This window comes from Macaca mulatta, chromosome 15, assembly GCF_049350105.2.
Source record: "Macaca mulatta isolate MMU2019108-1 chromosome 15, T2T-MMU8v2.0, whole genome shotgun sequence".
Lineage (NCBI taxonomy): Eukaryota > Metazoa > Chordata > Mammalia > Primates > Cercopithecidae > Macaca > Macaca mulatta.
The window spans coordinates 83,593,011-83,727,500 of NC_133420.1; the positions used below are offsets into that span (position 1 = coordinate 83,593,011).

Here is a 134,490-nt window from a genome sequence, read left to right on the forward strand (position 1 = left end):
TGTAATGTAAATAGTTTGTGGCATTTCGTCTCATATGAAGGGGAAATGTATAACTGCACTAAAAAAATTAAATTCTATGATTCTAAATAGTCCTCAAAAAAAATGTTTCTACATTCATTGGTAATGATGTTGACTATGGAGAAAATGCTCTAAAACCACCATCAGTGTACTGCTTATTTATGCTGTTAAATTACAGATTTTATGAGATAAGTAAGCTTCAGTGAACGCTTGCAATACTAAATAATTCTGAATCCCAGAAGTCCATGTCACTGAAACACAACAACAACAAAAAATAATTTCCAAATGGTCTGTAGAGATAAAATTACAGCCTAGTTTTCTTAGTGTTTCTTCTCTTTATGTGGTTTAAATTATTATTTATATATTCCTTTACAAACATATTTATATAGCTTTTTAAATACTGTTTATAAAATATTCCTTAAATCCTATGTAACAAAAAGAATTTTATTGCTTACATCAAATTTGTAATACAAATACTAGGATAATATTATGAAGATTTGAAAATTTTATACGAAGCTCCCTGACTGGAAAAGATAAATAAAGGGCCCATAAGGAGATATAATTCAATTCCCTTCTTGATCTCCAAGAGCTATTTATTTGTTGCTCTATGTTGATATTTTTTACTCTCTCTCTTGTTTTATTGATATTTTTGTACTTTGAGCTCCTGTGGAGGGTAGGAATAATATTGTTTGTTTGTTTGTTTGTTTGTGATGGAGTCTTGCTCTGTCACCCAGGCTGGAGTGCAGTGACATGATCTCGGCTCACTGCAACATCTGCCTCCCCAGTTCAAGTGATTCTCCCGCCTCAGCCTCCCATGTAGCTGGGATTACAGGCTCCTGCAACCACACCCAGCTACTTTTTGTATTTTTAGTAGAGACGGGGTTTCGTCATGTTGGCCAGGCTGGTCTTGAACTCCTGACCTCAGGTGATCCACCTGCCTTGGCCTCCCAAAGTGCTGGGATTATAGGCATGAACCACCGTGCCTGGCTAGGGATGATATTTTAGACGCTCATTAAATATCTGACAGTGAAGACATGTTGGTTAGCAAAAATAAAAATGGGAGAACTATATCACCCAAATATATATTACTAGCCAGAAGTAATGGTTCACAAACATGCTTATGCAGGAGAGACCAAGCTCGCTATACCAGAGAACATACAAGAATTGCATCCAGAATAGAGAAACAGGAGAGGGAGGCCAACAGAAATAAAAGAAACAGGAACATACACATTCAAAAATGATCAATAGAAGTTAAATGATCCAGCGCTGGCAGCATAGTGAAACCCTGTCGCTCCTAATATTTTAAAAAATAGGCAGGCATGGTGGCACACACCTGTAGTCCCACTACTTGAGAGGCTGAGGTGGGAGGATCACTTGAGCCTGAGAGGTGGAGGCTGCAGTGAGCTGTGGTTGTGCCACTACACTCCAGCCTGGGCAAGAGAGCAAGACCCTGTTTCCAAAAAAAAAAAGAAATTAAATAACAAGACTGCCTGGCAGCATCTTATAGCCTAAATTCAAAGAAGAGACTCATTTTTCCCTCTAGGAGACAGGTACCAGGGCAGAGGACAACCAGTTTGCACAGTGATATCAATGAAGAAAGCCTGTGATTCAAGACTCAAAATACTGGCCAGGACAAAAGGGAGAGAAAACAATGGACTAAGACAGTCCCAGCCCTCCAGGCAGTACAACTATTTTAACTCTGTATTAATTAGGGATTCAATTTCCATTTGCAGAGTTTACTTAGTGCAGTGGTTTGTTCTATGTCAACTTGAGTAACCTGGATTACATTTCCAAAATTCCCTTCTCTGGAGAGTTCCAAATTAGAATTGGCTAAAAGATGATTTGACTAAGATTTGGGAGGTAGCAGTGAAGCAGGAACCATAGTGTCCAAAAGTCATTGTGGTTAGACACAGAAAGAGGCAGACATAGATGACCAGCAGCTTCCAGTTTGTCCTTATTCTTTTCCAGTTCATATCTGGGTCTTCTTCCCAATTCCTGATCCTGTGGACCAGCAATGGTCCCAGACCCAACATATACTTGGCAGCTAACTCACTGAGGTGGTAGCTGAACAGCGGCACAGCTTTCCATGAGTCTTCCTAAAAGCCTTCTTATCGTCCTCGTGTGGCAGCCGGATTTGCTTGGCTTCTCAGGTTGAGTTGTTACTTACTACCGCTCTAATCTTCCATTGTACCTGTTGGACCTTCACTTCCACACTTCTTCCCATAATTGTATAAGGTCTACTTCCTACTACAAAAAAAAAAAAAAATAGATGGAAAAGGAAATTCTTGTCCCAAAACTTCTAGTGGTCCTGCTTCCCTAACCAAAAACGTTATTAATGTCAGAAGTAACTAAACTCACAGAATCATTCTAGAATAATTATTTTTGGTTTAAAGTTCCAGTTTAAGAACTCTAGTCAACCAGGCGCAGCGGCTCACGCCTGTAATTCCAGCACTTTGGGAGGCTGAGGCGGGTAGATCACAAGGTCAGGAGTTTGAGACCAGCCTGACCAACATAGCGAAACCCCATCTCTACCAAAAATACAAAAATTAGCTGGGCATGGTGGTACGTGCCTGTAATCTCAGCTACTCAGGAGGCTGAGGCAGGAGAACTGCTTGAACACGGAGGTGGTGGTTGCAGTAAGCCGAGATCACACTACTGCACTTCAGCCTGGGCAACAGAGCAATACCCCGTCTCAAAAATAAAAAAAGAAAAAGAAAAAGAACTCTAGTGTTGTTTGTAGATGTGATACTAGGAGAACACTTAAAATTGCCTGGTATAAAGTCTGAAATGACTAACTCTGATTAGATCTCTGATCTCACAGAACTTTGAAACTAATTAGGGAGATATAAGATTTATCCAAATGAATTACACAGATATTTATACTTATGTATGCCAGATATTGTTTTGCTAATTACATTACTGTTCACTACCCCTTTCTCACTTGTACTTTGCAGTTAGGAGTGACTATGTAACAGAATTCTGTCCAATGAAGCATAACACCTGCCTGCTGGGCGAGGCTTTTGGGAGAGCTTCTGTTTTCTAAATAAAAAGAGGTGGAATTGACAAGCCTATTCTTTCATCCTATGCCCTTTCTCCTACCTGAAATCCAGATGTGGTTCCAAGAAGAGCAGTCATCTTCTGTTCATCAGCCAGCCCAGTCAACATGAGAAAAATGCCAAGTAGATTCAAAGATACTGGCCCTTAAATCATCCAGCTACAATGCTAGCATCTGTCTATCTCTTGACATCTTTTGCAAAAGTCAGCTGAAAGCATTGTTAACTGAGAAAATGTTAATCTAAACTGAGTACTACAGAAAGAAATGAATATAGGATTTTAGGATAGGATGATGAGGCTTAGAAGAAGAGACATAAGAGGTATGATTAGGTTTGGATGTTCAAGAGAAGGAAAACATGGATACGAAGAAAGTGATTAAAGGGCATTTCAGATGGAGAGAATGGTGTGCAGAGGGGCACATGGAGAAAAGCATAAAACAAAACCAATATTTTAATTCCTGCATGAGGTAAGGAGTTTCTATAGTAGGGTAGTGCACTGAGAATATAAAGAAAAGAAAGTTACCAGGATAATGTAGTGACAGGAAATATTTACCAGAGGCCTTTTATGTGCTAAGCACTGTATCCTGGGGATACAGTTATAAACAAAACAGAGACTCTCCCATCATGGAGTTCAATTCTCTGGGAGATGAAGGGTAAAATATGCATGATGAAGGGAAAGAACAGAATGTAAACTATTTTTTCCCTCCAGAAGCTTGGTGACAAACAAAAGGCGAAAAATGGGTCCACTGGACATTATAAATAAAACAAACAGGCTGAGCACGGTGGGTCACGCCTGTAATCCCAGTACTTTGGGAGGCTGAAGCGGGCAGATCACGCGGTCAGGAGATCGAGACCATCCTGGCTAACATGGTGAAACCCCGTTGCTACTAAAAACAAAAAAAATACAAACAAAACAAAACAAAGGGCCGGGCGCGGTGGCTCAAGCCTGTAATCCCAGCACTTTGGGAGGCCGAGACGGGCGGATCACGAGGTCAGGAGATCGAGACCATCCTGGCTAACACCGTGAAACCCCGTCTCTATTAAATACAAAAAAACTAGCCGGGCGAGGTGGCGGGCACCTGTAGTCCCAGCTGCTGGGGAGGGTGAGGCAGAAGAATGGCATGAACCCGGGAGGCGGAGCTTGCGGTGAGCCAAGATCATGCCACTGCACTCCAGCCTGGGTGACAGAGTGAGACTCCATCTCAATAAATAAATAAATAAATCAAACAAATATAAAATGTCTCTGAAAGATGGAAAGAAGGCAGAGTAGCTAGGCATGTTGGGATCCAAGACATGACAAGGTGGTGAGTTCCCTGCTGGTTTCCTTTTGCTTTATATATTTCGGACTGGGTGCTGGATGAGCTAGCAACTGGAAGTACCCCAAGAAAAACCTGCTCCCTCTAGCCAATGGACCAGGAAAGAGGAAGTCTAACAAGACAAAAACATTTTAGACAATTGTTGCCCGACTCAACCAAATGCCTTGGAAAAAACCGTGGCCCTAACACCATGACGAAAGAAGGAAACTTGAGCATCAGGGAAAAAGAAAAAACAATGAAAACAGTGAAAATACGGGTAAATACAACATACCTTACTTCTCCTCTTGAGTTTTCTAAATTATGTGGGGGGTCTTTTTGTGTTTTTTTTCTTTTTTAAGAAACAATTTCATTCTGTCACCCAGACTGGAATGCGGTGGTGCAATCATAGCTCACTGCAGCCTTGAATTCCTGGACTCAAGCAGTTGTTCGCCCCAGCCTCCTGAGTAGCTAGGGCTACAGGCACATGCCACCACACCCAACTAATGTAAAATTTTTTTTTTTTTTTTTGGAGAGGTAGGGTCTTGCTATGTCGCCCAGGCTGGTCTTAAACTACTGGGCTCAAGGGATCCTCCTGCCTCCTGATCCCAACTAGGATTACAGGTGTGAGTCACTACATCCAGCCCCTCTAAATTATATTTGATGATTGAAGCCCTCACGTGGCTGTAAGAAGGCGCTCTACCCCCCTGTTCTGCCGCAGTGTATCAAAGATGTTCAACTGGGAGCCTGACTTTTATCCCTGTCTAACAGTAATGTCCCCAACCCATAGTTAGTGGGAGCCTGATGGAGAGTAGTAATGAGGCATTCTTTTCCCTCTCAGCCGGGGTGACGTCAGCAGAGGCCTAATGGAGAGCCTGGATCACCGTCTCCACTTAGCAGTAACAAGGCAACAAAGCACCTCCTAGCCCTCCATCCCAAAGAGATGGCCAAGTGGGGAACCTGGGCTTCCACCTCCACCCAGCAGTAATGAGGTAGCACTCTTCTCCTCTCACTGATGCAGTGTCAGACAAGGCCTGCTGACATAAATAAGATCCAGAGTCTCAAAACATAATTCCCCAAATGTTTCGAATATAGTTGAAAATTGCTAGTTGTATGAAAAACTGGGAACATCTCAACCTTACCGAGAAAAGAAAACCAACAGATGCCAACACGGAGATGACACAAACTTTGGAATTCCCTGACAATACTTTAAAGCAGCCATCATAGTCAAACTTCGAAAAACTAAAGATAAGGAAAAAATATTGAAAGCCATGAAAGAAAAATGAAGGAAAAAGACCCGCTCAAATGACAGCCAGTTCCTCATTGAAAACCATGGATGTTAGAAGGATTTAGCAAACAATTTTCAAGTACTAAAGGAAATACCTGGCAATGCAGAATCTTATGTATTAGGAAAATGCGTTTCATGAATAAAGGGAGGCTATCAAAATACTCTTTTTTTTTTTTTTTTCCTGAGACGGAGTCTTGCTTTGTCACCCAGGCTGGAGTGCAGTGGTGCAATCTCGGCTCACTGCAAGCTCCGCCTCCCGAGTTCATGCCATTCTCCTGCCTCAGCCTCCCAAGTAGCTGGGGCTACAGGCGCCTGCCACCATGCCCAGCTAATTTTTTGTATTCAGAATACTCTTAACTGAAAAAAAAACTAAGAGTATCTGTTGCCAGCAGACCTACTCTGAAATAATGACCAAAGGAAATTCTTGAAACAGAAAGGAAATAATAGAAGGAAACTTGGGACATCATGGAGGAAGAAATATTGGTAAATGCAATAGACTTTATTTCTCCCCTTGAGGTTTCTAAATTATATTTAATGGTTGAAGCAAAAATGTGAAGCCTGTCTGATGTGCTCCTCAATGTATATAAGGGAAATATTTAAGACAATTATAAATAGAGGAGGGTAAATGGACTAAAAGTTTTGTATACTTCACTCCAACTGGTAAATGTCAACAGAAGTAAGCTATGTTAAATTATGTGTGTATAATGTAATACCTACAGCAAACATTAAAAATTTATATGAAGAAATACACTCAAAAATACTAGATAAATGAAAATGGAATTCTAAGAAAAAGTTCAAATAACCTGCAGGAAGGCAGGAAAAAGAAAATAAACCAAAAACAAAGGGAACCAACAGAAAACAAAAAGCAAAATGCCAGAATTTAGCCCTAACATATCAATATCATATTAAATGTAAGTAATCTAACCATATCAATTAAAAGACAGAGATTTGCAGCATGGATTAAAAAATATGGCCCAACTCAAGAGGCTAAGATGAGAGAATTGCTTGAGCCCAGGAGTTCAAGTCCAGCCTGGGCAACATAGCAAGACCCTATCTTTAAAAAAAAAATGTGATCCAGTTATCTGCTGTTTACAAGAAACGTACTTTAAATATTAAAAGATTAGTTGAAAATAAACAGCTGGAAAAGTCATATGGTTCAAACATTTATCAAAAGAAAACAGGAGTGGCTGGCCGCAGTGGCTCACACCTGTAATGCCAGCACTTTGGGAGGCTGAGGTGGGCAGATCACCTGAGGTCAGGAGTTTGAGACCAGCCTGGCCAACATGGTGAAACCCCATCTCTACTAAAAATACAAAAATTAGCCAGGCATGGTGGCAGGCACTTGTAGTCATAGCTACTCGGGGGGCTGAGGCAGGATAATCACTTGAACCCAGGAGGCAGAGGTTGCAGTGAGCCGAGATTGCACCATTGCACTCCAGCCTGGGGGATAAGAGTGAGACTTTGTCTCAAAAAAAATAAAAAAGAATACAGGAGTGACTTTATTAATATTAGATAAAGTAGACCTCAGAGGAAAAAAATATATACCAGAGACCGAAACATTATTTAAGGACAAAAGGGTCCAGCCGAGTTTGGTGGCTCACACTTGTAATCCTGGCACTTTGGGAGGCCAAGGCAGGCAGATCACGAGGTCAGGAGTTCAAGACCAATCTGGCCAGCATGGTAAAACCCCCTTTCTACCAAAAATACAAAAAGTAGCCAGGTGTGGTGGCGTGCGCCTGTAGTCCCAGCTACTCGGGAGGCTGAGGCAGGAGAATTGCTTGAAGCTGGGAAGCAGAGGTTGCAGTGAGCCGAGATCTGTGCCACTGCCCTCCAGCCTGGGTGACAGAGTGAGACTCCATCTCAAAAAAAAAAAGAGAATTCTGGCCAGGTGCAGTAGCTCATGCTTGTAATCCCAGTGCTTTGGGAGGCCAAGGTGGGAGGATCACTTGAGCTCAGGAGTTTGAGACCAGCCTGGGCAATATAGTGAGACCTTATCTCTATACAAAAAAAAAAAAAAAGAAAAAAAGAACTCAACAACACCATCATTCGGAAGGATCTAATTGACATTTATCAAATATTCCATCCAACAAAAAGCAGAACATACAATCTTTTAAAGCACCAAAGTAACATATACAAGATAGACCATATCCTGGGCCAGAAAAGTCCTCAGAAAACTGAAAAGTGATGAAATCACAGAGTGTACTTGTTGTCCCTATTTCAGATAACATGACGGTTTATGTAAAAGATCCCAATAGATCTACAAAAAACAGAGAAAGGAAAAGAATATGAAAAAAAAAACCTTTAAACTTAATTGGTGAGGTCAGCAAGGTCTGAGATACAAGCTAAACACACAGAAATCAACTGTATTTCTATATCTAGCATTGAACACTGAAATTAAACAATCACTCCGAAAAATAAAATACTAGTTGTAAATCTAACAAAACATGTATGGGACTTGTAGGCTGAATGCTACAAAATGCCAGTCAAAGAAATGAAAGAACGAAATTAACAGATATACTGTGTTCAAGGATTAGAAAACTCAACCTAGTAAAGATCTTAATTTTCCTCAAATTTATATATAAATATATGACATATTTTTGACGTCATATCTAATTATATATAATTAAATATATAACTTATTTCTATAATATATGTTTATATATCTATGTAATATGTAATATAGAAATGTATACATATATTATAATATATTTATATAATATAATGATATACATATACATTTATATACAAATATATAAAAAATATTTTTTAAAAAGCTAGGTGTGATGTATACTTGTAGTCCCAGCTATTCAGGAGGCTGAGGCAGGAGGATTGCTTGAGCCCAGGACTTCCAGGCTATAGTGCACTATGCTGAGTGATCAGGTGTTCACATTAAGTTCAACATCAATATGGTGACCTCTGAGGAGTGGGTGACCACCAGGTTTCCAAAAGAGGGGTGAATTGGACAAAGTTGGAAATGGAGCAAGTCAAAACTCCCATGCTAATCAGTAGTGGGCCCTTGCTTGTGAGTACCCAAAGCACTCCAGCCTGGGCAACATAGCGAGACCTCATCTCTTACAAAAAAAAAAAATCCCAGTAAAAGTTTTACAGATACAGACAAACTTATTCCAAAGTTTTTGACAAAGGTGAAAAAGCAATTCAAGAAAACAAGAATAACCTTTCTAACAAAGGTGCTAGAGCATTCAGATATCCATAGACAAAAAAATGAACCTCCGCTTAAACCTTACAAAAATTAACTCAAAGTAGATCACAGGGTTAAATATCAGACATTAAATGCTAAAGTTTTAAAGAGAAAACAGAAGAAAAATCTTTGGGATCTAGGGCTTAATGAAGAGTTCTTAGACATGACAACAAAAGAGTAATCCATCAAAGAAAAAAACCTGGTAAGTTGGACTTCATCAAAATGTAAAACTTTTAGTCTGTGAAAGACCTATAGGGAAGATGAAAAGACAAGTTACACAGATGGAGAAAATATTTGCAAATCACGTGTGTGACAAAGAACTCTTATCTAGACTATATAAGGAATGCTTGAAACTGGGTCTCTTGCCATGGCAACATGATTGGGAGCACCAGGAAGCCAGGGTTGGAGCAGGATGCCATGGATTGCTTTAACCCTTTTCCTGTTTAGAAAAACAAGGGGCAGCTCACTGCCAGTGCTCATTTAATTTTACATAAACAGGCTCTTTGAGGCTGAAGCAAATCTGACTGATTTTCGATGTGAAAATAAAATATAAAAACCGTTCCTGAAGCTATTTCTAAACAGAACTAACATAAAAATAGTCTGAATCATCAGAATTGTCTATTTTGGAAAAACCGGATTCGTCAAATGAATCTTCGGGCAACAACTGTTTGAGAACAATGTTAACATCATGTGTAGGAATGTTATATTTTCTAGGATCTGGCAATTTCAGTGATTGAGAATCACTATATTTTGCAAATGGAAATACCACTACTAAAAACAAAATACTATAAACAGAGTGATGTCTTTTGTTTCCAAAGGCAATATTCTAGAACTATGTGAAAATAGTAACGAAAGTGAGATATTTTGTGGCAAAGTTATCTCTGGGTAAACACTGCAGCCACAAGTGCTGCTGGAGAGTGTTCTCAGAGCAAATGGGAAAGGGGTTAAGAAAATGGCACACAAACTGGACCTGGGGGAAATTGCCGGCTTGGATAAGGTCAAGCTGAAGGCCACAGAGATGCAGAAGAACACTCTGCCAACCAAAGAGACCACAGAGCAGGAGAAGAGGAGTGAAATTTCCTACGCCTGTCATCTTTGAGCCCCGACTTGAGATGTGGAGGAAGAGCCAACTACAAGTTGGATACGCCCTGCAAACCGCACTGTGAACCAAACCTGGGCTCTCCGCACCATGCCACCGACCTGTGAGTCTCTGAGGGGCGCTCCAATGGGACTGCCAAATTCTCCGGCTTGCCCCTGAATATTATAGAAAATTATCTGTGGCCGGTTGCGGTGGGTCACACCTATAATCCCAGCACTTTGGGAAGTCAAGGCAGGGAGATCACCTGAGGTCAGGAGTTCGAGACCAGCCTAACATGGTGAAACCCTGTCTTTACTGAAAATACCAAAATTAGCCAACTGTAATCCCAGCTACTTGGGAGGCTGAGGCAGGAGAATCACTTGAACCCGGGAGGCAGAGGTTGCAGTGAGCCGAGATGGCACCACTGAACTCTAGCCTGGGTGACAGAGGGAGATTCTGTCTTAAAATAAATAAATAAATAAATAAATAAATAAATAAATATGTATATATGAAAATTATTTGTATGAATAATGAAAATAAAACACAATTTGTGGCCAAAAAAAATAAAAAAAGAATGCTTGAAACTCAACAGTAAAACCACTCCAATTAGGAAACAAGCAAAAGACATGAAGAGACATTTCATCAGAGGATGTACAGATGGCAAATAAGCACACGAAAAGATGTTTTATATCAGTATCCATTTGGGAAATGCACACTAAGACCACCCTGTGAGTAGAGTGTAAAGAAAAAATAGTGACAATACCGAATTCTGGTGAAGATGTGGAAAAACTACATTTCTCATACATTGTTGGTAAGAATGTAAAATGGCTTAGCCATTCTAGAAAATAGTTTGGCAGTTTATTTTAAAAACTAAGTGTGCAACTATCATACACCTCAGTAATGATACTTCTGACCTTTATCTCAGAGAAATAAAAACTTGGCCGGGCGCGGTGGCTCAAGCCTGTAATCCCAGCACTTTGGGAGGCCGAGACGGGCGGATCACGAGGTCAGGAGATCGAGACCATCCTGGCTAATATGGTGAAACCCCGTCTCTACTAAAAATACAAAAAACTAGCCGGGCGAGGTGGTGGGCGCCTGTAGTCCCAGCTACTCGGGAGGCTGAGGCAGGAGAATGGCGTAAACCCGCGAGGCGGAGCTTGCAGTGAGCTGAGATCCGGCCACTGCACTCCAGCCTGGGCGACAAAGCGAGACTCCGTCTCAAAAAAAAAAAAAAAAAAAAAAAAAACTTATATCTACACAAAACTATATGTAAATGTTCATCAAACCTTTGTTTGTAATAGGGGAAATCTGGAAACAACCACAATGTCCTTCAATAGGTGGATGGTTCCACAGATTGTACCATTCATACCATGGAATCCTATTCAGAAATAAAAAGCAATGAATTATTGATACATAGATAAACTTGGATGGGTTTTAAGAGCCTTAAGATGAGTGATAAAAGCCAATCTCGGCCGGGCGCGGTGGCTCAAGCCTGTAATCCCAGCACTTTGGGAGGCCGAGACGGGCGGATCACGAGGTCAGGAGATCGAGACCATCCTGGCTAACCCGGTGAAACCCCGTCTCTAGTAAAAAAAAAAAAAAATACAAAAAAATAGCCGGGCGAGGTGGCGGGTGCCTGTAGTCCCAGCTACTCGGGAGGCTGAGGCAGGAGAATGGCGTAAACCCGGGAGGCGGAGCTTGCAGTGAGCCGAGATCCGGCCACTGCACTCCAGTCTCGGCGACAGAGCAAGACTCTGTCTCAAAAAAAAAAAAAAAAAAGAAAAAAAAAGCCAATCTCAAAAGGCCACATATTACATGATTTAATATATATAATATTCTCAAAATGATGAAATTATAGGAATGGAGAAATGATTAGTGATTGCCAAGGGTTAGGAATTGGGAGGAGGAGAAAATGACTCTAAAGGGGTAGCACAAGGGGTCTTCATGGTGGTGGAATAGTTCTGTATCTTGATTGCGGTGGCAGGAATCTACAACGTGTGATAAGTGACAGACAATTATACATACACATTGTTCCGAGATCAACTTCCTGATTTTGTCATTATACTATAATTAAGATATAACCATTGGAGGATATGAGTGAAGGGTTCAAAGGACCTTTCTGTATTATTTTTGCACCTTTCTGTGAATCTATAATTATTTCAAAATAAAAAGTGAAAACACACAGATCTATACACTGTAGGTTCAAGAGAAAGTTTTTGTTTAAGGTGAGGAAAATCTGCCTTGTTTATAGATATTATGAAGGTATCAAGAAAAGGACCAGCAGTGAGAGAAATACAGTATTTGCAGTGTTTACTCAGCCTTTTTTCTAACAGATGACCCCTACAAAGCTTCATTTTCTTCTCTTCTCCCTCAGCGAAGTTTTTTTTTCAGAATTCTATTTCCTTGAGTTTGTATTGTGAAATACAATACCTTGGACGGTATGAGGGAAATACCTTGGATGGTATGAGGGAAATTCTTTACTTTTCCATCGAGGTAGCCGGGACAAAGAAAGACAGGTACTACTTTGAGAAGAGCTTGATGGCAGATCTTCTCTGTGGGGAAAAGGTTATCTGCTAAGACTGAGGATGATTCAAGGTTAAGTGTGAACCTGAGAAGTATTGACATGACTTGAAAGAGTCATAATGGGTTATACAATGGAGAGGAAACAAAATTTAATGAAGGACCAGTTGAGTGATCTTAAGAGTTCAGTGGAAAAGTGGTAAGATACTTTGTTGAGCGGTAAGATACTTTATTAATCTTTCTATGAGTGGTAAGATTCTTTATTAATCTTTCTATGATTCTCTACATTTTTTTGCTATCTCCAGGGCTACCAAGACATTCAAGGGATCATCCAATCAGGATGGTCTGAAGATGAGGAGGCTTTCGTATGTACCCAGCACACATCAGCCTACTTCTTGTGAACTTGTAGAAGGAGGAAGGAAACCCTACAGTGAGACTGAATTTCCTGCTAGTCAATGTATTAAAGTCAGAGTTGTTTGTCATAATAGATAAAATGTTTCTTATATAGCTGCTTTTGTGAAATATGATTCAAACTTGCCACATTAATATGAATTTTAACTTAAGGGACCTACATGATTTTGCTGCATTCTTTAGCAACACTTGTGGCCTACGAGCGAGAAAGCAGACATGGCCCAATTCTGCCTCTTCTATCTTTTGAATTGTATAAAAAGAGTGAGAAAGACTCCCACATGAGCAAAACAAACATAGCATTGATAAGAAATATGGAACATTAAAGTGTTTCCCACTCTCCCTTCAAATAAACAATTTTGTTTGTTTTGAGACAGGGTCTTGCTCAGTCACCCAGGCTGTGGTACAATGGTGATCATAGCTCACTGTAACCTAGAACTCAAGTGATGGTGGGTTCAAGTGATTGTCCCACTTCAGGCTCCTGAGTAGCTGAGACTACCACACGTGCCGCCGTGCCCTGCCAATTCTTTTTAGATGTTCTAACTACTCATCTCTAAGACTTGTCATTAGAGTTGGTAAATAAATCATCTCTGCACAGATGAAGTGGTATAAACTGGTGAAACTTGATTCTTAAAATGTAACTGGAAAGTTTCCCATGACTACTAAATATTTCCAGATACACTGGTTAAAATCCAGGGTAAAAATTTAAGTGATTCTCTTAAATTGAATGTGTTATTCAATAATATACAGTTGGCCTGCCCTATCTGTGGGAGATTTTTCCAGAACCCCCGTGGATACCATAATCCATGGATACTCGAGTTCCTTAGTTAGCACTCACAGGGGGAGGTGGGACGGAGGGGGTGGGGTGAGGAGGTGCCAGATTCTGCATCCGCGGATTCTACCAATGCAGAATGCAGGTACTGTTTTTTCCATCAGGGTTGGGGTTGGTCGAATCCACGAATGTAGAACCTGCTGTTAGAGAGCCAACTATATTTCAAGAACCTATCATCATATAATATTTTTTTCTAGTTTATCTTTAGCTTATAAAATGTTTAAGCTAGGCAGTGATGCGTGCCTGTAATCCTGGCTGACATAAGAGGATAATTTGAGCCCAGGAGTTTGAATCCAGCCTGGGAAACATAGCAAGACCATATCTCAAAAAAAAAAAAAAAAAAAAAAAGTTAAAAAATTTAACTCCTAGTAAGAAAAAATTAAAATATATACTAACTGCCAGACTGAATAGTATTTACCATCTACGCCTTTCCTTTTCTAAATATTATACTTAGAAAAAATCTGATCATGACTCATCTGCTTGAGAAGCATTTCCAATACAATTTTCGTGAATGTATTAAAATGTGTAATATATGTTGATTTGGTCAATTATATAAGACTAACTTTAATGAAAAACAATCTGAGGAAAAAATCTATGTCTTATAATCACAAGAAAAAATGTGCACTTTATAATTTCAATTTATATACATATTACAGTTACAGAGAACTATGATGGGTTCATCAATACTTTCTTTTTTTTTTTTTGGACACAGAGTTTCACTCTGTCGCCCAGGCTGGAGTGCAATGGCATGATCTTGACTCACTGCAACCTCTGTCTCTCGGGTTCAAGTGATTTTCCTGCCTCAGCCTCCCGAGTAGCTGGGATTACAGACACATGCCACCATGCCTGGCTAATTTTTGTATTTTTAGTAGAGATGGGGTTTCACCATGTTGGCTAGGCTGGTCTCTAACTCCTGACCTCAGGTGATCTGCCCACCTCGGCCTCCCAAAGTACTAGGATTATAGGTATGAGCCACCACGCCTGGACCTAAAGTACTTTCAGATATAAAATGTATTGGATTACAACAAAATTCTACAGGGCAAGTAGAATGGGAATTAGAGTTCAAGGAGAATAAGCAAATATGGAAAAATTTTAAATGCTAATAATTTTTATTAAAGAGCAAGAATTCTGTATTCCTTAAAATAAAGATGTATTTATTCACATTTTTCTGAAAATGAATAATAGTGGCTATGAAATCGCTGTGGGTATTTAGACTACACTTCATGTAACATTTTTATTTTAAAATATCTCTAATGTGCTAGAAATTGCATCTTTTGGAATGATTAAAATGTTGAAAAAATGCTATATTTCAACTTAAAATGTTTGGCAGGGGGAATTATAGCAGCAAAAAAATGTGAAGACTGTTGTCATAGGCATAATTTAAGGCTGGAAAGTGGGATATGCTGAGTGAAGTGGGATGCAAAAATGACTAAAGTCAAGTTAACTGAGAAAAAGAGGTTCAATGGATAGAACAGTGCCGGAGAGTTGCCTGGATTATGATCACAGCAGAAAGCTCCAAGTTTAAAATCTTGGAGATAAAAGAGTTCTCAGTCAAATAAAATATGCAGGCCTATGCTCGAGAGGTATTGATTTTTTGAAATTATAAATATATGTTCCTTGGGGCAAGGAATGTCTTTAAAACACTACAGATAAAAATGCAAAATTTAAAAACCCATCATATGATTATAAATTATTAATATAATACTCTCTAATTAAAAAATTGCATACCACCTAAATGTGCAACATTTGAAGACTATTTAGCTACACTATAGTATAGCCAGTAATGCAGTCACTAAAAACAATATTTATAAATAAGGGGGAAGAAACAAATCTTTTTTGTAGAAGAATTCCAAATTATATATACAGAGAAATACTCCCCTCTCTAGGAGATGAAGCTTCATTCCTGGGTGCCTCTGACCCCCCTGGGAGTGGGCTAGACTTAGTGACTGTTTCCAAAGAATAAGTAGGGAAAAGAAAAAACAGTAACTTTATAGTGAGGAAACCTAACAGACATCACCAAAATCGTGATGAAGGTTAACATTACTCATGGTGTCATGTTCATATCATATAGCTGATAAGATGTGACCAGAAGGACATTTTACTTTGGGGTATTCTTTCCAAAATCCCATATCACCAGTGTAATCATGAGGAAAACATAGACCAACTCAGATTAGGGGACATTCTAAAGTGTATCTAGCCAGAACTTCTCAAGACTGTCACGGTCAGGAGAATGGCTTGAATCTGGGAGGTAGAGGTTACAGTGAGCCAAGATTGTGCCACTGCACTCCAGCTTGGGCGACAGAATGAGACTCTGTCTCAAAAAAAAAAAAAAAAAAAAAAAAAGACTGCCAAGGTCATGAAAAACAAGGGAAGACTTAGAAACTGCCATAGACTGGAAAAGACCGGGGAGGACATGACAACTCAAAATAATATGGTATCCTGGACAGGATCCTGTAACAGAAGGAGGACATTAATGGGAAAGTTGGTGAAACACAAATACACTCAGTAGTTTAGGTAACAGTGTTGTAGAAATGTTAATTTCTTAATTTTGACACCCTTACAATGGTAATATATTAACAACAGTGAAAACTTAGCAAAAGGTATACAATAACCCTCTGTACTATCTTGGTAACTTGTCTGTAAAATAAAATTATTCAAAAAGAAAAAGTTTATTTAAAAACAATGCTTACAAACTATGTTTAAAAATCCAGGTGTGGTGGCTCATGCCTGTAATCCCAACACTTTGGGAGGCTAAGGAGGAGGATTGCTTGAGCCCAGGCATTCAAAACCAGCCTGGGCAACACAGAGACCTCCTCTCTACAAAAAAAAAAAAAAAAAAAGTTAGCCAGGCGTGGTGGTGCACACATGTAGACCCAGCTACTCGGGCTGGGAGGATCACTTGAACCCAGGAGGGTGAGGCTTCATTGAGGTGTGATTGCACCACTGTATTGCAACCTGGATGACAAAGCAAGACCCTGTCTGGAAAAAAAAACAAAACAAAACAACTATATAAATGAAGACTGGAAGATAATTCACAAACATTTTAACAGGGTAATCTGTGGGTATGGAAATTTTAAAAATTCATTGCTACTACTTTGTATTTTCTAAATATTTTGTTATCTGTACATAAACTCTGTTTTCTCCAAGCCACCTTAGGTTTCCACAGTATTCTAGGTTAATGTCTTAACAAATATTTTCTTGACTAAAGGACACACATAAAACATACTTAAGCAGAAATCTTCTACTAACCACTGTGGAGGAGCTAATAAGTTATGAGCTATAATATATATAAAAAAATAGAATAACAATGGGATACCTAATACACATCTAACAGAATGGCCAAAATCCAAAACACAACACCAAATGCTGATGTGCATGTGGAGCAACAGGAACTCTCATTCATTGCTGGTGGGAATATAAAACGGTACAAGCACTTTGGAAAACAGTTTGGCAATTTCTTAAAAGCAAAACATATTGTTAAACATAAACATATGAATCAGCAATTACAGAACTTGGTCTTTACACAAATAAGTTGAAAACTTATGTTCACATAAAACATGCACATAGTTGTTTATAGCAGTTTTATTCATAATTGCCAAAACTTGGAAGCAACCAACATGTCCTTCAGTAGGTGAATATTCAAATAAACAATGAAATATGATTTGGAACTAAAAAGAAATTACCTACTAAGCCATGCAAAAACGTGGAGAAAACTTAAATGCAGATTACCAAGTGAAAGAAGCCAATCTGAAAAGGTTACATACTGTATGATTTGGAAAAGGTGAAAGTATGAAGACAGTAAAAAGATAAGTGGTTGCCATGACTTGGGGAATGGATGGATGAATAGGCAGGGCAGAAAGGATTTTGAGGGCAGTGAAACTGCCTCATTCTGTATGATGTTACAGTGGCAGATACATGTCATCATAAATTTGTCCAAACCCACAGAATGCAGAAAGCAATAGTGAACCCTAATGTAAACTATGGACTTTGGGTGATATGTCAATGTAGTTTCATCGATCATAAAAAATGTAACACTTTAGTGGGGGATGTTGATAATGACATAGGCTATGCAGGTGTGGGGGTAGAGGGCATATGGGATACATCTGTATCTTCTCAATTTTGCTGTGAATCTAAAACTGCTCTCAAAAAGATAAAATCTTAAAAAAACAAAAACCCAGGCCAGGCACTGTGGCTTATGCCCATAATCCTACAATTTTGGGAGGCCGAGGCAGGAGGATTCCTTGAGACCAGGAGTTTCAGATCAGCCTGGGCAACATAGGGAGACCTTATCTCTACAAAAAATTAAAAAATAAAAAAATAACTGGGGATAGTGGTATGTGACTGTATTCCCAACTACTCCAGATGTTGAGAGGGAAGGATCACTTGAGCCTGGGAGTTTGAGGATGCAGTGAGCCGAGATCAGGCCACTGTACTCTGGCCTGGGCAACACAGCAAGACCCTGTCTCAAAAAATCATAATAAAAAAAGACCAATTCCAACAAGAAAAGAAAAAAAAAATCCCCAAACAGCAAAGTCAAACCAGTAATTTGTCATTCAGCAGTCCTTAGAAGTGAAGTTTTCATACAGAACTTTTCCCTCTATATCTAGTTGGATTTTAGACCCAGTCACAGCATAACCCTATGCACACATGGAAGATAATTATTCATTTTTTCCTCTAGGATGTAAATATGGCTAAGATACTAATATGCACATTATATATGTATGATCTAATTTAATCCTCACAATAGCCCTCCAAGGCAAGTGTCCTTATTCACATTTCACTGATAAGAAAATAAGTACATGAAGTTAAAGGAGTTGCCTAATAGCACTTGTGGAAAGTGACAGAGCCATGATCAGAACTCATGCTTGACTCCAAAGCCTGTGCTCTCTTTTCTTATGTCATATCAAAGTTGTAACTATTAGTTTTTTCTTTGCAATTGAACATTGAGCATGTGAGTTACTTTTCCTAAATATTAAGATACATTAAATTTGCATTTAAAGTAAAGCCTCTGGTGTCTGTCTGGCTATCAGAGCTCAACCTCACATTCCCTGCTTATCAATGAGCTCATAAGAAAGCACATCGCCAAAATGTTGCATGGTACAATATTTACCATCACTAGTCCTAGGTGAGGGTTCGTTTTCCCTAATTTACGCCTTTTAACTTCTCAAGCTATACTATTGTTCTCAAAAAACACTCTGAGAAAGCTGATCTACAAGAATCAATAGTAAAAAGACAATAAAAGACATCAGTAGGTTGGTAGGTCTATTGACCAGAGCAAGAGATCATTTTACTTTCAAAGCTACACACCTCACACACCAAAATCACAGAGTAAGAACACGGAGGAAAATGAGAAAGAATGTAGACAAAGGAATAAGATGAAGAATGGACAAAGGCAAAATCAGGCAGCAGAGTCAAAGAGGAGTATGGCATACACACATGTGGGATAAGAGAAGCCTTAACTGAGACTGGAGATGGAGATGTAAGAAAGCAGCAAACCAAGTACCTGAGATGAGAAGTAATCAGGTCATCTAGTGATTTAAAAAAAAAATCCCACTGGAGGTCGGGCACTGTGACTCACACCTGTAATCCCAGCACTCTGGGAGGCCGCGGAGGGCAGATCACCTGAGGTCAGGGGTTCGAGACCAGTCTGGCCAATGCGGCAAAACCCCATCTCTCCTAAAACTACAAAAAAAAAATTAGCCGGGCATGGTGGCACAAGCCTGTAATCCCAGCTACTTGGGAAGCTGACGCAAGAGAATCGCTTGAACCTAGGCGGAGGTTGCAGTGAGCCAAGACTGCACCACTGCACTCCAGCCTGGGCAACAGGGTGAGATTCTGTCTCAAAAAAAAAAAAAAAAAAAAAAAAAAAAAGCCGGGTGCGGCAGCTCACTCCTGTAATCCTAGCACTTTGGGAGGCCGAGGTGGACGGACAACTGGAGGTAAGTAGTTCAAAACCAGCCTGGCCAACATGGTGAAACCCTGTCTCTACTAAAAATACAAAAAAAAAAAAAATACCTGGATGTGGTGGTGGGCGCCTGTAATCCCAGCTACTTGGGAGGCTGAGGCAGGATAATTGCTTGAATTCAGGAGGTGGAGGTTACAGCAGGCTGAGGTTGTGCCAGTGCACTCTAGCCTGTGTGACAGAGCGAGGCTCCATCTAAAAAAAAAAAAAAAAAAAATCCCACTAGAACAGCCCACAGTCTAGGCAGTCTTCACAAAAGGCACCAATAGTACACACAGGTCAACTGTCAAACTCTGTCTTTGCCTTGCTTCTTTCTAGTCTTTCTAAAGAGCATTCAGATTCCTTAAGACTTATCTCATGTGCCGAAAACAACTCTCTTCTAAACATTGGTAAAGCAGCTCAGCAGTAAACCTAGTTATCAGCTCATAAGCTAGTACATCTTCGCTTTTGCCTACCTAAGAGCCAAAGCTTCGAATGCTTATTGATTTTCATGGGAAGCAAGACCTAGATTGGATTTACGACATCCCCAACTAAACTAGCTCTTTGATTAATGCTCTTTATTTCCCCCATGTTCTTGCTAACTTCCCACTATTTACCCACCATGAGGATTTACATATAAAACATGAGAAAACAGTTCAATACTTGTTCATACCAATAAGTTGAAGGTGCATCACTAACACTGTGTATCAAGGCAGGAAATTATGTAAAAGATACGAAGGAAGAGACTGTTGCTATTTTAGAATAGAGATCTCATTTAGAAAGATTTTCATTAAAATGGTTAAAATGAATGTATTTGCAGTGAGTGAAAAATGTCACTGCTGTTAAAGGGTTAACCTTGAAGCACTGTACAAGAAAAATTCATAAAGTCAAAACAAAAACTTTCCTGTGTCATACTTACCTGCTTTCTCACCCTAAAGGATTAATGAGTCTGCTGGGGTTTTTCACTTGCCACTCCCTCTCATTCATTCAATAAACATTTTTGAAAACAAATTGTTTTTTTTGAGACAGAGTCTTGCTCTGTTGCCCTGGCTGGAGTGCGTTGGGGTTATCTTGGTTCACTGCAACCTCTGCCTCCCAGGTTCAAGGGATTCTCCTGCCTCAGCCTTCTGAGTAGCTGGGATTAACAGGCGCGCACCACCATGCCCGGCTAATTTTTGTATTTTTAGTAGAGACGGGGTTTCACCATATTGGCCAGGCTGGTCTTACCTTGTGATCTGCCTGCCTTGGCCTCCCAAAGTGCTGGGATTATAGGCATGAGCCACCATGCCCAGCACTTTTTTATTGAGTACCTGCACCGATGAATAAGATAGTGCCGACTTCTAAGCAGTTTACAGATTAGTAGGAAAGAGTGTAAATAAGAAATCGTTACTGTAAGATTAGGTCACAGCCTTTCCAGAGGTGATTTTTGGGTTGAGTTTCTTAGGACCACAAGGAGTTAAGTGCGGGGGACAAGCTGGGGAATGGCATGGCGTGGAGGGAGGTTGTTAGGAGATTTTAAGCTGGGAATACTTTCAAGCCCAAAGGCGGAAGGTGGAAGAGTAAGTACTGGGCTGCTTTTCCTTCCAGCATCTTTTTCTAATTATAAGCCACTCCTCCTTCAGCCTTGCTGACTCCCTGCCCCACCTAGAGGCGATGTGGAATCGCGAAAAGGCATGGGCAACTAGCCAGAGGGGCCAGAATGTTACTTCGGCCCCTGGACTAAAGTGTGATCTTGGGCAAGTTGCTTATCTCCTGTGAGCCTATTTTCTCATCTGTGAAATGGGGATAGTGGCACTTTGGTTAAACGAGAGAATGTAGGCCAAGTTCCTGCCTCAACTCATTTAGATTTTCCTGCCCCCCACCTTTTATTCAGTTGTTTTGGAAATTATATTCTTTCTCCTTACAACTTTTCCCATTGCTCCTCTGATCTCCATTTTGGTATACTTTTTCAAGCATCCCCACTAAGAAGGCTGACTATGGGGGACGGCTGCACCAAGCATGGCTGGAAAAGATCACAGCTGGAGAAGAGCACAGAAAATTCTCCAAGTGGCTAGGATGTGCCCAGCTTTCCTTCCCTGTTCCCTGCCCTCCCCTCCCCCTTTCCTCTCAGATTCAGAACTGTTGCTCCCAGGGATCCTGGGCTTTTGTTCTCTGGAAGCTTAAACCACCACCTGTTTTGCCTTTATTGTTTAAAGGGTATCTCCTGTTGTCTACAAACTACCACAGGTTGAAACGGACAAAACTTAAAGGCAGCAAGAGCTAAGTATGGTACTTCCTTTTTAAAAAAAAAAAAAAAAAAAAAAACCCACTAATACTAAAACATCAACGCTTTTCCATTTTCTCTTTGTTTTTTCTTTTCTGAGGTCCCCCCCAACACTAACTACTCCCTCTTTACTTGTTGGTCCTACCATTAGTACTAATGAAAAGTTATCTTTAACATTAAATATAATTTATTTTATGTCTGTTTTCCTTAGTTTGAAGTTCTTACAGTCTGAGGTATCCTCTAAAGCAATTTCTCAAACTGAATATGCGTAAGAATCACCTAGGGATCCTGTTAGAACGCAGATTATGATTTAGAAGGCCTCCGGAAGGGCTGAGCTTTACCTGAGCTCCCAGGTAGCCCTTGCTGCTGGGCCCTGGACCACACTTGAAGTAGCAAGGCCTTACAGGGTTTAGAACAAATAAAGTGCACACAAACACACACACAAAAATGGTTGCTGGATGATGCTTTGGTCTCTCTGTATCTTGGGCTTTTCTTCAATACATCTTTTTCCACATTTTCTTATGCATAATTTATAGCCAACACCTGACAACTATTCCGTTGTGTAATTACTTAGTTGTGCTCTTCCTTCCCCTTTCTTAGTCACCAGTCTCACTGAGAAATGGGTCATTTCGTGAGTACTCCACTTACCCCCAGCCTCTTTCTACTATTATTTACCTTGAAACATCAAGAACTGGTTAAATAATCATTTTTACCCCTTTCTTGCCAGCAACCTATAGTAGCTTCCTACTACACACATTAAATTCAAATTTAGAATGAGAAGCTTCAAGACATATCACCAACCCTTCCTTCTCCTTTGGCAGCCAATTTCTCTTTTTGCTCCACTTGGAACTCTCCGTGTATTGCCCAGGTATAGTTTCTCGAAACTCCTTGCAGGACATTTTACTTTGGGACTGTCTTCTTTCATTCCTATTTAAAGACATGCTGTATTGCTTTCAAAAAATTCTCAATTTTTTGGCCGGGCGCGGTGGCTCACGCCTGTAATCCCAGCACTTTGGGAGGCCGAGGCGGGCGGATCACAAGGTCAGGAGATCGAGACCATCCTGGCTAACACTGTGAAACCCCATCTCTACTAAAAATGCAAAAAATTAGCCGGGCGAGGCGGCGGGCGCCTGTAGTCCCAGCTACTCGGGAGGCTGAGGCAGGAGAATGGCGTGAAGCCGGGAGGCGGAGCTTGCAGTGAGCCGAGATCGCGCCACTGCACTCCAGCCTGGGCGACTAAGCGAGACTCTGTCTCAAAAAAAAAAAAAAAAAACAAACTCAATTTTTACCAGCTCAAAACAACTTTTCCTAATTCATTTCCAGTTGAGTCCCGTATTTAAAGCAGTATTATCTAGGTGCTAATACGTCTTATTATTCTTATTTTTATATCTTAACATTCTGTTTAAAAATATTTTCAGCCTCTCTAAAGGATCAAAAAATAAAATAATCTTTAAAATCCCTTGAAAAGCATTTTAAGAGAGAAAATATTTGAGGTTTAGTAACACTTATACATTGTACCACCTACCAGCTCCTATTCTACTAGGGAGAAAAAATTTAGATGCAGCTAAAATTTAGTTAGGGCCCGAACCCACATCCTATCTAAAAGATTTCTGTTTTCCTGTCAATTGTTTTCCACCCTTCGCATTTTGCATTCGGTAGGGTTGCATTTTTCTTAATAGTTCTTGGTGATTCAAATGTAAAAGAAATCAAATAGGGCTCTCTCATATTACAATTTCAAGGAAAAGGAGACTACAAGGCCCATTCAGCGAGGTGCAAGAGGCCTACATGCAGCACACCCTGCAACCGCCGCATGCTCCAATTTCATCTTTGGGTTTTCGTACAGCTCCTCTTTTTTGGATGATGCAAACCGCGCAAAAGCAGCCTTCAGGCCTCCCCACCCTGGAAAACGATACAAGAACATGAAGCTTTACTGCCAGTTTCTCCCTAACACGCAGCCAAGGGATACAGGCCCGGATACCCGCCCCCAAACCGCGTCCACAACAATCATTTCCTCCCTCCCCGCCTTTTACATACAGTACACATACAAATACACACACGCAGAGAGGCCAGCAGGGGCGGGCCGGGCCCGACCACTCTGCAAACCGCAGGGGGAACTTGCGGCAGGCCGAGCTATTTTCGCCCAGTCCTTTCTTCTTCGCTTGCGTCTCCCTCTCCATCTGCATGCACTTGTTACATGAAAGCGAACTTGGGGACCTAGGGTTTTCAGAAAATCGGCTTCGCAGCCACACGCCTTCGCCGGGTGCTGCATCATCCCCCCTCTCTCGGTAAGCAGGTGGTCGCGCCCCAGTGCTAGCGGGCGCCGAGCGGGAGCCGCGCGGGAGCAGCGCAGCTACGGCGGCGGCAGCGGCGGCGCGGTTGCGATTCCGAGCCGTTGAGACGCCTCTGCGGCAGCTGGTGGCGCAGGTGGCTTGCGTGGACGCGGGTAAAGGCGACCGGCCAGCAACCGCAGCGTCGGCGCCCGCGGCCCCGGCAGGTGAGCGGGCGACGGGGACTCGCCCCGCCCCCCCTCGGTGGCCTCGCTCCTGGCTGTAGCGGAGAAGTGGACGCGGCCCGCCCGGGAGCCGACGGGGCCGAGGCTGCAGTCGCTGGGCAGCAGGTTGCGGGGGAGGCCTTGCGTGGGCGGAAGGGGGCCGCTCGCCTCTCGGAATCCCTGCCTTTTTCTCTCCCATGCAACCCCTCCCTTCTAGGGCTTAAGCCCGGTGGAAAAAGCCCGGAGAAAGATGGGGCGAGCGGACGGGAGATTTCGGGCCGGGCAGCATCCCCGCCTCAGGTGGTGGCGTCTCTTGGGTGGCGGGGCGGAGGACCTGCCCCGGCGCGGAGGCAGCGCACTGGCGGGGGAGGAGCGGGAGGCGGCCCTCCCTTCGCTCTGCCACCCCCACCCGCCGGCTCCCCTCCCCCTCCCCTTGCGGCCCCTCCCTTCGGGGTTCTTCGCTTTAACCGCCCTCGGTGCTCTCCCTGGCAGGCGCGTCGGGACGCCCCGAGGCATCATCCCCCGCCCGTGGGCGGCCAGTGTCCGCCGCCCGCATCCCCGCGCCGCCGCATCTCCTAGCCGCCTCCCGGGCTTCGGACCCCCGGTCTCGCCCCCGAAACATGACTCGCGATTTCAAACCTGGAGACCTCATCTTCGCCAAGATGAAAGGTTATCCCCATTGGCCAGCTCGAGTAAGTGATTTGTAGCCCTTGCGCTTAGCAGTGCTACCCTCTTCCCCGGAGGCCTGCTGCCCACCGTGTCTCTTCATTTTTTCCTCTGTCCTTTCTCTCCCTCGCTTTAGTCTCATTTGTAACCTGATTTTTCATTTTAGTTTTTTACCCAATAATCTCCCATGTAATTATAAAAATGCAGACGTTTCTACATACCTGTGTATTTCTCTATGGTTTATTGGCCGACTTGGACAGATTTTTTTCCTAGGAAATACTTAAATACGTTACTAGTTAATATTCCATTGTAGGTGAAATAATGAAGAATGAATTTGGTTTAAAAATTATTGAAACATTGACATTTCCGTAATTTTGGATCAAGTACAAAATATCTGGAATTTGTGCAGATTACACACAAACTCTTGGATGTCAGAGAAGTGCGTATGTGGTTAAATTGCATTTACAGGGTTTTTAAAAAAATACCTTGTACTTGATGAGGCCTTCTGGATTTGCTTGTTTAATACAGAGATTCAGGACTGGATATTCTTGAAAGTATTACAGTAGTTTAGCACCGAGGAAGGGCCAGAAAATTCATTTCCCCCTTTTTATTTGAGGTGTTTATGACCTTGAAGAAGTTGTTTTACCTTTTTGTTTCCAATAGGCAAAAAGGAGGTGTGGACCAGATTCCTGAGTTCACATCTAGTGGTACAGAGAAGTGATTAAGGACCCAGGATGTTTTGTGACATTTAGGAATTGAGACTGTTTAAAGACATACGCTCCATTTTTAGAAAAAGGGGTATTTTTGTTTATGGTGGTACCCAGGCTCTAAAACAGTGATAAATAGGACCTAAAATATGTTGCAATCCATTAGATTGGGTAAACTCGAGATCGCTTAAAAATATACTTATATGGTGTTCTGAAGTTGTATTTTTCCAAGCCATTTATTTTCGACTAATTTACTCTCCTTTGAAAATGTTTCTTAAAAATAATTAAATTCTATAGTTTTAGTTATGTCAGCAGGGAAGAGGAATGGGGGAACACACCCATTAGATAACAGAGTCCTGTCTAGGAGTTGAGAGTGCCATCCAAGTGTAAAATGATCACTGTTGCTTGACTTTCTTCCATCTAGCTGCTCTACGTAGACTCCTGTTCACAAGTTTCCTTCCAAAGCTTTTTTCCTTGCCTATAAAGTCTGCCTTTTCGGTGCAGTCTTACTTGAACAATCCTTAGTCATAATCCTTGTCTATATATTTTACTTTCTAATCTATTCCTTTCGTGATAATCTTTTGTTTTAATTCTTACTCTGTGTATGTTTTGACTTCCAAGTATATTGTGAGCCTGAGGGCAACAACCTTAAATGGAATTTCTTTATACCCTCCACAGCCTGTAGTACATATAATGCACACAATTCACGTTCAAATGGAGCCTAGGGAAACTGATCAGGTTTAAGGCCCCTCTAATATACTTTTTCATGATTATCGAGGTATCCTTGTTTATTTTGAGGTGTTTGAAAATCTGAGGTTGTCTAATACATCTGTATTCTGATTTGCATGCCACAGTGCAGTTGAAAGCCAATGAAATGTTTTAAAAATCTCCCAAATCACCCTCCCCACGCTCACGTTAAGTGACTAAGAGTGCTACTGAAAATAAAATAGGGGAGCCTTTGGAAGACCACAGTGTTTTCCTTATTTAACAATTCATTTGGATTGGAAGGGAAGTGTTTGTCTTTTCCCTTTTCCCCGTCATTTTGTTCTGAGAAACAGCTGCATTTAGTTTTGGTGTATTCTGTGTCCAACAATGATTTCCTTTTTCTGTCTTCATTAGAAATTTGAAATCTTTGCTGTAGAGAGTTTAGAGTACATATTTAAAGTCTGAGCTGTAAAGGTGACACCTCTTGTTGCAATTTTTGCTTTAACATTTCTGTCTACATGTCCCAGACTTTAATTTTTAAGTCTTAAACATTCATGTACATAATCCTTTACCAGTAATAATCATTTAAAAAAAAGTCGAATTTTGCCTGGCATTTGTTAAAGGCTATAGGTGCTAGGTATTTGCATAAACTCTTAAAGTTGTTTGCTAGCAGAAAGAAGCATATGAACTGGGTTAACAGAAATTATATCTTAAGGGATTAAGCATTTTTGCAATTATCGGGACCTTCCCACAAAGTTCAGATAACAGGTGTGATCTTCATCATATTGGTGGGGAAATAGGTCCCTAGAGATACTGGGTGGTAATGATTCTGTTGATGTGTGAGAGCCTTTAGACTTCCCTCACAAATAACCAGTTCAGTCATCCTCATGGTCTTTTCTGCAACACCATAATGATTACAGAGGGGATAGTAGGTCCTCTAATGGTCAGCCCCCTTCTTAACAAAGTCAGCTGATTTTCAAAAGACAGAGTCTCACTCTGTCACCCAGGCTTGAGTGCAGTGGCGTCATCTTGGCTCACTGCAACCTCTGCTGCCCAGGTTCAAGCGTTTCTCCTGCCTCAGCCTCCCGAGTAGCTGAGATTACAGGCACCTGCCATCGCGCTGGGCTAATTTTTGTATTTTTAGTGGAGATGGGGTTTCACCATATTGCTCAGGCCGGTCTTGAATTCCTGACCTCATGATCCACCAGCCTCAGCCTCCCAAAGTGCTGGGATTACAGGCGTGAACCACCATGACTGGCCGACATGTTGTTAAATTTTAGCTAGGTAGTACTGTTTTAGTCCTGAGGTCTGCTTTTCCTTTATTGATAAGGGAAAGTAACAAGTATTATGGATATATTAGATGTGATAGCACCTGATGATTTCTGCCTTACATAATTTAAAAGGTTGAAAGAGCAGTGAAAAAGGAACAGCTAGCCTCATGTGATTCAGGCATATTAGTGAAGGATCTTTTCATAAGCTTTTCAGACTTCGGGAGGTACTAATTTAAACTTTTGTCATTGTCTGCTTTTACATTATTCTGTTATTTGTATAGATTTCCTGCAGAACTAACATTTAGGGTTGTCAAATAGATTCAGACTCCTTACCTGAAATGATGATATGATTAATAATTCCAAATTTTGGGATTTTAGGAAGGCAGGGAGAGTACATATACCATATATTTTGCTTCTGGTGTGGTCTGGAATAGCACATGATAATCTTAATTATCTGCAAAGAACAGTGGAAACAGTAGGTGGACAAAAGAAATGACTGATACCCACAGTGTCAGTCCAGGTTTTGCCACCAAATGAGTTTTAACAGAAATTTTGGTTTTCAGAGTTTCTTGGGTTTCAGATTTGGGGATAGGAGATTATGGGCCTGCAGAACTGGTCCATTTTATAACAGATCCTTTTTGGATGTTTTGCTCTCGTTTATTCAGATAAATGTTGAGGGGTGTGTGTTTTAAAATATTTTAATTTTTCTCACTTTTCTTTTAGGTAGATGAAGTTCCTGATGGAGCTGTAAAGCCACCCACAAACAAACTACCCATTTTCTTTTTTGGAACTCATGAGACGTAAGTCCTGTTAGCTTTAAAGGCAAATCAGAGCTAATTTAACAGGGTTATTGGGCAGTAGACATTAATTCAAGGGGGAAATAGTAACGTAATAGGAAACTTTAAAATCTTTGAACTTTGGAAAGAGCCTTTAAGTCTTTATTTTTAAGGTAGTGTTTACAGATGCTGTGGGTTTATTTTTTATTGGAATTGATATTTCCTTAACCAAAAAGGAAAGTAGAAATTCTCTCAGCAATAAGAATGATTGATGGATGAAAATATATAGGGAAAGTTTTAATAAGTTATCTAATATTCCTATGCAGTAAGTGCTTTTTATAAGGACTACTTGGTACCTAATTTTTGGTTTTATGATATCAGATATACAAACTGTGTATATTGTGGGGAAGGTGAGAAGAGGAAGTCTAGATAATTCCCTCCTTGTGTTTATATCGTCCCTGAAGCTCTGCTGCCTCTGATGGATATGTGGGCAGAGAACTAATGTGGTGAAGCAAATTTTTCAAAAATTGCAGCTGAATGTTGAAGCATGTTACTGCCAAGTGCATGGGATCACTCTGGAGGCTACCATTAATTTCCCAAAGAATATTCCTATGTACCTATAATTTAATGGCCTTGCAAATACTATATGATCTGGTTGATTTTGGACTTGAAGTTTGGAGTCTGTCATAATTTTGGTAGTGTTGTTTACCTGGGATGAGGAGAAACAAAACTATTGCTATTCTGATTAGAATTACCTATTCCTAAGAGTGGCTACGATGGCAATACTTGGTTTAATGTTGCTTAGCTACTGTATAAACTTTCACACAATGTCTTTAATAGCTTTATTGAGATGGAATTTACAAAGAAGTTCACCTGCTTAAAGTGTGTAAGTCAATAGATTTTAGTATATTTACTATCATAACCTATTGTTGATCACTTTCCCCTCTCCAACCCTAAACGACCACTAGTCTACTGTCTGTAGACTGACCAGTTCTGGATATTTTATTTTAAGGTTATAGTACAATATTTCATAATTAGTTTTTTAAAAAATACAACTTTGGATCCAGAATTGATTTGGCCTTCATCATAATTAGAGTTAGGTTCAAGTGTATTCTATGTATAATAATAGAATTTTTAAGAAGTGATAAATTTCTGATTCCATGGGATACTCTAAAGAAACTCTTCAGTAAGTTTAGTAGAGGACAAAGGTATCTTTTAATGGAAAATTGTGCAGTGTATATTAGAGTAGGGCTTTTCAAAGTGTGTTGTCAGGTCTAGCACCATTAGCATCTCATGGGAACTTTAGTTAAAATGTAAGTTCTTGGCTTCGTGTGGTGGCTCATACCTGTAATCCCAACACTTTGGGAGGCCAAGGCGGGAGGATCGCTTGAGTTAGGAGTTCGGAGACCAGCCTGCAGCATGGTGAAATTGTGTCTCTACAAAAAATACAAAAATTAGCCATTCGTGGTGGCACACACATGTGGTCCCAGCTGCTCCGGAGGCTGAGGTGGAACCGTCACCTGAGCTGGGAAGGCAAAGCTTGCAGTGAGCCAAGATCTCACCATTGCAGACCTTGTCTCAAAAAAAAAAAAAGGTTCTTAGGCCTTACTGTAGACCTATTGAATCAAGCTGTGAGTGTGGAGCCAAAAATCTGTTTTAACAAGCCTTCCAGATGATTCTGATCTGGAAGTTTGGATTCTGATCTGGAAATTGAAGTTTGGAAATACTGTGGTAATGTGAGTGGACATTCCTTAGCATTTTTCAGTTTTATAAGCTTAGAATTCTTTAATTCTGATTTTTGTCTGAAATGGAACAGATTTTTTTTTTTTTTTTGAGGTGGTGTCTTGCTCTGTTGCCCAGGCTGGAGTGCAGTGGCGCGATCTCCGCTCACTGCAAGCTCTGCCTCCCGCGTTTATGCCATTCTCCTGCGTCAGCCTCCCCAGTAGCTGGGACTACAGGCACCCGTCACCATGCCCAGCTAATTTTTTGTATTTTTAGTAGAGATGGGGTTTCACCGTGTTAGCCAGGATGCTCTCGATTTCCTGACCTCATGATCAGTCCGCCTCGGCCTCCGAAAGTGCTGGGATTACAGGCGTGAGCCACCATGCCCAGCCTGAAATGGAACAGATTTTATACTTCTGTATATCCTTATAGTCTTATAGAACACACAGTCCCTTCTTACATTACTATTTTAAATTCAGAAGAGGAATGATTATCCCTTCCCTAGCATTTGAAAGGATTTTCACATTATAAATATATGTACTTTTTTTTTTTTTTTTTTTTTGAGGCAGAGTCTCACTCCATTGCCCAGGCTGGAATGTAGCGCCATCTCGGCTCACTGCAAGCTCCACCTCCCGGGTTCATGCCATTCTTCTGCCTCAGCCTCTTGAGTAACTGGGACTACAGGTGCCCGCCACCACGCCCGGCTAATTTTTTGTATTTTTAGTAGAGATGGGGTTTCACGGTGGTCTCGATCTCCTGACCTCGTGATCTGCCCACCTGCCTCCCAAAGTGCTGGGATTACAAGCGTGGCCTGGCCAAATATATGTACGTTTTAAACCAAAGCAAACTAAACCAAGTAACTAAACTTAACTGTTGTTTAGTTAATAGGTAATTAGGTAGTTAATGAAGACAATGAATTACTAATAATTCAAGAATTTAGGATATATTCAAGGAATTCAAATGTATTTAACTTTAAAGTTAAGTTAATGATACTGAATTTTCATTTCAAAATGCACTTGGTTTTTGCCTTAGTGTTCTTACATCATTTATCTTTGGAAAAGCAGTGCTGCCCCATATGTATGTTGGTCGGGCGGTGACTTGAGATTAATTTTGGGCTGGGTGTGGTGGCTTAGGCCTGTAATACCAGCGTTTTGGGAGGCTGAGGCGGAAGGATCACGAGGTCAGGAGTTCAAGACCAGCCTGGTCAATATTGTGAAACCCCATCTCTACTGAAAATATAAAAATTAGCTGGGCGTGGTGGTGTGTACCTATAGTCCCAGCTTCTCGGGAGACTGAAGCAGGAGAATTGCTTGAACCCAGGAGGCAGAGGGTGTGGTGAGCTGAGATCATGTCATTGCACTCCAGCCTGGGTGACAGAGTGAGACTCTGTCTCTAAAAAACGAAAAAGATTAATTTTTGGAAACTTAAGTTGCTGATGATCTTTTTTCCTCTCAAAATTTGGGAGGGTAGTTATTTGAAGGTTTTTTTTTTTTGAGATAAGTCTCATTCTGTGGCCCAGGATGGAGCACAGTGGTGATCATAGTTGACTGTAGCCTTTTAACTCCTGGGCCCAAGTGATGCTTCCATCTCAACTTCCCAAGTAGCTGATACTACAGTAGTTGACTAATTTTTGTATTTATTATTATTATTATTATTGTTGTTGTTATTTAGAGACGGAGTCTTGCTACATGGCCCAGACTGGTCTCCTGGGCCTGGTTTCAAGTGATCCTCCTGCCTTAGCCTCCCAAAGTGCTGAGATTACAGGCTACTTGATTTTTTTTTTTTTTTTTTTTTTTTGAGATGGTGTCTCCTCTGTTGCCCAGGCTAGAGTGCAGTGGCACAATCTCCGCTCATTGTAACCTCTACCTCCCAGATACAAGCGTTTCCCCTGCCTCAGCCTCCCAAGTAGCCGGGATGACAGGCACCCGCCACCACACCCAGCTAATTTTTGTATTTTTAGTAGAGATAGGGTTATCACCATGTTGGCCAGGCTGGTCTCAAACTCCTGACCTCAAGTGATCCACCTGCCTTGGCCTCCCAAAGTGCTGGGATTACAGATATGAGCCACTGTGCCTGGCCTGTTTGAACTTTTTAGTTTGGATTTTGCATAAGTAGTTTAGTCTGCTAGCCAGGAGTTAGGGAGATGGGATAGTAAGAACATACAAGAAGAAAGGGGTATTTGGAAAATTGTACTAATTCATAACTGATTTATAGATTAAGATTTTTTAATTGTTAATTTAGAGCAGAATTCTTTTGTAACTGCATTCTTTTCCTGGCCTACAAACATCTGATTTTACTTAGGACATTCATAGTAAATGTTCAGCAATCAAGTTTTGAATATTAGACAATGAGCCCTGTGACCGTGTACTAGATATTTTAAACGTAACATATTCAAGCAGATTTTTAGTAAGTGGGAATGACGTAGACTCAATTCTTGCTGAAGCCAAGTCTTGGTATTATCCTTGATTACATATTACAGTCTTTCCCCTTTCTACATCTAGTCAGTCAGCAAATCTTCTTTTCCTTTCAAATGCATTCGGATCTGTCCACTCTTGATCATCTTTGTATAATTCAAGTCCATGCGTAATGACTTCTGTAAATAATGTCCTAAGCTGGGCACACTGGGACATGCCTGTAGTCCTAGCTACTCAGGAGGCTGAGGCAGGAGGATCCCTTGAGCCCAGGAGTTCAAATCAGGCTTGCAACATAGTAGGACCCTGTCTTGGGGGGTAAAAAAATTAAATTTTTTTTTTTACTTACTTACTCTATGTTGGTTTCAGTTTCCACTCTTCATATACAGTTGGCCTGCTGTATCTGTGGGTTCTGTATCCATGGAGTCAACCTGTCACAGATAGAAAATATTTGGGGGAAAAAGATGGTTATGGCTGTACTGAATATGTATAGCTTTTTTTCCTTGTCGTTACCTTAATGCAGTGTTAACAACTCTATAGCATTTACATTGTATTAGGTATTGTAAGTGATCTGGAGATGATTTAAAGCAGTGGTGGAAGACTTTTTCCGCAGGGGTTTGGGGAGATGGTTTTGGGATGAAAACTGTTCCACCTCAGATCAGCAGGCATTACTTAGATTCTTATAAGGAGCACTCAGCCTAGATCCCTCGTATGTGCAGTTCACAATAGGGTTTGTGCTTCTGTGAGGATCTAATGCTGCCACTGATCTGACAGGACACAGAGCTCAGGTGGTAATGCCTGCCTTCTGCTGTGTAGCCTGGTTCCTAACAGGCCACGGATGGGTACTGGTCCTTGGCCCGGGGACTGGGGATCCCTGATTTAAAGTATATGGGAGGGTGTGCATTATATATATGTGCTGTTTTATGTAAGGGACTTAAACATCCATGAATTTTGGTATCTGTAGGCGTTGGGGAAGGATAATCCACAATCTTACGGATACAGAGGTACAACTGTCTAGTCAAAGAGATCTTTATATCCCAATTAGATCATGTCATTTCACTGAAAACTTTCAGTGACTCCCTATTTTAACATTAGCAATGAATCAAAACCAAAAACTACCTACAAATGCTATTTGTAAAACCCTATACGAACTAGCCCATGCTTACCTTTCCAGCCTTATTACATTTTTCACCGCTTATTTCTGTTGTACAAATAAGCCTCATCTTGTCTCAGGTCTTTTGTTTTCCCTTTGCAGGAAAGATTATGCCATCGAATATTTGAAGTCATTTAGATCTTAGCTCACATCCTCCTCCTTGTGTTTATTTTCTCCATTGCAACAATGACTGAATTTTTTTTTCCTTTTTTCTTTTTCTCACCCACACTCGAAGAGCTGGATCAGCAGGGACCTTGTCTGTCTTGTCATCATTAACTTAAGTGCCTGGCACTTAGTAGCTGTTAAATAAATATTTGGTGATTGAAAGCTTCATGCACTAGATAAAGTCAGTTGTTGATTATGCATCTGCTGTCCATTAGCCAACGTTTATGTAGAGTTTAAGACAACTAGATCAGAAGTTTGTTTTTGAATCCTGACTGCCACTTACCTGCTATATAATCTTGGGCAGGTTACTTATATTTGTGTTTTTTTCCTTTCTCGTTTGTAAAGTGGGGATAATAATATCTTGCCTCGGAATTATGGGATGCTAGTAAGACATGACATGAAAAATGCTTAGAACAATGCTTGGCATGTATTGAAGACTAAATAGCAGCTATTATTTATTTAAAATGTTCAGCTTTGGCAAACTTATGTTTCATTTTGGGAACAAGACTTGTGGGGATTTACCCATTTTTCTAAGACTTCTACTAGTAGTATTTATTAAGTTGAAATGCAGCTCAGTTTGAGGTTTGCTGACTTACCTTTGCTAATTGAGGGAATATTCCTATCTAGCTCTATATCTTTGAAGTCTAGAAAATTTAAATAAAGATATTTTGCTGTTTTTTCCTCCTTACTGTTCTTAATTGTCTTAATGCAAAGAAGTTGGGTGCTTAGTTTTAGGAACTTTAAATACACATCACAGGCTGTTTTAAAACCCATCTGATTTATAGTTTTAGGAGTGAAGGTCAATGCAGAGGTACTGATAGTGGTCACAAGAAGAAAATAATGAATCATAGGATAGGGTTTTTTTCTTCTACGGTAGTTCTATACAAGTTTCATAGCTGCATGTATTGGTGTGGGACTTGTATGATTTCTCTTAAATTTTACACCAAATAATGAGATGAACTGTTTATTCATCTCTTTTTTATTTTTTATTTTTATTTTTTGAGGCAGAGTCTCACTGTCGCCCAGGCTGGAGTGCGGTGGCAGTGGTGCGATCTCCGCTCGAAGCAAGCTCCGACTCCCAGGTTAATGCCATTCTCCTGCCTCAGCCTCCCTAGTACCTGGGACTACAGGTGCCCGACACCATGCCCAGCTAATTTTTTTGTATTTTTAGTGGAGACAGGGTTTCCCTGTGTCAGCCAGGATGGTCTCGATCCCCTGACGTCATGATCCGCCCACCTCGGCCTCTAAAGTGCTGGGATTACAGGCGTGAGCCACCACGCCTGGCCCTATTGATCTCTTTTTACCAGCAGGTTCATGACTAATAGTGCATGCATATTCAATTGTCTGTTGAATCATTTTTCTATTATAGAATAATACATGCTATTATAAAATATAAAATATTTATAATAAACTTTGATATTTTGTGATTTAGTAATGTAGAAATGAAGCAGCAAGTTAGAATTAATATGTTGTTAAAAATGGGATTTTTCTGTTTAGCAATATTACTTGGCAACAGTTATTGTTTTGAGCTTCATATATTTGGCTCTGATAGGATTTCTGTTTTGTATATGTGACTCTTTTTTTGGAGACAGTCTCTCGCTCTGTCACCCAGGCTGGAATGCTGTGGCGTGATCTTCGCTCACTGCAACCTCCGCCTCCCGGGTTCAAGTGATTCTCCTGCCTCATCCTCCTTGAGTAGCTAGGTTTATAGGCACGCGCTACCAAGCCCAGCTAATTTTTGTGTTTTCAGTAGAGACGGGTTTCACCATGTTGGCCAGGCCGGTCTCGAACTCCTGGGTTTGAGTGATCCTCCCACCTCAGCTTCCCAAAGTGTTGGGATTACAGGCATGAGCCATCATGCCTGGCCTGTGACTTGTTTCTTTTAAGAGTTCTAGCCGGGCGCGGTGGCTCAAGCCTGTAATCCCAGCATTTTGGGAGGCCGAGATGGGTGGATCACGAGGTCAGGAGATCGAGACCATCCTGGCTAACACGGTGAAACCCCGTCTCTACTCAAAAATACAAAAAACTAGCCGGGCGAGGTGGTGGGCATCTGTAGTCCCAGCTACTCGGGAGGCTGAGGCAGGAGAATGGCGTAAACCCGGGAGGTGGAGCTTGCAGTGAGCTGAGATCCGGCCACTGCACTCCAGCCTGGGTGACAGCGATACTCTGTCTCAAAAAAAAAAAAAAAAAAAAAAGGGTTCTAGTTGGGTAACAGCTGAATTTTTGTGTGTGTTCTTGTGGGTATACATATTACTCACAAAAAATGAATTAACAGAAATAACTGCTTTTCTCTGTTTATAAATCATAGGAAAATAGGGATGCACATGTGTACACTTAGGGCTTCAAAGTGTGTGCCGTGTAAGAAACACATTGTAGGATTTGAGTTGCCTCAGTATTACAAAACTAGTATTGAATTCAGTTAATGATTTGCAGTTTTCTTAGGATGTTTTACATTAGTCTTGACTCTTACAAGCTTTGACATTGGTGTTTGAGGTCTGAGTTCGTACATACAGAGAAATAGCATGAATATTTTATTCGGAGATGTTTCAAAGACTGTATTACAGTGGTCAAAGGAAAGCCCAAAACCTCTTTAAGGAACACTGCAAGTTAAGACTCTGCTGTTTTAATAGGTAGATGACCTTGCCTGAGTCTGTCTTTTTGAATTTTAGTTTTCTAATATTTAAAATGAGGTTTTGGTGATCCCTCAGTTTCCTTTCAGCTCTGAAATTTGGTAGATAAGTTACCTTGAATGTGTATCTTGTTAAAATTTTTAAAAATATAAAAGGAAACAAATCATTTTTATGCCTATTTTTAGAAATAACCCCTAAACCTGGTAGTATTTTGGTGTATTTTTTTCAAACTTGTCTATGCATTTTTTAAAGGAGTTTCTGTCGTATATAGTTATGCCCTGCTTTTGTGTGCATTAAGCATTTGGTATGTTATTTTAAAATGAAATGCCTTGAAGAATGAATCAGTCAGACCTACTGTTAACATTTTGATATATTTTATTTCAGACTGACTTTTACAATTTTTTGGTATTTGCTATTATGTATAATTATATCCTGCTTTTACTTAGCATATTAAGGATTTTTTTATATGTAATTTTAAAGTGGAATGCTTTGAAGAATGCATCAAAACCACAGCTGCATAAGGTTGTACCCTTGGGAAGTAGTATAGTGATGTCTCGAAAAACTAATCTGGTTCATTGTTTACCAAACCCGCAGGACTGTGTGCCCAAGGAAGATTTTTTTTTTTCATCTTCTGTCATTTTTAAGTCTCATTATGAGCTCATGAGTCTTGAGCATATCTTTGACCTATTTCCTCTTAGTGTTTTTGTTTTGTTTTGTTTTTTGAAATGGAGCATCACTCTGTCACCCAGGCTGGAATGCAGTGGCACAATCTTGACTCACTGCAACCTCTGCCTCCTGAGTTCAGGGGATTCTCCTACCTCAGCCTTCCTAGTGGCTGGGATTACAGGTGCCTGCCATCATGCCTGGCTAACTTTTATATATTTAGTAGAGATGGAGTTTTGCCGTGTTGGCCAGGCTGGTCTCGAACTCCTGACCTCAGGTGATATGCCCGCCTTGGCCTCCCAAAGTGCTGGGGCTGGGATTACAGATGTGAGCCACCATTCCTGGCTTGACCTACTTACTCTTTTTTTTTTTTTTTTTTTTTTTTTTGAGACGGAGTCTCGCTCTGTCGCCCAGGCTGGAGTGCAGTGACCGGATCTCAGCTCACTGCAAGCTCTGCCTCCCGGGTTTACGCCATTCTCCTGCCTCAGCCTCCCGAGTAGCTGGAACTATAGGCGCCCGCCACCTCACCCGGCTAGTTTTTTTGTTTTGTATTTTTTAGTAGAGATGGGGTTTCACCTTGTTAGCCAGGATGGTCTCGATCTCCTGACCTCGTGATCCGCCCGTCTCGGCCTCCCAAAGTGCTGGGATTACAGGCTTGAGCCACCGTGCCCGGCCGACCCACTTATTCTTAGAATTTATTGTGAAGATAGATGTAGAGATTGAGCAATATGTTTATTACAGCAGTGTGATTTTATAATATAAAATTTGGTATGGAAAATGGCCCAACAGTAGGATTAGCTATTCAGTGAAGTACTGTGTAGGTGTTGAGTAATTGTTGACATAAAAAGATACTCATCTTAGGCCGGGCGCAGTGGCTCACGCCTGTAATCCCAGCACTCTGGGAGGCCGAGACGGGCGGATCACGAGGTCAGGAGATCGAGACCATCCTGGCTAACACGGTGAAACCCCGTCTCTACTAAAAAATAACAAAAAACTAGCCGGGTGAGGTGGCGGGCGCCTGTAGTCCCAGCTACTCGGGAGGCTGAGGCAGGAGAATGGCGTAAACCAGGAGGCGGACCTTGCAGTGAGCTCACATCCGGCCACTGCATTCCAGCCTGGGCGACAGAGTGAGACTCCATCTCAAAAAAAAAAAAAGATACTCATTTTAATTTGAAGAGGTCTGCTTTTGAGTACGTTTGTATCATATACATTAAAATTGCATAGTTGTATATGTATATATACAAATAAGTGGGCTGAAAACAGATTGAGTTAGTGAAATTATGGATTAGTTTTCTTTGATAGGATATGTTATTGTCAAAAACTATTAACAGCTTTATTCAAATATAATTCATTTCTCCAAAAAGAGACCATGTATCCATTTACTTTCCATTTCTACCCAATCTTCTTTCCCACCTTGGTCTAGGTGGCAGCTAACCTCCTTTCTTCCTATTCTGGGCACTTCATTATAAACGGAATCCGCTGGGTGCGGTGGCTCATGCCTGTAATCCCAGCTGTGGCAGGCGGATCTCGAGGTCAGGAGTTCGAGACCAGCCTGGACAACATGGCGAAACCCCATCTCTACTAAAAATACAAAAAGTAGCCAGGCGTGGTTGCGCATGCCTGTAATCCCAGATACTTAGGAGGCTGAGGCAGGAGAATTGCTTAAACTTGGGAAGCAGAGGTTGCAGTGAGCTGAGATCGCGCCACTGCACTCTAGCGTGGGTGACAGAGCGAGACTCTGTCTAAAAAAAAAAGATGGAATCCTAGAACAAGTGGTCTTCAGTGGCTGGCTTTTCTCACTTAGGATGATGATTTTCAAGGTTCATCCATGCTCTCGCCTGGATGTGATAGTGCATTATTACTTTTTATTGTCAAATATTCCATTATATTGAGTTACCGTATTGTATTTATTCATCACTTGATAGACATTTGAGTTATTTTTACTTTTGGCTTTCATGAATAATGCTGTGAACAATTGTGTCGAAGTTTTTTTGTGAACGTAAGTTTTCATTTCTCTAGGAGAAAATTCCTGGGTCAGATGTAACTTCATATTTAATATTTTGAGAAACTCTCAGACTTTCCAAATCAGCTGCACCGTTTAACATCCAACCAGCAATTGTATGAGGGTTCCAGTTTCTCCACATCCTTGCCAACACTTGTTATTATTTGTTATTTTTTGGCCGCCTGAGTGGCAGTGAGGGTGGTATCTTGTGATTTTTGATTTACATTTCCTGAATAACTTAATGATGTTGAATTATGTGAACTAAAAAAAAATGTGCAAATTTAAAAGTTTTCTGTACTTATCATGAATTTACATTTGTAAAAGTCTTTCAGTTGGAAGGACATAGTTAATTTTTGGTATATTAAGATTCGTGAATTTATGTATGACATCAGTTGAACCGTAATGGTTAATGAAAGGTACAGGGCCGGCCGCAGTGGCTTATGCCTGTAATCCCGGAACTTTGGGAGGCTGAGACGGGCAGATAATGAGGTCAGGAGATCGAGACCATCCTGGCTAACACGGTGAAACCCCATCTCTACTGAAAATAGAAAAATTAGCCAGGCGTGGTGGCGGGCGCCTGCAGTCCCAGCTTCTCGCTCAGGAGGCTGAGGCAGGAGAATGGCGTGAACCCGGGAGGCGGAGCTTGCAGTGAGCCTAGATTGCGCCACTGCACTCCAGCCTGGGCGACCAAGTGAGACTCCCTCTCCAAAAAAAAAAATTTGTGAAAGGTACAACTTGTAAATCTGAATCTGGGAGTAGGAGTAAGGGGTGAATTTTTTAAAAAACTTACTTAGCAAAATTAAAAACCAATTGTAATGAAAAGGTACGTGTAAAATGAGGTGGTGTGAATAAAGCTAAATGTAAACATTACATTTTATGAATAAATATAGTTTCATTAATACTTTGTGTTAATAAACCATTTTGCTATGTCTTTTTTTTTTTTTTTTGAGATGGAGTCTCGCTCTATCGCCCAGGCTGGAGTGCAGTGGCCGGATCTCGGCTCACTGCAAGCTCCGCCTCCCGGGTTTACGCCATTCTCCTGCCTCAGCCTCCCGAGTAGCTGGGACTACAGACGCCCACCACCTCGCCCGGCTAGTTTTTTTGTATTTTTGAGTAGAGACGGGGTTTCACCGTGTTAGCCAGGATGGTCTCGATCTCCTGACCTCGTGATCCGCCCGTCTCGGCCTCCCAGAGTGCTGGGATTACAGGCTTGAGTTTGCTATGTCTTAATTTTGTGAGACAAAGCTCAAACAAAACAAGACCAAGTAATGATATAATGTCACAAAGAAAGCAGGAATGGCAATACTGCTGTTTGTTAAAAGTGGAATTTAGGCCGGGCGCAGTGGCTCAAACCTGTAATAGGCAGTCCTTAGCTTTACATAGTTCCTGTAGGCACAAATTTCAATTGCCATGACTTAGCTAAATAACAGTCCCCTAACAACATGGTTAAAATTTCACCTACCCTGCCGTATTAACTGTAATTGCATCAACTACAAAATTTGCTGCTAGTCTTTCAACCCACAAATTGAGATGTAAATTACAGGTGCATATAATGTCACTTTCAAAGTTTCTTGGTGATTGGTCACCGTGCATCAGTTTCTCAAAATCATGCACAGTGGGATGTATAGTTGGCCTCTCTCTCCTAATGATGTCCCCATGTGACAGTTTACCAAAATAAATGAGGAAATTGATCATCAAAGATGATAGTGCAGCAAAAATCATAATGCTAGATGGGAAATTTGAATTTGATATAAATGGAATAATAGAATAAATAGCTTACCTTGTAAATATAGATGGTTTGCAGTTGGACAGACACTGATTGTCCAGCCAGAGAAACTTAGTGGAGGCAAGCTTATCAGTATAAATGAAAAAGGTAGTTGTAATGGAAAAGATGAAGATATCCTATTAGTAGAGGTGATACCAACAAAAAACATTGAGGATATTTCACAACACTGAAAGCATGAAGGGTAAAATATTGGAATCTGATCCAAACTTAGAAAGGAGTATAACAATTTGCCAAGGCATAGAAGATAGACTCATGCCATATCATAATTAGTATCACTAGAAGGCGGCAAGCACTGTTCAAACTATTCTTTTTTTTTTTGGAGATGGAGTCTCGCTTTGTCACCCAGACTGGAATGTAGTGGTGCGATCTCAGCTCACTGCAACCTCTGCCTCCTGGGTTCAGGCAATTCTCCTGCCTCAGCCTCCCGAGTAGCTGGGATTACAGGCATGTGCTACCACGCCCAGCTAATTTTTTTGTATATTCAGTAGAGATGGGGTTTCACCATATTGGCCAGGCTGGTCTCGAACTCCTGACCTTGTGATCCACCCGCCTCGACCTCCCAAAGTGCTGGGATTAAAGGCGTGAGCCACTGCACCCGGCCCTGTTGAAAACTATTCTTTTTTTTTTTTTTTTTTTTGAGACGGAGTCTCACTGTGTCTCCCAGGCTGGAGTGCAGTGGCGTGATCTCGGCTCACTGCAAGCTCCGCCTCCCGGGTTCATGCCATTCTCCCGCCTCAGCCTCCCAAGTAGCTGAGACTACAGGCGCCCGCCACCACGCCCGGCTAGTTTTTTGTATTTTTAGTAGAGACGGGGTTTCACCATGTTAGCCAGGATAGTCTCGATGTCCTGACCTCGTGATCCACCCGCCTCGGCCTCCCAAAGTGCTGGGATTACAGGCTTGAGCCACCGCGCCCGGCCTCCTAATGTTTTGAGTTACAGCATACTAAGTAAGTATTGGTTTTACTGTTTCGTTTCCGTATGCATTTACGTAACTGTCAGTAACAGACTGCTTAATGTTCTGACAGTTTTTAAAGGTCACAGAACAGTTGTAACTTTTCCAATTGATTATTAAGATTGCCTTGCTTGGTCATTTTTAAGAACTGCTTTGAGGTTAAGAAAAATGATTCATGTAAAAAAATTTATGTCTATATACAGTAACTTTATGGTAGATCAGTCTTCAGTGGCTTTTAGACTTAGAGCCAGCCATACCGTTAAAAAAAAAATCCACATTTGAGGTTTTAAAACATTTTCTTGTAATTATTTTTGAGGTCTTTTTCTACTCCTGAAGTTCCTGGTGACCGCAATTTTGAGCCCTTTGGGGATGTTAATTTAGTAAATGGGGGTGCTTAAGATTCAACTTCTTCAGTCTTGTTTTTAGCTTCCAAATTTTATTTTTGTCTTAAGAGTTTATACTTTTAAAATAATCTCTTTACTGTTGTTTTTCAGGAGGGAGAATTTGTGTTGAATTGGTTTGTTCTGACCAGAAATACGTTTTCATGGAGATTTAACTCAAGTCATTTACTTGGAATTTGAAACCTGTTACATAAGAGGAATGTTGTACGGCTATAGCTAAATGTGTTAATTTTTCTAATTTGAGATTATGGACAGGAATTAATGATGTCTAGTAAAATCTTCAGTTTTTGATGGAATGAGATGATTTCAGTTTAACTCCAAAGTAAATTTGGTAAATAATTGGTTTGCCTTAATCCTAGCATAATATTACTTTGAAAATGGGATGTGCAGTTAAAATACATGCATACAATGAACATTACAGAATTTAAATATTAAAGCTGACTTTTATATACCCTCATTTTATATATATATTTATTTATTTTATTTTTTTGAGGTGCATTTTTGCTCTTGTTGCCCAGGCTGGGGTGCAGTGGTGCAATCTTGGCTTCCCACAACCTCCACCTCCCGGGTTCAAGCGATTCTCCTGCCTCAGCCTCCCAAGTAGCTGGGATTACAGGCGTGCGCCGCCACCATGCCCGGCTAATTTTGTATTTTTAGTAAAGATAGCGTTTTGCCACGTGGGCCAGGCTGGCTTTTGACCCTGACCTCAGGTGATCCCCCCGGCTGGGCCTCCCAAGTGCTGGGATTATAGGCATGATCCACCACTCCCGGCCATATTTAAATAGAACTCTTAAGCTTTCTTTTAATTGAAATTTTATTTTAGAGCCTTTTAAAAATTCTAACTAGAATGTTAACTGTACTCATTAGTTCCCTAATTCTTAAAGAATTTTAGCAGATAAGGAATTTGTGATATACATCTAACGATAGTAATAATTTTAAAAGTTAGTACATTTTGGAGGAAAGAAGTATCAATTCCATTTTCCTGTTGCTTTGGGGAGTATATGTATATCAGCTGTCATAGTAAAATTATCAACATACTTACGTCTAGCTTTATAGAACTGACAGACTTCTATATGACTCACTGATGTGGGGAGGAGATGCACAGGGTCCGTCCTGGATAGTGCATCTAAATATATATGTACAGATGGTCCCTGACCTATTGATACGATTTGGCTCTGTGTCCCTACCCAGATCGCACCTTGAATTGTAATAATCCCCACAGGTCAAGGACAGGACCAAGTAGAGGTAATTGAATGATGGGGGTGATTTCCCAAATGCTGTTCTCATGATGGTGAGTCTCATGAGATCTGATGGTCTAAGTGTCTGGCATTTCCCCTGCTTGCACTCATTCTCTCTCCTGCGCCCCTGTGAAGAGGTACCTTCTGCCATGATTGTAAGTTTCTTGAGGCCTCTCCAGCCATGCAGAACTTTGAGTCAATTAAACCTCTTTTCTTTATAAACTATCCAGTCTTGGCTATTTCCTCATAGCAGCATGAGAACCGACTAATACGGTAAATTGGTACCAGAAAGTGGAGTGATGCTGTAAAGATACCTGAAAATGTGGAAGTGACTTTGGAACTGGGTAACAACAGGCAGAGGTTGGAACAGTTTGGAGGGCTCACAAGAAGACAGGAAAATATGGGAAAGTTGAGAACTTCTGGAGACTTGTTGAATGGCTTTGACCCAAATGCTGATAATGATATGGACAACGAACTCCAGGTTGAGGTGGTCTCAGATGGAGATGAGGAACTTGTTGGGAACTGGAGTAAAGATCAGTCTTGCTGTGCTTTAGCAGAGAGACTGGTGGCTTTTTTCCTTTGCCCTAGAGATCTGTGGAACTCTGAACTTGAGAGAGATGATTTAGAGTATCTGGCAGAAGAAATTTCTAAGCAGCAAGGCATTTAGGAAGTGATGGAGCATAAAAGGAAAATTTGCAGCCCGATGATGCAGTAGAAAAGAAAAACCCATTTTCTGGGGAGAAATTCAAGCTGGCCACCAAATGCTAATCACCAAGACAAGGGGGAAAACGCCTCCAAGGCATATCAGAGACCTTCATGGCAGCCTCTCTCATCATAGGATCGGAGGTCTGGGAGGGAAAAATGGTTTCCTGGGCTGGGTCCAGGGCCTCCCTTGCTGCGTGCAGCCTTGGGACTTGGTGCCCTGTGTCCCAGCTGCTCCAGTCTTGGCTAAAAGGGACCAAGGTATAGGTGAGGCTGTTGTTTCATTGGGTGCAAGCCCCAAGCCTTGGCAGCTTCCACGTGGTGTTGGGTCTGCGGGTGTGCAGAAGACAAGAATTGAGGTTTGGGAAACTGCCTAGATTTCCGAAGACATGTGGAAATGCCTGGATGTCCAGGTGGAAGTTTGCTGTAGGGACAAAGACTTCATGGTTCAATAACCTCTGCTAGGACTGTGTGGAAGGGAAATGTGGGGTTGGATCCCCCACACCGAGTCCCCACTGGGGCACTATCTAGTAGAGCTATGAGAAGAAGGTCACCATCCTCCAGACCCCATGATGGTAGATCCACCGACAGCTTGCACCATGCACTTGGAAAAGCTGCAGATATTCAACGCCAGCCCAAGGTGGGGTGTGTAGCATACAAAACCATAGGGGCAGAGCATTTTAAGGCTGTGCGAGCACACCTCTTACATTTGCATGATCTGGATGTGAGACATGGAGTCAAAGGAGATCATTTTGGAACTTGACTGCCCCTATTAGATTTCGGACTTGCATGGGGCCTGTAGCCCCTTTGTTTTAGCCAATTTCTCCCATTTGGGATGGGTGTATATAGCCAATACCTGTCCCCCCATTGTATCTAGGAAGTAACTAACTTGCTTTTGATTTTACAGGCTCCTAGGTGGAAGAGACTTGGCTTGTCTCAGATGAGACTTTGGACTTGGACTTTTGGGTTAATGCTGGAATGAGTTAAGACTTTGGGGGACTGTTAAAAGGGCATGATTGTGAAAGGGGCCGGGGCAGAATGATATGGTTTGGCTCTGTGTCCCCTCCCAAATCTCACCTTGAATTCTAATAATCCCCATGTGTTAAGGGTGGACCCAGGTGGAGGTTATTGAATGATGGAGGTGGTTTCCCCCATGCTGTTCTTGTGATAGTGAGTTTCATGAGATCTGATGGTTTCATAAGTATCTGACATTTTCCCTGCTTGCATGCATTCTCTTCTGAGGCCCTGTGAAGAGGTGCCTTCTGCCATGATTGTAAGTTTCCTGGGGCCTCCCCAGCCATGTGGAACCTGTGAGTCAATTAAACCTCTTTTCTGTAGAAATTACCCAGTCTCGGGTATTTCTTCATAGCAGTGTGAGAATGGGCTAACACGCCTACAGTGGTTCAACTTAGATTTCTGACTTGAGTGGGTTTTTCATGGTATTTAAATGGATTTCTGACTTAAGATATTTTAGATTTACAGTGGGCTTATTGGGACATAACCTCTTAGTAAATTAAGAACTGTCTGTGTATATATGTACACACACATGCAAACAGTTGAGGCTCATTATTTGTGGATTCCATATTTGCGAATGTACCTACTCACTGAAATTTATTTGTAAGCCCAGATCAGTAGTACTTGTTGTACAGGTCAGTCACAAACATGCACTGAGTAGCAGAAACATTTGAGTGTCCTGATACAACACATTCTTAGCTGAGATTGAACAAGGGAATGCTTGCCTTCTTTTTTTCAACACTCATACTGTAAGCAGGTATCTTTTTTGCAATCTTTTTTGCAAACCATGGGTTTTTGCATTTTTGTGCTTTTGTTGGTCATTTTGCCAATTAAACCAGCCCCCAAGCCTAATGCTAAAGTGTTCTTCAGTGTTGGTAAGTACGAGAAGGTTATAATGTGCTTTACAGAGAAAGCACATGTTACATACGCTGTTGGCTATGAGTTCAGTGTTAATGAGTTAGCAATCTGTATTAAATAAGGTGTCTTTAAAATGGAAACACACGTAAAATGAGTTTATGTATTTATTGGTTTATGAAAACCTTGTGATTACAGGAACTTAACCCTGTATTTCCCCTAGGAGCAATGGTTGAGTTATTTGCTAATTCAGTTTTCACAGTGACTTTATAGAACATTACTACCGCAGATAGCAAGAATTGATTGTACATAGATGAATGAGTGGGTTATAACATGTCTGATTCTTTCATTGAGTAAAATAAAATTCTTAACATACTCATTGATCATTTTAAAAACGTGGTAAGTTTTGTGAGTTGTATAATATACGAAGTTATTTTGAAGTGAAACTATATTTGGGGTGCAGTTAAATGTATTGATTAATGCTAATGTGTCAAAATTTGTAGTTTATCATTGTAGGTTAAAAAAAAATCAAATTTATTAACTTTGTTTTTTTTGAGATGGAGTCTGACTGTCACCCAGGCTGGAGTGCAGTGGCGTGTCAGCTCACTGCAACCTCCGCCTCCTGGATTCAAGTGATTCTCCTGCCTCAGCCTCCCAAGTAGCTGGAACTATAGGCGTGCGCCACCATGCCCGCCTAATTTTTGTATTTTTAGTAGAGACAGGGTTTCATCATGTTGGCCAGGCTGGTCTCAAACTCCTGAGCTCAGGTAATCCACCCGCCTCAGCTTCCCAAAATGGTGGGATTATAGGTGTAAGCCACCGCGCCTGGTGATTTAACCATTTTTAAGTGTATCATTCAGCAGTGTTAAGTACATTCACATTGTGCAACCTCTGTGGTTTTACTTAATAGAATTACAGATTTAAGTAGTAGCTTGTTACTGAATTTAATGAAAGTATTTGGAATTATTAATTGTCCTTTAACTTATATAAGATTTGTAATGCAGTTTAGATTATGCATTTTTGATAATTGCATAATAGGGTGTATTATTTAATAAATTATATATTTGAGCTTGCTTTGTACTCATGTCCTCCCTCCTCCTTTTTTAGTGCTTTTTTAGGACCAAAGGATATATTTCCTTACTCAGAAAATAAGGAAAAATATGGCAAACCAAATAAAAGAAAAGGTTTTAATGAAGGTTTATGGGAGATAGATAACAATCCAAAAGTGAAATTTTCAAGTCAACAGGTAAGTCATTACATAAAATCTGGTATTACTTATTTAATCCTGGGGAATAATCACTATCCTGGCTGTAGGAAAATAAATACTAAAAGCCTTGTGAATTTCATATTAGCTTGTTGTGTTCTTATTTGTGAGGTTGAACCTTGGACATTTTATATCAAAACGAATTGACGAAATCATTATTTTGTGTAAACAGATCTCAAGAAACTGGGAACTATTCAGTTATTTAACTCTTCCTGATTGAGGGTTTAATACATCATTGAATTTAAAGCTGTATGTACTATTCTCCTAAATTTAGGTTTTGCAACTTACATGATGTGTGCTTTAATTTTCTTATTCTCTTTAATTAATTAATTTTTTTTTTTTTTTTTTTTTTTTTTTTTGAGATGGAGTTTCGCTCTTGTCACCGAGGCTGGAGTGCAATGGTGCAGTCTTGGCTCACTGCAACTTATGCCTTCCGGGTTCAAGTGATTCTGCTGCCTCAGCCTCCCCAGTAGCTGGGTTACAGGTGCCCGCCACCACACCTGGCTAACTTTTTGTATTTTATTAGAGCCAGGATTTTGTCATGTTGGCCAGACTGGCCTCAAACTCCTGACTTCAGGTGATCCACCCGCCTCAGCCTCCCAAAGTGCTGGAATTACAGACGTGAACCACTGCACCCAGCCTTTAATTTCTAACTCCATAGAATTGTATTCAAATATGAACCTCATGAGTTAAATTAATATGTGACAAATATAACACTGTGCAAATTATATTTATTGGTGTCAGCAGCCACCTTATACTTTCTTTTCTGTGTTTTTTTCCATGGGTCCAGAGCTTTTTATTAATTTACATGTGATACTAAATTTTCATGGAGTGGTTTGCCTTTATCCAATTTGTTTCATTTTTATCATACTACAGAAAACACTTGTTCTCTTAACTTTTCCTTTGTGCTGGTATTGATGTGATTTAGAGGAAAAAAAAATTTTTTTTTTTGAGACGGAGTCTTGCTCTGTCACCAAGGCTGGAGTGTAGTGGCGCCATCTCAGCTCACTGCAAGCTCCGCCTCCCGGGTTCACACCATTCTCCTGCCTCAGCCTCCCGAGTAGCTGGGACCACAGGCGCCGCCACCACGTCCGGCTAATTTTTTGTATTTTTAGTAGAAACGGGGTTTCATCGTGTTAGCCAGGATGGTCTCGATCTCCTGACCTTGTGATCCGCCTGCCTCAGCCTCCCAAAGTGCTGGGATTACAGACCTGAGCCACCACGCCCAGCCTAACTTTTTGTATTTTTAATAGAGACGGGGTTTCACTGTGTTAGCCAGGATGGTCTCGATCTCCTGACCTTGTGATCTGCCTGCCTCGGCTTCCTAAAATGCTGGGATTATAGGCTTAGAAAAATTTTTTGTATTGTCGATTGCACTCTTCAATTGTTGTACATATTCCCAAATGAATGTCTCAGAGCTCTTACGATTTAAAGTAAACAGATGGCTTTATAATAGGATCAGAGCGCTATGAGAGCAGGTCTTTATGAAGATAATTGGGACAGTTTCTCATTCATCTATAAATGTCCTCTTTTTAAGACCTGAGGTCCAAAAATTGGGAAGAGCATGAGTAAACCTAAAGAAGGGAGGTAGCAACAAAGTGGACATTCTGCAGCTTTTTAGCCTTTTTTATTTTATTTTTATTTATTTATTTTTTTTTTTGAGACAGAGTCTCACTCTGTCACCCGGGCTGGAGTGCAGTGGCGCAGTCTCGGCTCACTGAAGCCTCTGCACCCCCCGCCCCCCCGGGTTCAAGCTATTCTCTTGCCTCAGCCTCCCGAGTAACTGGGATTACATGCGCCTGCCACCATGCCTGGCTAATTTTTGTATTTTTAGTAGAGACGGGGTTTCACCGTCTTGGCCAGGCAAGTCTTGAACTCCTGACCTTGTGATCCACCCGCCTTGACCTCCCAAAGTGCTGGGATTACAGGCATGAGCCACCATGCCTGGCCTAGCTTTTTACTTTTTTTTTTTTGAGATGGAGTCTCGCTCTGTCGCCCAGGCTGGAGTGCAGTGGCCAGATCTCAGCTCACTGCAAGCTCCGCCTCCCGGTTTACGCCATTCTCCTGCCTCAGCCTCCCAAGTAGCTGGGACTACAGGTGCTCACCACCTCGCCTGGCTAGTTTTTTGTTATTTTTTAGTAGAGACGGGGTTTCACTGTGTTAGCCAGGATGGTCTCAATCTCCTGACCTCGTGATCCGCCCGTCTCGGCCTCCCAAAGTGCTGGGATTACAGGCTTGAGCCACTGCGCCTGGCCCGCTTTTTACTGTTAAACCTGTACATTTTATTTCTTCACATGTGCCATGCTTTTTCTTAGAGAACTTTTTAGATACTGTTCTATCTGGAACATACAAATCTTTCATTGATGCTCCAAGGCCACATTAAATGATCATAAGTGACTTCATTACCTCCGAGTACTTACTTGTTAATGGATTCATCAAACCATATCATAACTGTTTCTGTACTTGTCTGTACCTGCTACAGTTATGTTGCCTCTGTGAACAAAGGTTAATGTCCTGTGTGCCCAGCATGTGCACGTGTGAGAAGAATAGCTAATCACTAAGTATTTGTTGAATGGCTACATGATTTCTCATCATTATTGCCTTGACTGTGTAGTGGGAAGACATCTTTCTAACAGACGGAAGTGATTGTTTTCTGAAAAATAATGTCTTGTAATTTTCTTTTCTTTTTTATTTTTTTTCCGGAGACAGAGTCTTGCTCTGTCACCCAGGTTGGAGTGCAGTGGTGCAATCTTGATCTTGGCTCGCTGCAACTTCTGCCTCCTGGGTTTAAGCTATACTCGTGCCTCAACTTCCTGAGTAGCTGGGATTACAGGCGCATCACACCGTGCCTGGCTAATTTTTGTATTTTTGGTAGAGATGGGGTTTCACCATATTGGCCAGGCTAGTCTTGAACCCCTGACCTCAAGCAATCCACCTGCCTCAGCCTCCCAAAGTTCTTGGGTTACAGATGTGAGCCACAGTGCCTGACTACGTTTTGTAATTTCTCTTGGATCATTTGTCCTGTGATTGCACCTTTATGGTCTTTTTCATCCTCCAAATTGCCAAGCCTTGTCAGCATATAGTCTTGGAATTTTTTTATTTTTTGAGACTGCGTTGCAGAGGCTGGGGTACAGTGGTGCAATCATGATTCACAACAGTCTTGACCTCCTGGGCTTAGGCTGAGGAGGGAGGATGCCTTGAGCCCAGAAATTGAGGCTTCAGTGAACCACGATTGCATCACTGCCTCCAGCCTGGGTGATAGAGTGAGACCCTGTCTAAAAAAAAATAAAAATAAAAATAAAGAATTGCATATATTATTGGGGTAAAAACTTATTTTGCAAAATTAATAGAGTTGATTGCTCACAGGCAGCAACTAAACAATCAAATGCATCATCTGATGTTGAAGTTGAAGAAAAGGAAACTAGTGTTTCAAAGGAAGATACTGACCATGAAGAAAAAACCAGCAATGAGGTATGTTCTATTTCTCCTAACATTTTAAACCTGTTTTGTTTCAAGGAACAAATAATGAAATAAGTTGGCCATGATTATTAGTAAGTAATTTTTAAAGTACTTAAAAAGTGAATTAGAAAATATTTAAGGCTTATTTCCTTGTGTAAGTATTAAATACAGTATTGCTAAACAAGTTGTGCATCTTTAAGATGCATACATGTTATTATTTGAAGTTATTTTTATGCGTAAAACATATGAAGTACAACTATAGGGTGTGGTAGTGTTAAGAATATTTTTTAAAGGGAAGTATTGTGGGATGGATGTACTGGAAAGAGCATTAGACTAAATTTTTAAAAACCTAGATTGATGTCCAACTGCATATGATCTGTGTATAAAGACTACTCATTTAGCCCTTCTAGGCCTCATGAAGTGGTTGTTAGACGATCTTCAAAGTCCCAGCCACCCTTTAAAATTCACAATCCTAAAATTCAGAATTCTAGTGTAGAAAAAGTAGTTTTATAAATGTAAATAGACAAACTTCCTGGTGTACTAGTAAGCATGACTTTTATATTTGATCTGACAGTGGAAATGCATTTTTCTCACTTTATTAATGTTGAAACATAATGTTTATAATTTCAGAACTCTACAGAGCAAAACAAATTTCCCCAGTGCTTTTAGTTAAACATGCTTGTGACTGTTAGTTTAAGAAGGTTTCTTTCATTCCTGGAATGATTTATTCAGTATTCAGTTTTCTTTTTTCTTTTTTAGGATGTGACTAAAGCAGTTGACATAACTACTCCAAAAGCTGCCAGAAGAGGGAGAAAGAGAAAGGTAATTTCACGGACTTACCAACCACAGGGATCTGAAAAGAATTTTTATTTCAGTTGGGTTGAGGGAGAGTAGATATAATGAAACTTTAAACTTCAGCTTTTATTCTAAACCCTTTAATTTTTTATGGGTTATGTTTTACTTGGCAAAGCTATCTGTGTTTCTTTCTTAGTGATGTAGCACCTTTAAAATAACTTGAGTGGTAAAGGAAATGAAATGCACCAGTTTTCATTCATTTTAATGACTGCTTCAGTTTCTCTAAAATGGCTAGAAATACATACTCGAAGGTTGTGGAGGATGAAATGATTTAACATATGTAAAATGTTTATGCTAAATCCTGGTACCTAAACACTAGTAAGTGCTATATAAGTGTTGTCCATTATGTTTTTGTTATTGTTACTTCACAAGGTTGTGAGAAATGAGTGTGAGTGACAGTGCAAGGTTAGGTACATAGTAGGCTTTTAATTAATATGAAACTTACGAAGTTTTGTTCACACCCTTTTCTGACCTATTTATGTCTCCAATTATTATTATATACCAAAGATACAAAGAAAACCAAGAGTTCAGTATCTCATGAGGAGGTAAACTGTGAAAATAAATAATTATAGTGGCTTATTAGCTATGTAGTATGGGTTGGAGGTGGTGTGATAACAGGATTTTAAAATACAGGCAGAATTTTGTCAGGCAGATGAAGGAGCAGGGAAGGACACATGAAGCAATTTGAATAGCATATACAGACACATAGCAGAAATTCCGTTTCAAGCATCTTGAGTATTGTATTTCAGTATTAACACGCCATAAAGTTTGAGGGAATAGGTACCCAAAAAACCTGATGTTGTCCTAAAGACCTTGGAACTTACAGAAGTGATGGGAAATGATTGAATTACTTCAAATTTTAGATACCTCCTTTAAAAAAATTTTTTTAAGAGATGGGGTCTCGCTCTGTCACATAGGCTAGAGTAGTGCACTGGTGCAATCACACCTCACTGCAGCCTCAAACTTTTGGGCTCAAGGGATTTTCCCATCTTACCCTCTCTAATGGGACTACAGAAGTGTGCCACCACACCCGGCCTTTTTTTTTTTTTTTTTCTGAGACGGATCTCGCTCTGTTGTCCAGGCTTGAGTGAAGTGGAGCAATCTTGGCTCACTGCAACCTCCACCTACCGAGTTCAAACAGTTTTCCTGCCTGGGCCTCCCAAACTGGGATTACAGGCACACACCACCATGCCTGGCTAATTTTTGTATTTTTTGGTGGTTTGTTTTGTTTTGAGATGGATTCTCACACTGTTGCACCAGCTGGAGTGCGGTGGCACCATCTCGGCTCACGGCAACCTTCGCCTCCCAGGTTCACGTGATTCTCCTTCCACAGTCTCCCGATTAGCTGGGATTACGGGTGCACACCACCATGCCCGCCTAATTTTTTTTGTATTTTTAGTAGAAATGGGGTTTTACTATGTTGGCCAGGCTGGTCTTGAACTCCTGGCCTCAAGTGATCCACCCGCCTTGGCCTCCCAAAGTGCTGGCATGAGCCACCGCGTCTGGCTAATTTTTGTGTTTTTAGTAGAGACAGGGTTTCACCATTTGGCCAGGCTTGTCTTGAACTCCTGACCTCAGGTGATCCGGCCACCTCAGCCTTCTGAAGCGCTGGTATTATGGCACCGGGCCTGGCCAATTTTTTTTTTTTTTTAGTAGAGATGGGGTTTTGCTATGTTGCCTAGGCTTATCTCAAACTCCCAGCCTCCGGTAATCCTCCAAAAGCACTGGGATTACAGACGTGAGCCTCTGTGCCCAACTTGATGCCTCATTTTTTTCTTTTTTTTGATATAAATTTGGTTTTTTTTTTTTGGATACAGAGTCTCATTCTGTCACCCAGACTGGAGTGCGGTGGCGTGATCTCAGCTCACTGCAACCTCCACCCCCTGGGTTCAAGCGATTCTCCTACCTCAGCCTCCTGAATATCTGGGATTACAGACGTGCACTACCACGCCTGGCTAATTTTTATATTTTTAGTAGAGATGGGGTTTCACCATAGCGGCCAGGCTGGTCTCAAACTCCTGGCCTCAAGTGATCCGCTCACCTCTGTCTCCCAAAGTGCTGGGATTACAGGCGTCCGCCAACATAACCAGCTAATTTTTTGTATATTTAGTAGGGACGGGGTTTCACTATGTTGGCCAGGCTGGTCTTGAACTCCTGACCTCGTGATCCGCCTGCCTTGGCCTCCCAAAGAATGCATCATTTTTTAAAGCAGTATGAATGATGGGGACTGGATTGGGGCATTGAAACCAGTTCACTGTAAAATTCTTTCAGAATTTTAGTACTAACTTTACTGGCCTTGGCATGGATTTGAGTAGTCAATAAAGACGACAAGGTCTTTGTCCATTGAACTTAATGTTTTTGTGGTTTTTTTTTTGAGACAAAAAATAAATATTTAAAATAAGAGGGTCTAAATGGGGAGTTAGTGAGTTGGCAGCCGACTAGGCTACAAAAGGCCTTTCTAAGGAGTTGGCATGAGACTGGAAGGACAAGGATCTTATAGCAGATTTTTTAAGTGGTATAGAGGAGAGATGGGATTTAAGAGCACTTAAAGAGGTTAAGTTGATGGTTGATGAGAAGTGGCTGGTGAAGGCGGGGGGGGGGGGGGGCAGAATCTAAGATGGCTCCAAGGTCTTTACTTGAATAACTAGTTATTGGGATTACAGAGGATGTTGGTTTGGAATCACAGGCATGAGTAAGGGGAAGGTGAAGCACCTGTGGGAATTGGAGTGAAGAGATATATATATTTTGTATATATATTCTTCTGGCACCAAAAAGAGAGAAGATGTAAGTTACAGATGCAGTCTCTGGCATGAAGACAGGGTAATAGATGAGGTCAAAGGAGAATTGTTTATTGAGAGGATGCAGAAACCAGAATCCTGAAGGAATATAATGGAGAGCGGGGAAGGTTGCTCTGTGAAATTATGGCTGAGAATGAACTGTCAAGAGAAAATCTAAGAGGATATCAAGCTAAACAAGGGAAGGGAGAACGTTCCAGAATGAAGAAGTGGTCAGTAATGTCCTGATTTACAGAGGGTCCCAGTAAGATACTTGCCAAATAGACTCTTCTAGGATACTTTCAGGTGAACTCCATTTAGTTGAATGGTAAGGACAGAAACTAGATTAAGGGGTTAGAGAATAAATGTTTAATGGTTAAGTTACACTGTGCTTTTGAAATCTTTGAAGGAAAGGAGAATGTGGCAACTTAATAGGGGTTTTCATGGCTAAGGGAAAGTGTTAAAATGACAAAAGACAGTAGATGCCCTAACACTTTTTCTTTGCAAAATTAGGAAAGCCTGTAATGCCGGCACTTTGGGAGGCCGAAACGGGCGGATCACGAGGTCAGGAGATCAAGACCATCCTGGCTAACACGGTGAAACCCCGTCTCTACTAAAAAAAAAATACAAAAAACTAGCCGGGCGAGGTGGCGGGCGCCTGTAGTCCCAGCTACTTGGGAGGCTGAGGCAGGAGAATGGCATAAACCCGGGAGGCGGAGCTTGCAGTGAGCTGAGATCCGGCCACTGCACTCCAGCCTGGGCGACAGAACAAGACTCTGTCTCAAAAAAAAAAAAAAAAAATTAGGAAAGATCAAAGATGTAGAGTCAGTATAAATTATTTTACATAAATATGTGTTGGATGAGAGAACGGAGGGGACATTGAAGGAATTGACTTAACAAGGAAGAGATGGATGTTACAGTCTCTAACACTGAAGGGGAGGGATGAAAGAGGCTCTGAAAATTTCTTGGGACACTAGGAAATTAAGGGAATTCCTTTCTATGGCCGTTACTCCCTTCTGCCCTACCCACATCAAAGCAAGACTTTGGGTGTGGTACAAGTCAGGAAGAATGGATTGAGTGTTGATGCAGCTGTTGATGGGAGAAGGAGGCCTGATCAGAGAGGGTAAAGTGACTTTGAGATCTCAACTGAGATTGCATAAAATGAATGCATGTACATTTTTTTTTTCCCAGCAGGCCTCAGCAGCTGGGAATAATAGAACAGAGAAGGTAGAATTGTATAGTAACCTCTTTCTTGAGGATTTGTGGGACAGATATAGCAAAACAAGGATGTGGAGGACTTATGAATGCATTTGAATGGTAATCCCATGAGGTTTTTGTGTGCGTGTGAGGTGGCGTGTTTTTAGTTAAGATCAAGGAAGCTGTTAGAGCTAGAAAGTGGGGTAAAAAATGAAGAGAAAATGAATTAAAGGGTTAGAGGTCTCAGAGCAAGTAAAATACGGAAGAAATAAATCTGTAGTCAATGGTGTAAAATATTTGCATTTAAGATGTTTAAATATTTAAGCATATCCTAAGAGTGGAAAAAACTTTAAATATGTGTATTTCATAACTTCATTGGTCCTTTCTTTAGATAAAATGTTTCTGATTTTATTTTCATGAGGAATGGTTCTGACTTGCATGATTTTGCTATAATAGTCGTGAACACACATGCATGGTAGGGCTGATCTCTTAGTGTTAATATATTTTTAATTATTATCGATGAACTTGTTACACTTATTGGTACCTCCTTAGAAACCATCTCTTCTACCTATAATTTTTTTTTTTTTTAACTTTTTAATTTTTTTCTGAGATGGAGTCTTGCTCTGTTGCCCAGGCTGGAGTGTGGTAGCAGGATCTCAGCTCACTGTAATCTCCACCTCCTGGGTTCAAGTGATTCTCCTGCCTTAGCCTCTTGAGTAGCTGGGATTACAGGCGCCTGACTTATTTTTGCATTTTTAATAGAGATGGGGTTTCACCTTGTTGGTCAGGCTGGTCTTGAACTCCTGACCTCAAGTAATCTGCTCGCCCCAGCCTCCCAAAGTGCTGAGTGGGATTACAGGCATGAGCCACTGCGCCCAACCCTACCTATAATTCTTACTCAGTGTCTTATTTCCAGAAGCAGAAAGTTAAGTGAAGAGAGTAGTCTTTGCACCAAAGAATTGATCAGTTATAATTTTAGCCAAATTATGCCCTCTTCTCAGTAGGAAAAGAGCTCTCAGTCTTGAGTTATTAAGCTTTGTTACCTGGGGAGCTTTTTAAAAACACAGAATCCTGGTTCCCTGACTCAGAGCTATCGAATCAGGATTGGGGCAGGTCAACTTTGTAAGTTCTTAAAACTCTAGAAATAAAACCTGAGCTAATAATGTTCAGGGAGGAATTTTCAGTGTTCTCTGAGAACTCAAGGGTTACCTTAGATGAGTTTTAATAATACTTTTAATATGCTTCATTATGTTTCAGTTATTAAAAGAAATGTTTAAAAACGTAATAAAGAAATGGATACATTCGTAGAAGTGGAATTGCCGTATAAAGATTTTGTTTTTGTTTTTGTTTTTTGAGACAGTCTTGCTCTGTCGCCCAGGCTGGAATGCAGTGGTACGAATCTCGGTTCACTGCAACCTCTGCCACCTGAGTTCCAGCAATTCTCCTGCCTCAGTCTCCCATGTAGCTGGGATTACAGGTGTGCACCACAAGCCTGGCTAATTAATTTTTTGTATTTTTAGTAGAGAAGGGGTTTCATCATGTTGGTCAGGCTGGTCTCGAACTCCTAACCACAAGTGATCCACTTACCTTGGCCTCCCAAAATGCTGGGATTACAGGCGTGAGCCACTGTGTCCAGCCCTATATAGAGATTAGCACATTCTATATTGCCAATACTCATTCATAATGATGCTCTTTATCATAAAGTATTAGTTTATTGGTACCAGCTTATTGATCATTGATAGTCAATGTATGAATGCTTCTCCGCCTGCTTACCAACACTGGGCATTATGTTTACAAATCAAATCATTGATGAAAAGGCAATTTTTAATTTTTTTAATCAATGAGATTGGATTATGCATGTTTTTGAGTGCCTTGCTTATATCTTTAGTGATACAGTTAATGCTGAATTCTAAAGAGTTGGGGGAGATGGGAAAGGAGCCCATCTCCTTTGGTCTCTCTCTTTCCTCCTCTTGCAGTTATGATAGTACCAACTGCTGCCTCATGTTTACATTTCGTTTCTAATTTGTGGTTATTAACCTTTGTTCCATGCTAATGCTTAAATCAATAATACTGATTCTCTTTTGAGGCCATTCTCTCCAGGAGAGTCATACCAGCAATTATCAAAGGGCATTAGAGTTTGCAAATGGTCAGAGGATTCCTTACTCTATGCTGTAGTAAATCCCTTCTTATGGGAAATAAGAATAACTCCTAGAGAACTGTTAGGTCAGAGTCTCAGTTTAGAAATAAAACGTGTCTATATGAACGAAGAATTAGAAAAAGCAGTGTGTTAGTTGCAGTGTAATGACATACTTTGTTCTCCATGTTGCATCAAGAATATTAGCTTTATTTTTACAAATGACTTCATTTCTAAGAAGTTAATTTTTAAGAATTGTTCACTAGAGTTATAAACTAAGTTTGAAGATGTTACTCTGATTGTTGAAAAATAACAAAGATCATATAGAGGTTATATCTGTACTTGAATTCACGTTACCATAGACTGGCATATTTTTGCCATGGAATTAAACTTTCTGAGTGCCTACTATTTGCTAAATAAGTTAATTAAATTTTTGTAATTCAGGCAGAAAAACAAGTAGAAACTGAGGAGGCAGGAGTAGTGACAACAGCAACAGCATCTGTTAATCTAAAAGTGAGTCCTAAAAGAGGACGACCTGCAGGTAGGATTACTGATGTTTAAATATCTGTTTGGCTTGTGATTAATATTCCAGTCCATTTAAAGTGTTGCTGCCTCAGATATTTTGGAATGAAGCGAATAGGCAATTGATTGTGTGTAACATACAGATTTCAAAGGAGGTAAACATGATTTGTGCTCTGTTTCAAAGTATTTAAATTTGAAATAAACTTTGCTTTATCTCTGTTATGTTTTCCCTAAATAGTGGTAAGAGAGGCTGTGGTGAGGTTAAAATTATCATGAATAATGGGTTTATTTTACCTTTCACTTAAGAGTCATAAGATTTCAAAATGGAGTTATAATCAGAGAGTGAGAAATAGCATTTGATTAAAGCCATTAATATTTTAAATTTTTGCGTTCTCTGTTGATAGGGATTTTGATTTTTACAGTATGCAGCTCTGTAAAAGTATTTTCTTAATTTGGCAAATTGGAAATATTTTGGAAAGATCTTCCTAATACAAAGTAAAACAAAACCAAAATTGAATTTTTTTCTTTTTACTAGGATTCTTACTGAAAATGGGGGGTAAGATGAGTAATACCAAGAAAAGAAAAAAAATTTTTATTTACATAATATTTTGGAGTTTAATATTGTAGTGGATAAAATAGTGCTAGGAAACTCAGTGAATTCTAGTATGAACTTCCAAAGATACGTAACTGCATAAGTAATATTATATATAATATGTATATGAATATTAAATATAAGTGCTGCTTCCTATTCTAAAGTTGAATTTTGTGACATTACTGTCAAAATGATAGAGAAAAATGTTTTAAGCCCTCTCAGTCATAATAAGGACAAATTGAGGATTACTCAGTTTACCTCTTTATAAATTTTTTGTTGTTGCTCATTTGAATCATGGTGGGGAGGTGTTTTTTAAATTTAGCAATAATTGTATCTAATAAGCTACTCATATTCTTATATAGTATGTATCATTTCTAATATTTATATCAGATTTGTATCTTAACTAGAAACTAGTAGTTACTGATTTTTTTTCCATGTGTATATTAGCTACAGAAGTCAAGATTCCAAAACCAAGAGGCCGACCCAAAATGGTAAAACAACCCTGTCCTTCAGAGAGTGACATGTGAGTTTATTTTTAATGTATAATTAGTTATGCAATAAATGAGACATTTGACTTTAAACAAGCACATATCTCTGCGTTTTTATCAGTTTTACAGGATGTTTGTTATTTTGATATTTCTTAAAATTACAGAAAAAACTGGAAAAACTTTGTAAAGTAAAAATTGGTAAGGAATGGCTGTTTATCATTTCATTAATTAAGACTTTTGGGTATATCAATTTATATAGATACTTAGATAATACAAAGTCAAATACATAATAGAGAAATTGGGCAAGATGTTATGTTTCGGGAATTTTACACAGAATATATTTGAAGCAATGTCAAAAAAAATTTTTTTTTTTTTTTAAGATGGGGTTTCACTCTGTCGCCCAGGCTGCAGTGCAGTGGTGCAGTCACACACTGTAACCTCAAACTCCTGGGCTCAAGGGATCTTCCCACTTTAGCCTCCCAAGTAGCTGGGACCACAGGCATGTGCCACCACACCTGGCTAATTTTTTTTCATGAGACTGGTCTCATCTTTCCCAGGCTGGTCTCAAACGATTCTCCCACCTCATCCTCCCAAAGTGCTGGGATTATAGGTGTGAGCCACTGTGGCTAGCCTACAGATCTTTTTTTTTTTTTTTGAGACGAGTCTCGCTTTGTCGCCCAGGCTGGAGTGCAGTGGCCGGATCTTGTCTCACTGCAAGCTCTGCCTCCCGGGTTTACGCCATTCTCCTGCCTCAGCCTCCCGCGTAGCTGGGACTACAGGCGCCCGCCACCTCGCCCGGCTAGTTTTTGTGGGGTTTTTTTTGTTTGTTTGTTTGTTTTGTATTTTTTAGTAGAGACGGGGTTTCAGGGTGTTAGCCAGGATGGTCTTGATCTCCTGACCTCGTGATCCGCCCGTCTCGGCCTCCCAAAGTGCTGGGATTACAGACTTGAGCTACCACGCCCAGCCCAGATCTTTTTTTAAATCTCCTCCAGAATAGGTGCTTTATTTAAAAATGGGCTAAAATAATTTTTGTATGTAAATTTAATTTTTAAAGCATTTCAGAATAATTATTCAGTTATCCAGGAAATACGAGTGTTTTTTGGTTTTTTTGCATTTTTCCCTTGCTGCCTTTTCTACTTGGATCCTTTTTACTTTGGCTTTTTTGGGGCATCTTTGCCAGAAGGAATACAGTATATTTAGACAAAGGAGGAGAAAAACTTTTTGTGGCTATTGTATTTAAAGATTTGAAAGGCTTAAGTGGGGTATGTCTATTAAGCATAGATTTACATTGTTTTGAATGAACTGATTATAGAAAATTCTAATTGTAGAACACTGTTAGAGAATCGGTATGTTTCAACCAAAATATATTTAAAGAATTTTACTGCCGGTCTGTATTTACTTTGAAAAATAGTGACACATAACAATATATTGTATACTTGAAAATTACTGAGAGAGTGGACTTTAAGGGTTCTCATCACGAAATAAAAATACGTATGTGAGGTAGGTAGTACATTAAATAGCTTGATTTAGCCATTCCACAATGTATACATACATCAGAACATTGTGTTGCACACCGTAAACACATAGAATTTTTACCTGTCAATTTTTAAAAATATTGGCAGAAAAAATACAGTATACTTTATTGTAGTGGAATTAAGAAATTGGGTACTTAACAGGTGAGTTTGCAGTCATTATTCCCTTGGAAATCTGAAATTCTGCTGGGAAAATATTGTGAGATCCCTCAATTTTGGATATAATTAGTGTTCCCTGATTAGGTCCCAGTTTTCCCTGGGAGTATGCTTCCCACTCCGTTTGTATTCATGGCTTTTGGCTGATTCCTCTGGAACTTCTCTACTTTTTCAGTATCATCCTTTGTTGCATCTGAAAAGGTCATTGGAAAATACCGCCCTGCTTATCAGCTGAGCAGCTTTCTCAGCCTGCTTTCAGACCATAGTAATCTGAGGGCCCGGTGTTCCTTTTTAGGAACTTATCCTTCTCTCACTTTCTCTTGATGCAGTCTGGTGTCACTTTTGGTAATATAATACTTTTGTATGTGTGTTTAATTCTGGTCAGCTTCCTATGCAATTATTCGTAAGGCTTTTCTCAGACATGCTCATCTTTATATATTTAATAACAGATACTTGAGTTTATAACAGATACTTGAGTTTATAGGTTTTTCTGAGAAACCATCCCTCAGGAATCATTTGTCCATCTGAAGGATTAAGGAAGTCCAGTTTTAATTCTTTTTTTTTTTTGAGACGGAGTCTCGCTCTGTCACCCAGGCTGGAGTGCTGTGGCCAGATCTCAGCTCACTGCAAGCTCCGCCTCCCGGGTTCACGCCATTCTCCTGCCTCAGCCTCCTGAGTGGCTGGGACTACAGGCGCCCGCCACCTCACCCGGCTAGTTTTTTGTATTTTTTAGTAGAGACGGGGTTTCACCGTGTTCGCCAGGATGGTCTCGATCTCCTGACCTCGTGATCCGCCCGTCTCGGCCTCCCAAAGTGCTGGGATTACAGGCTTGAGCCACCGCGCCCGGCTCAGTTTTAATTCTTAAGGATTGCAGCTATACCCTTTATTGGGTCTTTGACTCAGGCTATCACCCTGTTCGAAAGTCCTACATCCTTCCTTGAAAATAGGCTAATCTTTTTTGAACACATCTCTTTCTTGAACACTATCAGATTTATCTTGATGGTCATTTCATGCTGCCAGTATTCCATTTTGAAGCTTCTTCATCCAAAGCCACAAGTTCATTGAATGTATTTTCTTATTTGTACTACTGTCCAATGGTTTTACCCATTGTATAATAACGTATTAGGGTTTCCAGTCTCCCAGCCCCAAAAGCAAGTCACTACATGTTTTAGGTTTTTGGTCCTGGTGTCAGTTTCTCTATTAGTGAGCTTTTTCCTGAGGCAGTGGACAACCCTAAAACAGCAGTAGCCTTTACAACATTTATTTCTTATTCATGCTGTACGTAGGCTGAGTGTGAGCTGTAACTACTCTTGGTTGTGTATCTGGGCACATACTCAGTGGAGTGCAGAACTAAACTGTGTAAGCTCTTTTTAAACTTCTGCTCTTCACCATTAGAACACCATGTATCTCTTAGCGTCTGTTTCTTTGCCATGGGTACTGATGTGACACGACAGTAAAATAGAGCCCAGAAGAGCTAAAAACCAACTCACAATCCTCAGAAATGTTTGTTAAAGCCTACTGAAGTATTTGGGGTTGTGTTTACATTAGTCTTTGCTTATATTAACATATATTAAAATATTAATAAATTTACAAATACAACTTTGCTAATATCTCTTGAACTACTAAAAAGGGAAATTGTCACAAGTCTGTATTTTATGGAAGAACCACTGGGAAAAGACTCATTGGTAGCAAGCAGTGATAGTCATCTTTATGCAAATTATTTGTTTTGGCACAAAGATTATTTCACACCTTGAAATAGTCTTTTTTATGACCTTAGGATAAATTTTTAAAATAAATCCTTAAAGTCACTTTTTAAAGACGTGCTGTATGGTATCCCACTGTATATGTTTTATAATTCTTAAGATCTATCCTATGTATTGATACACGATTTTAAAAACATTGTCATCTATTTTGTACATAATGCAAATATATTGGTTAGGATACATTGTTAGAAGCAGATTTGCTGGGTCAAATGGTATTTGTATTTTTCATAGCTATTTCCTTCCATACAGGTGTAACATTTTGGGAAAAGTAGTTGGCCAGTATTGTTTAAGAGACAAAGAAATGCCTTTTTAAATGGGACTCTAGTCCCATTTTTAGGAAACTGATTATCAAAAGATATACATCAGTAGATATCCTGAAGAAAGCAAATAGTTTCACTTGCATGCTTTTACTTTCATTTATTAAAAGGATGGTTTTAATCCCAGAGAGGCTAAAGTTAAAAGGATGAAACCCATAGGACCATTAGAAAATAAGCATACCCAATGATAATTATGTAATAAAAAGTTTGTAAAGGGGCAAAAGTAAATTTCTTCTCTTCCAACTTAACAGTTCTTAAGTGGTCAAGGAATCACTTGTCTGGAAAGAGGTTAATGGATTTGGAATTCAGATACTGGGCTTGTTATTTGACCTTTTGCATCATCATTTTCTCATCTGTCAAATGGAAGAGGTTGAACTGAATAAGTCTCTTTGAGCTCTCAAATTCATTGATTTAACTGAATAATTTGAGAAAATCTCAGTGAAATTCTTTGGACAGTCAAAAGGTTATAGTTTTTAAACAGCTTATTCGAGCTTTAAGTGTTTATTTATAAAGGAATTGTTTTGGAAGAATATGTATCAACCATAAAAGTAATTACGTGGTTAGTATTTGCATAATTTGATTCTCTTAGAGCCTATTTCTGTAGTACCAACTTGCATAAATATGCAGCAGTAATTAGGATTATTGAGCAGTTTAGGTAGTTTCTCTTGTTTTAGTGGTCTCTGTGAAATTCAGTGGTGATGGGAATACTTAGGTGCTAGTCAGCACAGCACTGTCTGAAAACATGCTTAATTGGCTGTGTATTTATCATTACATGCTTAAGTTGCGACCTTTTTACCCTGCAAAGAATATTTGTATGAGTTCTAAAATGACCGTATTTGATTTCACTTCTGCAATTCCATTTCTCCCAGTATGTCTACTTTTTAAACATAGTTTATTCTTAACAAATATGTAGAATTTAAGTTCGATAAGAGCCAGGGATCTGCCCACCTTATAGCTTCTAATTTATACCAAAAGGATGTTCTGCGACAGAATTCCTTTTATGATTGGATAGTGAAGACACTCTGTTTTACTTTAGGTTGCCTTTAAATTAAAAATTATAGCTTACTGATACCTAAAATACTGTTCACTTGACTGGGAGAATATAGTTGAATGACAAATATACATTGTTATGTTCTCTGAAATAGCATTACTGAAGAGGACAAAAGTAAGAAAAAGGGGCAAGAGGAAAAACAACCTAAAAAGCAGCTTAAGAAGGATGAAGAGGGCCAGAAGGAGGAAGATAAGCCAAGAAAAGAGCCAGACAAAAAAGAGGGGAAGAAAGAAGTTGAATCAAAAAGGAAAAATCTAGCTAAAACAGGGGTTACATCAACTTCCGATTCTGAAGAAGAAGGAGATGATCAAGAAGGTGAAAAGGTATAAAGTCTACATATATAAAATGGCTGTTCTATTCTTAGTTTTTATGTATATTTTTTTCTTTTCTTTTTTTTGAGATGGAGTCTCACTGTGTTGCTTAGGCTGGAGTGCAATGGCGCGATCTTGGCTCACTGTAACCTCTGCCTCCTGGATTCAAGTAATTCTCCAGCCTCAGCCTCCTGAGTAGCTAGAAGTACAGGCGTGTGCCACCACTACCAGCTAATTATTGTATTTTTGGTGGAGACGAGGTTTTGCAATCTTGGCCAGGCTGGTCTTGAACTCCTGACCTCAGATGATCCTCCCACCTTGGCCTCCCAAAGTGCCTGGATTACAGGCTCCACACCTGGCCGTTTATGTATTTCTTAATCTTTACCTAGTTAAGGAGCTTTTAATATTTTGGAGGAAGTCTATAAATATCAGTGGCAGTTAAACTGAATTTGTTCACGTTTTTGAATAGACTTGAATTAGCTATGTTACAAAGCATATTTAAAATGTCCCTTTATTGTCTGTTCTCTAAATTTATCTTACTGTTTTACAATTATGATCTGGAAATTAAACAGTACCTTTCCAATAACTCCATCTGTCTAGAAAAGGTAGATGAAATAGGCCGTGCCCAGTGAAGACACATGTTAAAAGAGGTGGATTTATATAGAGATTTTTGTTATTTACCCCCAAGAAATTCTTAACACTCTTCAGGCCTATTGTACATTTTATCAGTGGTATGTAACTTTATTTGGACGCCATAGTGGTTGGGAATCTTACTAAAGCTGTGTATCCTTTTGTGTAGAAAATAAAATTTTGTGTATAGCCTTAGAGATTTACAGATCCAGGTCATGCAAATCTTTTGTTTGCTTTTATCTGATTTTTGGCTCATTTCTTAATCTTTTAGAAACCAAAAATTTTAAACTGGATAGGTCATGTAGTGTGCTTGTCACTACTCAAGTTAACTCACTCTGTAGAGAGGCAAACAGAAAGACATACTACATTTTATCCAAAGGACATCACTCCTACAGCCGGGCATAAAACAAGATGATTATTTCATGGTCATTAATCACAGTTAAACTTGCAGAGATAGGTGTAATTCAAAGACTATTTTTAGGTTGCTAATTTGAGTATTCATCCCTTTTTTAAAAACTAGCTGCTGCTTTTCACAAGGTTGTAATTCCATAAGCACTAGTCACTGACTTTATAGTTAACTGAAACCATCCTAATTCTCAAAACAGAAGAGAAAAGGTGGGAGGAACTTTCAGACTGCTCACCGAAGGAATATGCTGAAAGGCCAACATGAGAAAGAAGCAGCAGATCGAAAACGCAAGCAAGAAGAACAAATGGAAACTGAGCAGTAAGTATTTTTTTTTTTCTAAATTTTGGGTTCTTTTTAAAGGCTAGCATGGAATTTTTAAATAATAGACTTTCATTTTCCAGACTTTATGAAGCCTTTTGAAGAAGTGACTTTTCCCATGTGTTAGAAAAATCTTCAGTATATGATGATGATCTTATTTCAGGCTTCATTCTTTTCTGAGAGGATGAAATTGACTCAGGCAGTCACTCTGTAAATTATTTTTGAATTTAAACAAAGTGCTGATAGGATTTGATAGTGGCTTTGCAATAAGTGTACTCATCCTCTACTATTTGTTTGTATGATATAATACATATAGAAGGAGGGTTGATAATATACTGGTGGAGAAAGAATGCAGGAAATACCCTTATTCACCACACCACCAAGGAGGCCTCACCCTAAAGACCAGCAAAAGTAACAAAAGCACATTTGGAAACCCAGGAAGCCAGTAAAAGTAAAACTGAAGGCTGACAGGGTGTACATTATTATATATGTGCAATATAAATCAAATTCAAAGCTGTTTTCTCTTAAATTTTGATAGAGACCATACTTGCCATGGGGAATTTCTTTCCCCTTATTATTTTATTACTAGAAGGAAAAGTAATAGCAATGATAATAAACAGACTTCGTGTCTTTATTACATTTGCTTTCCTAGTTACCTTTAGACTGTCACTTCTGAGTTCTTTCTCTGACATGCTTTTCTTTCCTTGTGAAGCGTCTTACATTCTGACTAAACTTTGTTTTTTTTTGTTGTTTTAGTGAGGTGATTTTTAAAACATGCTCTAGGTCAATAAGACAAAGTTAATCATGAGCAGTGAAACGATTCTTGGAATAATTTTGTACTCTTTTTCTTTATATAATATATCCGTAAGCCAAAGTCTTTCTTGACAAGTACAGTGTTTTACTCTGCTTTCTTAGTTTGGAGGATATACAAGTAGTTTTAGCTCCTTGAGGGAGTAATTTAAATAACTTATCTAAAGCTCAAAAATATTATTCCCTCTAATCTGTTAGACTTTAAGCACTTCTGTAAATATTTAAGTTATTCTTTGTCACCTATCATTTTCTATTCTATCTTTTCACTGAAAAGCTGTTGGACTGTTTGTTGCTTTTGACTTTATTGTGCTCCCAAAATTAAGATATAAAATTAGTTGTTATTAGTATATGTAGCCCAACCCTTCTTTAGTATCTTAAAGTTAACTTTATGTATTTCAGTTTCTTTTGAATGTCCTCCAATGTAACTTTCTCAAATTCTAATATTTGTGTTTTCTTTCCTTCTCCTGTTATTACAAAACTTTGTACTTGGACAGTTTTGCTCTGTAAAGCATTTCAGATGCAGCTTGTGTGAAATGCATTATGCAAAATAAAGTTTATTGTATTGTATTCCCAGCCAAACAACATGTAATCTACAGTAATAAAAAATATATCTCATTTTGGGCTCAAAGCATTAATCCAGTTACTGAAAAGAGAATACAAGTGGAGCAAACAAGAGATGAAGATCTTGAGACAGACTCATTGGACTGAATTTCCCCCTTCCCCCCATTGATGGAAGAATGTTCCAGATTCTAAATTGAGGACTTCATTATTAATGGCATTACTGTGTTATGATTGTTAACAAATTTCATGTAAGGTACACACTACATACTAAGGTCGGCCATCATTCCTGTTTTTTTTTTTTTTAACCAAGCTTAAAATGAAGCTTTGTGTTTGAAAGTAATAAGCTCAGACGAAGATGGTGGTTGTACATTATTCATTTAGAAAATATAAAAATTCATTTTGTTTTGAAGCTAGTTATTAAACTGGAATAGCAGTTATACCCCCTGAGAATGGGGCCCTTCCCTTGACATTCCTTTGTTGTTTAATTCTTTAGAATCTTAATAAATGTTTTTTTAATCCTGAGAGATTAAACAGTAGTAGACTTGTTAAGAAAAAAATGAAACTGTAACCAAAATTTTAAAATAAAGTTTTTTTTTAAAAAAAACCTGATTTTTAGATATTTTTTGTTCTTGTCTATTTGAATTGGTTCATAATATGGCCTGAACTCTAGGCTAAGATACTAGAAATTAAGATTTTAATTTTAAGTGGTGATTTTTGTGATTGACAATAAAATGGTACCTTTTAATTTGTGAAATGTTAGTGAATGTTACTGGACGTCATTCAAGTTTGATATATTGGCCAAAATTAAAAAAAAAAAAAATGGTATCTTACGTCTATTTAACGTTAAGGCTAACTTCAAAACTCATTTATCTACGTGTTACGTGCACAACAATTAAATTGGTCTATTTTAACATGCGGCTTTTAAAAGAATTGATGTAGAAGCCATTAAATATTTATAGGTATTATCTTCCCATTGTGGCTTATTTGTCCAGTGACCCTGAAATCGTTCTTCTAGCAACACACTATTTATGATGTCACTGAAAAGTTAGATATGATTTAATTTAGCATGTTAATTTGAGTTTTGCTTATATTTATGCTATGGAACTGCACCATTCAATTCCTACAGTCAGTTCCTTTGCAGTCTAGGTTATTGACTTGTTTTAAGGAAAACATTTTTAGTTTTTGCATAGGGATTGTGGGCATTTAGTAATCAGTCACAAAGTTCCAATGTTTTGAAATATTTGTGTTAACATTTGATAGGCAGAATAAAGATGAAGTAAAGAAGCCAGAAGTTAAGAAAGTGGAGAAGAAGCGAGGTTAGTTATTTCACTTTCTAAGATACATAAAATTATACATGGAAAGGAAGTTACATAGACATAACTTTTCGTGTATTAATAGGTTTTGGAATCATTTCATACTCATATCCTACAAATATACTTTTTCAAATCCCTAATGGGCTTTATATGAATTGCATTGTATTTTAAGCATAATCAAGTGAACTTAAGTTGTCTTTGTTTAATGCTCATTAATTATTTGACAGTGTCAAATTTTAGTACACTTGCTGAAAGCTGGATGCTTTCCCATTTCAGACAAATCCCTTGGTTAAACATAAGGAAAAGCCGGTGTTTAGGGACTGGAGAGCAGAGGAGTTATCATATGCAGACTATTCATTGTAGAAAAAACGCAGCCAGGCGGTGGTTTTGTGCTTTTACACTGCATGTTGCTTTCCGCATCCAGACGCTAAAAATGGCAATAAGTACTTATGTTAAGCTATTGTGTGTATCTGTGAGCTTCTTAGTAAAGATCACAGAACTTTTTTTTTTTTGAGTCCACTAATTCATTATACTTAGCCTGTATACAGAAATACTGGTTTTGGAAAAACTGTTCACTGTTTTTCACATATTTTAATTTATAGAAACATCAATGGATTCTCGACTTCAAAGGATACATGCTGAGATTAAAAATTCCCTCAAAATTGATAATCTTGTAAGTGTTTAACTTCATTTAAAACTACAGTACTGCATTTATAGCTTCATCTTTGATTTTCTCACATGATCTTATGAGTATGTAAATTTAAGATAAGGGATAAATTACTGGTCATTTTGCACTACCTTATTTTTTTTAAGTGATCTTTAGAAACAGATTATAAGTATTATGATAATTAACAGCTATGAAATTACTGTTTTGTCATGAAGGATGTGAACCGATGCATTGAGGCCTTGGATGAACTTGCTTCACTTCAGGTCACAATGCAACAAGCTCAGAAACACACAGAGATGATCACTACACTGAAAAAAGTAAGTGATTTCAAGTCATGTAGATTCTTTGAATTTTGTCATTACTTCATTTAAAAATTATTTAAATCAATTAGGCAAACAATTATGATGAATGTATATTGTTTTCTCAGATACGACGATTCAAAGTTAGTCAGGTTATCATGGAAAAGTCTACAATGTTGTATAACAAGTTTAAGAACATGTTTTTGGTTGGTGAAGGAGATTCCGTGATCACACAAGTGCTGAATAAATCTCTTGCTGAACAAAGACAGCATGAGGAAGCGAATAAAACCAAAGATCAAGGGAAGAAAGGGCCAAACAAAAAGCTAGAAAAGGAACAAACAGGTATGTGATAAAAAGCCAACAATTTCACGCCAGTTTTTTGAACCATTTGCCAGGACTGCTCTTAAAAATGGCTTTGATGCATAGTTTCAGTGTTAACACCACAGAAAAAGTATACATAGGCAAAATGGTGAAAATGTGATGGGCTTATTGAAGGACTAGAGCAGTGTGCATTCAGAACAAAAAAGTCATGTCAGTTTCTATTAGACTTCTAAGGCAGAAACCATTGTTCATGAGGCAGATGACTCTGGATAAACATTTTTAAAAAGCCATCCATCACAATGTCTCCTCATCCCTAGAGGACCTACTTCCTGGTTGCTCAGCTGCTTCTGATGTTTTCTTCTCACCTAAAAAGTAAAATAGCATACAGTAGCCTTTTAAAACACAGCATCATAGGTGGAGACTACACCTGCCATTACTTGTTGCTGTTGACAGGCTAATACAAGTATTCTGATGATGCTGCTGAGTTACCTTGAACAGACTGTATTTTCACTGTATTAATGCCACGTCATATTTTTTACTATAAAGTACTTATGTGTGAATAAAGACAATGATTTCTCATTGGTAGCATATAAATTTAGTCAACAATGATGGTGATGCCAAGCAACCACAGATTGTCCATATGGGTCGCTAAGATACACCTTTGCTTTCTAATGGTTTTAAATGTATACAAACTTTCATATATAAAATTAAGATTGTGTGAAATTACCTTTAGGCTATGTTTATAGGTGTGTACAAAACATAAACTAATTTCACGTTTAGAGTTGGGTCCCATCTGCAAGTTGAACTTATGTATATTCAAATATTTCCAAAACAATTCTGTACCTTACCTACATTAAATGAGGAAGTATTTTTGTTTTTTTTTTTTAAAGATGGAGTTTCACTCTTGTTGCCCAGGCTGGAGTGCAGTGGTGTGATCTCGGCTCACCAAAACCTCCGCCTCCTGGGTTCAAGTGATTCTCCTGCCTCAACCTCCAGAGTAGCTGGGACTACAGAAATGTGCCACCACACCTAGCTAATTTTGTATTTTTACAAATTTACATGGAAAAATTAGATTTCTCCATGTTTGTCAGGCTGGTCTTGAACTCCCGACCTTGGATAATCCACCCACCCCGGCCTCCCAAAGTGCTGGGATTATAGGCATGAACCACCGCACCCAGCGAGAAAGTCTTATAAAGCACTTAGATGTGTAGCATATATGTAAAGCACTCAACCCTAGCTGCTTTTTTACTAACTTTTAGTAGTAGTTAAATCCTGCTAGTATTTTTTACTAACAGTAGTTATTTTCATTTGTAGTAAAAATTTATAACATTAGAAATAACTTCCCATATCCCTGTCATCCAGCTTTGGTAGTTCAGTTTATGATCATTGTGCTTTTGTAGCCCAAAAGCTTTCTCTGTGCCCCTCTTAAAAGTTGTTTTATGACAAATCCCAGACATATCATTTCACTCATCAACATTTCAGAATGTATGAAATACTCTTAAAACAGAATCATAGTACCGTTATCAGCTCTTCCAGTCTTGTTATTAAACATCTTAGTGGCATCTGCTTAAGGTAGAAGCTGGCATTTCAAAAGCGGTTGTTTCTTTTGTTTTTTTGTTGTTGTTGTTGCTTTTTTGGGGAATGATATGGGTCCCCTTAGAGAATTATTAATATGACTTACAGGAAAACCCCCCCTTATTTATTAGGCACAAAAATATCAATTAGGAAATACTCCTTTAGCACTTTGTTCTAAAATAATAAATTTTAAAATTTGATTCACATTGCTTTTTCTTAGTAGTAGAATAAATCAATATGCTAACAATTCTAACACCCTGTAGTCTTCCTGGTAATAGTAACCACCAGAATAACCAGATTAATAATCCACTTCCTGTACCATAGATACAGTTAAACTGCTTTTTATGGTACCTTAGCTACCCAAAGCCTCCGGTGGTGATCCGCTCCCCTCTTTTTGATAAAGCATTAAAACCCAATTCTAACATTCAAGAGAGGGCTGTATTACAATGTAATTTCAAATAAAAGAAACTAGTAGAAACACGAGGGCCATGTTGTATTTTGTTTTTGGAACTTTTTAGTAGATACTTTCAGTTATTATTTTGTAAGCTTTTAACAAAGTTTTTCCATTGGATTCCTTCTCAAGGGTCAAAGACTCTAAATGGAGGATCTGATGCTCAAGACGGTAATCAACCACAACATAACGGGGAGAGCAATGAAGAGAGCAAAGACAACCATGAAGCCAGCACAAAGAAAAAGTGAGGAATAGGTTTTAATGGGTCTTGTGTGTTTTATTATTCAAGTTTTTAATCACAGTTCTGTTCCAAGGTTATTTTAGTATAAGCAATTATCTTTTGATCACCCAATTCCTGAATTCAGTAAGCAAGATACAATTCAAAAAGGCAGAAGAGTAAAAACCTTTTATTGACAATGACTTTGCCACTGAATTCAAGGGAATGGAGCTCGCTGGGAATGCAGTTAAAAAGAAAATATCTGCTCCTGGACTTCTTTTACTGAGATACTGTTAGTAATGACTTGCATTCACACTTTTGTGAATTGTGAGAGGATAATTGTAAACAGTTAGATGGAGAATCACAGGCTATTTTTTTTTCTTTTTTTGAGACAGAGTTTCTCTCTTGTTGCCCAGGCTGGAGTGCAATGGCATGATCTTGCTCACTGCAACCTTCACTTCCTGGGTTCAAGTGATTCTCCTGCCTCAGCCTCCCCAGTAGCTGGGATTACAGGCACTTGCCACCACGCCCATCTAATTTTTGTATTTTTAGTAGACAGGAGGTTTCACCATGTTGGCCAGCCTGACCTCAAACTCCTGACCTCAGGTGATCCACCCACCTCGGCCTCCCACGGTGCTGGGATTACAGGTATGAGCCAACACACCCGGCCATCACAGGCTGTTTTTTAATACCCACCCTAAAATAGGCTATGGAGCCATAGTTGAAGTCTTGGTTTGTTCCATTGTGTATTTGAAGGACTTTGAAGCATCCCTTCTAATTCTGAAATTGAGGGAAATCTTGTTGTCTATGTGTATATCAACCTCACTTTTTGTTAAGATTTTGAAATGTGTTGGTATCACAGATACAAAACACGCTCATGTTCTTTAATAATCACTTTTAAGCTAGAAATGATGGAAAAGGCTTGGTCTGTGACACTTTCCTGAGTTATTTTGCTTCATCTGCATATTACTTTGGGAAGAAGATGTAACAGTTTTGAAGAAGAAAAAAATAATGACTGTTCTAATAAGTCAAGTTTATTTTTGGTTTGATTTCAGTCTTTTCATGAGTTTAAAAATATAATGCAGACTTAATGTCTTTTTTTCTTCATTAGGAGAAAATCCTAATTCCAGTTATTGTACCTTTCTTTCCCCCTTTTCTTCAGGCCATCCAGTGAAGAGAGAGAGACTGAAATCTCTCTGAAGGATTCTACACTAGATAACTAGGTTGACATACCGGGAATATAGAGAACACTTGAGAAGTTTGTAATGGCTTTCATTTGAAATAGACTGCTGAAAGTTTTAAATTTTTATAAGCATAGGTTTGATGTTGAAAATTTGTTACGGGGGAGAAGATCCCTTTATCTTTGTTTTAAAGTAAACATTATCGCTAAGTATACTTGTGCAGTATTAACAGCTACATTATACAGTAAATGTGGGATAAAATCCATTTAGAAAATGTTAAACTGCTTTTCCAGACATGGTTGTAGCATATTTTCAATTAGTGTGTGTATGTTAATGTGTAATTGATAGTAGAACAAAGTTACATTTTTAAAACTGCTACTTGTATAAACCTTGCCTCTTTCCCCAAATACCGTGGGTTTTGTGCATAGTTTTTACAAACTTTGGATTTACCAGACTGTCTTTTCACTGTTTGTGGGTTTTGTAGAAGTTGAGCATTTTTATGGTAGATAAAATGTTACTTCTATACAAGTACTCACTCCCTTTTTATCAAAAGTCTGTATGGTTTGTTTTGGTATGACAACTAGTTAAGTAACTGACATTGAACTGACAGAAATCTACAAACTATAAAACATGATGTTAATTTTTGAAGGTAATTTAGTTTTGTGGCTGGACATTCAGTGAAGTCTTAGGACTTCTCTGCAGATAACTGACTGGCTATATATAGGAATGAATCTGGCTTTAGGGTTAAATCATTTAAGGTCCTTTTATAGGCAGGCACTAGTAATTAAAACTGAAAACTAAGTTTATTTTTGAGAAATGTTAAAGATGTCTTCAGGAAATCACTAAGTAGTACTTAATTGGAAGAAAAAATCATGATGCTTAGACAATAAATATAAATAAATGCTATATAAGGAAACTCACCTATTTGAAATTATGGCTATATTATTTTTATTTTCTAGATTCCAAAAATACAAACACTAGTTCTTCCAACATAGTACTTTGATAGTCTGTACATTGACGTGTATGGACTAAATACAGGGTGAAATCAATGTTACAGAATTTAAGGGTATGTTAACTAAATGATAGCATTTCTAAGATATTTTGAATATTAGGTCATTTGGCATTTTTCAGTAAGTAGGATACTTCTCATGTTTTGAAACTATATGAATATGGAAAAAAATGGCTTAAGACCAGTGTCTGTGTATGACATTGTATGGTTGACTCTCTGGGATAACTGTTTTCATCTACAGAATTGAAGTTTTGCTTTTATGAGGTCTTACAGTGGAACTAGGAATCACTGTTTTGAGAGAACCTGCATATATACCAGTCATTATCTGTTTGATCCTTATACAGTTTTAACTTAGATTTATTCTAGTTAAGCCATAAGTTCAACGTGTAAACTTGTTTTGATTAAAGAATTTTTCTACCAAACTCTACTAGTAAATTACTTTCTTCCTATTTACAAGAGTAAGTGATGAAATTCTGGGTTTGCTGCCAAGGAAATAATTTCTTAGTTAACTGGTCACAGAGGTTGTGTTGTTTTTGGGAAACAGGGTTAACTAAACAGCTCAAGATGATAAAAATAAAGGAAATATTTATCTTTTGTTCACCCTTTCTTCCCATAACCCACTAGATCTGTAGTTTTACAAAGAAGCCACAGAATATTCAACTTCTAGAGATACAGCATCATTCTCATAATTTATGTCAGCTTGTACAAGCTGACCTTGCTCTAACTAGTTGATGTTCGCCTCAAGCATAACTGCCTTTTAATTGTAACTCAAGAAATTTGCTTTGTCATAGGCTGATTTACAGATAACTATCATCTCAGAACTCTTGATAATTATTCGTAAGACTTAAGAACTTTCAGGATCATTGAAATTGTTCATTGGCTCAATTGGTGTGTGTGGTCAAAACTCCACAGCTTGACAAGGCACCAAGAGGTAATTTTGAGATAGCCCCCACCCTGCCCCGCAAAAAGTATGTGTAATATGTATGTTTTAACACCTCTTTTGGGCCGGTGTGTGTGTACGTATGTGTTTTGATTACTGGGTAAAAGAGTCATACATCAGGCGGGCGCAGTGGCACGTGCCTGTAATCCCAGCTACTAGGGAGGCTGAGGTAGGAGAATTGCTTGAACCTGGGAGGCAGAAGTTGCAGTGAGCTGAGATTGCCCCACTGCACTCCAGCCTGGGAGACAGAGCGAGACTCCATCTCAAAAAAAAAAAAAAAAAAAAAAAAGTCATACATGACTGAGCAGAACTATTGAAGGTTTTCTTGGCTGCTTGGAGAAATCGCAGATACATCCATCTGGATTTGGTATGTGAACAACTGGAGAGAACCATGCACTTTAATATTATATCCGGTGATTTCAAATAATATGATAGATTTTGCTGATACAGTACTGCTGTCTATGTTCCTACTCACATACACTTACCTGGTTACAGATGTCAGGTCAAGATGAGGTCTGCATCTAATCCTGTATAAGAGCAAAGATTTTTCATAGGGTGCTGTGAGGGCTTCGCTAACTTTATTTTGTCCGATTGGCCAGAGAAAGGATGCTCTAATGGAAATAGCAAACCCGTATCATTAAACTCTTTAGAAACAAAGAAGCTGGTTTAATAGGCAGAAATGTGTGTGTTTGGGCTGTGTAATTCTGCAACACAATGTTAGAGATGACCTTTCTCCTAGTAAAACTAAAATGTCTAATTATCCTTAAACGGTACTGAGGCCTGAAGAACGTTTAAAGAAATAGCTATTGCTTCTCTGGTGACTTTTGTGCATGTGCATCCACTATTATATAAAAGTCAAATTCAACTACCAAGCATGTTGATTGACATGTTCATGACAACATTTTCACATTTGCCTATCTTCATTAGATAATATGTTACATGTAATTTGACAGGTGTGTTGTTTTGATTGAAATAAGCATAAAGAAAAGCTGTCTCGAAAAAAGAGAAAAGCTGTCTTAAATCAGGGGTTTTATAGCTCCAGAAATATACAAAGTTAGAAATTTCTTTTGACTTGAACTTGGTTGGATACCTGTATAACTGACACATAACACATGGGCAAACTGGGAGTAACCTGGTTAACTTTTCTCCTCAGTTTCACCAGGAAACAATAATAGGTACCTGAGTCTTTGATGAAAAGGTTAACCTTAAGAACTAGCAGAAAAACATTCTCAAATAATAGAATGCCAGTAGCAGAAATGTTTTAACTGGCATGTTTCTTCTTTGTCCACTAAAATGAATTGACACCACACACGGAATAATGCATTATGACAATACTTAACTTTTTGAAGTTTGAGAGTATGAAATGAAAATGAATAAAATATCCTTGCATATGCATGTAAGACCTATAAGGAATGCAGTATTACAAATAAAGGAATCAAAATTTTTACCCATGGAATTTTAGGGTTGGGTAAATCATTTATCTTAAATCTATGGTTTGCTGGCTGTTATCAATCTGCTCAATTTTAGCATTGTTGTATACAAGAAAGTAAAAATTTAGGTATAACATAAGCCAGCCTCTGAGTTCTCTATACTGATTATCTGCATACTGACTGAATCAGTGAATGAGAACACTAGACATACCAGAAGCACGTGCTTGTCCTCTCCAAGCCAACGGACTTAACTGTTTGTGGCATTTAAGTCCATAAAACATACTTCACTGTCAATCTTTTAAACACATAGGCTTATAGGTTTCATCAGTTTTCCATTTATATAAATGTCTGTTCTTAGCCATCCATTTTTCAGTCAAATTTTAATACAACCTAGGAGAGAAAAAGTGGAATTTATTTATTTTAAATGATGCATTTGAAATCTATAGTATTCCTAAACGTTTTTAAACAGTATTAAATTTTCTACCCATAAAGGTTTCCAGAAAATATTTGAATGTAGATAGCTATAAATCTATCTGATGGTCTAAACCTGAAAATAAATAGTTTCTTTTGCTGGGTGCTGTGACTGATGCCTGTAATCCCAGCACTCTGGGAGGCCAAGGTGGGTGGATCACTTGAGGTCAGGAGTTTGAGACTATCCTGGGCAACATAGTGAAACGCTGCCTCTACAAGAAATAAAAAAATTAGCCTGCCATGGTGGCCTGTGGCCTGTGCCTGTGGTCTCAGCTACTTGGGAGGCTGAGGTAGGAGGATCACCTGAGCCTGGGAAGGTCAGGGCTCCAGTGAGCCAAGATCACACCACTGTACTACAGTCTGGGTGACAGAGTAAGACCCTGTATCAAAAAATAAGTTTAAAAAGTTTTTTTTTTTTTCTCAGAATAAGATGAGAGTAACTAGGATTACTATAGTAAGGGGACCAGAAATATGGAAGACCTGGGCCAGAAAAACTTATTTTTTTCTTTTTGCTTATAGAATACTGGTATATATCCAATAGTATCATTACCCAAGAATAAGTGAGCCAGAGCTAGCATATCAATAGGATCTTGATTTTTCCATGTCTCCACAGTCATACGAAATCTATTGTTTTTTAAATCATAGTATTAAATTGACATATTTTAAACTCATAGCATTCATAAAGCTTTTGTCAAGAAATAAAGCTTCAAGCTAATGTTATTTCTGGAGTTGTGAGTATACACTCAGTATCTTTTTAAATCCATTATTCACAAAGTCTTATTAACATGTCTTGTATGCCTAGTTTCCTTCAAAACAAAACTTAACATTACTCAACAGCACACGAACATTAAATTACCCCAAAGCAGCCGGGCGCGGTGGCTCATGCCTGTAATCCCAGCACTTTGGGAGGCTGAGGCGGGCGGATCGCCTGAGGTTAGGAGTTTGAGACCAGCCTGGCCAACATGGTGAAACCACGTCTCTACTAAAAATACAAAAATTAGCCAGGCATGGTGCCAGGTGCCTGTAATCCCAGCTACTTGGGAGGCTGTGGCAGGAGAATCGCCTGAACCTGGGAGGTGGAGGTTGCAGTGAGCCGCGATTGCGCCGCTGTACTCCAGCCTGGGCAACAAAAGCGAGACTTTGTCTCAAAAACAAAAATAAATTATCCCAAAGCTATTAATTTTGTCTTATTTGTAAATAATTCATTCTCCCTAATTTCCGTTACAGATATTTGAAGGATCTTTACCTTGGAAGCCTCATGGTAGAAGGTGTAGCTCTCACATTCTTCAAAGCATTTTCAAAACACTTCCACTACTTGATGTATCATTAATTCTATCTTTAGCAAAAAAACACTATGGACAGAGAATGAATAGGGAAGGCATGGATTGGGAGAAAGAATATGTGTGTCTGACAAAGGATTTAAAGTCAGAATATATAAAGTACTACAACTCAATGGGTAAAAAGCACTAAATTAAATACTCTTTGGAATAAATGTGAAATTTAACTATGTTATAAACATGTACAATCATTATAAGAAAATCTGTGATTTGGAATTTTTTTTGGTAGCTTTAGCAGACTGTTCAAAGTGGATCCTGCTCCTCAGTGGTGTTTCTTAGAAAAAAGGTAACCATCCAAGAGAACAGTTATTTCATGAGGGGGTACTTTTGTGAGTGTAGCTATTCTTAATTAAAGGTTCCAGGATCAACATAAGGATAAGCAAGGAATTCCCCCAGTTTGTTGCCTTCTGAATCATAGTGGAGCATTCGGAAGCAAACATCACAAAAGAAACATGGGTCCTCTGGTGCAAAACTGTCATTGTTCGTCACCCATCTGTAGTTTTTAAAAAAAGAAGTACATCATTACAATCAAATTTTCCATACCTTAACATGCTTTAAGTTATGACCTGTAGCAATATGTAAATATAACATTCTCACTATTTCCTTATCAGTCTGTTATTAATGCATAATCTTTAATTTTGTATACATAGATGCAAATACCACCAACACTCTCTACAAAGCCAAAAGGTCATCTAATATTAAGAAACACTGCAGAATGCTGTTTCTCTGTAATAGTTACCCTTAAAGGAAGAATATAAATCTACTTGAAAGTATCACACATTTGCCATGACATACCTATCCTCCAAGTATGAATATAGTCATTTTCTTCTAACAGACCATCTTGAAAAACTGTAACAAAATTAGATGCTACAGATCTGATACACTTTTGCTTAATATACCTTCTTAACTGATAAATGAGTACTGGTTAATTTGAAAACTTATGTAACTATTTACCTATAACTCAAGATTATGTTATAAAGTATATACAAATGGCAATATGGGCAACATTATTCAACCAAAATGTTGAATGGCATGAAGATGCTATTGTATGGTATGTTTGAATTATGCATCTCATGGAATGTTTGCTTTTAACATTATTTTCCCTTTTATCTGATTTATCATGTTTTCCTGTTGATCTTTTAGAAAAGAATATTGTGGGGTGGCGAAAACAAACTGAAGATACAAGCTGAGTATCCTTTATCTGGGCTGGGTGTGGCGGCTCACGCCTGTGATCCCAGCACTTTGGGAGGCCAAGGCGGGTGGATCACAAGGTCAGGAGTTTGAGACCAACCTAGCCAACATGGCGAAACCCCATCTCTACTAAAAATACAAAAAAAAATTAGTTGGGTGTGGTCGTGTGCGCCTGTAATCCCAGCTACTCAGGAGGCTGAGGCAGGAGAATCGCTTGAACCCGGGAGGCAGAAGTTGCAGTAAGCCGAGATTGTGCCACTGCACTCTAGCCCAAGGGACAGAACAATACTCCATCTCAAAAAAAAAAAAGAGTATCTTTTATCTGAAATGCTTGGAATCAGAAAGAAGTATTTCAAATTGCAGATTTTTTTCAGATTTTTAAATATTATGCATATATTTGCCGGCTGAGCATTCCACTGAGAATGTGAAATCCAAAATGCTCCACTGATCATTTCAGCATCAGATGTTGCCACTCAAAAACTATCAAGTTTTGGATTTCTGATTCTTGAAATCTGAAATGCTCAACCTATACTAAATTTCCTGTCCTCTGAGTGGCTTTCAGGTTTTTTTTTATAGTTATTGCTGTGTTGTCCAGGCTGGTCTCCAGGCCTCAAGTGATCCTCCCACCTCAACCTCCAAAAGCAACAAACTTTTTTTTTCAGTGACCCACAGTAAGAAATGCTTTATAATCTAAACATGTAGAATCACATGAAATAAAAATTTTATAAAACTATATTTTAACTTCATGTGATGTGCTGTGGTATTTTTTTAATTGATGAAGTTTTATTGATGAAGCTGATTATGTAAACTGTGTGGACAAGAGGCAGAAAGAACATGGTTCCCCAAGCATTTTGGATTAAACAAGGTTTTCTTTCCTTAGACTTCCCAAATCCCTTTATGGTAATGTACACTGTGACCCTCTAACAGGGAGTTACTGTACAGAGCTTTTCTTGAATGTATTCTATCAAAGAATCCTTGCTTTCTTAACACTATTAACTTTTATTTTTATTCACCTAGCTGTATACATTTTATAAGCCTGAAATTTGACCTACCCCTGGACTTGTGTACATATAATATTTCCTTACTATTTAAGAATGTCAGTTTTAACTCACTAAACTGGTTTTGTGGCACTTCGCTACTACATGATACTTCATATTTATAACCTAAAGTACAAATATTCTTAGATCCAAAGTGGAAAACAAATACCAAAAGTCAAAACTACCATTTCTCAGAGAAAAAAAATACATTATCACTCACCTAGCTGTATACATTTTACAAACAAAACATTTTCTGGTCCATAGCCAATGCTTCTTGATAAGGAGGGGATACAGTGTCCTATCCAAGCAGTCATCATGATGCACAAGCCTTTTGTTCATGGGAAAATAAAGATATTAAGGTGATAAATATTAAGTGACAAATTTTTATGAGCTATTAAATAAATCTGTACCTGAGTATTAGGAAAATACTTTCAATTTTTGCTTACAAGATGTTGCTAAATTACTTGTTATACCATGTTTGACCAAATTGTGTTCCACAAAATACTTTCTCCAAGAGCATTTTGGATTAAACAAGGTTTTCTTTCCTTAGACTTCTCAAATCCGTTTACGGTAATGTACACTGTGACCCCCGCTAAGAGGGGGTCATCATATAGAGCATTTCTTGAATGTATTCTACCAGAGAATCCTTGCTTTGCTTAACACTAGTACCTTTTATTTTTATTTATTTGAAATGGGGTCTTACTCTGTTACCCAGGCTGGAGTACGGTGGCATAATCTTGGCTCACTGTAGCCTCCTCAAACTCCTGTGCTCAAGCAGTCCTCCCACCTCAGCCTCTCCAGTAGTTGGGACTACAGGCATGCACCACCACACCTAGATAATTTTTAAAATTTTTGTAGAGACATGGTCTCACTATGTTGTCCAGGCTGGTCTCAAACTCCTGGCCTCAAGCAATCCTCCCACCTCAGCCTCCCAAGGTGCTGGGATTACAGGTGTGAGCCACCACACCTGACTAACATTTAGTACCGTATAATGAAACAATTTGGGCAAAGCTACTCAGTAATATTTTACCTAGATTAACTGGTTTTTAGAATGTGGCTCTTGTTTTTTTAATGTCTCCTTTATTAAAATCTAATTCTGACTCATGGCATAATATGAATTAGTAGAATCTTAGTTTTAAGTGTCAAAATTATGAAACCTTTAAGAAGTTTCATAACTTTTATTAAAAAAAAAATTGAAGTCAGTCTCTACTCTGCCACTAATCAGCTCCACGGCTTTGGGTAAATCCTGTAAATCATGACAGACTTCAGATTATTCTGAAAGATGAAAGGACTACACAAAATTGTTCTAAAGGTCTCTAACAATTCTAAAATACCACTTTTTTTAAATTAAAACTTTCACCATCAGAAAATAACCCTTTGATAGCTGGTATTATGGAATGGCACTGAATGATTAAATCTACCTGTAAGATAAAAATGACTTCTCTAAATTGCCTTTTAAAAAGCCCTACATTGCATACTCTTAATAAATGTAAACTTTTTAAAAAAAACAAAAGGGCAGATGTGGTGGCTCACATCTGCAATCCCAGCACTTTGGGAGGCCAAGGCAGGAGGATCGCTTGAGCTCAGGAGTTAAAGACCAGCCTGGGAAACAGAGTGAGACCCTGTCTCTACAAAACATATACAAAACGGAGGCATATGCCTATAATCTCAGCTATGGGAAAGACTGAGGGAAGAGGACTGCTTGAGCCCAGGAGGCCGAGGCTGCATTGAGACATGATTTTGCCACTGCACTCCAGCCTGAGCAATAGAGTGACACCCCCTTCTCAAGAAAAAAAAAAGTGTAAATTGCTTTTTCTTTGACATTCAAACAGATCATGTTTCTTTTGTTGATCATTGTATCAAGAAATTACCATGAGTTTAAGGGTCATGTTTTTATCCTTCAGCCTTGGAATCACATTGTTTATAGAAACAGGCCTACACTGTAAGAAATGTACGGAAAAGGCCAGGTGCGGTGGCTCATGCCTGTAATCCCAGCACTTTGGGAGGCCGACGTGGGCAGATCACCTGAGGTCAGGAGTTCGACACCAGCCTGGCCAACATGGTGAAACCCCTTCTCTACTAAAAATACAAAAATTAGGCCAGGCGCGGTGGCTCACACCTGTAATCCCAGCACTTTGGGAGGCTGAGGCGGGCAGATCACCTGAGGTCGGGAGTTCAAGACCAGCCTGACCAACAGATAGAGTAGAAACCCCATCTCTACTAAAAATACAAAATTAGCTGGGCATGGTGGCACATGCCTGTAATCCCAGCTACTCAGGAGGCTGAGGCAGAAGAATCGCCTGAACCCTGTAGGCAAAGGTTGCGGTAAGCCGAGATCGTGCCACTGCACTCCAGCCTGGGCAACAAGAGCAAAACTCGGTCTCAAAAAAAATAAATAAATAATACAAAAATTTGTCGGACAAGGTGGCACGCACCTGTAATCCCAGCTACTTGGGAGGCTGATGCACGAGAATTGCTTGAACCCAGGAGATGGAGGTTGCAGTGAACTGAGATCATGCCACTGCATTCCAGCCTGGGCAACAGAGCGAAACTCTGTCTCAAAAAAAAGAAAAGAAAAGAAATGTATGGAAAACAAAGCCATCAGAGAGAACTGGGGGTTGCCTTCCATCTTATGTTTATTACAAGGCTAGCATATTTTCCCACATTTGAAAGGAAGAGCAGGCAGAACAGCTTATATAATTTTTTTTTTTCTTTTGATACAGTCTTGCTCTGTCGCCCAGGCTGGAGTGCAATCGTGGCTCACTGCAACCTTCGCTTCCCGGATTCAAGTGATTCTCGTGCCTCACTCTCCCAAGTAGCTGGGACTACAAACGTCCATCACCACACCCAGCTAATTTTTGTAGTTTTAGAGACAGGATTTCACCATGTTGGCCAGGCTGGTCTCGAACTCCTGACAGCAAGTAATCTGGCCACCTAGGCCTCCTAAAGTGCTGGGATTACAGGCATGAGCCACAGTGCCTAGGCTGCTGATATAAAATTTTAATAACATCCAAGACATAAATGTACTGTCTATAATTTTAAAAGCCATATAAATCCAAGGTTTATATATGCTTCTGGCTCTTGCCTCCCCATTCTTCTTCCCTAGGGACAACTGTTTTCCATTCTTAATTGTTTGTTTAGAATTTAGCTCCTCAACTTCTCCCCACAGAACTACCATAATTTTGGTTAAACAGATATTTAATTCATGACGAATTAGTACTATTTCTACCTAAGCCACACAGTTGACATTTATGGGACGACATTTTGTTTTCTAGCTATTAATCTATTAATTCCCTCCCATTTACATTTGCTTAATTTTCTTTTTTTTTTGAGACGGAGTCTTGCTGTTGCCCAGGCTGGAGTGCAGTGGCGCAATCTCAGCTCACTGCAAGCTCCGCCTCCCAGGTTCACGCCATTCTCCTGCCTCATCCTCCAGAGTAGCTGGGACTACAGGTGCCCGCCACCATGCCTGGCTAATTTTTTTTTTCTATTTTTTAGTAGAGACAGGGTTTAACCGTTGTTAGCCAGGATAGCCTCAATCTCCTGACCTCGTGATCCACCTGCCTTGGCCTCCCAAAGTGCTGGGATTACAGGAATGAGCCACCACACCTGGCCCATTTGCTTAATTTTCAATGTACCTATCACGAATTCAGTCACCTATTTTCTGACAGAACAGTGAACAACCGGGAGTCAACCAGTTTATTTTCCCCCGCAGACATCCTTCCTGAGTTCTGTATGCTCCTGGCTCCAGACCCTGGATCAAATCTCCAGATCTGGTACAAAGCTCTCACACTGGGGTTTCACTTTTCCATCATTCTGAGAATCCCTTTTATGTCTATTTAACCTATTCTGCCTATTCTGTGTTGCATTCCATGTCTTTCTTGTTCATGGTGTACACTTTCTGTGAAGCACTTTTACATCTTCTGGTAGTTTCCGGAGATGGAGTGCATGAGATACAAAATTTTGGAGATGAGTCAGTAAGACCAAAAATAGAAGCAGGGACTTTCTGAAAGCATCAGTTTCTTTCTTTCCTATTTTTTATTTTTGAGACAAGGTCGCACTCTGTCACCCAGACTGGAATGCAGTGACATGATCATAGCTCACTGCAGCCTTGACCTCCTGGTCTCAAGCAATCCTCATGTTTTAGCCTGAGTAGCTGGGATTCCAGGCACGCACCACCATGCTCAGCTAATTTTTGTATTTTTTGTAGAGAGGGTTTCACTGTGTTGTTCAGGCTGGTCTCGAGCTCCTGGGCTCAATCTGCCCACTTCAGTCTCCCAAAGTGTTGGGATTATAGGCGTGAGCCACTGCACCTGGCAGGCATCTGTTTCTATTACTGGTATAATAAATTACTAATTAATACTAGTAATTACTGGTTTCTAATTACTGGTCAAACATAGGTACGTTATTGTTCCACAAAAAAGTTTTAAATGGTCTCTCCTAAGGAATCAAACCAGCACTGGAGCAGGGTTTATTCGTACATAGTATTCCTTCTTAAACAGATTTCCTAAATAAAGAGGAAATGAATAGCCTTATTCAGCTATTAGCTGTTTAAATTTATAACTCATCCCCAAATCTCATTTTAGACTATCTTAGCTCCTTCCCAATTTAAATATTTGTCAAAGCATTAAGACTTCACATTTGTCAAATATTAGAATTACTCTTCCTCCAATTCCCTTTTATCTCCTTCAAATTTTGGCAAAAAGAGAAACCTAAAAACAAAGTTGCAATGTTATCTGTAAATGGATAACTACTACCTGAATAACAGCTGTTTAATACAAAATGGAGATACTTTTTAAAGTATTAACAGATTTTTAACCTTCTAATAGTAAAGTATTTCTTTTTTTTTTTTTTTTTTTTTTTTGGAGACGGAGTCTCGCTCTGTCACCCAGGCTGGAGTGCAGTGGCGCGATCTTGGCTCACTGCAAGCTCCGCCTCCCGGGTTCACGCCATTCTCCTGCCTCAGCCTCCCGAGTAGCTGGGACTACAGGCGCCCACAACCGCACCCGGCTAATTTTTTGTATTTTTAGTAGAGACGGGGTTTCACCGTGGTCTCGATCTCCTGACCTTGTGATCCGCCCGCCTCGGCCTCCCAAAGTGCTGGGATTACAGGCGTGAGCCACCGCGCCCGGCCAGTGAAGTATTTCTTACAGATTTTCCAAAATAATGAACAACAGAGGATGCAAATGGATGGAAAGAGTTGGTCTTTGCATGGAAAGAAAACAGCATTTTTGCTGCTTCCAAGTCAAGTTGCAATGATCATTACTTTTACTCCTCTGATTTTTTTTTTTTTTTTTTTTTTCTTTGAGACGGAGTCTCGCTCTGTCGCCCAGGCTGGAGTGCAGTGGCCAGATCTCAGCTCACTGCAAGCTCCGCCTCCCGGGTTCCCACCATTCTCCTGCCTCAGCCTCCCGAGTAGCTGGGACCACAGACGCCCACCACCTCGCCCGGCTAGTTTTTTGTATCTTTTAGTAGAGACGGGGTTTCACCGTGTTAGCCAGGATGGTCTCGATCTCCTGACCTCTTGATCCGCCCGTCTCGGTCTCCCAAAGTGCTGGGATTACAGGCTTGAGCCACCGCGCCCGGCCACTCCTCTGATTTTTAAAAAAAACTATCTCTGCTTTTGTACTCTGAAATAAAGGAAAAAAAAAAAAGTAACCTACCTTATGTCAGTAATGACAATGACATGTTCACAGTCTCCCTGATGACAGTATAAGTAAGGAAAACCCAGTTTAATACACAAGTCATTGAAGGTGAAATCTTCCATTCTAGCAGTCTGAAACTTTCCATATCCTCTATCATGGGACTCTGACCACTCAATGATAGTTCTAAGGGGGGAAAAGGGAAGGATATATCATTTTTCCACAAAAACTTAAAAACTACAGAAAACAGTTTGTGACTGCAGTAATTCACATTAACCTAGCTCACCCAACTAACTGGACAGTTGCCATCTTGAGATGAAGACCAAAATGTTTGATACATGTTGAGATTAGGAATGCTGAATTTTCATAAGGGATCAGTTTTCTGCAGGTTACATGATGTGTATCACTTTAGCTTAAATGCAGAATGTGTAACAACGTCACTCATTGAGTTTTGAAAAATATTTTGCACAAAATGTTAGTATGTAATGAGATTTAATATTTCAAATATTTCTTAGTTTCAATGTTTAATATCATAAATATTGATAGTTATAACCCACATAAGCAGAAGCTCATCGAAGTCTTCAATTATTTACAGTATAAAGAAATGCAAGGCTGGGCACGGTGGCTCACACCTGTAATCCCAGCACTTGGGGAGGCCGAGGTGGGCGCATCACTTGAGGTCGGGAGTTCGATTCCAGCCTGACCAACATGGGGAAAAACCCCGTCTCTGCTAAAAATACAAAATTAGTTGGGTGTGGTGGTACATGCCTGTAATCCCAGCTACTTGGGAGGCTGAGGCAGGAGAATCGCTTTAACCCGGGAGGCGGAGGTTGCATTGAGCCGAAATCACACCACTGCACTCCAGCCTGGGCAACAAGAGCAAAACTGTCTCAAAAAAAAAAAAAAAAAAAAAAAAACCCAAAAATGCTGAAACCAATAGGTTTGAACTGTTGGGTTAGAATACAGATTAAAAATGGCTATAATAAGGCTGGGCGCGGTGGCTCAAGCCTGTAATCCCAGCACTTTGGGAGGCCGAGGCGGGCGGATCACAAGGTCAGGAGATCGAGACCACAGTGAAACCCCGTCTCTACTAAAAATACAAAAAATTAGCCGGGCGCGGTGGCGGGCGCCTGTAGTCCTAGCTACTCAGGAGGCTGAGGCAGGAGAATGGCGTGAACCCAGGAGGCGGAGCTTGCAGTGAGCCAAGATCGCGCCACTGCACTCCAGCCTGGGCAACAGCGTGAGACTCCGTCTCAAAAAAAAAAAAAAAAAAAAAAAAAAAATGGCTATAATAGGCTGGGCATTGTGGCTCACACCTGTAATGTAGCACTTTGGGAGGCTGATGCAGGCGGCTTGAGGCCAGGAGTTCAAGACCAGTCTGGCCAACATGTCAAAATCCTGTCTCTACTAAAAATACAAAAATTAGCCAGGCATGATGACACACACCTGTAGTCCCTGCTACTTGGTAGGCTAAGGCACGAGAATGGCTTGACCCAGGAGGCACAGGTTGCAGGGAGAGCTGAGATCGTGCCACTGTATGATGACAGAACGACACTTTTTTTTTTTTTCTTAAAAGGCAACAATAATATGTATACTTATATACTCTAATTGCTAAGACATTGATAATGAAAGTATGGTCTCATTAAAATGAGCTTATAGATTTTTTCTATATTATGTACTTAAGCAACATATATATCACCATCATCTAGCACAAACAATAGTATATACTAGATAGGCAGAAAAAACAGTGACAGGTTAATTTACCACTATTACTTATATGTAAAGGCCAGAGACTAATAATGCATGTTAATGGGATTTAATTTATTATTATATTTTTTAGAGACAGAGTCTTGCTATATTACCCAGGCTGGAGAGCAGTGGGTATTCACAGGTGAGATTATAGCATGCTATACAGCCTTGAACTCTTGGTCTCAAAAGATTCTCCTGCCGCAGCCTCTGGAGTGGCTGGGACTACTGTACCTGGCTAATTTTTTTTTTGGATGTATGTAATGCTCAAGACAAGATTTATCAATAATTCCTTGGCAAAGGTCCTTAATAGGCCAATAATAGGATTTGTGGAGATAACACTATTTTGATAACTAGAAATAGGAAGGACTTTGAGAAGATTTTTGGAAACTATACCTGCTCAAATCTCTGCATTCCGGGTATCTTTTATCATTATAAAATGTTCCTTCAAAATAAAAGAAGGCTGATTTGTATAGGTCCTACAAGAAAACAGATGGTATTGAGAGAAAGTCAACTATTAACAATTATGAAATTGCTCTAAGTATTAATTCAAAATTTATGTATCATAAAATCACACTAATACAGGTTACAAAAACTGCTGCTACTTTCAATTTTACCCTACTGCTGTTTTAATCACTACGTTTGATTCAAATGTGTATATTCTCCCGAGATTCATGATAGAAACCCAATTAGAAATCAAATAAACATCATTATTTTATCATATGAATATACAGCAGTAAGTAGTGTTGGATACTAGAACTAAAAATTAAACAAAGTCCTATCTTTAATGTTTCCCCAGTGATAACAATGATCATCAAGTTATGTTTTTCTGGCATTTTTTGTATTTGCAATGTTTTTACAAAAATTCTCTCTTTATATTTTCAGTAACTCTTAGGCAGACAGAATCTGAATTTCTATTTTTACTCAAGCAATCTTGCCCCAGGTACCATAGTTGTACCACAACTGGTGGGAACCTTCAAGGTTTCTTAACTCATTCTACCACAGCTTCCGTCAAAGGAGTGGCTCTCACTCCTGACTGCAAAATCAAATCACAAAAAAACCAAACACCAAATGTAAACTCGGACTCATTAATTAAGAATCTTTGGGGATCAGTATTTTTCCAAAGCTCTCTAGAAAAAAACATGCAACCAGAGCTGAGAAGCACTCTGTTAAACTGGTCCTTCACCATCTATTTAGACCCCTGGATGAGGGTCAGAAGACCTGAGTTCTTTTCCTTAACCTACCACTTACTAGCTTTGTGATTCTGGTATGTAGCAATCACTTCTCAGACCTGTTTTCTCATCTGTGAAATGAGAATAATAGTATATGCCACGATGTCTTACAGGATTGTGGTGAAGACCAAAAGCAATTTATGTATAGGAGATATATGCTTCAGGCACTAAAATAATTTTACCCTAATATTTTACTTTTTCTCTTACTTCTTTGAAGCTTCCATTTTTCTTTCTTGTCTTCATTCCCCCACTTACAGATCATCTTGTGTTCGCATCAGACACTCTTGTAAGACTGGCTATCTTGTTTCTTCTTGGACCAGTCACTAAATCTCACTCACCCTCTGTTCTCCCATGTAAAATGTGAGTAAAGCCTTTACCTTTCTCATTGGTTGTTATGGAGATTAAAATGTATAATGTACTTAATGTCATATGACCAGCTGCTACAATACAAAATCTGCCACTTAATATACTTCTACACCCTCAAAGAGGTAAGCAGGGTCTGAAATAAAGGTTCTAAATAAATAACTATTGACTTATTTTGGAAACAAAATGAAGTTTAATATATATAATTGTGTTTTACAAAACACTTCCATAAAACCTCATCTTAGGTGATTTAAGCAACTTAATATCTTTTGGCATAATTATTAATTACAAGGTGAACTCTAAAAGAACAAGAATGTTTTCCATTTAAATCAAAAGTCATCCACTAATAAATTTCCCTGGCCGGCATAGTGGCTCACGCCTGTAATCCCAGCACTTTGGGAAGCCGAGGTGGGCAGATCACCTGAGGTCGGGAGTTCGAGACCAGCCTGACCAACATGGAGAAACTCCGTCTCTACTAAAAATACAAAAATAGCTGGGCATGGTTGTGCACGCCTGTAATCCCAGTTACTCAGGGGGCTGAAGCAGGAGAATCGCTTGAACCCAAGAGGCAGAGGTTGCTGTGAGCCAAGACCGCGCGCCATTGCACTCCAGCCTGGGCAACAAGAGCAAAACTCTGTCTCGAAAAAAAAATAGAAGAGACAGAAACAATGTAATAGTAGATATGTAAATATTTTAAAATACAATTATGGGTTATTTAATCCCTGCTTAGAAAACTTCAGAAGGTATCAGCACCAATGTACAGACCAAGTAAATTGACAAAGCCTGATTAAAACCTTCTCCTGGGCAATACAGTGAGTTGTTGCCCAGACTGGACTTGATCAAAAACAGACAAACATTCTCCAGGGCTTCCTGAAGGTAAGAATGATTCCCAGATCTGACTCAAATTGCTCTGAGCAATGTTCAGATGGTTGGAATGAAGAGGATAAATTCAGATTTTTCTTCTTAGATTGATCTTATTATTTAACAGTTACATCTTATGTTTTTTTTGACAAGATTAACTTTGCAGAAGATTGCCACTGCTGCTTTAAAGAAAAGATAAATCTTGGCCAGGCGCAGTGGCTCACGCCTTGTAATCCCAGCACTTTAGGAGGCTGAGGTGGGTGGATCACCTGAGGTTGGTAGTTCGGACCATCCTGGCCAACATGCTAAAACACCGTCTCTACTAGCCGGGCATGGTGGCTCATGCCTGTAATCCCAGCACTTTAGGAGGCTGAGGCAGGTGGATCACCTGAGGTCAGGAGTTCGAGACCAGCCTGGCCAACATGGCGAAACCCTGTTTCTACTAAAAATACAAAAATTAGCTGGGTGCAGTGGGGCTACCTGTAATCCCAGCTACTTGGAAGGCTGAAGCACGAGAATCACTTGAAACTGGGAGGTGAAGGTTGCAGTGAGCCGAGATTGCATCATTGCACCCCAGCCTGGGCAACAGAGCCCCATCTACAAAATAAATAAAATAAATAAAATAAAATAAAATAAATAAAACTCGTATTTCCTGGTTCGCATAAAATTTTGAAATTCTACTTTTCTTTTTATCCTAATGTTTCTCTCCAAAAGCACTAAGATGGCAACCCTGAAGAACCTAAATATCTAAAAACCATTTTTAGCATAACTCAACAGGTACTTAAGTGAAATCTACATGTGAGCCATGATGCTAGTCTCCACACTGGTCACCAAAAACTGGAATACAGTCAGCCTGTGGAGCAGACACACACGCATTACACTGAATCAGCATACTGAAATATACACTACAATGGACAAATGAAAAGGTGCCAGGGTAAAAAAGAAAGGAGTCAAGAAAACTTGTATATAATTGGTGAGTTTTGAGCTGGGTTTGGAAATCTGAGAATGAACTCACAAAATGGATGGAAGGAAGGAAAGGGCTTCCTACCATGTTCAAATACTCAGAAACATGAAAAAGTATGGTACACTGATGAAAATACACAAATTCACTATGGATGAATAAGGTGTAAAGGCAGTAAGTGAATAGTACAGAAAGTTAATTTGGGAATCATCATTATAAAAGGTCTTATATGTCAGCCTAGGGAGAAAAAAAAAAAAAGCTAACATTAAACCTAAGTTATACCAACATTTATGTGGCTGGTGGAACAGGAATCAGGAAAAAAGGAGATTGTATTGGTTCCTGTCCAAACACTATCTCCATCCTTGTTGTTCCAAATATCTTTTTACTTATCTCTAGGAGATGCTATCCCTCCCCTGAAATGGCCCTGTAAACCTGAGGCCCTCTGCCAGAGTTGTAGCAGGTATAGTTCAATCCTGCCCTATGATGAAATGTGGAAGGGAACAAGGCCCTCCTGCTTTATTAGGTAAACGACCCTTTCTGAAAACATTGTGGGTAGCCAGTCTACCACACTGCTCCTTTCCATCCTTATGGTATGCAGGACTTCTCTTTCCTTTTGAGAGCAACACATTGGGGAAACACCAGCAAGGACCAACTTTATATGGTCTCTCCTTGTTTGGTACTGGTCCTTGGGCAGCAAAAGGCAAAGAATGGGTGCTAACTATTAAGGCTCTCAGGTCGACTCCAGCCTTTTGCTGGGGGCAGTTATGACAGATCGCAACGCTGACAGAGCTTAAAACAAGAGTGAATGAACAGCAAAGTCATATGCTACAGTGAGGTCAAGTTATATAAAAATGGAAAAGTGACCAACTGCTTAGAAAATTAGGTGGTCACTATTAGCCCAGAAGGAAAAGTCTCCATACGATAGTTTAGAAACAAATGAGAGATGAAGAAATCAAAACAGAGTCTAGCCTCTTCTTTGGAAAAGTTCCAGTGATAAAGGGAAAAAATGAGATAATGTAGTAGCTTGATGGAATCCCACAGGAGAAGAAAAGGATTTACTGGGACATTTATGAACCTGCTAGAGTAATCACTATTTTCTTAGCTTGCTATTTCCTTTTGTTTTATGGGAGGAAATCACCTTACTTTGCTGATGTGCTCAGGGGCTTGGTCAGGAGTGTTGCTGAATTCACCACCAATCTGGAGGTCACTGACACAGCGAATTGAATCCCTCAGTTCTGTGAGCTTTTGACTGCCCAGCACCAGCATTGTTTGGTATGGTTTGTGTTCTTTGTGCTAAAAGTCAAAGAATAAATAAGTGTTCATTTAGAGACAAAGCAATAAAACTACAAATCCTATCATGACTAGAACAAAACTAAATTGCTGATTTTCTTAAGTTTTTTTTTTTTTTTTTTTTTTTTTGAGATGGGGTCTTGCTCTGTCGCCCAGGCTGGAGTGCAGTGGCACAATCTTGGCTCACTGCAAGCTCCACCTCCCGGGTTCACGCCATTCTCCTGCCTTAGCCTCCTGAGTAGCTGAGACTACAGGCGCCTGCCACCACGCCCGGCTAAATTTTTGTGTTTTTAGTAGATACGGGGTTTCACCATGTTAACTAGGATGGTCTCGATCTCCTGATCTCAAGATCTGCCTGCCTCGGCCTCCCAAAGTGCTGGGATTACAGGCGTGAGCCACTGTGCCCAGCCAATTTTCTTAAGTTTAAATGGTCCCCATAACTTGATGTTCTATATTTTCACATCCAATAATTATAAGGCCAAACTAATGGTCAAAATTCAGAGTGGCTCCCCTGTGATCCAGAGCCACTCTGAAACCACCTCCTTTATCACACAACAAGCCACTATTTCCCTCAACCTGGTATTCCCTCAACCTCAATCCACCCAGGGCCCAGCACCAGACTACAAGGGACAGCCCCTCTGCCCCCAAACCTACTGGAATTATTCAAATTAGCCAATCCTAAACTGTTTACTCTTCCCTACCTTGTCTTTCCCACAGAAATCCCAATAAAAACTGTGGTCTATGCCTTCCCCTCTCCCCTTTCAGCCTCCTGACTGAGAATGGTGCTTCTTCCTGTGGCCCTACATGGTATGCGCCCTCCTCTAAGGAAATGTAATAAAAATCTTCTTTCAAAGGCATTATAGCCTCTCCATATCATCACTCAGTCACCTCCATAAATCAGAATAGTATGGAATGGCCAAGCACAGTGGCTCATGCCTGTAATCCCAACACTTTGGGAAGCTGAAGCAGGAGGATTGCTTGAGCTTAGAAGTTCAAGATCAACCTGGGCAACACAGAAAAACCCCATCTCTACAAAAAATTTAAAAGTTAGCTGGGCTTTGTGATACATGCTTGTAGTCCTAGCTACTTGGGAGGCTGAGGCAGGAGGATTGCTCGAGCAAAGATGCAGTGAGCTGCGATTGTACCGCTGCACTCCAACCTAGGCAATGGAGCAAGGCCCTGTCTCAAAAACAAACAAACAAGCAAACAAAAATCCCATAGGTACAACCGACATACTTAGCCATGGAAATTTTCTGGTTTAAACTAAAGCTTATAATCAAGATGATACCAAACTGACATGAGCATTAACAGTCACTGGAAAATAACTTCATTTAGCAAGACTGTCTTAAAATTTCCTAAAAGTTACTTCATTGAGGTCAGGCAATCTATACTGCAACCTAAGGTTATAAACCCAGATGCATTACTTTGGTTTGGTTTGTTTTTATGATTGGTCATTTGGGATCTTTTTTTTGGGGGAAGGGGGTGGTGGTGGGAGCAGAGTCTCATTTTGTCACCTAGGCTGGAGTGCCATGGCATGATCTTGGCTCACTGCAGCCTTGACCTCCCGGGCTCAAGCAATCCTCCCTAGTAGCTGGGACTACAGGCACAAACCACCACACCTAGCTAGTTTTTGTATTTTTTGTAGAGATGAGGTTTTGCCACATTGCCCAGGCTGGTCTTGAACTCCTGAGCTCAAGTGATCAGCCCACCTCAGCCTTCCAAAGGTGCTGAGGATATAGGTGTGGCCCATTACACCTGGCCAACAATTTGAGATCTTAATTAAATAAGATAATTAGTACTAACTACATCCCAGATGCTTCGTAAAAGCCTATTTATTCGTAAGTGTAATTTATATATATTAATATTTCAATGACAACTCATCAGAATTTATGACACATCTATTTAAGGAATCAAGAATATATACACTCTGGGCTAGGAAAGAGTTCTTTCTCCTAAGAGAGTCTTGGATACCCTTGACTTAATAACGTTCTGTATTTTCATCAAAGAGTCATCTCTGGTCAGTTCAATAACTTCCCAAGTATTCTAAATTAGTGAACATAGGTCACTCCATTCCTCCGTTAGCCACCTATTCTGCAAAAATCTCTCAAGAATTTGTAGAATTAGAATCATTATGGATTTACATATACTTTCAGTTGCTTCTAGTGTAGAAATCAGGCATATATTTCAATATTATAGCTGTAATCCTATTGGATCGAGAGATTGTTTGAAATTTGACCTTATTTCCAATATTCCTTATTAGAACAGATGACACAAGATTACAGATTGTCAACTCTAAAAAGAAAATGTCAGATAGGCAGCATATACTTGCATTATTAGACAAAATCTCACTCTGTCTCCTAGGCTGAAGTTCAGTGGTGCAATCAGCTTGCTTGCAACCTTGAATTCCCAGGCTCAAGTGATCCTCCCACCTCAGCCTCCCAAGTAGTTGGGACTACAGATATGCACCACCATGCCTAGCTAATTTTTCTGATTTTTAGTAGAGACAAGGTCTCACTATGTTAGCCAGATGGGTCTCAAACTCCTGGCCTCAAGTGATCCTCCCACCGTGGCCTCCCAAAGCGCTGAGATTACAGGCATGAGTCACCATGCCCAGAGCATTTATTTTTTAACGTAAGCATAGGGACATGACTCTTCAAATAATTAAAAACTTGTACAAAAGTTACTATTATCCATGAAATCCAAAAGGTTTTACTACTTACCTTATGAAATATAACAGGGTACAGGATATTCACAGATAGGATAAGCTCCCCTTCTTCAATCATGTCTGCTGAATTTTCAGGCTTTTTTCCTATGGCATGTGACTCCTGAAGAAAGAAAAAGAGACAGTGAAATCAGATACTATAACTCAGGTAGGATGCAGTGTGGTACAATGGCTCTCAGCAAGGGACTGAGTCAAGCAGCCTTGGGTTTGAAGCCTAATTATACTCCAGGAAAATTGTTAAGACATCTCTAAGCTTTAGTTTCATCTTCTTTCAATAAACAAACAAAACCAGAAAATACTTACTTTACAAAACTGTTGCTGGGAATGTGTACATAATGCATCTAATAAGATGTGTGGTACTGAATACTTAGCAGTTGACGAGCAAACAGGAGTATCAACTAATGTTGGTATAACACTGGCATTTCCAATTATATTTTTACATTCCTTATCAAATATTCCTATGAAAGCTATTTTACAGATAAAGCTCACAGGTTCAGTGATTTACTCAAGGCCATACCAGAGAGTTAGGATGCAAATACAGATTTGTTTGGCTCTAAACCCCATGCTTTTTATAACACCATGACATCTTTAATATATTTTGATCTTTTATGTGTGCTGAATTAATATAAAACAGGGGCCAGGCTGAATTGGTTTAGATGCAGGATGTTTTAAAAATAAGTGGGAATGATGTCACAAAATAGAGTAGGCAGCTCCAGGGCTCAGTCCCTCTAACAGAAGCAAGCAGTAAGCTGGAATGAAAGACTGGAATAAACTACTTTGGAACTCTGGAACCTAATGGGACACTTCTAACAATCAGGGGAGTGTTTGATGAAGGGAGAAGTTGCTGCTTTTTATTAGTAAGCACTGTGTGCAAATCAACTACCACCCTCACTCCTTCACCCCTCTGTTGATGAGACAGCAGCCTGAATTCCTGGAGAAGCTGGCTGGTGCCAGGGCAGACAGTGAGGACCTGTTCTCTAAGAACTGGGGATTGTATGTTCTGGTTGGTGTGGTGATACCGAGTGCCTGGCCCAGATACGTGCATTGGTTTTGACCCTCTTGGTGGCAGCAGCTTCCCCCAGCAGGATCTATATTGGAAGACTTAGAGACAAGATGTCTTTTTTCTTTTTGGAGCCAGGTATTTAAGGAAATCTTTGTCAGATCACTGACTGACCACAGAGATAATGAAACAGAAACATCAGTGACCACGTACAGTAAGTAATACACATGCTGCAATAATTGTTTGGAAAAGTCACAGGCAACTCCAGCAATGCACAAGAAAAAATATACCTAGAATGTCTAGTTCTCAACAAAAACATATAAAACACACGAAAGAGGAAAGTATGGACAATTCTTAGGAAAATAAGAATTTGACAAAACCAACCTTGAGGAGGCCCAGACACTGGAATTACTAGTCAAAGTGTCAATTAATTATTCCTACAGGCAATAACTACATTCACATATAAATAAAAGTCCACTAAACAAAGATGTTAAAGCAACTGACTTAAATGTGCTCAACGAGTACCCCAGAAATTTGTACAATTCATTATGTATCAACTTTAAAAATGTGTTCAATCAGCTAAAGGAAACCACAAATACTTAAAGAAAATCAGATTCCTCAATAAGATTAACAGCAGTTTTCTCATCAGAAGCCATGGAGGTAAGAAACCAGAGAATGGGCAGATAGACAGATGAACTGACTGATTTTTAAAATCTATCTACCTGTGTAGCCTAGTTTGGCCTCAACCTCGGGATCAAGTGCTACTTCTGCCTCAGCCTTGTGATAACTGAGACTATGAGAACCCACTACTGTGTTCAGCTTTTAACTTTTTTTACCTCTGGATGACATATTTAACCCCATGAAAGAAAAAAAAATCCTGTTAACCAAGAATTCTGTATTTGGCAAAACTATCCTTCAGGAATGAAGAAGAAATTAAGCCATTTGCAGATAAACAAAAGCTAGGGGAATTAATTACTACCAGTAGACGTGACCTGTAAGAAGTGTTAAAGAGGATTCTTCACGCTGAAATGAAAAGACATTAGGCAGTAAACTGAAGCCATAAGAAGAAATAAAGAATGCTGCTAAAGGGAACTACATAGGTAAATATAGAAGCCAGTATCACTGTACTTTTGGTTTGTAACTCACTCCTCTATGATTTTTCTGTTTTTCCAATATAATTGCAAAATAAATGGATTAAACAATACTTACAAGGTTATGTTAATGGACACCCAATATATAAAGACATGATCTGTGACAACCCAAAGAGGGACAGACAAAGATGTGGAAGCAGAGTATTTGAATACTATGGAAACAAAACTGACATAAATGCTCAACAATCATGGGATGATGCCCCAATAAACCCCATAAATAAAAAACATCACAAGTGGAAAATGCATTTAAGACCCCAATAAACCCATCATAAAAACACCCTAAGTCAAACCACTGTAGGGTGAGGACTGTCTGTATAAAAGGAAGTTGTTTCAATTCTAAGACTTAATTGTAATCCTAGCTGGGCACAGTGTTTCACACCTGTAATCCCAGCACTTTGGGAGACTGAGGCAGGCGGATCACTTGAGGTTAGGAGTTCCAGACTAGCCTGGCCAACATGGTGAAACCCTGACTCTACAAAAATACAAAGATTAGCTAGGTGGGTGCTTGTAGTCCCAGCTACTCGGGAGGCTGAGGCACAAGATTCACTTGAACCCGGGAAACAGAAACTGCAGTGAGCCAAGATCAGGCCACTGCACTCCAGCCTGGGCGAGAGACTGAGACTCAGTCTCAAAGAAAAAAAAGTAATCCTTAAGTTACAGAAAAATAAGATGTTTTCACATGTGTTTGTAGTCCCAGCTATCAGAAAACTGATGTGGGAGAGTCACTTGAGCCTAAGAGTTTGAGGCCAGCCTGGGGAACATAGCAAGACCCCATCTCTAAAAACAAAATTTTTTTTAGGTTTCAATAGACAAAGAAAGATATTATACATTGGGAAAAGAAGCCATCCAGCAAGAAGATATATACATATACAATTACAAACTTATATACAGCTAACAGAACTCTAAAATTTAAGAAGCATGGGAGACCAAGGTGGGCAGATTGCTTGAGTCCAGGAGTTCAAGATCAGCCTGGGCAACATGGCAAAACGCCATCTCTACAAAAAATACAAACACTTAGCTCAGCATGGTGGCACACGTTTATAGTCCTGTCTACTCGGGAGGTGGAGGTGGGAGGATAACTTGAGCACAGGAAGTTGAGGTAGCAATGTGCAGTGATGGCGCCACTACACTCCAGCCTGGGCAACAGAGCAAGACCTTGTCTCAAAAAACTTAAGTAAAATAAAATATATGAAGCAAAAAGCCAAGAGAATTGAAGAAATAGACAGTTCTATGGTAATAGTTGGAGACTTTAATATCCAACTTTCAATAACGGGTAGAACAACTAGACAGAAGATCAATAAAGAAACAGGAGACTTGAACAACTGGAACAATTAGACCTAACAGATATACAAAGAACTCTCCATCCAACAACAGCTGAATACAGGTTCTTCTCTAGTGCATATGAACCATTCTCCAGGATAAATCAACAAATCTTAAATTAAAAAAAATTAAAGTAATAAAGGTATCTTTTCTGATCATAAGTATTAGAAATCAGTAACAGGAGGAAAATTGGAAAATTCACAAGTATGTGGAAATTTAACAACACACTCTTGACAAAAATCACAGCACAGGAAACTTAGGGAGATGCAGTAAAAAGAGTGATTTTAAAAAGTTATAGCTGTATAACTTTATATAAAAAGAACAATCTCAATAACTAGATAAGGAATTAAAAAGAATAAACTAAACCCAAAGCTAGCAAAAAAAATGGAAATTATAAAGATGAGTGGAGACAAATGAAACAGAAGAGAAAATATAGAAAAATCAATAAAAACAAAAACTGGTTCTTTGAAAACATCGAATTTGACAAACTTTTACTGCACTGATTAAGAAAAAAGAAGACTCAAATTACTAAAATGAGAAGTAAAAGTGGAGACATTACTACTGATTTTACAGGAAAAAAAGGATTAGAAGACAAAACTATGAACTACTGTTTGCCAACAAACTGGATAATCTCGATGAAAAGGACAAAACCCTGGAAACATACAAACTATCAAAAGTGATTCAAAAAGAAACAAAAAATCTAAATAGACGTGTAACAAGTAAGGAGGTTGAATCAGCAATGAAACACCTCCCAAAAAAGAAAAGTTATCAGAACCAGATGACTTCACTGGTAAATTCTACCAAACATTAAAAGAAGAATTAATATCAGAGTTTCTCAAACTCTTTCAGAAAATTTGAAAAGCAGTAACCACTTCCTAACTCATTCTATGAGACCAGCATTATCTTGATACCACAGTGAGAAAAAGACACTACGGGAAAACTACAGGCCAATATCCCTTTATAAATAGGAATGCAATAATCTCTTTTTTTTTTTTTTTTTTTTTTTTTGAGACGGAGTCTGGCTCTGTCGCCCAGGCTGGAGTGCAGTGGCCGGATCTCAGCTCACTGCAAGCTCCGCCTCCCGGGTTTACGCCCTTCTACTGCCTCAGCCTCCCGAGTAGCTGGGACTACAGGCGCCCGCGACCTCGCCCGGCTAGTTTTTTTTTTTTGTATTTTTTTTTTTAGTAGAGACGGGGTTTCACCATGTTAGCCAGGATGGTCTCGATCTCCTGACCTCGTGATCCGCCCGTCTCGGCCTCCCAAAGTGCTGGGATTACAGGCTTGAGCCACCGCGCCCGGCCAGGAAAGCAATAATCTCAACAAAATACTAGCAAAGCAAATTCAGAGCCATATTAAAAGGATTTTGTCAAATGCGTTAATTTTTGTGAATTTTCCAACTTTTCTTCTGTTTATAAGATACTTTTCATGATTACAATTTTTACTGAATTCCACAACCAAGTGGAATTTATTTATCCTCAAAATGCAAGGGTAATTTAACATTAGCAAGTCAATCAATATAATACACCACACTAATGGAATGATGAGGAAAAAAAAAACAGATCATGACCTCAATTGACACAGAAAAGCATTTGACAAAAATCTAATACCCTTTCATGATAAAAACACTAAATAAAATAGGAACAGGGCTGGGTGCAGTGGCTCATGTCTGTAATCTCAGCAATTTGAGAGGCCAAGGTGGGTGGATCACCTGAGGTCAGCAGTTCAAGACCAGCCTGGCCAACGTGGTGAAACTCTGTCTCTACTAAAAATACAAAAAGTAGCCAGGCATGGTGATGGGTGCCTGTAGTCCCAGCTACTTGGGAGGCTGAGGCAGAGGTTGAAGTGAGCCGAGATTGCGCCACTGCGCTCAGCCTGGGCGACAAAGCGAGACTCTGTCTCAAAAAAAAAAAAAAGGAATTAAGAAAACAATTTCACTTACTATTAATAGCATTCAAAAGAATAAAATATTTAGGATAAATTTAACCAAGGAAGTAAAAGGGTTGTATACATAAAAAGTATAAAACACTGCTGATAGGCCGGGCACGGTGGCTCACGCCTGTATCCCAGCACTTTGGGAGGCCAAGGCGGGTGGATCACCTGAGGTTGGGAGTTTGAGACCAGCCTCACCAACACAGAGAAACCCTGTTTCTACTGAAAATACAAAAAATTAGCCAGGCGTGGTGGCACGCACCTGTAATCCCAGCTACTCAGGAGGCTGAGGCAGGAGAATCGCTTGAACCTGGGAGGCGGAGGTTGCGGTGAGCCACAGTCGTGCCATTGCACTCCAGCCTTGGCAACAAGAGCAAAACTTAGTCTCAAAACAAACAAACAAACAAACAAAAAAACTGCTGAAAGAAATTAAGTATCTAAATAAATGGAAAGAAATATCATTCATGGATTGGAAAACTTGATATCATTAAGATCTCAATACTCCCCAAAGTAATCTACAGGTTCAATGCAATCTTTATCAAAATCCCAATGGCATTTTTTCCAAAAATAGAAACGCCCATACTAAAATTCATAGGGAATTTCAAGGGACTCTGAATAGTCAAAACAATCTTGAATAACATGAACAAAGCCGGATTTTGAAATCATACTCCCTGATTTCAAAATTTACTACAAAGCCAAAGTAATCAAAACAGAGTAGTTCTAGGTTAGAATAGACATCTAGACCAACAGGATGTAACAATGAAACTTATATGGTCAACTGACTTTGGACAAAAGTGCCAAGATCATTCACTAGGGAAAGGACAGTCTGGAAAAATTAGATATCTATATGCAAAAGAGCGAAGTCAAACCCTTACCTTACATCATATAGAAAAATCAACTCAGAAGTGGATCAAAGACAAACTTAGGAGCTAAAGCTATAAAACTCCTAGAAGAGGCCGGGCGCGGTGGCTCAAGCCTGTAATCCCAGCACTTTGGGAGGCCGAGATGGGCGGATCACGAGGTCGGGAGATCGAGACCATCCTGGCTAACCCGGTGAAACCCCGTCCCTACTAAAAAAATACAAAAAACTAGCCGGGCGAGGTGGCGGGCACCTGTAGTCCCAGCTACTCGGGAGGCTGAGGCAGGAGAATGGCGTAAACCCGGGAGGCGGAGCTTGCAGTGAGCTGAGATCCGGCCACTGCACTCCAGCCTGGGCGACAGAGCCAGACTCTGTCTCAAAAAAAAAAAAAAAAAAAAAACAACTCCTAGAAGAAAACATATGGGAAAATCTTCGTGATGCTGCATTAGGCAATGTTTTAAGTATGACATCAAAAACAAGAACAACAAAAGAAAAAGAAAAACTGGACTTCATCAAATTTAAAAACTTTTGTACATCCAATAACATTATCAAGAAGGTAAAAAGGTTGGGTGTGGCTGCTCACACCTGTAATTCCAGCACTTTGAGAGTCCGAGGCGCATTGATCACCTGAGGTCAGGGGTTCAAGACCAGCCTGGCTACCAAAAATACAAGAATTAGCTGGGAGTGGTGGCGAGCGCCTGCAATCCCAACTACTTGGGAGGCAGATACAGGAGAATCACCTGAACCCAGGAGGTAGAGGCTGCAGTGAGCTGAGATTGCTCCATTGTTGCTCCATTGTACTCTAGCCTGGGCAACAAGAGCGAAACTCTCAAAAAAAAAAAAAAAAAAAGAAAAGAAAAGAAAGTAAAAAGACAACATATAGAATGGGATAAAATAGGCCGGGCGCGGTGGCTCAAGCCTGTAATCCCAGCACTTTGGGAGGCCGAGACGGGCAGATCACAAGGTCAGGAGATCGAGACCATCCTGGCTAACCCGGTGAAACCCCGTCTTCTACTAAAAAATACAAAAAACTAGCCGGGCGAGGTGGCGGGCGCCTGTAGTCCCAGCTACTCCGGAGGCTGAGGCAGGAGAATGGCGTGAACCCGGGAGGCAGAGCTTGCAGTGAGCTGAAATCCGGCCACTGCACTCCAGCCTGGGTGACAGAGCGAGACTCCGTCTCAAAAAAAAAAAAAAAAAAAGAATGGGATAAAATATTTTTAAATTACATATACGGTAAGGGTCTAGTATGCAGAATATACAAAGAACTCTTTTTTTTTTTTTTTTGACAGAGTTTCGCTCTTGTTGCCCAGGCTGGAGTGCAATGGCACAAATCCCAGCTTGCTGCAACCTCCGCCTCCTGGGTTCTAGCGATTTTTCTGCCAGCCTCCAGAGTAGCTGGCACCTGCCACCACGCCCGGCTAATTTTTTTTTTTTTTGAGACAGAGTTTCATTCTGTTGCCCAGGCTGGAGTGCAGTGGCATGATATTGGCTCACGGCAACCTCCACCTCCCAGGTTCAAGCAATTCTCCTGTCTCAGCCTCCTGAGTAGCTGGGATTACAGGGGCATGCCACCACGACCGGCTAATTTTTGTACTTTTAGTAGAGATGGGGTTTCACCATGTTGGTCAGGCTGGTCTGGAACTCCTGACCTCAGATGATCCACCCACCTCAGCCTCCCAAAGTACTGGGATTTCAAGTGTGAGCCACGGCACCCGGCCAAGAACTCTTTATGACTCAACAGGATAAACAACCCAATTTCAAAATGGACAAAATATTTCAATAGATCTTTTTCAAAGAAAATATACAGATGGCCAAAAACCAAATAAGAAGATGTTCAGTATCACTAGTTATTAGGGAAATACAAATCAAAACCACATTGAAATACCACTTCACACCCACTAGGATGGCTATTATTTAAAAAAGCTAGAAAATACACGTTCACAATACATGGAGAAATTGGCACCTTCATGCATTACTGATGGGAATGTAATATAGTATCATTGCTATGAAAAACAAGTTTCTCAGAATTAACCATACCATCCATCAATTCCACTCCCAGGTGCAGATACAAAAGAACTGAAAAAGGACTTAAAAAGATACCTGTATACCAATTTTCATAGCAGCATTATTCACAATAGCCAAAAGATAGAAACAACCCAAATGTCCATCAACAGATAAATAGAACAAAATGCGGTATATCCATACAATAGATATTATTCAGCCATAAAAAAGAATGAAGTTCTAATACATGCTACAATATGAATGAACCTATAAAATATTATGCTATGTAAAATATGCCATAGGCTGGGTACCGTGGCTCACGCCTGTAATCCCAGCACTTTGGGAGGCCGAAGTGGGCAGACTGCTTGAGGTCAAGGGTTCGAGACCAGTCTGGCCAACATGATGAAACCCTGTCTCTACTAAAAATACAAAAATTAGCCAGGCATGGTGGCAGGTGCCTATAATCCCAGCTGCTTAGAAGTCTGAGGCAGGAGAATCGCCAGGAGGTGGAGACTGCAGTGAGCCGAGATGGCACCACTGCACTCCAGACTGGACGACACAGTGAGCCTCTGTTTCAAAAAAAAAAAAACCCATACAGAAAAGGACAAAAAAAGCATTCCACTTACATGAGATATCTAGAATAGGCAAATTCATCGAGAAAGAAGGTAGAATAGAGGTTAGGAGGGGCTGCAGGAGGAAAAACTGGTGAGTTATTGATTAATAGGTATAGAACTTCTGTTTGCGATGATGAAAAAGTTCTGGAAATAGTGGTGATGATTATACAGCATTGTGAATGTACTTACTGCCACTTAATTGAACACTTTAAAATGATCAAAATGGTAAAGTTTATGTTATGTAAATTTTACCACAATAAAAGTAAAATAAGTGGGAGAGACAATAGGTGCTCATATGCATGATCAAGTGCCAGCACACTGATTCTGAACCCATCGTGTCTACTAGCTCCCAATTCCTCAAGAGTCATCACCTTAAATTTTCCCAGAGTTTTACACAACAGATAATAGATAAGGATTAAGAATGTGGTTAAACCAAAATCAGGAGCAGAACAAAAAGACCAGAAATAAGGTAGTGAAAAGGCATAAATTTAGCCTAATACCAACAGCAAGATAAAACCAAACAAGAATAAAGGCAGAGATCTGAAAAAGTCAAATATGTAGTCACTTGAGTTCTAAGGGTCCTCTTCTCTCACTAGTTCCCAGACTCAAAGGAGTTTCTCTAGTTTGTTTTCAACTAAGTACATCCAGTATAAAGCTACCATACTGTCATTACTAACCCTCAGCCAATGTCAGTTTACTGTTTTAAGAGAAAAGGGTGAAAAAGATGAGACTCTTAATTACCATCTCATAAACGAATGTTTCTTGTCTGCAGGCTCGATCTATTGTAATGGTTTCTTCCCGATGTTCCAAGAACCTTTTTCTAACCCTGTTGTAGATGTAAAAGGAAAAAAAAAATCAAAGTTCAACATTTGTTATTCAGACTTCAAAACATTCAGTATATTTTATTTTGAACTAATTTTAAGTAGCAAAAGCAGGAAAAAGTTCCCTTCTCTTGTTCAGCTTCCCTTATGTCAACATCTTATATGATCATGAGACAATTATCAAGAACAGGAAATAAATTATTATATAATATTATTAGCTATAGGCCTTTTTAAAATTTCACACAATTTTTAATTTACTCGGTTTTTTTTTTTTTCTGTTCCAGATTCCTATTCAGGATCCCACATGGCATGTTATTTGTCCTTAGTCTCCTTGAGTTTGTTAAAGTTCTTCAGTCTCTACTTATGTTTCATGATCTTGACAATTTCAAACAGCTCTGATCAGTTATTTTATACAATGTCCTTCAATTTGTGTTTGACTGCTAGTTCCTCATGATAGGAATAAATTTAGCATTTTGGTAAGAACACTACAATGATGTCCTTCTCAGTATATCATATCAAGAGGTTCATGATATTAATATGACATTTTACTAGTGATGTTTAGCTTATTTCTGTCTGCCAGTTTCCTGCACCAGAATGATACCTTATTTTCTATGAACTTGGTAAATATTTTGGGGAAGATACTTTGACACTATGCAAATCTTGTTTCTCCTCAAACTTCACCCAGGAATTTTAGCATTCATTGATAGATTTTCTCTGCAATATTTGTTACTGTGGCGTATGCCTAACAGCAATTCTGTCTTTCCTTTCTTCTACATTTATTCATTGGAATTATATTTTGAGGAAGACCTGCCTCTTTCCTCCCATCTGTTTACTTCATCATTTCTATTAGTATGAACCTACAGATAATTGTTTTATTCTGGGGTTAAAATCTAATATTACCATTATTTTGTTGTTCAAATTGGTAGTTTTAGTCATTAGGAGCTCCTGTTCTTTCAGCAAGTCCTCTCCTTTTTAAAATTATTTTTTATTTTTTGAACATTCCCTTACTTTCTGACACCACAAGATGCTCAAGGCCCATCCTGTACTTTTCTTGTCTCATCCCAGGAATCGACCACTTGTAAGAGCCGTAGTTCCTTTACTGGGAAAAGGTGTTTAGAGACCAGTATCTGGGTTCTAGGCATTCTCAATGTCACTGGAGTCACTGCTTCTAGGCTTCTCAGCTGAGATAGGCAGGAAATATATGTATGTATACTAACCTATACATGTATAAATATCTGTATTTCTGTATTTTACTGTTACACATTTAAAACTATGAGTTTATACTGATACTTCTGATCCCAAACTAAAACCACAGGATTCATTTTAGCCTTTAACATTTCCTTGTTTATAACTTCTTTCTCCACAAGTGAGAAATCCAGCTTTCACTGTCGGCAACCTATTATTTGTTCAATTCTAGTAAATACATAAAATGGTTACAGAATTGCTAACCTATACCCCTGTGAGAAACACTAACTTATAAAAAGTTCTGTCTTCACCCTTACATTATATCAAGATATGCCTTTGGTAGCATTTTATTATTTAAAAATCAGAACAATATAGTTAAGATTAGCACAGCCCCTATGCATGGATGATATGCAAATTCATGAAGTGCTCAAAAAAAAAAAAAAAAAAAAAGATAGGCTTTAATAAAGACTTTAGTTCTTTCTTCCCCACCCTCTTCAGTGGTGTTATATTACACATTTGTAATGCAACTAGGCTTATTTTTTAGTTTTTGAATTCAGTTTTGGGTTCCCCCTACATCCTAGTTGGTTTTAATTGTCTGATTACATCTAGGGTATGTGAAAAATATGTGACACATCACTATGATCCTAAGAGTCAAAAGTGTCATTCCCTCTTTGTCCCTACTAACCTGATCCCATTCCCTCCCTTCTTTCCACCCCTTTCGCATCCACCCCTGCAGGCAATCAGTCTCTACAGTTTTGCTTTATCCTTTCCATTTCTTTTGTTCAAATAAACAGATATTTGTGTATACTCTTTTATCTCCTTCTGTATCAATCTGAGTTCAATTAGGAAGAAAGAAAAAAATGAATAGCAATTTGAACAAAGGTTAAGGATTCAACAACTTTAACAGAGGATTGGAATAATGAGGGACCGGCAAGGAAGCAGTAAAAGGGAACACTAAAGAACAGAATAATCGCAAATACAAGAAGCACCCTACCCCTAGGGCTGAGAAAAAACTCAAGGAAGTCCTTTTTTCTTCCCAGGACTGAGATCCAGAGGAGCAAGAGAAAGAAGTTGCTATAGTGCTGCATCAGTGGAACTTGCTGGAAATCTACCCTTAAGGGCACCAAGAAAACTTGTTCAAGGGAGCTGTGGAGGGAAATGGGGTTGGCAGGGAAAGCTGCTGGGCGTGGAGTGCTTCAGACTGCAGTGTATTGCAGGAGCTGGGCACTGGGGAAGCTGTGTGCACTGCAGAATCCTGCTGGGCCAGCACATCAGATCAGGAAGCAAAACCCTTGAGAGTCCTGAAAGGTCTCTCCATCGCCCTTCACTGACAAAGCTTAACAATGTGCTAGTTGGCAAAAGAAAAGTATTTAAAAGGCCAAGGTCCATTTTTACAGAGCAGGAAAAAGAAGTAAATTTGAAGATGAGAGCCAATAAACTACACCTGGCACACCTTTCTTACATGAAAGGTGGCATATACTTTGGGACTTTGCTTTTTCCACTTAATAGAATGTACTAGAAATTACTCTGAGTTAATCCTTTCTCATCCTTTATTACGGCTGCAAAATATTACAGTGTGGATTTCCCATAGCATATTCAACAATCTCCTCTCCTATGTCTGTATATTTAAGGTATTTCAAATATTTTGCAATTATGAACAATACTTCAAGGAATAACCTTGAACACACATGTTTTCATATTGTTCGAGGGGTATCTTTGGTATAAATTACTAGAAGTGGGATTGCTGGGACAAAAAGTACACATATATGTAATATTGTGTTAAGTATTACAAAATTTACCCTACAGAAAAGTTCTAACAATCTGCATTCTCTTCAGAAATGTAAAAACAAACAAAAAACCACCTGTTTCCCACAGCCTTGTCAAAAAATGTATTACATATTAAAATTTATGCCAGTCTGATAGGAAGAAAAGGTACCTCAGTGTAGGTTTAATTTTCACTTCTCTAATTTTGAGTGTGTTTGAGCATTTTTTCATGTTTGTGAGTAACTTTCATGTTTTTTGTGTGAATTACTGGTTCATGTCTTTTTCCCATTGGGTTTTTGGTCATTGTTCCTCAACTTTTAAGAGTTCTTACATATTAGGGATATTAGCCCCTTTGTGGTATATGTCATAAATATTTTTTCTCCAAGTTTGGCAGCTGTCTTTTGACTTTATGTTGTGAAAACATTTTAATTTTTAGTTAGTTTTATCCATCTTTTTATTTCCTCTGGATTTTAGTAACAGAAATCCTTTCACTACGCACCATGGTATGCATGTTTCATTCTCTACACTTTGTTTTTTGTTGTTGTTGTTGTTTTTGAGATGGAGTCTCGCTCTGTCGCCCAGGCTGGAGTACAGTGGTGCCATCTGGGCTCACTGCATCTCCGCCTGCCAGGTTCACACCATTCTCCTGCCTCAGCATCCCAAGTAGCTGGGACTACAGGTGTGTGCTACCACACCCAGCTAATTTTTTGTATTTTCAGTAGAGACGAGGTTTCACTGTATTAGCAAGGATGGTCTCGATCTCTGCCTACCTCGGCCTCCCAAAGTGCTGGGATTACAGGCCTGAGTCACCATGCCCGGCCATTCTCTACTCTTTGATCCCTATCTATTATTCTTGTGTATAGTGTCATACTACATTTGTATATGCATTTGACTCTAATTCTGGACTTTTTATTCTGTTCCACTGGTCTATTTATGAGCTACTACCCACCATTTTAATTATAAAGGCTTTGTGGCATATCTTAATATCTGGTAAAATTACTACTTCCTCATATTTTTTTGTTTTTGGAGACAGAGTCGTGCTGTGTCCCCCAGCCTGGAGGGCAATGGTGTGACCTTGGCTCACCGCAACCTCCGCCTCCCAGGTTCAAACGATTTTCTTGCCTCAGCCTCCTCCTCCTGAGTAGCTGGGATTACAAGTGCCCACCACCATGCCCAGCTAATTTTTGTATTTTTAGTAGACACGGAGTTTCACCATGTTGGCCAGGCTGGTCTCAAACTCCTGACCTCAGGTGATCCACTCATTTCGGCCTCCCAAAGTACTGGGATGACAGGCGTAAGCCATCGCCCCACCAGCGAGTGGTGGGTTTTCTTTTTCCCTCCAGAGTCTTCCTATTCTTGCATGTGTTTTCTGCACGAACACTATTACCAACTTGTTTAACTTCATAACAGATACTTATGGTATTTTTATTGGGATTACACCATATTTATAATTTAATTTAGGAAGAACTGACATCATTGTAATATTTAGTCTTCCTATCCAAAACAGAGAATATCTTTCAAATTGTTCAGGTTTTCTTCAGTCTTTCAGAACTGTTTTGGAATTTTCCTCACATAAGTCTTATACATTTATTGTTAAATTTATTTCTCAGTATTTAACCTTCTTTTGGGGTATCATAAAAGGAATTTTCTCCACCATCTCTAATTGTTTATTGTCATATATATGAAGGCTATTAAGTTCTATATATCAACTTTGGATCCTATTTCACTAAATTATTTTTCTATTTGAGTTAGTTTTCACATTGACTAATTTTCCATGCATACTAATCACATAACCGGCAAATAGAGAAGTTTTTATTCTTTACCTACCCCATACCTCTAATTAATTTATCTTGCCAAATTGCATGGCTATACCTATAGACTATGTTGCAAAGTAGTAGAGATAGTAAGCATGCTTGCTTTTTTCTGGATCTTAGAAAATGCATGTATTGCTCCCTTACTAAATAAGGTGCTAGCTTTACAACTAAGATAGATAGATATGGCCGGGCACGGTGGCTCAAGCCTGTAATCCCAGCACTTTGGGAGGCCGACACGGGCGGATCACGAGGTCAGGAGATCGAGACCATCCTGGCTAACCCGGTGAAACCCCGTCTCTACTAAAAAATACAAAAACAAAAAAACTAGCCGGGCAAGGTGGCGGGCGCCTGTAGTCCCAGCTACTCGGGAGGCTGAGGCAGGAGAATGGCGTAAACCCGGGAGGCGGAGCTTGCAGTGAGCTGAGATCCGGCCACTGCATTCCAGCCTGGGTGACAGAGCGAGACTCCGTCTCAAAAAAAAAAAAAAAAAAAAGATATATATATATTTTATCATGTTGGAACAGTATTCCTCCAACTTCTATTTCCTTAGTATTTTTATCATGAATGTGTGCTGAATTTGTTAAGGCCTTTGCAGCATCTCTGGAAATAATACTTTGTCATTTATTAACATGGTATATGACATTAATACATGTTCTCATACTGAACCAATGTTCCATTCCTGAACTAAATCCCACTTGGCAATGGTATAGAGTATCATCTTAATATGATGTTGGATTGTCTGGTAATATTGTGTTGAATGATCCCCATGTCAAGTTTTCTTTCTCTGTATTGTCAGTATCTAGTTTAAGTATCTGTCATGTTTGCTTCAGAAAAATAATTAAGAAGTTTTTCTTCCTTCAAGGCCCTGAGGCACTGGGAGTATTTAGTCTTCGAATGCCTGGTACAATTCTGTGAAACCATCTGGACTTGCAGTCTTTTTGAAATAGTTCCTTACATAACTTTCTCTGTTTTTCTACAGAAACTGTCTAAGTTTTATAAGTCTTAAGGGCTTAATTTCAGTAATCTGTTTTTCCCTAGGAAATTATCCATTTCATTTAGGTTTTCAAATTTATTTGCTTAGAGCAGGGATCAGCTAACTTCTCCTTAAGGGGCCAAATAGTAAATATTCTAGGTTGTAGGCCATATGACCTCTCTCACACAACTACTGAACTTGCCATATAGTACAAAAGCAGCCACAGACAATATGTGAATAAATGGGCGTGATTATACACAAAAACAACCAGCCAGCCCATAGGCTGCAGTTTGCCAACCCTTGAAAAAAGTACTGCTAACCAGTCTCAGCCATTAAAAAAAAAGTTTCCATTTCTTCTTAATCAAGTTAACTATTACATCATCTGCCAATAGGGGGACTTTTTCTTCTTTACCTACTCTTATGCCTCTAATTAATTTCCCTTGTCAGACTGCATGGCTAACACCGGTAGACTATGTTGCAAAGTAATAGAGATAGTGGGCATGCTTGCCTTGTTCCAGATCTTAGTAGAAAATGCATGTATTGTTCCTCTATTAAATAAGGTTGGGTGTGGTAGCTCACGCCTGTAATCCCAGCACTTTGGGAGGCCAAGGCGGGCAGATCACCTGAGGTCAGGAGTTCAAGACTAGCCTCGTCAACACAGTGAAACCCCATCTCTACTAAAAATACAAAAAATTAGCTGGTGTGGTGGTACCTGCCTACAGTCCCACCTACTCAGGAGGCTGAGGCAGGACAATCTCTTGAACCCAGGAGGTGGAGGTTGCAGTGAGCCAAGATCAGGCCACTGCACTCCAGCCTGGGTAACAGAGTGAGACTATCTCAAAAAGTAATAATAATAAAATAAAATAAACAAGATGTTAGCTTTATAACTATTCAGTTGGATATAAAATCCTTAATTCACACCTTGAGTTTTCTTTTAAAATACAGCTCTATTGTTGCCTTGTTTTATATGTTAGTTAACTAACTTTTAAATTGTTTCAGAAAGTAACCATTTTAAATTTAATTAGGGCCGGGGCAGTGGCTCACGTCTGTAATCCCAGCACTTTGGGAGTCTGAGGCAGGCAGATCACCTGAGGTTGGGAGTTCGAGGCCAGCCAGACCAACATGGAGAAACCCTGTCTCTACTAAAAATACAAAATTAGCTGGGCGTGGTGGTGGCATGCCTATAATCCCAGCTACTCTGGAGGCTGAGGCAGGAGAACTGCTTGAACCTGGGAGGCGGAGGTTGCAGTGAGCCGAGGTTGTGCCAATGCACAATCTACTCCAGCCTGGGCAACAAGAGTGAAACTCCGTTTCAAAAAAAAAAAAAAAAAATTAACTAGACCCATGGTTTTCCTATCATTTTCCTCATTAATTTCTGTTATCTTTATTATTTCCTTTCTAGTATTTTCTTTTCGCTTACTTTGTTGTTCTTTTCTCGTTTTCTGAGCTGGAAATTTATTTTCTTTTTGTTTTTTGACAGGGTCTTTTTCTGTTGCCCAGGCTGGAGTAGAGCAGTAAAATCATGGCTCACTTCAGCCTCAATCTCCCAGGCTCAAGTGATCCTTCTACCTCGGCTTCCTGAGTAGCTGGGAGCACAGGCATGTGCCACCACAGCTGGCTGTTTTTATTTTTTTGTAGAGGCAGATTCTCCCTATCTTGCCCAGGTTGTTCTTAAACTCCAGGGCTCAAGCAATCCTTCCACCTTGGCTTCCCAAAGTGTTGGGAGTACAGGCATGAGCCATTGCACCCAAACTGTTTGTAATATTCTATTTTTGGAATGTCATTGATGTTACCTTTGTGACCTAATACATACTCAATTTTTGTGAAGATGTCATATAGTTTTCATTAGCAGGGAGCAAATTTTATGTATACATACCTCCATAAGATATAAATTAAAAAGTGTCCTTTATCCCATGTAATACTTTGGGGCTTGAATACTATTTGTCTGATATCAGCATCACTACTCCTGCTCAATTTTTGTTTCCATTTACTTGGTATACTTTTGTCTAACCCTTTATTTTTAGCTTTTCTGAATCACTTTATTTTAGATGTGTCTCTTGTCTCCCCAAGATTTTTGTTTTACAAGCCAAACTGAAAATCCTTTAATAGGTTGCTTAAGACTGATAGATGTATTTGGTATCAACTCTATCACAATATTTTCTAATTATCTGTATTTTGTTGTATTAGCTGTTTTTCATTATGAAATGTGTATTCTTTTCCATTTATTTTTTAGAAATTGAGGGGGAGTTGGTACTTCTATTATTGTTCTACTGGTTACCTTTGTACTCATATTTTTTAAATCCTACAGTTACCCATTTTCTTATTTAACACTTTACTATCCGATGTGTCAGATTTTGTTTTCCCTCTGCGGTAGTCTTTAAAAAACCCATCTATTGCCCACACGTTATCCATTTTTCTCCTTCCATCGTTTTAGTTGCAATACCGCACTTTGTCACAATACCCAACAGTTACACAAATCTTCCACCTCATCCTTTCTGTATTAGTCCTTTTGCTGAAAATTTCCCAGTCATCAATTGGTAGGATAAAGCTCATTCTCTTGTATGCTCCTCAGAAACGGCCAGCAGGTACAGAAATTACCCAGGTTCTTGTATATTGAAAACTCTCTATAACCTTGATATTTGAGGACATTCAGTTAAATACAAAATCCTTAATTCACACCTTCATTGAGCTTTAAAAAAACACTGCTCTATGTTGCCTTGCTTTGTATATCAGTTTTGCAACATCTGATGCTTTCTGTAAGTTTGCCTTTGCAAGTTAATGTGTTCTTTTTGGGCATGGAAGACGTGATGATTTCATCTTTATCTCTGAAATCTAATAGTTTTACTAATATATATCCCAAAAGCCAGTAAGTCTGGGTTAATTTTTCCAGGTACCTAGCGAACCCTTTCCAGATTTAGTTTTTTTTTCAATTTTGGAAACTTTTGTTAGATTATGTTTTTAAATACGAATTCTGCTCCATTTCTTTTTCTTCTTCAGGGACTCTGATAATATGACTATTATATCTTTGCCTATCTACCGTTCCCTACTCTCTCGGATTCATCTTACTTTTTTTCTTTGTCATTTTCAATTCTCTTGCTTGTTTTTATGTCTTTCTTCATTGCCTCTTGCTTTCATTTCAGTCTATTTTCCCTTAGGTATCTTAAAATTTATTCGCTTATGAAGTAATTGTCTTTTCTTCCATTTCTTTCCTGCGTTTCATCAACTCTTTTCATTTCTCCTTTAGTCATCATTTCCATTCTTATTAATAGTTTTAAAAATTCTAAGCCAGCCGGGCATGGTGGCTCATGCCTGTAATCCCAGCACTTTGAGAGGCCGAGGTGGGTGGATCACGAGGTCAGGAGATCAAGACCATCCTGGCTAACACGGTGAAACCCCGTCTCTACCAAAAATACAAAAAATTAGCAGGGCGTGGTGGTGGGCGCCTGTAGTCCCAGCTACTCGGGAGGCTGAGGCAGGAGAATGGTGTGAACCCGGGAGGCGGAGCTTGCAGTGAGCTGAGATCGCGCCACTGCACTCCAGCCTGGGTGACAGAGCAAGACTCCGTCTCCAAAAAAAAAAAAATTTCTAGGCCAAGGTAAACATTTTTATACCCTCAAATGCTTATGTGAGTATATTCAATTCTGTGTGGAGTGTAGACTTACAGGTTTTCTTCTGTTTCCTCATTGTTTTCTGGGTGGAAGCAGGTAGTCTCCAAAGTTGATTTGTATAAACAGTTACAGTTATTTCCTCATTATCTACAATAAGCTCTCTTTAAATTTTATTTCCTCTTGCTCATTTTTGTAATATCTGGGGTATAGTGATAGTTTACAAGATTCCCAGTTTGACGGTGCTCATTTCTGTCATTCTAGTCAACCTCAGATATATGAGAGTTGTTTGAGTGGTTTTTTTTTTTGGAGACAGAGTCTCGCTCTGTCACCCAGGCTAGAGTGCAATGGCGTGATCTCAGCTCACTGCAACCTCCACCTCCCGGGTTCAAGTGATTCTCCTGCCTCAGCCTCCTAGGTAGCTGGGACTACAGGCAGGTGCTACCATGCCCAGCTAATGTTCATATTTTTAGTAGAGGTGGAGGTTTCACCATATTGGCCAGGCTGGTCTTGAACTCCTGACCTCAAGTGATCCGCCCTGTTTGAGTTTTTTTAAAAAGTCATTTGTGGTTGGTTTGGTGGGATAAGAGTTTTGAGTTCTCCAATTTCATGGTTCTTTTGGTTTTTTTTTTTTTTTTTTGCAGGACTCTAAAGTTCCCTTTTTTAGCCTTTAAACAGTACATTCTGGACCTGTAAACAGTACTTTCTTGGTCACAAAAGTGAGGGGGATAGTCAGAATAATCTAAAATTTCTATTGTATTAAAAGTAATGTTGCTGAAGGGCTGGGCACAGTGGCTCATGCCTGTAATACCCGCCCTTTGGGGCAAGACGGGCAGATCACTTAAGGTGAGGAGTTCGAGACTAGCCCGGTCAAAACGGTGAAACCCCATCTCTACTAAAAATATAAAAAATTACCCAGGCATGGTGGCACATGCCGGTAATCCCAGCTTCTTGGGAGGCTGAGGCAGAAGAATCGCTTGAGCCCAGGAGGCAGAAGTTGCAGTGAGCAGAGATTGAGCCACTGCACTCTAGCCTGGGCGATAGAGTGAGTGAGACTCTGTCTAAAAAAAAAAAAAAAAGGAATGCTGCTGAAGCTTTTGGAATGACAAGTAAGTTTTAGCAGCACCCATGTATTAACAATTCTCTCTCCGGCCGGGCGCGGTGGCTCAAGCCTGTAATCCCAGCACTTTGGGAGGCCGACACGGGTGGATCACGAGGTCAGGAGATCGAGACCACCCTGGCTAACACGGTGAAACCCCGTCTCTACTAAAAAATACAAAAAACTAGCCGGGCGAGATGGTGGGCGCCTGTAGTCCCAGCTATTCGGGAGGCTGAGGCAGGAGAATGGCGTAAACCCCGGAGGCGGAGCTTGCAGTGAGCTGAGATCCGGCCACTGCACTCCAGCCTGGGCGACACAGCGAGACTCCGTCTCAAAAAAAAAAAAAAAAAAAAAAAAAAAACAATTCTCTCTCCTATTCTTAGGAATTAAAACCTTCCAACTAAGTAGTCAAAAAAAATTTCAAAACTGCTGAACCTATACTATAGATTAAGGGAACAACAAGTATCAAGGAAGAATCAGTATCTACCAACTACCCTTTGTCTCTCACATGCATAAAATGAGCTCTATCATTCGATGTAGGAAAGAAAAAGTACCAGAAATTTATTTTATGTCATAATAAAGAGATGATGTACTTATGTTTTATTTTTATAATAGAATAATGTTAAATTACTGGTGAGGAGAAGGAAGGTTCAGAGAACAATAAAGCATAAAAACACAAATTTAGGCTTTTGCCACAAGTCTTAATTTTTTTTTGGCAGGACCATTAAGGTTAACAATGGTCATGTATTAAATATACTAGCTTCACAGTATATCAAAATAACCCCAGTTGAAGAATACTGTACTGATTTACATTAGATTATATATAATTTTACCCACAAATCCAGTTTGGAGGGACTAGAAGATAACCAGAGAGATCTAGTTGACCTAGTAGTGCAAAGTAGTCATGAGAAGCAATGTTTAAGTAGTCTTAAAATTACTATTTAACATGGCTTAACAAAATTTACTATAAATCAATTAATGTGTTAACTATAGCAAAAAGAATCTGCTTTAATATGATTTTCATCAACGTTCTTTTTTCAGTCTATCTCAGAAATCACTTCCTGAGTCTTCTGAAAGTTTCATTTATTCCACTCATTCTACAAATATTTGTTAGTGTTAGCTAAAGGATTATGGACTCCACTTAGGTCCTCTTGTATGCTCATGTTATATCTGCCACACTCACTGCTATATACCAATTCCTAGAACAGTGAGTGCGGCAGATATAACTTAAGGAACTTTCAAGTGTAGCTAAGAAGACAGAAAATTAAACACGTATATTACAGATGTGATGAGCATTTCATTAGGGAAGCATGGGGTGCTACATAAGCATACAAGAGGACCTAAATGGAGTCCGTAATCCTTTAGCTAACACTTGCAGGATGAGTAGAAGTCAGCAGGGTCAGGAGATAAGCAAGAATGACTGTTCTGGGCAAAAGCCTGGAGTGAGAGAACACATTCCAGGAACTGAAACACAGTGCAGTGTGGCTGTTAACACTGCAGAGAGAAAGTTGAAAAAAATCAGCAAGGTCAGCCAGGCACGGTGGCTCACGTCTGTAATCCCAACACTTTGGGAGGCCAAGGTGGGCAGATCACGTGAGGTTGCGAGTTTGAGACCAGCCTGACCAACATGGAGAAACCCCATCCCTACTAAAAATACAAAATTAGCCAGGCATGGTGGCACATGCCTGTAATCCCAGCTACTTGGGAGGCTGAGGCAGGAGAATCACTTGAACCCAGGAGGCGGAGGTTGCCATGAGTGGAGATCGGGCCATTGCACTCAGGCCTGGGCAACAAGAGCAAAACTCTATCTCAAAAACAAACAAAATGAAAACAGCAATGTCCATTCCTTAGAGGCCTTTGTGAGCCACTACAGACTCAGGACTTCAGCCTAAGGGACATCAAAAGGTTTTAGGCAAGGGAGTAACAATCAGATGTGCATTTTAGACAAATACAACTAATCAATCAACAATAGTTACAGAGCACCAATTGGAGTAAGGCAGTATAGTGGCTCTGAGAACAATACATAGATGGGAGTTTGGACTCTCATTGAGCCTTCAAGGACTTTAGAAATGGCAGAGTTTAAGGCAGTACAAATGTACCTGTTTCCTAAGGGAAAGATGGGTTGTGGTAATCTGGAAAGGAATCTTTAGGTTTTTAAAGAAGTTGGTATGGGCCAGGTGTGGTGGGGCTCAGGCATGTAATCCTAGCACTTTGGGAGGCCGAGGTGGGCGGATCACTTGAGGTCAGGAGTTGAAACCAGCCTGGCCATCACGGTGAAACCAGTCTCTACTAAAAATGCAAAAAAGTTAGCCAGCCCAGGTGGCGGGCGCCTGTAATTCCAGCTACTCCGGAGGCTCAGGCAGGAGAATCACTTGAACCCAGAGGCAGAGGTTGCAATGAGCAGAGATCACGCCACTGCACTCCACCCTGGGCAACAGAGTGAGACTCCATCTCAAAAAATAACATAACATAACATAACTTAACATAACATAACATAACAAAACATAACATAACATAAGTGGTATGTTTCAGATGGGAGAGAGGCCACATGCATCCTGAGCCATCTGAAAGTGGTTGAAAATAAATCTGGAAAGGCAGATTTGGGATACATGTGGAAGGCTTCAAATGTCTAGCTAAGGAGTTTGAAATTTTTCCATATAGGAGGTGTAGGGCCATAGACCATTTTTAAGCAAAATACATGCTCAGGCGATAGCATGATGGATAAATCAGTGGGAGAAACGACTGTACTTAGCAAAGACAGTTAAGAACCTTGCATAGCGCTCCAGGTGTTGCTGCTGTAAAAGTTAGCAGTAGGGACCAGGGGAACAGATTTGGCAGTTATTATGAAAGAAAACCCAAGTAGAGTTGAAATGACTGCCTGAATATTTGAGGGGGATAATATCAGAGGATCAAGAACGACAGAACATAGCTGAGGTGGTATGAAATAAGTGGACTATAAACTGGAAATTATAAATTTCACTATTACATGCACAATTTCTCTATATTATCATACAACAGTGCCTCTCAAAGAGTGGTAGGCAGACCAGAATTCATCTACGACCTATTTGTTAACCAATCTGTACAGAAAATGCGATTAAGCATTTAGAAACTTCCATTATCAGTTGACAGTATTTTTATGTCTGTTGAATTTAATTAAAAATTTGAACTTACATTGTGTTTGTCTTTTTTAATTCCATTTTTCTAGCAATTTTGTAGTATTTTATCAAAGTATAAATCTGTCAAAAATTTAAAATTTTTAAAAACAAAAACTGTCCTTTACCACAAATAGTTTGAGAAACACTATCAGAGTATTTAGCTTGCCCCCCAGATCTAAGTAGATGAACTCTACCTCTATAAACACACATTCAAGAATATTAAAAAATAAACACAAGTTTGAATATGGACTGAATATTACAGATTATGCATTTATGGTTAATTTTCTCAGGTATAATAATACCACGATAATTATGTAGGAGAATGATACTTTTAGAAGCTATATGCTTATGTATTTAAGGGTAAATCATCATGTCTAACTTACTGAATGGGGGATAGCAAAATGAAAAAACACACAGCAGGCATCCCATACACACGGCTAAAGTAAATACGGTCAAATGTTAAGAACAGCTGAATTTAGGGGGTGCGTATACAGATAACAATCAACACTGTACTTTCAACTTTTCAAAACATAATGTTGAAAAAATGTTTAAATAAATACGTCATAAAAACCAAGTCCTCCATACCCCAAAGTCACCAGGTCCGTATTCTCCGGAATGACTTCAGGATCCTCACCGTCCTCAAGGCATTTCAGTTTATCAAGGCTAAAACAAAAAGGAAAAGCAATACTTTAAGGTCGACTCTGCATCTGGTTCACAGCGAGTTAGGGTTGTTTTCCTAAATACATTACTGAATTACGAAGTCAGATAAAATCCAGCAGGCGGCTCAGAGAGACCAGAACTTAAGACAAAGATTTCTGTGGTTATATTTTATAATGAAAAGGCCGATGAAGGCAGCCAGTACTGTTAAATGGAGAAAGAGATTAAACTTATTTTTATATTTTCATCCCCAAATAAGGCACTTTTAGGAAAAATTTCAGTACCAGAATACCCGGAAGGTCCCCAAAAGAAACCAGTTAGTCGGGGTTTTAACACTCCTTTGATGAAGTCTCCCGCAGCTTCACCATTACTCAGATTCCTCCACTGTCAAAGTGTCTGTCAATGGCAGGTACACCTCGCTGTTGCCCTGACTGCTATTCTTTATTAACAAGCACTTTTAGAACAAGCAAATAGAAAAACTAGTCTTTGATGCAGCTGTCTTGGCCCTTTGCTCCAACTCGCGGAAACTGGGCATTCGGGTCCCAGGACTTCTCCTGGTGTTCCAGGGAGGCTCCAGCGGGTTGAAAGCAGGTCCAAACCACAGGCCTTCTCAGGGATGAGTCCCAGAGGAGCGCAAAAGCAAGGACGCACCCTGTTTGACCCCAAGCTGCAAGAGCCCCTTTGCTCCGCACTCACCCGCACACCGCCCTCAGTTCAGCCGCCGCCTCCAGGCTGCAGTCGAGATCCCTGGCCACCGCGGCATCCTCCCGGTCGGAGTCCGCAATCCCCCGGCTCCCAGGCAGAGCGGACGCCGGCGGCTCCCTCAGCGACAAGTCCCCGGCCCCGCGCAGACGGCCCCGCCACAGCTCCCCAAAGGCGCCCACATGGAAAGCGCGCGTATTTAGCTCGGGAAGCTCATACTCTGGAAAGTTGCAGCCGCCACTGCCGGAGACTGGGTCCTGCCTGCCAGCCACCCCACTACACGTTGGTACACCTCGGCTTCCTTCAGCCATGTTCGCCCCACTCCCTTCCCTGCAAAAGCCTGGAGATCAAGGCCTCGCAGAGCGTGATGGAACTTGTAGTTGCTTGGAGCTCCCGGCCGGCGAGCCACGGGGCGGCAAGGGCTGGGCTTCGGAAACTACATTTCCCGGCAGGCCCCCCCTAGGGCGCGGCACCGCGAGGCTCTACGGGCAGGGTGCAGCATTGTTCTCCGACCTGGGCGGGGCGGGAACCGTTGCGGCTGTCGGTTAACCGCAGCGGGTGAGGCTGGGTGTCTGGTCCCCGAGTTACAAAGCAACTGCCTCTGCTGGGTAGGGCGGCCTCGCCAGGCGCTTAGGCCCCGCTCCTTGCGGCTCTCGGACCAAGGGGTGCAGGGCTTTTTCTTGACTCTGGATTTCAAGGACTGCTCTGTTGCCTGCTTGCTTTAGAGTCTAAGAAACAAGGAGGGCGAGGGCCGAGACCAGGGACACGATCAGTCCTCCAGATCTGGTTCTTTCAGAACCTCCCCAGAGGCGCCATGTGCGTGTGTGTGTGTGTGCAGTAGTGTTTCAGAGCGTCTGTGTATCACACACTGCACATGATTAACCCTGGTGTATGTTTTTAATGTTTTTTAAAATTACAATGACCTTTCCGGATAGAGAGTATCACCCCGTGATGCTGTTAAGGAAGGAGTTACCTGCGGGGAAAATGGAAGCAGGATCGGAACTCAATCAGTCTGGCTTCAGATGGAGCCCTCTCCATTTCTCAGAGGCCCTAAAGGATATAGCAGGACATACTATTTATTTATTAGGCTGTAATCACATGCCGTATAATACACCCATTTGAAGTGTTCAATGCTTTTTAGTATATTAACAGACTTGGGCAACCATCACCACTATTTGAAAACATCTTTTACCACTCCAAAGAAGAAACTTGTATCTTTTAGCTATCACCCCTGATCCTCCCACCTCCTCCAGCCCTAGCCAACCAAGAACCTACTTTCTGTCTCTCTAGATTTAACTAATCTGGACATTTAATATAAATGGAATTATATGGTCTTTTGGTGGCTGGCTTAATATTTGCAAGGTTTGTTACAGGTAGTTAGGCATGAGCAGGGCAGGAGAGGGCTCTTCCCTCACCCACTAGGAATGCATATTGCCTCTAATAGTGATAAATTGGCAGCCGGTGCCGGGGAGAGGCCATTTCCTGATGGCCCACACCTGTTGCACTAAAGTGTTAGTTGAATGCAGATGACAGGGAGAAGCAACTTCTTGGGCATATGCATTAAGAGACAAAATCGGGGAGTATGACCTTCCAAGAGGACTCTATCGGAAAAGGCAAGAAAGCCTCAGATGGGCATTCGTGCAACTGCCTACATACTGCGCTGTGCTCACTTCCCAATGATAAGGAGGGCACTGCGCATGCAGGCAGCCCACCCTAAGGGAAGAATCATGGGAAAGGAGCCAGCCTATAAAGTCCTAGGATCAAGGTCAATATCACAGTTGAACTCAGTGATGGCTTGGGACTCTTCCGAGCGTGCTTTCCTTTCTTTCCTATTCTAAAGGCCTTTTAAATAAACTTCCACTCCTGCTCTGAAACTTGCCTCAGTCTCTTTTTCTGCCTTATTGCTCCTCAGTTAAATTCTTTCTTCTGAACTCCCGACCTTGTGATCCGCCTGCCTCAGCCTCCCAAAGTGCTGGGATTACCGGCGTGAGCCACCGCGCCCTGCCTTCTGGTTGTTTTGTTGTTGTTGTTTGTTTGAGATAGCGTCTTGCTCTGTCACCGAGACTGGAGTGCACTGGCACAATCATGGCTCACCGAAGCGTGTCAAGCTAAGTCATTATATCCCCTGTGACCTGCATGTATACATCCAGATAGCCTGAAGCAACTGAAGAACCACAAAAGATGACATTCCACCATTGTGATCTGTTCCTGCCCCACCCTAGCTGATCAACTGACCTTATGACAATACACCTTCCCCGCCCTTGTGATAACATACTTTGTAATATTCTCCCCACCCTTGAAAATGTACTTTGTGAGACCCACCCCCTCCCCACAAAAAATTGCTCCTAACTCCACCGCTTATCCCAAACATATAAGAACTAATGATAGGCTGGGCGCTGTGGCTCACGCCTGTAATCCCAGCGCTTTGGGAGGCTGAAGCAGGCGCATCACAAGGTCGGGACTTCGAGACCAGCCTGGCCAATATGGTGAAACCCCATCTCTACTGAAAATACAAAAATTAGCTGGGTGTGGTGGCAGATGCCTGTAGTCCCAGCTACTTGGGAGGCTGAGGCAGTAGAATCGCTTGAACCCGGGAGGCAGAGGTTGCAGTGAGCTGAGATTGTGCCATTGCACTCTAGCCTGGGCGACAGAGTGAGACTCTGTCTCAAAAAACAAAAAAAGAAAACAGCTAATGATAATCCCACCACCCTTTGCTGACTCTCTTTTCAGATTCAGCCCACCTGCACCCAGGTGATTAAAAAGTTTTATTGCTCACACAAAACCTGTTTGGTGGTCTCTTCACACAGACGAACGTGACACAGCATAGACCTCCCAAGCTCAGGTGATCCTCCCATCTCAATCTCCTGAGTAGTTGGGACTACAGGTACACTGCCACCACATCCAGCTAATTTTTTTATTTTTTGTAGAGAAGAGGTTTCGCCATATTGCCCAGGCTGGTCTTGAACTCCTGGGTTCAAGTTATCCTCCTGCCTTGGCCTCCCAAATTGTTGGGATTACAGGCATGAGCCACCACGCCCAGCTGGAGCTCTGGTTTTTTATCAGTATATCATTGTAGGGAATATCTGTTGTTTTTGTCAGCCTAGTATTGTTTAATAGAACTGACCTTCCCTATTACTTTTGATCCTCCTGTGGCTGCCAGTCACAGAACCATTCCCAGTCTGGCCATAGTGGTTAGTCCAAGGATGAGCGAGTGTCTCAAATAGAGCCAATCAGAATTCTGTGGGGTTTTATCTATAAACCAAGAAGCTCTTTATCTGTTCTAAGGACTTAATAATGTGTCCTAGACACAGACTGTTCCTGCCAGTGGAAGAGTCAGAAGGAACAGAGGCAAGAGTTTGAAAAAGCAAGGCAGAAAATGGAGAAGAGAGAAGTCTAGTGACTTGGAGGTATTGGGGCTGAGGCCATGTGCTTCCTTATATTTGCCATTAGGTAAAAGAGGCAAAATTTTACCTCTACTCTGTTAGGATTTTTCAGCTGGGCCTGAGAATTAAATTGACATAAGACAGAGCAACAGGAGAAAAACGTACAAATTAATTTCATACAAGTGTTATGTGGCATACGATCCTTCATAAGGAAATGAAGACCCAAAGAAGCAGTTACAATTGAACACTTATAAACTGAATTGGATAAAGAGTAGTGAATTATGAAAATGTGACAAGGCAAAGTGTCATGCACATCTGTGTGAAGAGACCACCAAACAGGCTTTGTGTTAGCAACATGGCTGTTTATTTCACCTGGGTGCAGGCGGGCTGAGTCCAAAAAGAGAGTCAGCAAAGGGAGATAAGGGTGGGGCCGTTTTATAGGATTTGGATAGGTAATGGAAAATTACAGTCAAAGGGAGGTTGTTCTCTGGCGGGCAGGAGTGGGCACAAGGTGCTCAGTGGGGGAGCTTTTTGAGACAGGATGAGCCAGGCACAAGATATTGTCATCGCTTATGGCAAGGACTGGCCATTTTCACTTCTTTTGTGGTGGAATGTCATCAGTTAAGGTGGGGCAGGGCATTTGCACTTGTTTTGTGATTCTTCAGTTACTTCAGGTCATCTGGGTGTATATGTGCAAGTCACAGGGGACGCGATGACTTGGCTTGGACTCGGAGGCCTGACACAAAGCACACGAGGATAGGGTAGTTAATTGAGTGGAGGAGTGACTAGGAAGATAAGAGTTAGTTTAACAAGGTTGGTTTGTACAGATTTCCCTCAGCCTCAACTTCCTGTCCTTGATGAGAAGAATGATGTTTTCCTTCTGGGTATAGGGAGGACACCTTTTACATGGGAATTTCATCTCCTGCTTTTAAGAAACAGAAGAAAAGTCAGAGTGAACTCTTTGCACCTGCCGTTTTCCAAGTGATACGGCTCAGATGAGTGGAGGAACACCGGGGTTGTTGGTCCTCATGCCGGTTTAGATAAAACAACATGGACACAAGTGGAGTGGTTTTAAGGAGCGGAGAGTTTATTAGGCAAGAAGGAAGGGAGGAGATAGAGGGAAGAAGCTCCCCAGTAGAGAGACAGAGGGAGGCTGGCTCCAAAGCCGAAAGAGGAGGTCCCCACCTGCCGCGGATACCAGCCAGGTATATATGCAGAGGCTGGAGAAGGCGATATCTGATTTGCATAGGGCTCAGGGGATTGGTTTGACCAGGCATGTCATTCATGTAGCCCTCGGAAAAAGCTGGCCCTCTCATCCTAGCCTTTTAATATGCAAATACAGGGCACTCTGGATGTTCTACACATGTGGAGATATGTGGGGAGGCCATGTTGCCAGGAACACGTGGGGCAAGGGCAAGAAGTCCGCAGGAATTGCTATATTAGGTGGACCCAGTTTCTAACGGCCTGCATTTGCATATCAAAGGTTGCCAGCCTGGCTCTAAGAGCCCGAGCTTTACAAGAAACTTTTCCAGAGAGGCTTTAAAAACCACAAACTCCCCAGGGACCCCTTCCCCCCCCACCCCCGCCTAAAATAATTTCTTAATAACTCTTGGCCGGGCGCGGTGGCTCACGCCTGTAATCCCAGCACTTTGGGAGGCCAAGGTGGGTGGATCACAAGGTCAGGGGTTCAAGACCAGCCTGACCAACTTAGTGAAACCCCGTCTCTACTAAAAATACAAAAATTAGCTGGGCGTGGTGGCGGGCGCCTGTAATCCCAGCTACTCAGGAGGCTGAGGCAGGAGAATTGCTTGAACCAGGGAGGCCGAGGTTGCAGTGTGCCACTGCACTCCAGCCTGGGCGACAAAGCGAGACTCTGTCTCAAAAAAGAAAACAAACAAACAAAAAACTCCTACCACACAAGTGCCTTTAACTCAAAATAGTATGCCACTACTTTGGGGTGGTATATTCTTAACTCCTTCACTAGTAACTTTTTATGTTTTTATTTATTTATTTTTGAGATGGAGTCTTGCTCTGTCGCCCAGGCTGGAGTGCTGTGGCGCAATCTCGGCTCACTGCAAGCTCCGCCTCCCGGGTTCACTCCATTCTCCTGCCTCAGCCTCCCAAGAAGCTGGGACTACAGGCGCCCACCACCACACCTGGCTAATTTTTTGTATTTTTTAGTAGAGACGGGGTTTCACTGTGTTAGCCAGGATGGTCTTGAGCTCCTGACCTCGTGATTCACCCGCCTCGGCCTCCCAAACTGCTGGGATTACGTTCCCGGCCTTTTTGTGTTAATCTTAAACTAGTTTGAGTTGGATTCTCTTGCAACCTAAAGTCTTCTGAGGTCCTGAAATACTTGACCCAAATTCCTCAACAGGGGGTGCCCTCACTTGAGAGAAAGAGGTCATGTTTCAGGTAGAACTGGTCTAACATATTATCTAGAGATTTAGTAGCATTGGCTTCAGGACTGGTGACCACACAGGTTCCCGGGCAGCAGTGGGCAAAGGCAGGATCAGAATGGCTGTAACCAAGGGAGGTGGTTCATTGTCACAGTGAGGAGTACCACTTGGGAGCAGCAGCTTCAGAGGTGGGAATTACAGGGATCACTGGGGAAAGAAGAATTCATGGTGAGCATCAGCAGCAGTCACAACATGGCAGCCATTTGGGTCTTAGCCTCCATGTAACACCCCTTCCTGGAAGCAACCATAATCATATTAGCAGCTGCCCTTCTTGGGATAAGGTCATGGCAAAGGCAGCTTCTAGGTCTGTGGCAAATTTGGCAAAAGATGGGAGTGTCGTAGTCCTGGCACTAGGAATAGCAGCAAGGAAGTGGAAAGACTCCAAGGTCCTGGGATAAGAATAGTCCCTGAAATTCTGTATGAGCTTTCTATAATTCCTGGGGGAAAAACCCCTAAGGTTTCCTGATTATGGTTATTGGACCTGACCACTAGGTTGGGGTAGTGGTGTGGAATTTAGAATCAGGAATACTGAGTAGTGGGTCAAACCAAGATCATTATGGAGTGTTATCTGGCTCTTGAGTTCCCAACTCTGCTTATTGAAGAAAATATTAAAAACTGGGGAGTAGGAAAAGGGGCCACTAACTCTTACAGTTGGCCTCTGAACCAGCTTCCTCACCTGAGATACTTATATGGGCTCTGCAGGTGATGAAAATGAGAAACACTGGCTGGTGGGAACTGTGGCAAACTGGCGAGTACTCTATCCTCTCTAATGGGGGCAGCTGTGATGGTGCCATGTGAGAATGTGGGCCTCATCTACCAGAGTTTTCATAATTTCAAAAGATTCCAGAGTTAAACCATAGAGGTCTAAAAAAATAACAAAATAAAAATAAAAAATAGGAATTTCAAAAGAAGCCAGATAGCCAATTTGTTTAAGTGTGAAATCTCTTGATCTTAAAATGTTGGCAATTAACTTATACAACATTTAAACACGGTATTTCCTTCCAGGCTAGTCTGAGAAACATAGTGAGGCTGTGTCTCTAAAAAAAAATTAAAACAATAGGCGGGGCACAGTGGCTCACACCCATAATCCCAGCACCTTTGGAGGGAGGCTGAGGTGGGTGGATCACCTCAGGTCAGGAGTTTGAGACCAGCCTGGCCAACGTGGCAAGACCCGTCTCTACTAAAATACAAAAATTAGCCAGGTGTGGTGGTGTATACCTGTAACCACAGCTATTCTGGAGGCTGAGGTAAAAGAATCACTTGAACCTGGGAGGTGGAGATTGCAGTGAGCCGAGATCATGCCACTGCACCCCAGCCTGGGCGACAGAGCGAGACTGCATCTCTAAATAAATAAATAAATAAATAAATAACAACAGTATGCAGTATTCAAGTCAAACACAACTCACAGGCATCTGGCGTTCGTGATCTCTGATCTGTACTGTGATTTCTGATCTTTCATATCTCTAAAATCCATCCAGCTCCCAGTTTATGCAATTCCACATGTAAAATTCTTTCAGTTTGTTTAATTCTGCCACTGCCCGAAGGCCTTCTTTCTTGTAATAAGGCTATAGGTACCTGGGAGTCTCCCTGGGATTGAGGTCATGTGTGTATCCCACCATTTCAGTGTTGGCTATCCAAGTTGTATTTCCAGTTAGTTTCCCCTACTGTCTAAATCTTTCCTATGATAAATCATTTATTTTATTCTACTTCTCTGGCTTCAGTTTCTTTTTCTCTGAGTGTAGAATTGGTCTAGATTTTTAACAATTATTTTTACCAGCTTGGGCAGCATGGCATTTAGTATTTTTCTACTAAAAATACAGAAAATTTGCCTGGTAAAAAAAAAAAAAAGAAAAAGAAAAAGAAAATTTGTCTGGTGTGGTGGTGCATGCCTGTAGTCCCAACTACTCAGGAGGCTGAAGTGGAAGGATGGCTTGAGTTTGAGTGACAGAGCCTAGACTGCACCACTGCACTCCAGCCTGGGTGACAGAGAGAGACCCTATCTCAAAAAGAATTAAAAAAAAAAAAATAATAAGGCCAGGCATGGTGGCTCACGCCTGTAATCCCAGCACTTTGGGAGGCCATGGTGGGTGGATCACAAGGTCAGTAGATCGAGACCATCCTGGCCAACATGGCTGAAAGGACACAAAGATAGATGTGTACCCGCCCCCCACCCGCTACACCCTTGTTCTGCTCTCTAATCTTTGCACATACCAGAGATTTCGTAAGTTCTGTGAGTACCTGGTTTTCTGCACGTACCAGAGATTTTGTTTTGCACATACCAGAGATTTTGTAAGTTCTGAGGCAAGGTCACAAGACGTGTTTAAGTAAGATAAACTCTTGCTGCCATAAACCTGCTCTCCCGCCTCAAAGTTTGAACCAAAATATCAAAAATGGCAGGAACCAATCATAGTTAGCCAAATCGCCTTGTTGAAACACTAGCCAATCATATATCTGATTTGTATAATAACTCTATGCCCACTTTTCTTAGACTATATAACATTGTTCGGAGCGGAGTGGGGGAGCTCTCCTGCCCGTCTCGTTTCACGAGTGAGGGAGAGTTCCAGGTTCGAACCTGTAATAAAGATCCTTGCTGCTTAGCTTTGACTCTGGACTCTGGTGGTCTTCTTCGGGGAATAAACGGTCTGGGCATAACATGGCGAAACCCCGTCTGTACTAAAAATACAAAAATTAGCTGGGCATGGTGGCGTGTGCCTGTAATTCCAGCTACTCGGGAGGCTGAGGCAGGAGAATCACTTGAACCAGGGAGTTAGAGGTTGCAGTGAGCCGAGATCACGCCACTGCACTCCAGCCTGGTGACAGGGCAAGGCTCTGTCTCAAAAAAATAAAATAAAATAAAATAATAATTCTGAATAGGTAATAACTTTATAAGGCACATAATTTAAAAGATATAATAAATTATACATTTGTTATTTATATTATTGTTGTTTCTATTTATGAAAATAGTATTAAATATTTATAATGTACAGATTTTATACACTAAAAGAGAATTTTCGCTTCCCTCTTCCCCAGCCATGTAAAGCTCTTTCCTGGAGACAACCGTAATTATGTTAGCAGATTTTTTTGGTATTCCAGATACACACACACACAGAAACACACAGGCACACACAATTTTTGGCACACAGTGATAGCATACATACTACACACACTGTTCTATAGTCTATACTTCAGGTTTCCTACTTCACCACATATCTTAGACTTCCTCATATATTAACATATAAAGAGTATCCTAATTCTTCTATTCTTGAAATACATTTAGGTTATTTGTAGTCTTTTGCTACTACAAATAAGGCAACAATGAATAATCTTACAGTCATTTTGCTCATGTATATCTGTGCTCTGACCTTAATTAATAAATCTATTTAAGGCCGGGCGCGGTGGCTCATGCCTGTAATCCCAGCATGTTGGGAGGCCGAGACGGGCGGATCACGAGGTCAGGAGATCGAGACCATCCTGGCTAACGCAGTGAGACCCCGTTTCTACTAAAAATACAAAAAAATTAGCCGGGCGTGGTGGTGGGTGCCTGTAGTCCCAGCTACTGGGGAGGCTGAGGCAGGAGAATGGTGTGAACCTGGAAGGCGGAGCTTGCAGTGAGCCGAGATGGCGCCACTGTACTCCAGCCTGGGTGACATTGCAAGACTCCATTTCAAAAAACAAAAAAAAAATCTTTAGTTTTTTTTTTTGAGACAGAGTCTCACTCTGTCGCTAGTCTGGAGTGCAGTGGCGCCACCTCGGCTCACTGCAAGCTCCGCCTCTGGGGTTGAAGCGATTCTCCTACCTCAGACTCCCAAGTAGCCAGGACTAGCAGGCGTGCACCACCACACCCAGCTAATTTTCATAGTTTTAGCAGGGACAGGGTTTCACCATGTTGGCCAGGATGGTCTCGATGTCTTAACTTCGTGATCCACCCCCCTTGTCCTCCCAAAGTTTTGAGATTATAGGCGTGAGCCACTGTGCCCGGCCAAAAGATTATTCTTAAACTGGGCATGGTGGCACATGCCTGTAAACCCAGCTACGTGGGAGGTTGAGGTGGGAAGATTGCTTGAACCTAGGATTCAAGTCCAGCCTGGACAACTTAGAGAAACCCTATCTCTTTAAAAAATTTTTTTTAAACATTTCTTCTGTTGCACTCTGTTAGATCATTCACCCTGAAGGAAGCTAGCTCTATGTTATGAGACACTCAGACAGGGCTATGGGGAGGTAAATGTGAAAAGGCCTCTTGTGAATAACCAGCACTAACCTGCCAGGTATGTGAGTGAGTTACTTGGGAAGCAGGCCCGTTAGCTCCAGTTGAACCTTTAGGTAACTAGAGTCCTGCCAATGTCATGACTACCATCTCATAGAGACCCTGAGCTACAACGACGTAGCTTAGCTGCTCCCAAATTCCCAACCCACAGAAAATGTGTGAGATAATAAATATTTATGTTTGTAAGCTGCCAAGTTTTGGAATAATTTGTTACATTGCGATAGATAACTAATATAGACAACGATATGAACAGAACCATGTGTTTGTGGGGTAAATCTAAGTGGGCCTAGGGAGACAGACTAGAAATGGAAATACTTCAGAAAACAAGTACGATAGTCCAGTCAGAGGCAATAACGGTTTAAGAATAGAGAAAGGGATTCATGAGAGAAGTAGAGAAGAAAAGGAAACATGAGAGACTCAAGGAAGAAGGCTAGGTCTAAGGCAGGGTTCCCCAACCCCCCGGACCATGGATTGTTACTGGTCTATGGCCTGTTAGGAACTGGGCCACACAGCAGGAGGTGAGTGGTGGGTGAGTGAGCACTACTGCCTGAGCTCTGCCTCCTGTCAGATCAGTGTCAGCATTAGATTTGTAGGAGTGTAAACCCTATTGTAAACTGTGCATGGGCGGGATCTGGGTTTCACTCTTCTTATGAGAATCTAATCCCTGATGATCTGTTGCTATCTTACATCACCCCCAGATGGGACTGACTAGTTGCAGGAAAACAAGCTCAGGGCTCCAACTGATTCTGCATTATGGTGAGTTGTATAATTATTTCATTATATATTACAATGTATAATAATAGAAATAAAGTCCACAATAAATGGAATGTGTTTGACTCATCCTAAAACTATCCCCACTGGCTCTGTCCATGGAAAAAGTGTCTTCCAGGAAACCGGTTCCTGGTGCCAAAAAGGTTGCAGACCACTGGTGTAAGGTTTCCATCTTATATAGCTAGAAAGATGGTGGCAATGTTATAGAAATAGGGAACAATGGAAGGAGAAGCAAATGTATGGAAGAGAAATAGTAACTTTCAGAGTTCTAAGATATTTTTATTTTTATTTTTATAGAAGATATTTCTATATTTCTATATTTCTATTTTATAGAAGATATTTTTATTTTTATAGAAATTTGTATTTTGCCCAGTTAAGAATTTGAGGCTGAGAATGATTCAGTGATGGGCTTGGTTTCATAGAGTTATGACGCTGACCTCAGAAAACAATGCCTCAAAAGATGTTGCTGTGGCGTGCTGGTTGCTTTGAATTAAAGAAAATTGAAAGGCTTCAGCAATAAGCCTCAGAACCAAGGTCTCTCTGTCCTTCCTCCATTACCCTGTCTCTCTAACTCTCAAATTCTTAATTGGGGAAAATACAAATTTCTATAAAAATAAAAATATCTTAGAAGATTACTCTGAAAGTTACTATTTCTTTTTTTCTTTTTGAGACAGAGTCGCTCCGTCACCCAGGCTCGAGTACAGTGGCGTGATCTTGGCTCACTGCAACCTTCACCTCCCAGGTTCAAGCAATTCTTCTGCCTCAGCCTCCCAAGTAGCTGGAATTACAGGTGCCTGACACCACACCCAGCTTTTTTTTTTTTTTTTTTTTTTTGTATTTTTAGTAGAGATGGGATTTCACCATGTTGGCCAGGTTGGACTCGAACTCCTGACCTCAAGTGATCTGCCCACCTCGGCCTCCCAAAGTGTTAGGATTACTGGCTTGAGCCAACACGCCTGGCCTGAAAGTTACTATTTCTCTCTCATACATTTGCTTTTCCCTCCATTGTTCCCTATTTCTTTCTTTTTTTGTTTTTGAGACGGAGTTTCGCTCTTGTCACCCAGGCTGGAATGCAATGGCACGATCTCAGCTCACTACAACCTCCGCCTCCTGGGTTCAAGTGATTCTCCTGTCTCAGCCTCCTGAGTAGCTGGGATTACAGGTGCATGCCACCATGTCCAGCTAATTTTTGTATTTTTAGTAGAGACAGTGTTTCATCATATTGATCAGGCTGGTCTCAAACTCCGGAATTCAAGTGATCTGCTTGCCTTGACTTCCCAAAATGCTGGGATTACAACCGTGAGCCACTGTGCCAGGACATTGTTTCCTATTTCTATAATAATCTTTCTAGCTATGTAAGCTTGACACCTTAGACCAGTGGTCCCCAACATTTCTTTCCCAAGAACTGGGAAGAACTCTTTCTGGAATTTCCTTATCTGACTAGGGAAGCTTCTTTCCAAAAAAGGAAAAAAATTAAAACTAGAAAAGTAAATAAATAGGCCGGGCACAGTGGCTCATGCCTGTAATCCCAGCAGTTTGGGAGGCCAAGGCAGATGGATTACCTGAGATCAGGAGTCCAAGACCAGCCTGGCCAACATGGCAAAATGCCGTCTCTACTAAAAATACAAAAAAATTAGCCAGGCGTGGTGGGGCACACCTGTAATCCCACCTGCTCTGGAGGCTGAGACAAAAGAATCACTTGAACTCTAGAGGCAGAGGGTGTAGTGAGTCGAGGTCGTGCCACTGTATTCCAGCCTGGGTAACAGAGTGAGACTGTATAAAAAAAATTTTTTAATAATAATAATAATAATAATAAATAAATAAATAAAAGAGATCCTAGAGAGCTGTCTAGCCCCTTCTACCATGTGAGGACACAGGTAGAAGTGTTGTAGGACTTTCTCCTTAGAGTTCGTGTCACCTAACCAGGAAAGATTAGGCTCATAGACACATAGAAGGGTAAGCAAAATGGAATATATTGGGCAAAAAGAGAAAAAAAGGGAAATGGGCTTTCAGTACAGTGAGAGTCCTGCTAGCAGTGTTATGCCCAGACCGTTTGTTCCCCAAAGAAGACCACCAGAGTGCAGAGTCAAAGCCAAGCGGCAAGGATCTTTACTACAAGTTCGAACTTGGTCCCTCCATTCCACAGCATACAAGAGTGCTTGCTTTTTATAGCCCGATGTAAACAAGATATGTAAAGTTACAGGGAACAAGGTAATTCTCTCGGTTACAGCATTACAATTGATTAACATTATACATTTAGCATTCCTTATCGGAGATCTCCCAGGTGATATTTTTCTGAAGTTTGAAAGAAATATGGAGGAATGTGTTTGTGCTGGGCTCAGGAAGTTGGGAGATATATGGGGGATGTGCCTCATTCCTTTCAGCAGGTTTCCTGCCTCACAGACTGAAGCCCAGTAAGTTACCAACCCGGAACAGAAGAGGCCAGGCTCCTCCCTGCTGCAAAAGGTGTGAACTTTCTGAGGCTCCACCCCAATGTGGATTCCTCCCAGTGCACAGGCTGGTTGGAGGTTCTCTGGGGAGCCCTTTCTCCTTGGCTGTCTCAGAAGGTACCATCTATGAACCAAAAAGCCGGCCCTCACTAGACACTGAATATGCCAGTGTCAGGTCTCTGAGCCCAAGCCAAGCCATCGCATCCCCTGTAACTTGCACGTCCGCCCAGATGGCCTGAAGTAACTGAAGAATCACAAAAGAAGTGAAAATGCCTTACCCCACCTTAACCGATGACATTCCATCACAAAAGAAGTGAAAATGGCCAGTCCTTGCCTTAAGTGATGACATTACTATGTGAAAGTGTTATGCCCAGACCGTTTGTTCCCCAAAGAAGACCACCAGAGTCCAGAGTCAAAGCCAAGCGGCAAGGATCTTTTACTGCAAGTTCGAACTTGGTCCCTCCATTCCACAGCATACAAGAGGGCCCCGAACAATGCGAGTGCTTGCTTTTTATAGCCCGATGTAAATAGGATACGTGAAGTGACAGAGGAATAAGGGAATTCTTTTGGTTACAGCATTACAATTGGTTTACATTTTAAGTTATACATTTAGTAGTTTTTCTATTGGTTCCCGCGCTTTCAGTAAAACCTCAAACGCTGTGTCCTTATCGGGGATTTTCCAGGTGGTGTTTGTCAGGAAATTGAGAGATATATGGTGGGATGTGTTTGTACTGGGCTCAGGAAGTTGAGAGATATATGGTGTTTGTACTGGGCTCAGAAAGTTGAGAGATATATGGTGTTTGTACTGGGCTCAGGAAGTTGAGAGATATATAGTGTTTGTACTGGGCTCAGGAAGTTGAGAGATATATGGTGTTTGTACTGGGCCTGTTTGTGTTGAGCCCAGGGCTGAGGAATG

At 40.2% G+C, this 134,490-nt stretch overlaps 3 protein-coding genes across 15 annotated transcripts; 2 read left to right on the forward strand and 1 right to left on the reverse strand.

Annotated features, from left to right (window-relative positions):
• Positions 1–9,802: 9,802 nt before the first annotated feature.
• LOC114672646 (thymosin beta-10) lies at positions 9,803–9,949 on the forward strand. The gene has a single exon (XM_028834475.2). The coding sequence runs from the start codon at positions 9,803–9,805 to the stop codon at positions 9,947–9,949; it is 147 nt and encodes a 48-aa protein (XP_028690308.1).
• A 14,249-nt stretch (positions 9,950–24,198) lies between these two features.
• PSIP1 (PC4 and SFRS1 interacting protein 1) lies at positions 24,199–74,797 on the forward strand. 10 transcript variants are annotated; one of them, XM_015117652.3, is made up of 16 exons: positions 24,199–24,386; positions 24,876–25,075; positions 28,456–28,532; positions 47,310–47,448; positions 50,833–50,937; positions 51,685–51,747; positions 58,330–58,426; positions 59,447–59,522; positions 64,401–64,629; positions 65,853–65,971; positions 68,603–68,658; positions 69,258–69,328; positions 69,538–69,639; positions 69,750–69,963; positions 72,101–72,212; positions 73,348–74,797. In XM_015117652.3, the coding sequence occupies exons 2-16, from the start codon at positions 25,004–25,006 to the stop codon at positions 73,406–73,408; spliced, it is 1,593 nt and encodes a 530-aa protein (XP_014973138.1). In that variant the 5' UTR covers positions 24,199–24,386; positions 24,876–25,003; the 3' UTR covers positions 73,409–74,797. The 10 variants fall into 10 exon arrangements, with proteins under 10 accessions (XP_014973138.1, XP_077822193.1, XP_077822194.1 ...); XM_077966067.1 differs by having other exon boundaries at positions 24,199–24,335; XM_077966068.1 differs by having other exon boundaries at positions 24,199–24,316.
• Positions 74,798–76,327: 1,530 nt separating this feature from the next.
• On the reverse strand, positions 76,328–120,570 carry SNAPC3 (small nuclear RNA activating complex polypeptide 3). Of its 4 annotated transcripts, none has more exons than XM_028834372.2 (10): positions 120,242–120,562; positions 119,474–119,551; positions 105,214–105,298; positions 95,597–95,701; positions 92,730–92,879; positions 88,566–88,648; positions 86,445–86,609; positions 81,002–81,109; positions 78,463–79,046; positions 76,328–77,135 (listed from the first exon to the last, which is right to left on the reverse strand). In XM_028834372.2, exons 1-9 carry the CDS (start codon positions 120,556–120,558, stop codon positions 78,899–78,901), a joined length of 1,239 nt encoding a protein of 412 aa, XP_028690205.2. In that variant the 5' UTR covers positions 120,559–120,562; the 3' UTR covers positions 76,328–77,135; positions 78,463–78,898.
• Between the last annotated feature and the right edge of the window lie 13,920 nt (positions 120,571–134,490).

Coding starts and splice junctions, on each gene's coding strand:
- SNAPC3 (XM_028834372.2), bottom strand. CDS start 120,558: ATGGCTGAAGGAAGCCGAGGTGTACCAACGTGTAGTGGGGTGGCTGGC. Junction 119,552..120,241: donor GAACTGAGGGCGGTGTGCGG/GTGAGTGCGGAG, acceptor TTTTTGTTTTAG/CCTTGATAAACTGAAATGCC. Junction 79,047..81,001: donor TGTAAAATGTATACAGCTAG/GTGAGTGATAAT, acceptor TAAAAACTACAG/ATGGGTGACGAACAATGACA.
- PSIP1 (XM_015117652.3), top strand. CDS start 25,004: ATGACTCGCGATTTCAAACCTGGAGACCTCATCTTCGCCAAGATGAAA. Junction 25,076..28,455: donor ATCCCCATTGGCCAGCTCGA/GTAAGTGATTTG, acceptor CTTTTCTTTTAG/GTAGATGAAGTTCCTGATGG. Junction 59,523..64,400: donor TGTCCTTCAGAGAGTGACAT/GTGAGTTTATTT, acceptor TCTCTGAAATAG/CATTACTGAAGAGGACAAAA.
- LOC114672646 (XM_028834475.2), top strand. CDS start 9,803: ATGGCACACAAACTGGACCTGGGGGAAATTGCCGGCTTGGATAAGGTC.